This window comes from Coenobita brevimanus, chromosome 92 (genome assembly GCF_032717465.1).
Source record: "Coenobita brevimanus isolate Jiangsu-jjx chromosome 92, ASM3271746v2, whole genome shotgun sequence".
Lineage (NCBI taxonomy): Eukaryota > Metazoa > Arthropoda > Malacostraca > Decapoda > Coenobitidae > Coenobita > Coenobita brevimanus.
Window position 1 is genome coordinate 33,652,248 of NC_137045.1, and position 144,179 is coordinate 33,796,426.

Here is a 144,179-nt window from a genome sequence, read left to right on the forward strand (position 1 = left end):
CGCATCATACCACTGCAAAATCATAAATAAAGCACCAACACAGAGCTTGCGAAAACAAGAAATTATAAAGTGGTTTCTTGATAACAACCTCCCTCATAACCCCCTGCACACTAAGGCTGAGCTGCTACACCAAGTGAAAAAAAATAAGAAACAAATAAAGACAAGCAATTGTTTGAAATTGATGAAATCGCCAATAATCATGGTCACCAGGTGCTGCGGCTTCCTCCCTATCATTGCCAGCTCAACCCCATAGAGCTGATTTGGGCTCTGGTCAAGGATGATGAGGAAGAGAAACTCAAAATTCTTTTCGAAAATTACGAGTGATCGAAGAGCTGACGAGAAATGCGATAGAAAAAATAACAGCAGAAAACTGGCAGAAATGTGTGGCACATACAAAAAAAATAGAAGAAGAATTTATGAGAAATGACATTGCTGTAAACCACATGGTAGAAAATTTTGTTATCAATATATCGAACGAGTCCAGCAGCGATGAAGATGAATAAACAAGTGTTGTGTGAGGTGTCTTGTGTATACTTATTGTAAATAAGAGTTGTAAATATAATTATAAGCCATATATACACGCATTGTTTAATATTATACAAGAGAGAGAGAGAGAGAGAGAGAGAGAGAGAGAGGAGGGAGGGAAGGAGGAAAGAACAGAGAGGGAGGGGAGGGATAAACATTCCCTTTTCCTATTCATCACACACACACACACACACACACACACACACACACACACACACACACACACACACACACACACACACACGAGAAGGGAGAGAGAGAGAGAGGGTAATGAATATTTCACTATTTTTTTTATATAAAACTCTATCTTGACAGAAGTTATTTTCAGCAAATCATATGACTGATATTTTAATACTTATAACTGTTCGCCATTTCGCGATGAATTGGTGATTTTCTTAGATTTGCCAATCAGGATAGAACTCGTAATAACGCCTTCAAATTACACAAATTCATGTTTGGATTGGATGTAGGATTAATTAATAATAGGTCAGAAAATAAAATATGATTGCTATATTTGAATATTAGACAATAAACAGTTCAGATCTCTCTCTCTCTCTCTCTCTCTCTCTCTCAGGAGTGGAAGGAGAAGGGTAGGGCTGGAGAAAGAGTCAGGTGAGGTCACTTTAATCCCTTTGTACGGGCACCTGTGTTCGACTAAGACTTGAGCGTACTTCTTCCGCCACTTTATATGGAACAGAGTATAGTAGCAGATACTTCCATACTGTGCTCTTTTTACTGTAGCTTGACCCAGATTTTCGTCTTCTTGCAGCTTATTTCACATAACCTAGTGGCAGAAAAAGACAGTACTACAGTTGTACATCTTTTCCACAGCATTCCCTCTTGACTAGCATCACGTTCTAGTATCATTGTATTGTTACAACTCAGCATTGGGAGATGACAGTTTTTGGCCAAGTTAGAGTAAAACTGCAATAGTATTTATACCAAAGATAACACTCAAACAGAAACAATAGACTTTTATCTTGGTGCCACTACCAAATCCTACAAAATTCCCACCACCTTCACACCTCACACTTTCTCACACCACACATCCATCTTCTGGCATTTGCGTCTACTGGTTCGTTTTACGAAGGGTTATTCAAGACGTTAGCGGGACAACATTGCTTCTACTGTCGACTGCACCACTTCATCAAGTTAAGAGAATGGTGAGTGAACATACGTGCCACCCAGAGATTTAATCAGATGAGAATGCTTAAAGTAATAGCTCAACTTGACGATGAAGACTCTCCACGACTAATCTATCAAGTGATTGAAGATTGACGAATCAATCAGCTAGAGTGTGTTCCACTGTTATCAGCAAACAGCATCAATGAGATTGTACACCGTTCTCCCAGCTTGTTGACAGTCATTAATCTCGTACAAACACCATCCCCACCTCCTGCTGGGTAACTGCAGAGCACTCCGGTCTAAGCCTTGCCCAGAGGTCTTTTGTCAGCAGCTATTCTCTAGGTAGCCAGCAGAGTACAGACCGTTGGAGCAGTCAGGTAGCCAACATAAGGATAGAGCTCGTCAGGTCCGCCAACGCAAAACACAACTGTACGATGAAGAAAGAACATGATGTTGTGAAAGGCGGTGTAGAGAGCCACTGTCCCCCGCTGTTCTGGGTTCTGGCTGCTATGGGCATCCACCTGGTTAGCCGTGGACCTGACCACCACTACTGCCTGGCTCGATGGAGGCTAGTCCCACCGGTCTGCCTAGCTGCAACTATTATTCTGACTCTTGCACCCAGCTTTGCACATTTTTTCGCAGATTATTCACGTGCTGTCGTATGGATATCCTTCATGATACTTGGAATACAAATCTTTGCTACAACAACACTATATCTGATAAACATACACTCTCTTTGTAAACTGTTGTCAGCTCTGGCCACTGAGGTGCCACAAACAAGTTATCTGAAACAAACAGTCGTCGGTTTTATCTGTATTATCTATATTGTGGGACACGGGGCCACTATTTCATGGCATGCAGTCCCTGAAGATGACATAATTGCATACATTCTAAGTTTCTTGCTAAATCCCGTCCTACCTTCCGCCATTGATCTATATTGCTTTTTCATCCTCAATTCCTTGATGAATGCCCATTACTTGGCGCTGCAAGATATCGTGGAGAATCATAGGAGTGAACCTGACACCTTTCTACGTCTGGTACGCAGCGGTAAACAGGTCAGTAGGAAGATTTATTTGACTATTCATTTTACTTTTTACTTTCCCTTTCATGTTATTCAAACTGGTAGCTTATAGATAAAGTATTATGGAATGTAAATTTTCCTTTTCAGTCTTTCATATGAGATATCCATGTCAGTTTTTCCATGCTGCATGGTGATCCTTTTCACTTTTTTTTTTATTAGGAATATATTATAACTTATCTGTCAAGTATATGCACTGTACTCTGTTCTTTGCACCATCATAACCTCTTTATGTTATTTATACAAATTGTGTCAATGTTTACAAGGTATGACAAGGTCTCGAGAACATATTAGGGTGAGATAAAAAACACTCTTATGTCAGCAAGAATACAGTCCCATAAATTAATACCAGCAGGGTCAGTGTCAATGGACAGTCGTGAGTCAAACTGCCCACCGCTGCCACCACCTACGCCACCTCACTTACCTCTACAATCAAGTGAGCATATTGCCTGTTTATATAATTAAGCCCCTCTTACATAAGTCCACAATATTTTTTTTCATATCCTCTTTCACTGTGCCTGTCTGTATGTGTGTGTGTGTGTGCATCTCATGGAATTTCTTCAAGTTAGATAGCCTGACAGGACATGACCATTGCCGTTGCCTCCTGTTGCATGATCACTTGATGACCACCATTGTTGCTTTTTTTTATGCGAGAAAGAAGGAACCAAAGGCTTAGCCCACAAAACAGTTTCTTCCGAGGAAAAAAAAAAATACAAAAGAGAGCCAAAGTTCAAGATCCCTTCATTTCGAGATGCCTGGACACACTGCGTTTGAAAGACTGGAGATCGTAGGAAGTAGGAAATACAGACAGAGGGAGACAGTTCCAGAGTTGACCTGTTGCATATATGAAGGACTGGGAGAGACCGTTAACTCTTGCATTAAAGAGTTGGACAGAAAAGGGATGAGAGTTTGTTGCTGGACGGGTGCAACGCACCCGTCGTAAAGGTGGAGGGATGCAAGCAGACAGTTCAGAGGAGTAGTGACCACTGAAGTAGCGATAGAAAAGAGATAAAGAGGAACCAGTGCGGTGAAGAGGCAGAGGTTGAAGGAAGCCAGTAGGAGGAGGAGAGCTGATGAAACGACAAGCCTTTGACTCCACGCTGTTGAGAAGAGCTGTATGTGGGGAGCCTCCCCACACATGAGTTGTACCCTACACAGGGGCGAAAAAAAACAGTGAATAAAGTCAACAACCGTGCAGGGGTACAGAAGGTATGGAGTTGGCTTAGCACACCTAATCTCTTGGAAGCAGATTTTACAAGAGATGCAATATGATCTTTCCAATATAAGTACCGAGTGAATGAAACACCAAGCATGTTCAAGGATGATGCAGGTGGGTATTATTAAACATTAGTGGGTACTCCTGTGGAAGATTTTGACAGGCTGATAGGTGTAAAAACTGAGTCTTTGTTGGATTAAAAACAACAAAATTATTTTTACCCCAGTCAGAGATACGAGCCAAGTCAGACATTAGGTGTGCCATTGCCTCATCCTTTGTTTGTTGAAGTAACTGCTGAGATGGACGTTCAAGTGGATAAGGTTAGATGTACAGCTTAGAAGATCATTGAAGAATAAAAGGAAGAGAGTTGGTGCTAGGACAGAGCCCTGAGAAACACAACTGTTGATTGATCTAGAAGAACGATAGCCGTCTACAACAGCAACTGCAGAACGACCAGAAAGGAAGCTAGAGATGAAGGCACAGATAGAAGGATAGAAATCATAAGAGGGCAGTTTGGAAATTAAAGATTTATGCCAGACTCGATCGAAAGCCTTTGAGATGTCAAGTGCAATGGCAAAGCTTTCGCCAAAGTCCCGAAAAGGAGGATGACCAGGAGTCTGAAAGGTAGGTGAGAAGATCGCCAGTGGAGCGTTCCTGACGGAACCCATACTGACGATCAGAAAGAAGGTTGTAGTAGGAAAGATGCTTTAAAATTTTTCTGTTAAGAATAGATTCAGAAACTTTTGAGACAGGATGTTAAAGTAATTGGACGATAGTTAGAGGGTTGGGAATGGTCACCTTTCTTTGGGACTGGCTGAATGAGAGCAAACTTCCAGCAAGAAGGAAAGGTGCAAGTTGAAAGACAAAGGCGAAAGAGTTTACCTAGGCAGGGTGTAAGCACGGAAGCATAGTTCTTGAGGACAACAGGAGGGACTCCATCAGGCCCATATGCTTGCTGTTGGGGTCTGATTGTTGACAGCATTTCTCAGCTCAGTGCACAATGAGTCAGAAATGCCTAAACCATCACCAGCATCAGTTTCTGACGTACTTGCTTACTCTTATTTCCAACATACAAAAGAGTAGTGATGCTGCTTTTGTTGGGTGTCCAACTAGAGGCGTCGTTTTAAGACAGTGCTCCCAATATATCAAAGTATGTAATGTCAGTGACCAAAGCTCTTGCGTGCCAGTCATTTATTTATTGTTATGAAGCATTTTGAGCATTTGAAATGGATTATTGTACAATCCTTCAGACAATTTGGATTCCAGTAATTTAACCCACATTTAGTAGAAATGTAAAGTTTCAAAACGTGAGTGGTGTCTTGGTGGCTGCAGCCTATAATTGTACAGAGGTGTTTCTTGCAGATTTTAGTATCATAATTGGATCAGATGGTAAAAATGAACCAAAGCATAGTTTCCACACTCTCCAGCCAGGTACGTATTGCTTCACATCCTTTCTCCACTCTCTCACTGACTCATTGCATTGCTCTAGTTGTACCATTTAATTGCCTCATAACCTACACATCACGCTAGGAGCAGCATTTCTGAATCCTTATTATGCCAGGATATGGATGATACTGTCCTATCTCACATCTAATGAACAATATAATTTTTCTGTTTGCCAGCAATCGTTATATAAAAGTTAAAGGAAAATTAAGTTCTATAACAATTTCCCCTGTAACTCGCATTTTCAAGCACATTTCATTCATTCTGACGTCTTTAACAGAAAAAATATTTGATTAACATCCAGAGTTATACTGTACATTTTCATATTAGCCCTCTCCTTAAATATGGGTGAAATTGGCACACCATATCAACCATTTTATAAAAACCCTCATCCTGCTTTCTCCGTTGTAATCCCTCATAAGTACCCCTGTCACATGTTCATAGGACCATCTTCATGCTCCAAGGCATTCTGCAGCAATTTAATGAATAATAACAGTTTTAAGGTCAGAAAAGGTTAAACAGTGCATACAGAGAATGCATCACCCGTAACCGCTGACTAGTCCTATGGCCATAAATTTTATCTTCAAAATACTTCTTTCTGGTCTAACCTTTAATCCTTCAACCAAGTCTGATTTCAGTCAGATAAGAACTGTTTGAGTTGACTTTGTCCTGTGATCCCTTCTTTGACTTTTCCCTGTGATCTTGACCCTTGACTGGCTATTCTCAAAATGCAATTTTGTTATTCATGCTTTAACCTGAAATTTTCCATGAAATTTTGTCTTAATGAAATAAAAACTGTTTAAGCTGACTTTACCATGTGACCAATTCTTTGACATAAATGTAAAAAAAAAAAAAAAAAAAAAAATTAACCCCTTCGGGGACACTTACTCCATCCACCAAGCTTCATTTAAACCAGTTGGAAGCTGCTTTAGGTATTTTGCATCCAAACAGACACATTATTCAAACCCTGGCCTTGCCCGTGGACCCTGATGTCCGGTTAATTGTCCTCAAAATTAAAAAACTTCATACATCCTACACATTTTTCATTGTTTGCTCTAAATTAGGCAAAACATTAATTTGATTTTGCTAAGCAAACTTTTGCCCTTCACACAAGTCCTTGAACTTTGACCAACTGTCCTCACACAAAATGGGTTTATTCACTGGCTGATCCTCCTCACTTCCATCAAATTGCTTGAAAATTTGATAAAAGCCTGAATTATTTTGTTCACACAAAGATACAAGCACACAGACAGACAGACAAATCGAAATATACACCCACACACCCACACCCACCCACCGGCCCACACACACACACACACTCACACAGGGACGCGCACGCGAATATCAAAACATGTGACAGCCGCTCTTCTTCTGCGACATGGGAATACTAGTAATTCAGCTTCTGACCAAAGACACGGGTTAAGAATACTGGTCCTGTCGACAATAAATAATAAGTGTTTACTAAGACAATTCCCATGCACTGTGTTATCTCAGAATGGATGTGTCATACTGCCACATTTCCAAAGCAATTCTATACTCTTTTGACCTTAACTTGGCTCACATTTTCCTTTTACAGCTTACTGTACGATGATTCAGTTGCAAAATAAGACAGCGTTATAGTTCAACATCCTTTCCACATCACTTCTTCATGATTAACACCATATTCAATTTTAATCTATTGTCACAGCTTAGCATTCAGCTTGGAGAAATGGCAATTTTAAGTTAAATTAGAGTAAAAAGAGAACAGTCACATCACCTTTTCCAATAGGCTTGTCGGGTCAGTGTACAGACTCCATGCTACTGCGTGTGACTAACCTTTTTATATTAACTTGGCCCAGATTTTCTTTCTTATGCAGACTATTTCATGTAACTCAGTGGCAGAAAATGACAGTGTTACGGCCTTTCATACTTTCTTCGTGACAAACATCCTATTCTAGTGCTAATTTAATCCTACAATTCAGCAGTCACGATGGAGAGATGGCATTTTTAGGTGAAGTTGGTGTAAAGAGGGTATAATGCCGCTTCAAACATTCCCTAACTTGAGGTTGGAAGGGGGGTACTTATATGCCCTTTTATATGTTTCAGGTGTTCTCGACTCCCATGGTGCTGAGGTGTGCCATCTTCCTGGCTAACGTGGCAACTATGACATACATTCTACTTCTAGGACACACGGAAGCAGGAAATATCATGCACTTCGTGGATGAGCTGGCACGTTTTGGTCTCCTCTGCTGGCAGGCTGATAGGCTTACGCAGGCGGTAAGCTCGATAGATTGATGCATGTGATTTGCCGTGATTAAAAATATTTGTTAATATACTTAGAAAGACTTCAAGAATGGATGGTTCAGTTCTCAGAGGCCCCTGAACTATTTCAACATTCAATTCTTATGAATAAAGAGTGAAGTGTAGTATGTCTTTACTTCATTGTCATGTCTTCACGATTACATCAGACCCTGAGAGTGGTTTCCTTCAACGTTTAAGCATTATTAAACTGGATGTTCGGCAACTGAAGATTAATTCTCTTCTGTACTATAATAAGCTTTTAATTTTGCCATTCTCACCATTAGATGACTTTATTCTGAGGAGAGGGAGGGGACAATCCTTGATTAGAATTTAAAGCCGTCCTCATTCTATAATATTCTTTTAATACAGCTTACGATTCTGTGCAAATAATGACTACCCAGTGATCTCTATGTGCCTACAACACCTAGTGGGGAAAGCATGGCTGGGCACGGTGGAGGAGCAATACTTTCATACTTCAAAATGAAATGAGTGGGATGGAAACAAAGCATTTGACAGTTTGGGCTGCGTTATTGGCGATTGTTTGTGAAGCCTGGTGGAGATAAGTGTTGTAAATTACCTGTTACGATGCACGTCAAAGATGGGGGGGACACAGAAAGGAGTTGGTGGAACAGAATAAGATGATGGTGGGTGATAGGAGTCTGAGTTCAGAGATTAGGGTGCGTCTTGAGAAACTGAGACTAGTTTGTGTGGCAGCCTTAACAGTAGGGAGGTGAGACACAGATTTTCCTTAGAACACTCGGCCACAGATGAAAAGTAATCACCTATAATCCTTGTTTGGGAGAAATTGCTAATATTGCCCAGAACAGCACCGGGAAATGAAAGGATTACGAGCCTCCTGAGTTGTTTCCCTTCATTTACGTTATAGAAACTTTTGTCATGAATAATATTATGTTATATTTAGTATAGAAAGCTGCCTTATATCATTCATTTCTTGCTTTCTACCAAAGGCTTTTTTCAACTTGACGCCATTCCTTTAATTCTTCACCAGTTCTCTTCAGACTTCGGACAGTTGTTTCACATTGCTCTACCCCCGACATCTCTTTATCTTTTTTTCTTTTTTATACGGCATTTTAAATAGATTTATGGGGTCAACATGAAGCATATAAACAAGCAAATTTTGAGTTCATATATATTTGCATGTTCATTACTTATAGATCTATATTTTTAGATGTTCATTACACTGAGAATTTGCACCAAAGTGTATCATTGTACTATAAATGTGTGGGGATCATCTTACATTCCTTAGGCAGTTTTGGCAAGGTTGTTTTTTATTTTTCTTCATGGATATAGTTCTTGTAACCGACTGTATGTTAGAGGGGATATATAATTAGTAGTTTAGGCAGAATGGAGTGGTGGATAAGATGGACTTAATTTGAGGGTGTGAAACCTGGGTGGATAGCTAAAGAAAGGCGAAGAAATCGAAAAGTGTAAGAATAGATTAGTGGACAGGGAGCAAGGTGTTGAAGTATTTTGGGGGAATGAATGGGAGGGTATTGGGAACAGCTTTACGAGAAGAGAAGTGAATAAAAGAGTTGTAGTTATAGATTACTGAGACGTTGGGCAATACACCCTGCAAAGACTTATATGTCAGGGTTACTGGATGTAGCTGTGACAGTATCCAGCAATAGTGTTCGTTCAGTTGAGGTGTCATATCAGTGGTGGTGTCATTTCAGTGGTGGTGTTGTTTCAGTGGTGTCATTTCAGTGGTGGTGTTATTTCAGTGGTGTCATTTAAGTGATGGTGTCATTTCAGTGGTGGTGTCATTTCAGTGGTGGTGTCATTTTAGTAGTGGTGTCATTTCAGTGGTGGTGTCATTTCAGTGGTGGTGTCATTTCAGTGGTGTCATTTCAGTGGTGGTGTCATTTCAGTGGTGGTGTCATTTCAGTGGTGGTGTCATTTCAGTGGTGGTGTCATTTCAGTGGTGGTGTCATTTCAGTGGTGGTGTCATTTCAGTGGTGGTGTCATTTCAGTGGTGGTGTCATTTCAGTGGTGGTGTCATTTCAGTGGTTGTGTCATTTCAGTGATGGTGTCATTTCAGTGGTGGTGTCATTTCAGTGGTGGTGTCATTTCAGTGGTGGTGTCATTTCAGTGGTGGTGTCATTTCAGTGGTGGTGTCATTTCAGTGGTGGTGTCATTTCAGTGGTGTCATTTCAGTGGTGGTGTCATTTCAGTGGTGGTGTCATTTCAGTGGTGGTGTCATTTCAGTGGTGGTGTCATTTTAGTGGTGGTGTCATTTCAGTGGTGTCATTTAAGTGATGGTGTCATTTCAGTGGTGGTGTCATTTCAGTGGTGTCATTGTCAGGGCTCCATATTATAATTACAAATCATAATAGATAGATAGATAGACAGACCAGATAGAAGCAGCAAGTCTGATGATGAGAAGGTATTGTGTCTGCGAGAATCGAGCAATGCTAAACATGCTTACACTCTCTAATGCTTGATAGGCACACGACAGCGCCTCGTGACCATAGACACACATACACACATACTCGCACACAGGCTTCTAGAACATTCCAACAACTGTGTAACACACGTGACACGACCCCTGCTACACCAGAATTTAGGAAGCAGAGCTCAGAAGGAGGTTAGCTATAGAACCGACAGGTAGAAGGGAGAAGAGCCTAGAAACATTGGGGAGATTGTGGAAGAGAGAGAGAGAGCGAGACAGGGAGGTTAGCTCGCGGGACTCTATACTTCAGTCGTGTGTGAGAGACTTTGTTAATATTTCCAAGATAAATAAATATAGTCCCATACTCATCTTTATCTCTCCTGTCAAGTCATGACAAAAGGGAACGAAGATTATCTACTTACAAAACTACTCAAGTATAACAACCGCTCGTCCACGAGTCTAATATATGTATAACTGATCTACAAAACCTCGCTACAAGCACCTACAAAGTTATTGTGAGATGGCGGCAGCGAACGTACGAACTTCGTCTACGAATCTACAGTGAATTTCTACAAAAGCAGACGAGACTCTAACCAACATTAGCTTCAGTTCTACAGTGAATTCCTACAAAATACAAGCTACAAGCCTACTTGTCTGCAAGTCTACAAGCCTACGAGCCCACGAGTGTACAGTTGATTCTGCATTATCAAGATTGAAAAAAAGCAAAAAAACTCTTACAACCAACAACTACAGGCAGCTCCTGATAGTATTCTCTCCAACCCCCTCTCTGTCTGCCCGATCATCATGTTGATGTAGTTTAACAAAATATTGATACAAACAATCTTGCAATTTCTATGACTAACTAACGAACTACAACCATCTACAATCACTACAAGTAACAACTCTATGAGTCGTCTGTATAATCTTCTACACGCACCTACAAGTAGCGGCAGTCTTCATCCCACAACGAGTAAATCACAAGAGAAAAGGACCGAGAATACTTCGAGATAGAAAAACAAAACAAACAAACGAAGAGTGAGACACGTCTCACAACCACCAGACCTCACCCTCCTCTCTCTGCTACAGTCCCCCAACCTCCACTGCTGACGCAGGAGTGAAGAGGTCAAGACGACGCTGCAAATACCAAGCCCATATTCACAACTCATCTTACTCACTCATCTTCACTCAAGTTACTCATCGCTACTCAGTTACTCACCACAGCTACCAGTGTGGGAAGTCGACGTCACTATAAGTTTTTGCTAAGACGACAACACGTCAATCAACCCGTGAAGGACAACGCTTTTACCACGTGCAACACCACTTACGCCATTCCCACCACGGTAAAAATGAGTGAATTGCATAGTTAATTCATTTATACAATACACAGTGATAGACAACACATTTTGCATAAACATATAAAACCTGCTGTATAATTACAACTTAAATACATATACCTACTTCAGTTATCTTCACATTTCAATCAATAAATACTTGCACCAACAATAAATATTCTACACTGTATATATTCATTCATTTATTATAGCAGTTATCTACTACCAACGAGTGTTACCATTTATACCTACCTAAAATACGTGTTTCAGACATACAGCTATACATCATTACATCCACAAAGTAATAAAGAAAATATACTATCACAGCTTCTCAGTGAGCGATCAAAAGAACTGTATTAAACATTTATTAATTAAAGCTACCTGGTGGAAACAAATAAATTAAGTTACAAGGAAAACCAGAAAAAAAAAATGGCCAACACAAATGACGTTAGCAAGAATGAACATCTTCCACACAGTCGTGAAGACAAAGATTTCTACACAGTGCTGACACACATATTGCCCACGATAGGTACAAGTGAACAACAAGTCAGTGTATATAGTTAATACTGTATATAGTGTATATATATTTTTTTATATAAAATAACAAAATATGGGGCTATATAATATTATTTTCAGTAATATCTGTGCAATATAAACTAAACCTTAAGAAAGGATCCTAAGGGAATTAGCCAGCAATTATGCAACCTCGAACAACACCAAAAAAACGTAGACAAACGAAGAAAAACAAACTATAGAAAATCAATACATAAAAAAAAAAAAAAAAAATACAGTAAGATCACATAACAAACAAATGAAAATTAGTGTAAGTGTTACTACAAATGCCAAAACACCACATAAACTACAAACAAAAAAGCAAATTGTTGTCTCCACAAGCAAGTGGCATGGCACATCATCACATAAACTCCTTCTATAAGTGAAACAAAAAGCAAATTGTTGTCTCCACGAGCCAGTGGCATGTCACATCGTCACTATCATCGACCGCAGCATGACCGGGTTCAGTGTCAGGACTGCAATTATTACAATTATGTAACTACAAATGATATGTAACTACAAACAATATGTAACAATTATGTAACAGTTGCATTAACAAGATGTAACTTTTATGTAACTTTAACTACAATTATAAGGCCATCGCAATTATGTAACGATTGCATTAACAAAATGTAACTACAGTTATAAGGCCAACACGATTATGTATTACCACAAAATTATGTAACAATTCATAAAATGTTACAATTATGTATTACTACAATGTTAGTACAATGTAACAATTGCAATACAATTATGTAACAATTCACAATGTTACAATTATGTATTACCACAATATTACTACAATATTATGTAAAGTCATACAATTTTACCACAGTTCTGTATTACCAGAATCATTACACAAGCTAGGTGAAATATTAGACATTACTAAAGGGATAACTCAATATGTAATGTAATAACCTAGCCATATTACCATTGCACAGTTATATGTGTATGTCCGTTATACATACACATCTTACAAAATGTCATACAACAACCATTGCATTTGTTCAATTATGTATACAACTTGTTTAAAATGTAATATTACTTGATCAGTACAATATTAACATGAATATTATATGTATACAATATTATAATCAATATTATGTACTAATAGATTAGCATATGTCAATAATAATTACTGTCGGAGGACGTCCAGTGCGTGACCGAGCAATGTCAGGACTCCATATTATAATTACAAATCATAATAGATAGATAGACAGAGAGATAGAAGCAGCAAGTCAGATGATGAGAAAGTATTGTGTCTGCGGGAATCGACCAATGCTAAACATGTTTACACACTCTAATTCTTGATAGGCACACGACAGCACCTCGTCACCATTCACACACATACACACATACTCACATACAGGCTTCTAGAACATTCCAACAACTGTGTAACACACGTGACACGACCCCTGCTGCACCAGAATTTAGGAAGCAGAGCTCAGAAGGAGGTTAGCTATAGAACCGACAGGTAGTAGGGAGAAGAGCCTAGCAACATGGGCGAGAGGGTGGAAGAGAGAGAGAGAGAGAGAGAGAGAGAGAGAGAGAGAGAGAGAGAGCGAGACAGGTAGGTTAGCTCGCGGGACTCTATACTTCACTCGTGTGTGAGAGACTTTGTTAATATTTCCAGGACAAATAAAAATAGTCCCATACTCATCTTTACTTCTCCTGTCAAGTCATGACAAAAGGGAACGAAGATTATTTACTTACAAAACTACTCAATTATAACAACCGCTCTCCCACGAGTCTAATATATGTATAGCTGATCTACAAAACTTCACTACAAGAACCCTACAAAGTTATTGCGAGATCATTTCGCAATAACTTACAAAGTTATTGTGGTGTCATTTCAGTGGTGTCATATCGATGATGGTATCATTTCAGTGATGAGGTTATTTCAGTGGTATCATATCAGTAGTGGTATCATATCAGTGGTGGTGTCATATCAGTGGTTGTGTCATTTCAGTGGTGGTGTCATATCAGTGGTTGTGTCATTTCAGTGGTGGTGTCATTTCAGTGGTGGTGTCATTTCAGTGGTGGTGTCAAATCAGTGGTGTCCTTTCAGTAGTTGTGTCATTTCAGTGGTGCTATATCAGTTGTGTCATATCAGTGGTGGTCATTTCAGTGGTGGAGTCATTTTAGTGATGGTGTCATTTCAGTGGTGTCATTTCAGTGATGGCGTCATTTCAGTGGTGGTGTCATATCAGTGGTGGTGTCATTTCAGTGGTGGTGTCATATCAATGTTGGTCATACAGTGGTGGTGTCATATCAGTGGTGTCATTTCAGTGGTGGTGTCATATCAGTGGTAGTGTCATTTCAGTGGTGGTGTCATATCAGTGGTGGTCTAATTTCAATGGTGGTGTCATTTCAGTGGTGTCATATCAATGGTGGTGTCATATCAGTGATGGTGTCATATCAGTGATAATGCCATTTCAGTGGTAGTGTCATTTCAGTCGTGGTGTCATTTTAGTGGTGGTGTCATTTCAGTGGTGGTGTCATTTCAGTGATGGTGTCATTTCAGTGATGGTGTCATTTCAGTGATGGTCATTTCAGTGGTGTCCTTTCAGTGGTGTCCTTTCAGTGGTAGTGTCATTTCAGTGGTGGTGTCCTTTCAGTGGTAGTGTCATTTCAGTGGTGGTGTCATATAAGTGGTGTCATTTCAGTGGTGGTGTCATATAAGTGGTGTCATTTCAGTGGTGGTGTCATATAAGTGGTGTCATTTCAGTGGAGGTGTCATATAAGTGTTGTCATTTCAGTGATGGTGTCATTTCAGTGGTTGTGTCATATAAGTGTTGTCATTTCAGTGATGGTGTCATTTCAGTAGCGGTGTCATTTCAGTGATGGTGTCATTTCAGTGGTGTCCTTTCAGTGGTGTTCTTTCAGTGGTAGTGTCATTTCAGTGGTGGTGTCATTTCAGTAGCGACGTCATTTCAGTGGTGGTGGCATTTCAGTGGTGTCATTTTAGTGGTGTTCTTTCAGTGGTAGTGTCATTTCAGTAGCGGCGTCATTTCAGTGGTGGTGTCATTTCAGTGGTGGTGTCATTTCAGTGGTGTCATTTTAGTGGTGTCATTTCAGTGATGGTGTCATTTCAGTGGTGTCCTTTCAGTGGTGTTCTTTCAGTGGTAGTGTCATTTCAGTGGTGGTGTCATATAAGTGGTGTCATTTCAGTGGGATGCGGTGAAGGAGGACGTGTGGGACCTGAGTGAGGACCCCCACACCCCCGCCCCCCAGCGCTGCTACCTTCACGTCCTCACATCCCGCCTGGCCTCCCACCGCGCCCACGTCAGCGTCGGCAGGATGGCGTCCCTCGGGAGCGGCCTCATGGCAGGCCTGGTCAACGCTGCCTTCACCTACGCAATCATTCTGTACCAGTCACGACCTTAGAGCTCTCTCTCTCTCTCTCTCTCTCTCTCTCTCTCTCTCTCGCTGCCTTCACGTACGCCATCATTCTGTACCAGTCACGACCCTAGAGCTCTCTCTCTCTCTCTCTCTCTCTCTCGCTGCCTTCACCTACGCCATCATTCTGTACCAGTCACGACCCTAGTGCTCTCTCTCTCTCTCTCTCTCTCGCTGCCTTCACCTACGCCATCATTCTGTACCAGTCACGACCCTAGTGCTCTCTCTCTCTCTCTCTCTCTCTCTCTCGCTGCCTTCACCTACGCCATCATTCTGCACCAGTCACGACCCTAGTGCTCTCTCTCTCTCTCTCTCTCTCTCTCTCTCTCTCTGTAGGAAATATTAAGGAGTCATTTGTAATCTAAGAAAACATGTAGAGCAAATCGAAAAATTAAAAAAATTGTGTACACATCCAAATTGTTATATTTTTATTCATCTTTTTTAGTGTAAAAGTTAAAGAATTATTGAAAGATATAATTACTGACATATAACCAACGCCTGGTGGTTTAGTGGGTTAAGGAGCTTCAACCTGATAGAACATATATATAAGTTCCATCTGAGGGTTGGTTGGGGGTTTATTGTTCACGAAATACCACTCAGGGAACAGTAAGGGGCTATTCGTCATTGCTATAAATCTCGGGACTGATAAACCTAGCCCCGGACCCCTACGCTCCTGTTTATGTAGGGGAAAATGGGATTGATGATTATGATGATTTCTGTTACATCTCCAGGATTATCACACATAGATTATTTGATTGATCTATCTTGCAATACTCATACATACATACTGGAACAAATAACACTACCAAATATAGTTTCTATCTACTGTAAGGTGCCGTGCTCTCAAAAAAGGGGCCAGAAACAAATCGCCTCCATTTCGCCCTGTCCTCCGCTATTTTCCTGCCCTCCCATCAACTCGCATCCCTTTTCTCCTTTGTACTCCACTCGATCCCTCTATCACATCCTTGGCTTCCCCTTCCTCCTCTCCACTTTAACTCTCATGCACTTTCTTCTTCATTCTCACTTTCTCCATCCTCTCCACTCCATCCCTCCATCTCATCCTAGGCCTCCCTCTCCTCCTGTACCCCTCCACCTCAGTTACATACACTTCTAGTCAGTTTCTCATTCTTCACCCTCTCCACAACACCAAACAGAGATTAGAACCAACTAATGATTGACTTTGCTCATGTATTCTATTTGTGGCTCAGCAGATAATCCAGCCGATAATCCCCAGACGTAGTTTACTTATCCCTGTACACCTGTTTACGACTCTCTCTCTCTGTCTTAAAATTTCAAATAGTATCTCACTGATATCAAGCAAAGCGTAAAAGTAAGAGATGAATTTTTTACAACTATCAGAGGCCTTGTTACTTTCCTAAAACACACCAGTTGGATACAAAAAATAATAAAGGTGATTCCCCATGTTGTTACTTCATTATTTCAATTTCTTAAATCGCATTACTCTCACTATTTTGAAGTATGATCACTATTTTTGAACATCCTGTGTCTTTTCATGTACCTATGATACCGTATATTTTGATGCAATGTATGTTTCAAGGAGATTCAAGTGTTCTGGAGTTACCCTACAGGTGGGGATAGAAGAGGGACAAGAACTGGGCTATGCTGAGTGGAAGAGACACAGGTTAAGCTTGAAGTCTTTGTCTATCGTTTCAGGCGACACAGAACCCATCTCTAGAGAGCTTCTGAGCAGTTGGAGGAAATAAAGAAGTCTACCCTGTCCCTCTCTCACCCAACATTTCCACTTGTAACATCTACGAACTGGGTTATTTTTGGTCGCTAATTTACGGTGGTGGGGTGGGGAAGTGGTTGCCCCTTCCCCCAAGCTAATCCCAATGTGATACCATTCCCCGATTTTGCCCAGTATAACTCATCGGTAAAAAGGACCCTGTTCTTATGCACTTGGGGTAAGGTAGTGTTTTTTTCTTTTATTTTTTGTCCACAACCGTACCTCTGAAATTAGGGTATGATTAATGTCCCGAGAATCCACCCAACCCATAAACATAAAACGGTAATGGTAGTATGAGCTGTATTGCAAGTGGCATTATAAGCTTCGTATTTACATTTTCTAAGCGAGTTTTTATACGTATTGGACCTTAGCACACTCTTTCACGTTATCTATATCGTTTCGTTATCGACGTAGGTTGCATCAGTTATATACCAGAGGATATGGAGGCGTAATATGCAGAGTAAATCGCTAAGGAATAAGTGCCAAGAAGTTTATGAAAGACACTCTTGTATTCTATCCTATCACCGTCCTTTTCATATGAAGATAATGATGATGATGATGTTTCAGGAGCGTAAGGAAGAGGACATAAAAGAACTGCCAGCCAAACTGCAGGAGTTCTCAGACTTCCTAGGAGACACGCCCTGTTTGGCAGCAGGTATGGGCTAAATCCCCCCCCCCCCTCTCTCTCTCTCTCATCAGTGAGTTAACCTGTGTCTCTCTCTCACCATAATTTCTCAACGTTGCATCCTGAGAGGCAGCCTTCACTACGGATCAGCAGGCGCTCATGTCCCTGTTCAGTAACGATCACTCTTCCCACAGCACGCCACCCTCCCATACACACTCTCACACCTTCCCCTCCACGTCCATCGGGACGATCAACACTATCCTCTTCGTCACCTTTTTCTTCATCATCATCATCATCATCACTGTCTTCAACAACAACATCAACACCATCTTTCTCACCATCATCATTATCACTATCATCACCATCTTCACTCTTTATCAGCAACATCAGCACTTTCTTCATCACCACAATCGTCATCATCATCATTATCGTCATTATTTTAATCACCAATATTGTTATCATCACTCTTTCATACCACCCCCACCACCACCATCACCCTCCTCCTCATCATCATTTGTATTATTATCATGATTATTGTCATCACCATCATCATAAACATCATTATCATCCTCATCACCGTTTCCATCCCTTCTCCTCTTCCTCCACCTCATCATCATCCTCTCATGATCTTAATCATCATCATCATCTGTATCGTCTTCATCAGCAATATAATTCTGTGTCGGTGGCTTGTAAATGAAAGCCTTCCCAACTTTCTCCACTCAAACTATTGGCTGTTCGTTTGTTCTCTCTTGGTCGTCACTGAGCGATAACACAAAACTCGGTGAAAACTCATTAGACCTTTGAATCATTTTTCCTCCTGCTATGAAGGTGTTATTGTTGTCCCAGGCTCATCTTGACGTGAACCCAGTGAACTGCGGAAGTCGGGCACTTCAGCTGGTCGTTCCCAGAATTATTATCTGAGCTTGTGTATAGCATCAAGTGAACGAATCTTGAATTTGACTCTCTTTTATTTTTATTATTCTTGGAGGAAGCAATTTTGTGGGTTTCCTGTTTGTGGTTTGTTCTTTCTTGCACAAATAAAAAGGTATGTCTTAATGTGGAGGGGGGTTCATTGCAGTATGGACATGGTGGACTATTTGTGAGTTGCAGTTTGTTTTCGTATTTTGGTCTGCTGGTTATTAAGAACTCTATTTCATCAGTAATTCTTGCTTTATCAGTCCTCCACCATCATCAACTTCATCACGACCATTCTGAGCAGTATGTATCGTCGGAATTCATCATCAGTAATTGTTGCCTCAAGACTCATCCATTTACACATTATCAATCAACTTTATCGTCATCAAAATCACTACCCTCAAGTATTTATCTATCCGCCATCATCATCATCAAATATCCGTGTGTCCATCCATTCATCCTCCTCCTCCTCCTCCTCCTCCTCATCATCATCATCATCAAATATCCGTGTGTCCATCCATTCATCATCACCATTAAATATCTGTCTGTCCATTCATTCACTCATACATCATCATCATCATCATCATCATCATCAAATATCCGTGTGTCCATCCATTCATCATCCTCATCCTCATCCTCATCATCATCATCATCCACTACACTTCTTCGTGGCTAGAATTCAAGATGAAAAGATGACAGTTTTTGTGCAAGTCAGAGTGTAGTGTTTATCAGTGTTGCTACTAAAGATAACAGTCTATATCAGGGTTACCTTGGGCTATCGCTTATATCTCATCTCACCACTTGACTTAGACCTTAACCTTGCACAATGAGAACAAGTAGGAATCGCCGATAAGAAATTGTCTACTGATAAGAGGAACCAAACACACACACACACACACACACACACACACACACACACACACACACACACACACACACACACACACACACACATAACATACACACACACACACACACACACACACACACACACACACACACACACACACACACACACACACACACACACACACACTCCTTGGCGCTCATAATAAATAAAACTCATGTCATTGCTGTCAGAGGGACCATTTGTTTATGTCCATACTTGACTTAGCAGGAAAAGTATATGTTTGTCCTATACGCTGTGCACTTTAACTTGGCCGAGATTTTAGTCCTTTTGTAGGTAATTTCACGTAACTCAGTGGCAGAGTGAGACAATACATCAGTTCTGCATCCTTGCTATTGCACTTCTTCGTGGCTAGTATCATCTAGTGTTAATCTGTTGCCATAACCCAACATTCATGATAGAGACGGCAGTTTTAGGCCAAGTTAGAGTAAAAAAGTATACAGTACGTGTAACCTATGCAGCGAACCATCCGTGTTTTCCAACGGCCAAGATACGGGTTCGCATTCTTGTCGGGAAGCCCTCTAACATCCTGTCCAAAGCGATTTATTTTTGGAAATGGGTGGTTGATATCCCCTTGCAAGTTGTTTATGCAGAGTATGGTGGTATTGGATAAAAGGACAGCAAGGTGCAATAAACGAAATAAATCACTTGGGAAAAATTGTTAGGGAACTTTCTTAACAGATAGCAGGAGTGAAGAGTGGGAAATAAGAAGGTAAACATGTGACTGGATGCTTTTTTTTTTTTTTTTTTTTTTTTTAATGCAGGGGTACGTGTTTGATTCTCTTTCCCCCTTGTGTGTGAGTGTGTGTGTGTGTGTGTGTGTGTGTGTGTGTGTGTGTGTGTGTGTGTGTGTGTGAGACATCCATGAGGCACGCTTCTTCAGGTGGTGTGTGAATCAGTTGGCTTCCTCGTCACTCTCTCACTTCCTCCTCATTCTCTCTTTCCATTCTCATCATTTCTCTCTCTCTCTCTCTCTCTCTCTCTCTCTCTCTCTCTCTCTCTCATTTTGCCGTTCTCAGTCCACTCAGTCCAACAACATACTGTATATATTTTTTCTTCCACGTTTCAGATGCCTTGTTTATGGATAACAGATACTTCTAACACCAGGGTTTAAATATAGCCTTAGATATCCACAAACGCTCCTACAGATATTTTCTTGGCACAGTACATTCGCCAATACTCTTTCCACCTTGATTTGGGCCAAGTTTTTGCCCTTTTGTACTTTCTTTCATGCAGCTGTGGCAAAAATAATGCTATGATTCTATATCCTTCCCATAGCACTTCTTCATGACAAGCATCATATTCTAGTGTTCAGCTTTTACTATAACTGGATATTAAAGATGCAGAGATGGCTGTTTAAGCAAAGTATGAGTGAAAAGTGTAGCAGTTACTTGAGGAATATCAGAAACACGTCATCGGGCTAAAGGCGTTGAATTTATTAGATTACTAGTGAATGCTTGCAAAAATTTGAAGGAGTCTCACCTTGCTGCTGATTAAGATGTTGTAACTGGAATTTTTATCTCGCCCGAAAGGAGTCCGGCGAGGTATTGTTTTTAGTCGTTATTTTTGTTTCTTTGTTTCTTTGCTAGCAACATTACGGAAAAACGGCTGAATGAAATTACATGAAATTTCAGGGAAGTTGTTGAATGCTGTGAAGAGTATATGATGGTGCTAAGGCTGCAGTGCGTGTGGATGGTCAACTGATTGAATTTTTCTCCTTGAAGGTTGGGTTGAAACAGGGATGTGTCATGTCTCCATGGTTGTTCAATCTGTACATGGATGGGGTAATAAAAGAGGTACAAGGTAGGGTTGTGGATGTTGGAGTGGCCCTGGTGAGAGAGGATAGTGTTTGGAAACTCCCTGTACTGTTGTTTGCAGATGATACTGTGTTGTTGAGTGAAGAAGAAGGGGAGCTGCAAGGCTTGGTGGATGAGTTTGGGAGAGTGAGTAAAAAACGAAATCTAAAGGGAAGAGTAAAGTGATGGTATTTGAGAGAGCTGAAGTCAATGAATGTACAGCGACGTTGGATGGTGAGGAATTGGAAAATGTGAGTACATTTAAGTACTTGGGTAGTGTGATGAGTTAGGATGGAGGTTTGGAGGATGAAGTGCTTGAAAGGATACAGCAGGGAAGAAAGGTTGCTGGTTCCTTGAAAGCAGTGATAAGAAACAGGGAAATGAATATGGAAGTGAAAAAGTTACTACATGACAGTATTGTGATACCAACTCTAACGTATGTAAGTGAAGATTGGACGTTGTTGGAAGGGCACAAGTCAAGAGTGAGAGCAGTGGAAATGAGTTATTTATGTCACGAGTCGGCTCGTGACATCAACTTTGGTGGGAAACCGCGAACTCTAGTGGAATCCCAGTGTTTATCGTTCAGTTTAACCGATACATATTCACCCGGTCGGGAGTGTTTTCAGAACAATTTTTCACTGTGTCATAAATGATCGTCTTTGTGCGAGACATTAGCACTTCCACTGAGTGATTTATTATGGGCGTGTTTCGCTCATTCTAGCCGTTAGCAATGCAGCTGAACACTTGCCTCTTTCCCACAATTTGAAGTCAGTCAAGGTTTGAGCGCCGTGAAAGCAGGTTGGGCCCAGAGTGTAGCAATGCTGCTGTTGTCCAGTTCCTGAATTTCCACCTAGTGTGATTGGCGAGAGACTCAGCGTGTGCAGTGTCCTTCCTCAGTAACGACACCCAGTCATCCGCTTTGTCCACTTTTCTGACCAGTATTTCTTTTCGTTTTTTCCTAGGTTTAAGAGTTAGCTTTTGAGTGAGCAGGTGAGTGTGATCTTCTTATTTGAATTCATCTTAAGACTCATGTAACGTTAATTTATTTTTTTGTAATCAATAAAATAACAGTTGTTTTTCTCGAGCTTAATGTAATGTAAACTCGTGTTTTATTCCATATTAAGCTTATTTCACTTATAGCTCCTAGTTTGCATAAATGCTTTGCTATTCATAACTGGTACTTAGGCCAGTCCTGTTGTATTAAGCTTAAAATCCGTTGTGACATCTAGGAGTTAATGCACCAGCAAGAATCTGTTATCATTAATAGCATTAGTTATTGATTGTCAGGGGTGAAGTCACTTTCTCCAGAGGCTAACAGTACTAACAAACAACAATTGTGAGGAATTAGTCTTTGCTGTGTACTGTTGAGAAAGTTTATAAATTCTTGTAAACTTTCTCCAGAGGCTAACAGTACTAACAAACAGCAATTGTGAGGAATTAGTCTCTGCTGTGTACTGTTGAGAAAGTTTATACATTCTTGTTCTTAGAGAAACGGCAAAGTAAGCCGGCATAAAGTAATCATTGCTTGATTTTAACAAGACAGTTCATTGTCCCTGCTCTCAGTGTTATTGAATAATTATCCTTTAATACTGAACCTACATTAAAAACCCCGTGACAATTGGCAACCTCGAAATAAGGAGATCGCACTCACTCACTCACTCAAAAGCTAACTTTTAAACCTAGGAAAAAACGAAAAGAAATACTGGTCAGAAAAGTGGACAAAGCGGATGACTAGGTGTCGTTACTGAGGAAGGACACTGCACACGCTGAGTCTCCCGCCAATCACACTAGGTGGAAATTCAGGAACTGGACAATGGCGGCACTGCTACACTCTGGGCCCAACCTGCTTTCACGGCGCTCAAACCTTGACTGACTTCAAATTGTGGGAAAGAGGCAAGTGTTCAGCTGCATTGCTAACGGCTAGAATGAGCGAAACACGCCCATAATAAATCACTCAGAGGAAGTGCTAATGTCTCGCACAAAGATGATCATTTATGACACAGTGAAAAATTGTTCTGAAAACACTCCCGACCGGGTGAATACATAGCGGTTAAACTGAACGATAAACACTGGGATTCCACTAGAGTTCGCGGTTTCCCACCAAAGTTGATGTCACGAGCCGACTCGTGACATTATGCCCCATCTAAAGTGAAATTTTTTTCTCAGAAAAAAAATTCCGATATACATACATATAAATCCTACTCAATCACACAAGATTCACATTGTGGTGTGTGTGTGCTATCCTGCTACAGGAGAAAGTCACAGTCTCCAGTGAGCGAAAATACCCCCCATTTACATTAACAGAAACAAGCTTGAGGGAAAAACTCCATGACGACGGTGAAAAATCCTGTACTCAGGTCAAACCGAGTGAAAAGTTCGCTACATTTACATTAACAACTAATTGTTATGTAGCGTAATGTATGTAATACACGGTGTAGGTGTGACAGTTGTGGTATGACTGTACCTACGTGTAAAATCATGTAATACAAATTTATAGTAAATAATGACGACGAGTACATGGGCAAAAGGAAGAACTAGGGCCGTATCCGAGATGACTTTTTCTGGCCAGGGATGGGACAAGACATAGATAGTTTTGTGTGTTCCTGCAGTGCGTGTCCACGTACCACTAATCAGGGACATGTCCTTCCTGTGCCGTTTGAAACCACACCCGTAATCTCTGAAGCAGTTGAGAGACAGGGCAGTGGTGAAGTAGGTGCAGACCTGATGTCTCGTCTGCTAACTGCTAACTAACACTGGCAACTGTTGTATGCTGGGTTCCGTAAGATAGGCGTTCTCAGAGATTTGAGTAATCCAAAGACCAGCCTGGTTCCCAGTTAAAAGTGTAGACCTGATGTCTCACCCGTTGGCCCCACAGGATGCAGTATGTCCAGGGCCTGTACATACATGTACCGTAAGTTAAGGGAGAAGTTTGAGAACTCCACAGAGACAGTCTGAGGCTGTGTATGAATTACCTTGTGGAACGTCTCGAGCTGTGGGCCTCTCTGAGGATTCCTGGAGAATGCACAATATCCACATGAGTGTTCACACCCACAGTGGGTGTTAAAATGTGACCTGCCCGAGATTGCGTAGCGACTCTCAGCTTCCTGTTATTAGTCGTAAGTGTAGTGTTAGGTTAACCAGTAAACTGCCCGTTCTAAGAGATTTGAGCAATTCAAGAACTGGCACGTTTCCTGGTTAATAATGTTAGGTTAACTAGTAAACTGCCCATTCTAAGAGATTTGAGCAATTCAAGAAATGGCACGTTTCCTAGTTAATAAGCATTAACCAGTAAACTATAAGGGTCCTGAGCGATTTGTGAATCCTAAGACTACGTTTCCTGGTTAATAATGACATAAGTACTGATTGCTAGGCGAGAGAGAGAAATGACACTTTTGATGCTCCACCTTGATTCCTTTCGCAGGTGCAGCTGGTGGGTGCAGCATTGCCGTGCAGATCAGCTGGTCGTCCCTGTCGCATGCTGCTGCCCCTTCTCTTCTGCCTCATCGTCATTATTTACTATAAATTTGTATTACATGATTTCACACATAGGTACAGTCACACCACAACTGTCACACCTACACCGTGTATTACATACATTACGCTACATAACAATTAGTTGTTAATGTAAATGTAGCAAACTTTTCACTCAGTGTGACCTAAGTACAGGATTCTTCACCGTCGTCACGGAATTTTTCCCTCAAGCTTGCTTGTAGTAACGTAAATATGAGTTTTTTTTTCTCTCACTTGCGACTGTGACTTTCTCCTGTAGCAGGATACATATTTATATGTATGTATATTGGAATTTTTTTCCTGAGAAAAAAATTTCACTTTTGATGGGGAGTAATGTCACGAGTCGGCTCGTGACATCAACCTTGGTGGGAAACCGTGAACTCTAGTGGAATCCCAGTGTTTATCGTTCAGTTTAACCGCTATGTATTCACCCGGTCCGGAGTGTTTTCAGAACAATTTTTCACTGTGTCATAAATGATCATCTTTGTGCGAGACATTAGCACTTCCTCTGAGTGATTTATTATGGGCGTGTTTCGCTCATTCTAGCCGTTAGCAATGCAGCTGAACACTTGCCTCTTTCCCACAATTTGAAGTCAGTCAAGGTTTGAGCACCGTGAAAGCAGGTTGGGCCCAGAGTGTAGCAGTGCCGCCGTTATCTGAATTACCACCTAGTGTGATTGGTGAGAGACTCAGCATGTGCAGTGTCATTCCTCAGTAACGACACCCAGTCATCCGCTTTGTCCACTTTTCTGACCAGTATTTCTTTTCGTTTTTTCTAGGTTTAAGAGTTAGCTTTTGAGTGAGCGGGTGAGTGCGATCTTATATGAATTCATCTTAAGACTCATGTAACGTTAATTTATTTCTTTATAATCAATGAATTTAACAGTTCTTTTTCTCGAGCTTAATGTAATGTAAACTCGTGTTTTATTTTCCTTATTAAGCTTATTTCACTTATACCTCCTAGTTTGCATAAACGCTTTGCTATTCATAACTGGTACTTAGGCCAGTCCTGTTGTATTAAGCTTAAAATTCGTTGTGACATCTAGGAGTTAATGCACCAGCAAGAATCTGTTATCATTAATAGCATTAGTTATTGATTGTCAGGGGTGAGGTCACTCTCTCCAGAGGCTAACAGTACTAACAAACAGCAATTGTGAGGAATTAGTCTCTGCTGTGTACTGTTGAGAAAGTTTATAAATTCTCATTCTTAGAGAAACGGCGAAGTAAGCTGGTATAAAGTAATCATTGCTTGATTTTAACAAGACAATTCATTGTCCCTGCTCTCAGTATTATTGAATAATTATCCTTTTATATTGAACCTACATTAAAAACCCCGTGACAATTTAAGAGGAGCCTGTGGAGTCACATGGAGAGGATATAAAGGAGCGTTGTAGTGTGGATGTGGATGTTATAGGAAGCATTAGGAGGAATACTCTGAGGTGGTTTGGCCATGTGGAGAGGATGGAGGGTGAAAGACTGACGAAGAGAGTGTATGTGAGTGAGGTGGAGGGGGGGAGAGGGAGGGGGAGGCCGAGGATGAGATGGAGGGATGGGGTGGAGAGGTATATGAGAGAGGGGGGTGTGAGTTGGGAGCAGGGTAGTGAAATGGCGGGGGACAGGGCGACTTGGAGGCGATTTGTTTGTGGCCACCCCGAACGGGATTTAGGCGTCTGGCAATAGATAAATAGATAGATAGATTCAGGATATGTGGGCAATGGCCGAAAAAAGAAGTGATTATATTTTGGGGGTAATCGAGTGACCCTGAAAGATCAAAATCAAGGCCATGGATTTTCAGAGTGCTCTAACTTGAGACCGGTTGAGGATAGAGATATTTACTATTATCAGCATACAGGAACTCCCATATGGGCTTTCATCTGGCACCAAGATCTTTGACCTTGAGTGATCTTGACAGGTCAAACTCAAGATCACGGATATTCAGGGGGCTATAACTCGAAACTGGTTGAAGATAGATATTTACTTTTATCAGCTGAAAGGAAGTCCTATATGGGCTTTTAATTGGTACCATGACCTTTGACCTTAAGTGACCTTGAAAGGCCAAATGCAAGATCACGGATATTCAGGGGGCTATAACTCGAAACTGGTTGAAGACAGATATTTACTGTTATCAGCTGAAACGAAGTCCCATCTGGGCTTTCAATTGCTACCATGACCTTTCGCCTTAAGCGACCTTGAAAGGTCTAACCCAAGGTCACGATTATTCAGGGGGCTACAGCTGGAAACTGGTTGAAGATAGAAGGATATTTATTATAATCAACATGTAGGAAGTCCCATATGGGCTTTCATTTGGCACCATGACCTTTGACCTTAAGTGGCCTGGAAAGATCAAACGCAAGATCACGGATTTTCAGAGAGCTATGACTAGAAAATGGCCAAAAATAAAATAACTTCTGTCGTGTGAGGTTGTTGTGCCTGGCATAACTTGTTTATTCTGATCTTGAGTGTCCTCACTTATACGCCAACTAAACCGATACATTTTCAAATACCACTAGCTTTTCACCACAAAATGTTTACAAATATCATTATATTCTTCTCCACACCGTAACATAGCCCACAATGGCAAGTTTTGACCAAAAACTAATATATATATATATATATATATTTATATATATATATATATATATATTTATATATATATATATATACAACTTTTGTGCGTCACCATTTCCAACAACTTCCCGTGCGAAGAGACAGAGACAGACAGACAGGCAGCAAGACAGACAGACAGCTAAACCGAACCAAACACAAAACTCCATCATGCTCTTGAACGTGGGTGTAATAACCATCCATAATCTGAACTCTTCCCTAACCTGAAAACCATCGCTGGAAGGAAGCAAGGAATTAAAAGTGTCATTGGACTAAGGAGGTTATAACACAGGACAACCTAACCCAGCCCTGGCATGGCACAAAGAGATGGGCCTGCCTCAGAGTGTGTATATTGACATCGCCTTTCTTGTAAGCGACTGAATCTGATGGCATTAATTTTTTACTTATTCTTATAATTCTAGACGATATAATTTACCTCAAAAGTAAGACTCACCTGGGATAGACTAAGTCATCTGAGGTTAGCAAACAGAAAAATATGACAGGCTAACCTAACACCTCTGTTCACTTTAGGCCTAAAATTGTGATCTCTCCTTCTGGAATACTGAGGTATAACAAGAGACTCATGCTAGAATATAGTGCTAGTCACAAAGAAGTAAATGATTTGGAGCTGTAGCACTGACTTTTTCTACCACTGAGCTATGGGAAACATGTTGCAAAAGGACGAATATTTGGACCAAGATAAAGTGAAGAATGCAAGGTATATTGCTACCAGGGAACACTCCTAAGGTTGAGAAGATCCTTGAGAGGACAACAATAATAACAAGAGAGAGAGATCCTAACCGAGTACTAGAATGTTACAGAAGGCAAAAACAAGAGTCGTGTTTGAGAGGGAAAGAAGCTGCAGGTATCGCCCAGTGTGGGGGACGGAGTTGGAGGTGATTGCTATGGCAGTGCGTGGGAGCGAGGTGCCCGTAAAGCTGGCAAAGGTGGGGTTCTGGAAGTCACTGGAATTGCCTAGGGTGATCAATACATCCGTGAGCTTGTTCCAGTAGTACTGCTCATCTGGGGTGACGATGAGGACTGACCTGACTGCCATGGGTGCCCCTAGATCTGCCCGCCACCAGGGATTCAACTCTTTTCTGCTGCTAAAACAGGCTCTCGCTCTCCTCCTGCAGTAGAAACCGTTGGTTGGGTTTTCATGTTCCCAGTCACCCCGTACGGAACTGCCTGATGTGTTTGTGATGAGTGGGGTGAGGTGCTGTGCCACAGGATACCACTTGGAGTAGCATTTGGAGTAGGTGATTTTCGGGATGTGGCCTCCGCCCCACCACACAGCCACCATTGCGTCCAGTAGGTTACACAGATTGCCTGCAACGAGATTATGCTAAGCTGATGGATTATGTAACATGTAAGGGGTTGTGCGATGTCTTTCTCTATATTGCCAGACGCATTAATTCCGTAAAGGGTGGCCACAAACAAATCGCTTTCATGTCACCATGTCCTCTGCCATTTGGCTGCCCTTAACCCAACTCTCACTCCATTCTCTCATATATATTTCCACTCCATCTCCATCTCATCCTTTGTCTCCTATCTCCTTCATTCCCCCTCCATGTCACTCACATGCACATTACATAGTCAGTTTCTGTTATTTAATGAACTTAAATGCCACCTCAGTTAAAACGTGTTTTTCATGGTGACACTACTTTCACTTTATCGCACAGTTTGGTATAGAAGACTCCTATGGGGTTGGAAGTATGGATGAAAACTTTACGAACAACTACTTTTTCCTAAATTATAAGCTTGGTTACGATGCTGGGATGTGACGAGCGTCTTATGGATGCGGCGCTCCAGTTCGAAAAGTTACTCCAGTGCTGAATGAGACCATCTGGTCAAGCAAGAATATAATCCAAAGTAAAGACAAAGATACAAATATCTTTCCAGAGTCAGACGAACACATAATGGAAAAATCAAACCATCCGAGATAGGCACTAGTAGAGATAGGATTTTCAGTGTATTTTGACACTTGTATATTTTCCTCAGACGGAGCTGGGGACATAGCTATTTCAGTGCTTTGGACGCAAGGGTATAATCTGTTAAATCAAGATACTCGTGCATGTTTATGGAGAAAGATTCATTAAGGTAACCAGTTTGTACGATAAGTAAGTCTCTAGTTGTTATTTGCCACACAGGAAAGTATTCATAATAGATCTGTAATCAAATGACTTCACCTCCAATTACATCATTACCTCCGTCAACGAAGATGGAGGAGGTTATGTATTTACCTATTTTTGTCTGTCCGTTTGTTTGTCCATACGATATCTCCAAACGTTCTCAATGAATGTCAGCGAAATATTGTGGAAGGGTGGGCCATGGGCCAACAAAGAATTGATTAAATTTGGGGGCGGACCTGGATGCTATGTATCCCGCACAATATCTCCAAAAGTTCTCAATGAATTCCAATAAAATTTTGTGGAGGAGTGGACCATGGGTCAAGGAACAATTGATGAAATTTATGGGCGGATCCGGACCCTATGTATTCCACACAATAACTCCACGGATCAGGATCAGGATCCTTTTTAATGGCAATGGCACTGGCGGAGGTATGCGCTCTCCGAATGTTCTGTAGTTACATATTTAATCACTTCCTTTCAGATGAGTAAGTCTATCTATCTATCTATATACCTAGGCTGCTTCCCCCAAGGAAAGGGAGGTAGCCGAGACAGGACGACTCACTCTCCATTTACTCATCCATTCAAACACATTCATTCGTATCTTAGCTCCAAAGGGGAGAACGGACAGATCCTCACCGCATCACACCGCACAAGGGTCAACTGCGCAATGCAATCAGTGACATCCGCAGCAGGGCCCGACAGCAGAACTGGTTTACCCCTGCCACATCATAACAAACAGGAACACTAGCTGGCGTGTACCAAGATGAAAGAGAAGGCTTATAATTAAAGTTTACCAGTTTCATGAAGGGCCATAGTAGTGATTGTTGTTGTAGTTGTAGCCGTAGCTGTAGTAGTAGTAGTAGTAATGGCAGCAGTAGTTGTAGTAGTAGTAGCTGGGACCCCAGATTCATTTGATTGTGAACCCAGTGGACTGCAGACTGAAGTTACCCTTCTACAGTCCACCATCCACCATTTGAGGGATGGCGACGGAACAGAGGGACGTTTGAATTGCCAGGCAACTGAACCACGCAGTCATATTGGTGCCACCACGTGAGGGCATCCCTTCCATGCATCATGAAAAATCAGTAGATAATGTGCGTTTCCTAAGTTCCAGTCTTCGTCCAAACTACGTCACTCAACAGTCACAATTACATCCAGGTCCCTGATCGTACTGCTGGGTGACAGGGGCAAGTTGGTGACAATTTCCCCCAAGAGTTTCGCCGGCCTTCCCGAGAATCAACCCTGAGGTGTTCACTTTGCGAGCTGGCTATGTTACCACTGCACCACCGGCTTTCCTCAAGAGCTTAGCACAGCAGGATGTAAAAGGTCGTATTATATGTGGTTGGTGAAAATTCGTAGCACGTTTTCGGAAGCGATTTACTTTGCATAATAAAGTCCATTATCTTTTTGCATGTCACTGATACAAATTATGGCGAAAACGATATAAAAATCATGCCATAAAATGCTAAGGTCTAATATGCAAAAAATAAATAAATGAATAAAAAGATAATTAAAAACGTGCCATAAAATGCTGAGGTCTAATATGAAAATAAGTCGCATAGGAAGAGGAGCTACGAATCCTCCTGTGTCACTTGTTATACAGTGGTTTCGTAACACCGCATCTATAGGAGTTTATTCTGGGCATTACACCCCAATTTCTTCTGGCATGTGATATGTTACCAATATGCCGGGAATCGAACCCGGGACTTTTAGGTGAGAGCCAGGGAGCATACCACTACACCACGACCAGTTACCTGGTCGTGGTGTAGTGGTATGCTGCCTGGCTCTCACCTAAGCGTCCTGGGTTCGATTCCCGGCATATTGGTAACATATCAGATGATTTTTCCTGTGTACAGTACAGGTTTCTCTCTTCATTCTAACTTGCCGTAAGTGCTTGGGATAGATTAAAAGCATCTACTTGCCCGAGTGCCAGGGGGTTAACTCATCCTCTTCAGGCCCACAGTGGGGGCGGAGGGACATTGGTTACAAAATTGTGACAATGTATATTAACTTTTACCTGGTCGTGGTGTAGTGGTATGCTGCCTGGCTCTCACCTGAGAGTCCCGGGTTCGATTCCCGGCATATTGGTAACATATCAGATGATTTTTCCTGTGTACAGTACAGGTTTCTCTCTTCTTCTGGTATGTTATCGATGTAGACATGACAAATTACATCTGTCTATCTATCTATCTATAGCCCGACACCCTAATCCCGCAAAGGGTAGCCGCGGACAAAACGCCTCCAAGTCGCTCTGTCACCCACCATTTGACTGCCCTCCCCCCAATTCACTTCCCCCTCCCCCACATACCTCTCAACTCCACAAATTACATACACGACAATATTAAGGTGTAATATGATTAATAAATTGCTAAGGAGATTGGTAAGCTATCAGTGTGAACTATATTGACATTAAAGCAATATACAGTACAGTAGATAACATACAAGAATGTATTAAGGTATGCTGTAATGAATAAACTGACAGGGAGTACCGTACAGATAAGCCCAGATAAGTACAAACAGCAACAGACCTAACTTTATGATACTGTCGAGGCTGGCTGATATGGAGAAGACTATGTTTTTCTTCTTCTGGTGCTTAGGCCATTACCCATTAAACGGGGCATTAGGCCAAATAAATTATGATGACAAGTACTATATATATATATATATATATATATATATATATATATATATATATATATATATATATATATATATATATATATATATATATATATATATATAACAAGCAGAAGGAAAAACGGCCGATCAATGGAGACAAAGGATCTGGGAGCATAAAATAAAATGCTTAAAAGTGCGAGGTCGATTGCCTTTCCCTGGTCATCTACCCGGAGAAGATCGTACGGGGTCTTGCAGTACGACGTCTGTCTATGTATCTAACTATAGCCCGACGCCGTAATCCCGCAAAGGGTGACCGCAGACAAAACACCTCCAAATCGCTCTGTCGCCCACCATTTGACTGCCCTCCCCCCAGCTCACTCCCCCCTCCTTCATATACCTCTCAACCCCACACCTCCATTTCATCCTCGGTCTCCTTCTCCCTCTCCCCCCCTCCACTTTACCTACATACACCCTCTTAGTCAGTCTTTCATTCTCCGTTCTCTCCGCTTGTCCAAACCACTTCATTGAGACTATGGTACTTAAAGACTGTGCTATCTAATTCCATGAGGTGAAAGTAATACGAGAGCAAGAAGGGAGAGGTCCCACGCTGGTCTCTAAGCCACCAGGAACACAAATCAACGAACCTTTCAGACAGTAGAGGAGACAGCGCGGGTGTTGATCACAGAGGGCGGCGCAGGCGAGGGAAGTGGCCTTGCTGAGCTGTACCTGTGACAGCAGACAGTCCCTGGCATCACCAGGTAGGTTGGGAGTTACCTGGAACAGAGAACAGAACAAGAGTAAAACACCTTTCATCAGCAGCATCATTATCATCAGGTTTGGTAAATAATAAGAGCCAATTCTCCATTATCCTTTGCAAGACCTGGGAGTGGTAGTTCAAAACATGTCATGGCGTTGTGATTGAACGGACTGCCGGGTTTAGATTTCACACATTCAGTTTTTCAAAATGTTTTACAGGGGAGGCATTAGGTTTGGTTAGGTTAGGATTAAACATGACAGCTATACAACATTTCGAGAAACTTAATCCGGGAAATCTAATTCCGGCCATCCGTAAAATCACAATGTCGAACATGTTAGGGTAGGCAGCTCCCTCGGTTTGCGGTTATTAAAGATTTGTGGCTGAGACCTAATGGGGAATAAAGAAGTCAACTTGGATTTTAAGCCAGGCATCTTGCACCACACTACTGATGTGAAATAAATGTACATAATGTTTGTATTCAGAATATTAAATACAGTATAATGCTCTTTTACATATAGTTAATATTAAATATATATATTATTTACCATAGTACCTAACAATGAACTAGTGACAAGCAAGCCAGTACCATACTTTTTGTCACATAATTCATGCCAGTAGTCCGATGCACACAAGCAAACACACACACACACACACACACACACACACACACACACACACACACACACACACACACACACACACACACACACACACACACACACACACACACACACGCACGCACGCACGAGTGACGAGACACGAGCCAGCCAAACACATGAGCTGAGAGGCACTGAATACAGAAGTGTCCTCGGCTTCCCTTCTAGTCAGTACAACATAACATTATACACAGTCGTTACCCTATCATTTATTCTTTGATGTATACTGTTACCGAATATCAGTGTGCTGCGTATTATATTACTGTATATCCTTAATATAAGTAGTATTTAATTCCCTCGGTGTTATTATATGTTAGAATATTTCCAGTTCGCTCACTCCTTCATGTTCTGTATACATTATTTCCATCTTCTACAGAGGCACCATGTTTGTCTTGTTAGTATTATTGTTTGAGCTGTTTGGCTGGACATACTGGAGCTTCATATTTCCATTACACTATTCTATTTGTTCCTCTGTGAATAACTTCTGACAGTTGTTTCTCCCGTCTAGATTTTCGTCAGCAATGAACTCAAAAGTACTTAAAACAGCCAGTCACATGCAGCTTGTGGAATCCATTAATGACAAACTTTCATCAAACTCATGGGAAATAAAGCTCGCATGGTGCTCGTGACAACTGCTCTTTCTGGTTCACCCGAGGTAAAAGGTAAAGGTGGAAGCATACGCCGTGATTCGCTTAGCGGCGGGTGCTCATCTCCGTAACATAAGCCTTTGAGCCTGTAGCTGGTTATCCACCCAGTAACCTGGGATACAAGGCCACTGCATCATCCAGGTCACCACAGTTACCTTCCCTTAGGTGTTACCTTTGGTGCTGAATTTAAATACCAACCCACAAAGGGTGGATGAACACCTGAGTCGTGAGCCCAGCTGCCGGCACCAGGATTCCAACCCTGACGTTGACGGGCCGGGAGCTTCGCAGTCAGGGATACTAACCACTCAGTCACCGCGGGGAACCTATTAAAATAAATTATCTACCCCCCGCCGACAGGAAGCGTAGGCCAAAGCTATGTCTGGAAGTAGACTCACCTTTACTGCTAGACGCAAAACACTCACAAATACGCTCGCTGAACGCTCGAAGGTCTCGTAAACACTTTTGCAGGTATTATGGAGAAATATGTTAGCTGTATAGAAGATATACTACTTTTACGATATTGCATTTCAGTTTTTAAAAAAGAAATACGGTTTATTTATTGATATCTAGCTAATCTACACAACAAATGTTCATTGTGTGTATATGTGCTTGTGTTTGTCTTTATGCGTTACTTTATTGTGCACGTTGTAAAACTATACATATTGCCACATTCAAACATTATCTCAAGACCACAGGGATGAATGATAAAGCCTTGCCATTAACCGCATCCACACTGCTGTCAGGTTTTCTCTCCAGCCCAAACTACAACTCTGCCAAAAATTGATTTGTGGGTCTCGTCAAGGGATTCAGATGCTTCACATCTTTGTTTGATATTCGTAATCTCTAATCCATTATTCCTTTCCAAGTGTCCCATGGCTGTTCATCGTGTTTATGTGCAAAATTATACTAGTTAAATTTTATTATCTCCCTTGAGGGTAAGTATTTTTGCAGCATAATCGAAACGTGGTAACATGGCGTTTGACCACGAAGCCTCAGAAGGTTCATACTGTGTGCTGATGCGTGCGTTACTCTTAACTGTTAGGGTGAACCTCCATCCAAAAAGACTCGGGTCTCGTCTGCAGGTCGGTGGAGATGAGTTATTTTTTATGTTCTCGAGTGTGCTTCAAATTCCTCTACCGCCTGACCCTATTCTCAGCTGATAAAATGGGACTGATAACATTCAGATAAAGGATATTAGAGGAAAACACACGAAAATTTCCGACAGAGTGCCTAGTAAAATGAGTCACAGGTTCATTCATTGTCCAACCTCCTAATCACGACTTGCAACACGGTATGTCTCAATTAACATCAATTCACAACGGGGTAAAAATAAATAAACCCTTCTCACTTCATTCAGAGGGTTATCTAGACGTACATTCAGTATTATATTCATGATGTTGATGTTACATTATACTGGACTGGAGTTCCATCATTTTATCAGACCGAAGAGTGACAAACGTGCATTCTGAACTTCAAGAAAAGACTTTGGCCTGGTGTGATCAAAACATATACATTTGCCGCCTGAATTGGCCATAGCATTATACAGTAAAAAGGTATATGCCAACCTATTGATAGTATATTGTAAACTTATAATTAAATCTACAATGGCATGAACTACCCACCTGACGATAGACACTGGTGTGATTCTTAACCTTGTCCACTGCAACCAAAAATAATATCATCACCACCACCACAGACTCCTTCACCATCTTAATCATGCCTGCGAGATACAGTAAATCATTATTTTATCATCACCTGCCAAAACTATATTCACACACACACACACACACACACACACACACACACACACACACACACACACACACACACACACACACACACACACACACACACACACACACACACACACACAAGATGGAAAAGGTAAGATAAAGAAAAAGAGAGTGAAAAAAAGGTTATAAAATATGGAAGAACTTTCAGCAGTTTTTTTTTTTTTTTAATGCAAGGAAGAAGGAACCAAAGGCCATGAGCCCGCAATAACAGTTCCCTCCAAGAGAAAAACAAAATACAATAGAGAGCCAAATTCAAGATCCGATCATTTCGAGATGCCTGGACACACTGCGTTTGAAAGACTGGAGATCATAGGCAGCAGGAAATACAGACAGAGGGAGACAGTTCCAGAGTTGACCTGTCTAGTAAACTATGTCACACATATCAGTCACAGATACAAGCTTTGGAAATCCTAGTTCCACCACACACACACACACACACACACACACACACACACACACACACACACACACACACACACACACACACACACACACACACATTACTGAACTACCATTATCTATTAGACTGAGCATATTATAATCCTGTCTTCTACCACCTTATGGCCAAGGGGTAAAGAATCTTGTGATCGTGGTAGTACATTCTCACAAATCGGACAGATAAATGAAGACATCAGGCCTTGGCAAATAGTGCTGGTAAGAGGAATGAGCAAGAGAACACTACCAACATTAGGAAAAAAAAGGAAAAACAATAAATCTTCCAATATACAGTACTGGCAAAATAAATACAAGGGGCTTAGTTTTATGCCTGCTAGGTACATGAGGGTCACTGAAAAAGTCGATGATTTCTAGGTCATAATTTTGCCCTAAACCACGAACCGCTAGAGTCGGGGTTACATCCAGGTCTTTATTTTTAGTGCTGCGTAAATACTGACAAGAGGAAAACAAATCGAATCCGCCAGTTTGTCCGTCCCGAGAATCGAACCCATGATCTTCCACTTGTGAGCTGGATAAGTTGGCACCGTGTGGTAATCATGTAACTGTTGGGCTGGTGGGCTTAAGGCTCTCCAACCACATGGGGTCAGTAAGGGTTTCCATCTGAGGTATGGTTGGGGTTTATTTCTTACTGGATGCGACTCATGGGTTTCCGAGGCTGCTTGCTCTTGCCTTAAATGTCGGAAATGAGTAGGCAAGCCTGGGGTCATGATAGAGCAAGAAAAGGATTGGATGATTAACATTTAGACAGGTAACCATCATTAACCCATTCGATTCCAGTGAACCATGTTGAACTAATGAACCTCGTCTGGTTGCAGCAAGGATTAGTTACAAAAATACAACATAGTGCAGAAGTGGCTAAATACACTTGGTTTCCTTGGTTAAACTCCCCTCCACACACACACACACACACACACACACACACACACACACACACACACACACACACACACACACACACACACACGATCTCCGTCCAGAATACATGCCAAACATCAGACACTGGTTTATCTTAGGGAATATCAGCTTAGGAGGAAGAGTAGAGTCAGAGCGCATACGAACAACATCTTTATTTGCCAAAGTTTTCAACATCCCGGGATGTCATCATCAGTGGCCTAAAAACAAGGATGATGGGCAAATATCAAAATCGGCAAAGTGAACAAGAACAACAGAGTTAGGTTTACTCAATGCTGAGAGGGACTGCAGACACTGCATTGTTTAACTGAGGTGTAAGTGACAATGTATAATGATTCAAAATTCGTAGGTCCAAAGTGTTGCAGCTGCCTAATATTTTAACATGTTCTTTATTAAGTAAAACACCACTAACCTTCGTGTGATCCCTCGCGGCTGAGTGGACAGGGATGTGAAGTCCACGACCCGTCCTGATCGACAGACCAATGTGATCATCCACTCGAACCTTGAAGGCACACACACACACACACACACACACACACACACACACACACACACACACACACACACACACACACACACACACACACACACACACAAACACATGCGCATACATACACACGCACACAGTTGCCACTCTCCTTGCCTTGGAACACGAAAATAATGTGACTAGAATACATAAGTGTACTAAAAAACCACTGAAGATTATTTCCTCCCCCCCATTTTCTTATTTTTACATATATCGTTACACTACTTGTGGTATAACATTTGAAGAAGGTGATCGTAACACCTAAACTAACCTGTACAGTCCTAATAAATTTTTTCTATTTTTTTACTCTAATGTTCCCAATAGCAGTATTGTGTATATAGAATAATTACATGATCAATACTCTAAATTAAACACTCTCTGACCACCATTTGGTGGTGGTGAAAGTCAAGGTTCAAATGCAATATTGGAATAGAAGGAAGGAAGGACAAGAGGAAGTACCGGTAATACATACCAGGAGGGTAGAAAGCTTGCAAGAGGATGGAAAAAAGGCAGAATATAAGAGGAAAATGGAGGAGCGATTGGGTAAATATGATTTGGAGCAGATGGGGGAGGTGAAAGGTATATTACAGAAGAAATCTGTGCAGCATTTGAGGTGGTGTGTGGGGTGAAGAGAAGACGAAAGCGGGTGCAAGGAACAGCATGGCGAAATGAAGAGGCAAGGCAAGCTGTGGCGCAAATGAAGAAAGCATATAGTGAATGGATGGGAAGCAGAGGCATGGAGGAAGTTGAGGGATGGAAGGGAGAGTCATAATAGAGAGGAAGAGAGAGGTGAAAAACTCGTAAGAGAGAGTAAGAAGAGAGTGAATTAGAAATTTGGAAGGAATTTGAATGTAAAGTGGAGGGAATGTAAGAAAATGTTTTGGAAGAAGGTAAAGAGAGTTAAACAGGGTGATAAAGATGTTAGTAGGGAAGTGAAAGATAAAAATGGCAGATTGATAGTGGAGAAGGGAGGGCAAATGGAGAGAACAATTTAAGAAACTGTTAAATATAAAGAATGAGAGTCATGCGAGTATAAGTGGGTGGGGAATGGCTAGGAAAAGGAGGGAGGTGAGAAATGATAAAACATTGGGGAAAGATAGCATTAGAATGGATATGGAAGATGTGCAGATTGGCCTGGGAGGAAGGTAGAGTCCCGGAGGATTGGAAGTCAAGCATAATTATTCCCCTGTACAGTACAAAGGAAAGGGGGAAAAGGAAGTGTGTGGTAATCATAGGGGCATTTTTCTTCTGAGTGTAATAGGAAAAGTATATAGTAGGATACTTACTGGCAACGTTAGGGAAATAACACAGGAATTAGTTGGAGAAGACCTGGGAGGTTTTGGAAGGGAAGAGGTTTTGTGGATCAGATATTCATCCTTAGGTCTTTTGTGGAAAAGTTCCTAGAGAAGGAATAGAAGTTGTATGTGGCCTTAATGGATTTGGAGAAAGCATATGACATAGTGGATAGACGAGAAATGCGGAAAATACTAAGAATATATGAATTAAATGGGAAGTTACTGAATGCCATGCAGAGTATGTATGAGGGTGCTAAGGCTGCAGTGCGTATGGATAGTGAACGGAGTGAATTTTTCTCTCTGAAGTTGGATAGAAACAGGGAAGTGTCACGTCTCCATGGCTGTTCAGTGTGTACTTGGATCGAGTTATAAAAGAGATAAAAGGTAAAGCAATGGATGTTAGAGAGGCCATAATGAGCGAGGCCAGAGTTTAGAAACTTCCTGTATTGTTGTTTGTAGATGATACTGTATTATTAAGTGAAGACGAAGGGGAGCTGCAAAGCTTAATGAATGAGTATGACAGAGTGTGTAAGAAATGGAATTTAAAGGTGAATATAGGGAAGAGTAAAGTTATGGTCTTCGAGAGAAATGAAGTCCCTGAATGTACAGTGAGGTTGGATTAGGAGGAAACGGAAAATGTGAGTACATTTAAGTACTTGAGCAGTGTGATGAGTAAGGATGGAAGTTTAGAGGAGGAAGTGCTTGAAAGGGTACAACAGGGAAGAAAGGTTGCTGGTTCTTTGAAGGGAGTGGTAAGAAACAGAGAAGTGAGCATGGAAGTAAAAAAGTCGCTGCATGACGGTATTGTGATACCAGCTCTAATGTATATAAAAGAAGCTTGGACCTTGTTGTATGGACATAAGAATGAGAACAGTGGAAATTAGTTATCTGAGAGGAACATGTGGAGTTACATGAAGAGACAGGCTGACAAAATTAATGAGTAAGTGAAGGAGCGTTGTGGTGTGGAAGTGGATGTGATAGAAAGCGTTAGGAGAAATACACTGAGGTGGTTTGGCCAAGTGGAAAGGATGGAGAGCGAGAGACTGACGAGTAGAGTGTATGTAAGTGAGGTGGAAGGGGAGAGAGGGAGGGGAAGGCCGAGGATTAGATGGAGGGATGGAGTGGAGTGGTATATAAGAGAGAGGGGGTGGGAGTGAGCTTGGGGGAGGGCAGTGAAATGACGGTGGACATGGAGGCGATTTGTTTGTGGCCACCTCTTACGGTATTAAGGCGTCTGGCACTAGACAGAGAGACAGACCATTTCAACTGATCTGTATGTCGACTAAAAATGTTTAACGCAAGCAATACTACTACTACTACTATTACTACTAATACTACTACTACTAAAGATGTCTTCCAGTTTCTTGACTATCAGAGGTGCCCCAGAGGGTAAACATTATCTTATGACAGGTACAAGACTTGAATAAAATATGCCAATTTACTAAAGAGATAATGAACAACATTAATTTCTCCATCCGTACGAGAGCGCCCTTAGAATATGGGAAAAAATATTGTTTGGAGCCAGCAGAGATAAAACAGGACACACATTCTGATATAGGTGATCATCATGGCCAGGTAATTACAGTAATGGAATGATGATGGGGGTTTTACTTGTATAAACTTTGTGATACCTGTGATCAACGTGCCTAGGTAATGACAGTGATTAAGGTACTGATGAGATAGCTGGATATATTGGATTAATGGTAACAGTGATGAGGCATGAAACCGAAAAGTATGAGTTATGAATGGTGATTACGGGAAAGGTATCTATCTATCTACAGCCTGACGCCCTAATCCCGCAAAGGATGGCCGCAGACAAAACGCCTCCAAGTCGCTCTGTCTCCCACCATTTGACTGCCCTCTCCCCAACTGACTCCCCCCTCCCTCATATACCTCTCAGTTCCATCCCTCCACATCATCCTCGATCTTCCCCTCCCTCTCCCTCCTTCCACTTCACCCATATACACCCTCTTAGTCAGTCTTTCATTCTCTCACTATAATTTTATGTATCAGGTTCTGGGCATAGACTTGATATCCTGTTCCCTAATGCCCAGCAGTTCTTGTACCTACCAGACACCTTTACATGTCTCAACCTTGGCACCAATACGCACCAACCGTAGTGAATAATAGTGTTTTTGTTGGAAGGGCAGCAAGTTCCACTCCAAGGTAAGGCATAAGATGGTTTGATTAACTTTCACTAAAACAGGCTTAAAAGATCTTCCACAAGACCCACTGGTATATATTATGAGAATTCCAAACATATCTAAAGGAGACTGCCGTAGGATGTATTCAGTATGGACGGTGGGTATCAGTGCAGAGGTAGTGCCGTATGAAGGAGTGCTGCATGTAAAAATACTAGACGGAAAAGAATGGATTCCTAACCCTATGGATTCTGTCACCACACACACACACACACACACACACACACACACACACACACACACACACACACACACACATGGACGATGAATTACTGGGTAGGGAAGACATTCGTGAGAAATAAACTGACAGGCACCATAAATCACCAGGTCAATCAGTTCCCTTAATGGTGATGGGAGGCTGGCATGATACACAAGGACCCTGGCACCTTTTCCTAAGCGATTTATTTTGTTTGTTACACCTTGCTGTCCTCTTCTCTGTTAAATAAGTCGTTCCAATATCGCCATACTCTGCCTAAATAACATACAAAAGGGTATTAACCAACCATATATAAAAATAAATCGCTTAGGAAGACGTGTCAGGGAACTTCCTTACCCTTAGAGAATACGAGCTTAAAAAGAATCCCCTGACCCCTCCTTACACTTGCTTTCATATCTCAGCTTCTCTCTCTCTCTCTCTCTCTCTCTCTCTCTCTCTCTCTCTCTCTCTCTCTCTCTCTCTCTCTCTCTCTCTCTCAGACACCACGCCTTCTTCTCATCCTCAAATTACCCAGATCCAGGAGCAGCTGTTTCGTCTTTGTGTTAGGCAAAAGTAGGTTGGCTTCTGCTGGGTTCTCGACCATATTGGAATTAAAGGTAATGAACAGGCTGACTCGTTGGCTCGCTCTGCTGCTTCCCCCTCTACGTCCTCCCTCCGCCCCATTCCTGCTTTTGTTTCCCCCTCCTAACCCGCCTCTTCCGTGATCGTTTGCAATCCTTACAGGTTGACAACAAACTTCATACTGTTCAACCCTCTGCTCTTCCCTGGCACACATCAGCCCATCCCAGTGTCGATGGGAAACAATACCCTTCGCCCAGGTCACACCCGTTTAACTCATGGTCATTTGATGTGCCACCACCCTTAGCCCACCTGCTCACACTGTGCCTGCCCCGGGACTATCCATCACCTTCTTCTTGATTGCCCGTCTGCATGCCAACAACGTCTTGCAGCGTTCCCCTGCCTTTTCCTCAATCCGTTGGTCCCCACAACATACTGATTTCCCTGGTGACTCTCCCACTGTTTCTATTTTCATTATTATCAGTTTTCTTACTGCACTTCATATCACACATTTACTATAATTATCTACCTCTCTCCCTTCTACCTTAGTGCCATATTTTGGGTGAGTGCTAGTTTTTTTTATATTATTATTCCTTCCTTCCTTCCCTCCATATCCCACGAAAACGTTCCTCAGCTTCCTCCCAGTCAGCTGAAAACGTTCCTCAGCTTCCTCCCTGTCAGGTGAAAACGTTCCGCAGCTTCCTCCCTGTCAGGTGAAAACGTTCCTCAGCTTCCTCCCTGTCAGGTGAAAACGTTCCTCAGCTTCTTCCCTGTCAAGTAGTTAAATGAGATAATCCGCAGACCGGAGAGAGAGAGAGAGAGAGAGAGAGAGAGAGAGAGAGAGAGAGAGAGAGAGAGAGAGAGAGAGAGAGAGAGAGAACAGCACTATCTCTAAATACCTCGTTTTGGATTTAAGCTTTGCCGTCGTGTAATGACAGGCCTTGAAGATTTCTTAGTACCTCTTCCCATGCAATTTATTCTGCACGGTACAGCTTTCAGCAAGAAGTTCGACAATTCGATGAGAGGCTTTGAAGATTTCTTAGTACCTCTTCCCATGCAATTTATTCTGCACGGTACAGCTGTCAGCAAGAAGCTCGACAATTCTCAGCCAGCAATGTGTCCTTGTCTCCTCATTTCTCAATCCTCTCCACGCTGCAGCATTTTCTCTTCTCACAGGCGGGGGAGAGGGATGGGGAGGCCGAGGATGATATGGAGGGATGGAGTGGAGAGGTATATGAGAGAGGGGGGTGTGAACAGGGTGCAGAGCAGTGAAATGGCGGGGGACAGGGCGACATGGAGGCGATTTGTTTTGGCCACCCCTTACGGGATGAAGGCGTCTGGCAATAGACAGATAGACAGACGCTCTTATTGTTGCGTGCTTCACAAATTAAATTCTCTTCTTACCGGTGTGTAGAAACTTTATCGAACTTTTGCTTATTCTTGTACGCCTCAGCTCTCTCTCTTCTCGATATATTAGTGCGATATAAACGACATGAAAGAGAATGTTCTATCTATCTATCTATCTATTGCCAGACGCCTTAATCCCGTAGACGGTGGCCAGAAACAAATCGCCTCCATGTCGGTCTGTCCTCTACCATTTCTCTGTCCTCCCCACAGCTCACACCCCCCTCTCTCACATACCTCTCCACTCCTTCCCTCCATCTCATCGTCGGTCTCCTCTTCCCTCTCCCCACCCCCCTACACCTCACTCACATACACTCCCCTCGTTAGCCTCTCACACCCCATCCTCTCCACATGACCAAACCACAACGTATTTTTATAACGCTTTCAGTCACATCCACAGCTGAAACTGAAGCAATAGAGATAAACTAACAGACGTCAGAGGCACCGGAGAGACTAAATCGAAACAAAGGACGTTGGGATAGGCCTCTCAAACTCCTTCAACATAGGCCTTTCGCGAATTGAATAACCTGACAAAGAGATATAACAGAAACGTCTAATTGTGGCAAGAGGAAAGGATAAAAGACGTAATCCCGCTGAGGAGGTTAGGAGGTTCACCCCTAGTTTCTTCGTTGAACAGAAGCGTCTGAAATTAATAAAGTCGTCGGAAAATAGAAAAAAAAAAAATGATTCAGGGGACGTGCACTCACCACCGTACCAAGCAGACCCAAAACGACTGAGCGGTCTGGCTCTGTCCCTCCTTTGGCCCCCGCCTCCCTACCCCCACGTCTGCCCAGAGCCGGAGATCACAGACCTATGGTACACACACACACACACACACACACACACACACACACACACACACACACACACACACACACAGAGTAGATGCACACAGACACAGACAAGCATATATACAGACTCTCTCTCTCTCTCTCTCTCTCTCTCTCTCTCTCTCTCTCTCTCTCTCTCTCTCTCTCTCTCTCTCTCTCTCTCTCTCTCTCTCTCTCTCTCTCTTTCTTTCACACAGGCTTCTTAACCTGTTCCCAAAACCCAGTAGTCCTCCTATATACCATACACCTCCACAAGTCACCACTTCGGCGCTAACACCCACGGTCCATATTGAATACATGCTAGGGTCGTCTCATACAGGACTGGTTTATTGGCATGAATGGGGGTTGGGTCTTCTGGTAGATCAGTAAAGTCTGCTATATGATATTCAAATCCTTAAATTATTCCCTGCCTTACTGCCTTCACATTTCACCCATCCCTGTTTAAGATGACCGCCAGTACAAGCCTTTACAAGCGTGACCTGAAGAGATTTGTATTGACTCAATGTGACAAGACTGAAAAGGATCAAAGTCGACCTAAACTGACTTATATTAGCCTGAGATACGGTGCCTGGGTCAGGATATGGCTCATGAAGGAACTGCACTGACTGAAATTATATGAACTGAGTGAACGCTAATGAGACTAAAATGACCTGTATTGTCAGAGAGAGAGAGAGAGAGAGAGAGAGAGAGAGAGAGAGAGAGAGAGAGAGAGAGAGAGAGAGAGAGAGAGAGAGAGAGAGAGAGAGAGAGAGAGAGAGAGAGAGAGAGAGAGAGAGAGAGAGAGAGAGAGAGAGAGAGAGAGTTTAACTGATATATGACCACGTTTTCTCTCGTGCATAGACAACGTTTTCTTACACAGGTGAAGTTTTTTTTTTTTTTTTATGCGATGAAGAAGGAACCAAAGGCCACGAGCCAGCAATAACAGTTCCCTCCAAGAGAAAAACAAAATACAGTAGAGAGCCAAATTAAAGATCCGATCATTTCGAGATGCCTGGACACACTGCGTTTGAAAGACTGGAGATCATAGGCAGCAGGAAATACAGACAGAGGGAGACAGTTCCAGAGTTGACCTCTTGCATAAATGAAAGACTGGGAGTAACGGTTAACTCTTGCATTAGAGAGTTGGACAGAAAAGGGATGAGAGTTTGCTGCTAGACGGGTGCTACGCGCCCGTCGTAGAGGTGGAGGAATGCATGCAGACAGTTCAGAGGAGCAGTGACCATTGAAATAGCGATAGAAAGATAATGATGCAACAGTGCGGCGAAGAGACAGAGGTTGAAGGGAGTCAGTAAAAGGAGGAGAGTTAATGAGACGAAAAGCCTTTGACTCCACCCTACTGAGGAGAGCTGTATGTTGGGAGCCTCCCCACACATGAGAGTTGTACTCCACACAGGGGCGGACAAAACCCCTGTATAGAGTCAATAATTGTGCAGGGGTAAAGAAAGAACGGAGTCGGCTTAGCACACCGAATCTCTTGGAAGCAGATTTTACAAGAGATATGATATGATCTTTCCAAGATAAGTCCCGAGTAAATGAAACCCCAAGCATGTTCAAGGATGATGCATGATTAAGCTTAATATTATTAAACATTAGTGGGTATTAGTAGGTAGAGGAGTTTGGAAGGGTGTGTGAAAGGAGGAAATTGAAAGTAAATGAGAATAAGAGTAAAGTGATGAAGTGTACGAGGTTGATAGATGGTAGGGGGATGAATATAGTTTTGAATGGTGAGTTGCTTGAGGAGGTAGATTGTTTTAAATATCTAGGGTCACATGTTGCTGTGGATGGAAGAATAGATGCAGAAGTGAAGTTTAAAATAAATGAAGTAGGAAAGGTGCTGGGAGGAATGAAAAAAGTGTTTAAATGTCGTTCGCTTAGAATGGATGTAAAGAGAAGGCTGTATGAGGGTGTTGTGGTACCGACTGCGTTATATGGGGCTGAAACATGGAATATGGGTGTAGCAGAGAGGAAAAGTTTGAATGTAATGGAGATGAGGTGTCTGAGGAGTATGTGTGGAGTGACGCGTATGGATCGGGTGCGAAATGATGAAGAGCGAAGGAGAACTGGAGTTGTTCGGGAGATGGCTGGTAGAGTTGAGCAGAGGGTGTTGCGATGGTTTGGGCATATGGAGAGAATGGATAACGAGCGATTGGTGAAAAGGTAACTAGATCTGATGTGAGAGGTGTAAGGCTGAGAGGAAGACCACGAATAGGATAGATGGACAGTGTGAAGAGAGCACTGGATGCGAGAGGGATGTCTGTTGAGCAAGGAAGAGTGGCTGTGCGTGACAGAAATAAATGGAGAGAAATTGTGAATGAATAAGTGATGACGCAGCCCTGAGGGGATATTCTCCCGCTTTTGGTCTGATCAGCTAGTCAGGTCAGGTGCGGATAAGGGGATGGGTCTGTTATGATGTGGCAGGGGTAAACCAGTTTTGCTGTCGGGCCCTGCTGCGGATGTCACTGATTGCATTGCGCAGTTGACCCTTGTACGGTGTGGTGCTGTGAGGATCTGTCCGTTCTCCCCTTTGGGGCTAAGATGCGAATGAATGTGTTTGAATGGATGAATAAATGGGGAGTGTGTCGTCCTGTCTCGGCTATCTCCCTTTCCTTGGGGGAAGCAGCCTAGGTATATAGATAGATAGAGATAGGGTATACCTGTGGAAGATTATGTCGGGTTGATAGGTGTAAGAACTGAGTCTTAGATGCATTAAAAACACCAGATTATTCTTACCCCAGTCAGAAATACGAGCCAAGTCAGACACTAGGTGTGCCATAGCCTCATCCCTTGTTTGTTGAAGTAACTGCTGAGATGGGAGTTGCGGGAACCGAATGGAAAGGTGAAAGGTGGAGTCACCAGCATATGAGTGGATTGGGTTAAATGTATAGCTTAGAAGGTCATTGATGAATAAAAGGAAGAGAGTTGGTGATAGGACAGAGCCCTGAGGAACACCACCGTTGATAGATCTAGGAGAAGAACGATGGCCGTCTACAACAGCGGCTATAGAACGGCCAGAAAGGAAGCTAGCTATGAAGGCACAGATAGAAGGATAGAAACCGTAAGAGAGCTGTTTGGAATTTAAAGATTTATGCCAGACTCGATCGAAAGCCTTTGAGATGTCAAGTGCAATAGCAAAGCTTTCGCCAAAGTCCCGAAAGGAGGATGATCATGAGTCTGAAGGTAGGTGAGAAGATCGCCAGTGTAGCGCTCCTGACGGAACCCGTATTGACGATCAGAAAGAAGGTTGTGATAGGAAAGATGCCTTAAAATTTTTCTATTGAGAATTGACTCGAAAATTTTTGAAATATAGGACGTTAAAGCAATTGGACGATAGTTGGGGGGTTGGGAGTGGTCACCCTTCTTTGGGACTGGCTGAATGAGTGCAAGCTTCCAGCAAGAAGGAAAGGTACAAGTGGACAGACAAAGACGAAAGAGTTTGCCTAGGCAGAGTGTAAGCACAGAAGCACAGGTCTTGAGAACAACAGGAGGGACTCCATCAGGCCCATATGCCTTGTTAATACTGAGGCCAGTGACAGCAGAAAATACATCAACTGAAGAAATTTTAATGTCAGCCATGAGGAAGTCAGAGGGGGGAAGTGAAGTCTCCCTGTATATGTAAATAAGAATATATCATATATATGTGTATGTAGCATATGTATGTGTATGCACGTCTGTACACATATGTATATCTTTATACATGCGTACCTATCCTGTACATACATTATGTCTAAGGCTACATGGGCTTGAAAATGCAAATATATACGTATATGTATGTGTGCATATGTACGTACCTCACACTGCATATGTATATCCATATGTGTGTATCAGTGTTTCCTATTGATCATTCCTAAACTTGTAATGATAATTACTGGAACAACTTTGTACCATGTACAGTATGTGTCTTGCATGTCTTTGTTCAATATTGTGCATGTAATGATCATTACCTCTATACCTTTTATGCCCTAAGGTATCATTGTAACTTTCTGCTCTCATGCACCCTTCCCTGCTTGGCCTTCAGCGACAGTGTTCCCCAGAATGTTGGGGCTTGTACTAAATGGTAAATAAAGAACCTAAGTAAAAGTATAAGTTATCCGAATTTATGTATTATGTGTGTTTTTATACGCATATGTAACTTCCACCCCTCCTTCCTCAAGTAGTGACTTGTTCTCTTAGTGTGCTCGTAATGTACTCAGTGTAATCATTTTTGCTCCATGTATGTGTCACTATGTCCCGTTGCTCTCATTTGCCGTTCCTGCTTGGGCTTCTGTGACAACGTTCCTAAGTGTTGAGGTTTGTACTAAATGGTAAATAATCTAAATAAAAAATATATCCAGCCATTCGTCTCCCTTTGTCCTAGGCCACAGGCAGGAAAATCCTTCAGGACGAGGCCAGGAAGAACCTAAACCTACGTGATGATCCTTGACATATCCCAAAAGCGTCACAACTAGCACTAAGACAAGCAACAAAACTCTGCACCAACCTGTAGTGTTCGTGATAAATACTAGCAAGCAACACAGTACTTTCAGCCTGATCTGCATACATCAGATTTGAGATAGTCCACCCGTCATCATTCATCACCATCCTCATCCTTCTCTCCTTTACCAGTGTTTTTACCTCTCTTATAGGCCCTTCCACATATACCGTATATTGAGTAGATATGGACACAACACAACCTTGTCTCATTCCAACACTGATCTTAAACCACGTACTTGCATGCCCACCTTCCCATACACAGATCTCATTGTCATCAGGGCCAGATATAGACATGGTGAGGCTCTAAACAAAGAGAAGCTGTATGTTTTGGACCCTATTGGCAATTATTACCTGAGATTAAGGCTGTGTGACAATTGAACTTAGCATATTTGCCGCCAAGATGCATATCATATCTGTGCAGAGTGGGTTAATGAGAGAGAGAGAGAGAGAGAGAGAGAGAGAGAGAGAGAGAGAGAGAGAGAGAGAGAGAGAGAGAGAGAGACTCCCGTGAAATGTTGATATTTTATTGTATTACATGCTGTTTTCTTTCTTAGTGCTGGTATATTATCGAAAAAGAAACAAGGGCAGAGAACCAGATGGGGAAATGAAATTATAACAGGCCCACACATACTTTTACGTTTTTTTTTTTTTTTTTAATGCTGAGAGAGGAATGGAGGGAAAGAGAGAAGATTTACAGGAAACTCTCGAGGATAGCCAGTTTTTATTTTATTTTTCCGATATTTAGCTGTCAGATACTAATTCAAGCTCCATTCCTATTTTATTCCTATTTAAGTCGTCAACAGGCATTAAATAGTACGGTAAAGGGTAAAATATAGCGTGAGTTTCATCATTAATGGTGTGGGATGCTTTAGTTAGGTCTCATGTGGTCCAGAATTCGGTCTTACGTGGGAAAAGGACGTAGACAATCAGTTCCCATCCTGGACCGCCAAAACAGTATGAAGTACAGTGTAGCATATCTTCTGTTACTTAAAGATAAAATAATACTGAATGAGTGTAGAAAAAGATCAAATGTATACTAATGCAGGCATGAGCCATGTGCATTTTGTGTCTCCTTTCTTTGACGATAGCAGTGTATATATGTGCATGATAATACGAGAATATACAGTAGCAGGATCGTTTGAGTGAATAATGATTCCTTTCAAGAGGGTATGCCTGAAGAATCAAGTGAGTTACGTGCCCAACATTCACTAATAAATATGCTCGGTAACAAAAGCTGAACTAGTTTTGCATAATACATGATAAGTGAAAAGGAGAGGAGAGATAAGTCCTCACTTGTCGGTAATCGGACACTGGCAGTAGCTGGGGAAGTAAATGTCCTCCAGCTGAACAAAGATGTCTCATTCCAGCAGCCATTATTTGTTTATTTACTCGTATTTATGTAGCTATGTACAGTACATTGGAGAGCGAGAGACTGACCAGGAGAGGTTATGTGAGGGAGGTGGAGGGGGGGGGAGAGGAAGGGGGAGGCCAAGGATGAGTTGGAGGGATGGAGTGGAGAGGTATATGAGAGAGGGGTGTGTGAGCTGGGAGCAGGGCAATGAAATGGCGGGGGACAGGGCGACATGGAGGCGATTTGTTTGTGGCCACCCCTTACGGGATTAAGGCGTCTGGCAATAGATAGTGATAGTGTCAACACATAAATGCTTTATTCCTAGTTTCCGTACCAGTGGTGAGTAATTATTCATCGAGTATAGTAGTACCGTGATATAATTGAGGGAGGGGGTGATGGAAATGGATGTTGTCAGGGATGCATCAAGACTTTCTGCAATGATTCAATAGCAAGAAAGGATCCACAATACAATGAATTAGTGAACGTTCCACATGTACTCTGGAATATTCAGTCAATCACTTTTTGTCGGAAAACTGAAGAACACGTGTCCGTCTTAACTCGAACTTTTAAAATTATGAATTCCGTGTGTAAAAAATGCGTATTATTCCACTGGCATTCTTTTCATCAACTGTATTAGAAACGTTACCTTTTCTTATTAAAACAATGAAGTCTGAACAATTATTTTGTACTTCCAGTATTTTGTTACTTGTTAGTCTGTTACTTCTTACTTTTACTTTTGAGCCAAATGAAAATTTACTTTGTACTTTTATTCAAAGTGACATTATAGCAGAGTAACTACCTCTACTTGAGTAAATTCTGTAAGTACTTCGTCCAGTACTGTTCGAATCCGGCTCAAGTTGTTGGGATCTACCCAAGGGCCTTGTACTGTGAGCCACACCGTCTCACACGAAGTTGATATGTAACCCAAGGCTGATATCCCTTTAGTCTGTACTTGATATGGAAGTAGAGCTATAGACAGTATTAGGTGTGCGTTAATCTGTGTAAAATATATTAATATACAGTAGCAGATACTTCCACACTGTGCTCTTTTTACTGTAGCTTGACCCAGATTTTCGTCTTCTTGCAGCTTATTTCACATAATCTAGTGGCAGAAAATGACAGTACTACAGTTGTACATCTTTTCCACAGCATTCCCTCTTGACTAGCATCACGTTCTAGTATCATTGTATTGTTACAACTCAGCATTGGGAGATGACAGTTTTTGGCCAAGTTAGAGTAAAACTGCTGTAGTATTTATACCAAAGATAACACTCAAACAGAAACAATAGACTTCTATCTTGGTGCCACTACCAAATCCTACAAAATTCCCACCACCTTCACACCTCACACTCTCTCACACCACACAGCCATCTTCTGGCATTTGCGTCTACTGGTTCGTTTTACGAAGGGTTATTCAAGACGTTAGCCGGGCGACATTGCTTCTACTGTCGACTGCACCACTTCATCAAGTTAAGAGAATGGTGAATGAACATACGTACCATCCAAAGAGTTGATTGGATGAGAACACTTAAAGTAATAGCTCAACTTGACGATGAAGACTTTCCACGACTAATCTGTCAAGTGATTGAAGACTGACTGGCGAATCAATTAGCTAGAGTGTGTTCCAGTGTTATCAACAAACAACATCAATGATATTGTACACCGTTCTCCCAGCTTGCTGACAGTCATTAATCTCGTACAAACACCAACCCCGCCTCCTGGTGGGTAACTGCAGAACATCCGGTCTAAGCTTTGCCCAGAGGTCTTTTGTCAGCAGCCATTCTCCAGGTAGCCAGCAGAGTACAGACTGTTGGAGCAGTCAGGTAGCCAACATAAGGATAGAGCTCGTCAGGTCCGCCAACGCAAAACACAACTGTACGATGAAGAAAGAACGTGATGTTGTTAAAGGCGGTGTAGCGAGCCACTGTCCCCCCGCTGTTCTGGGTTCTGGCTGGTCTGGGCGTCCACTTGGTTAGCCGTGGACCTGACTACCACTACTGCCTGGCTCGATGGAGGCTAGTCCCACCTGCCTGCCTTGCTGCAACTCTTATTCTGACTGTTGCACCCATCTTTGCACATATTGTTTCAGAGTATTCAAGTGCTGTCGTATGGATGTCCTTCATGATACTTGGAATACAAATCTTTGGTACAACAACACTATATCTGATAATCATACACTCTGTTTGTAAACTGTTGTCAGCTCTGGCCGCTGAGGTGCCACAAACAAGTTATCTGAAACAAACAGTCGTCGGTTTTATCTGTATTATCTATATCGTGGGACGCGGGGTCATTATTCCATGGCATGCATTCCCTGAAGATGACATAATTGTACATGTTATGGGTTTCTTGCTAAATCCCGTCCTAACTTCCGCCATTGATCTATATTGCGTTTTCATCCTCAATTCCTTGGCGAATGCCCATTACTTGGCGTTGCAGGACATCATGGAGAATCATAGGAGTGGAGCTGACACCTTTCCACGTCTTGTACGCAGCAGCAAACAAGTCAGTAGAAAGATACTCATTTACCAGTTCTTATTCAGACATTGTTATGGCACAACTAAGGGTTTAAAAAGTACAGCTGAGCACACCACAGCATTTAAGTATAAGAATAGCCCTTTGAGACAACGTACACTTGCTGTTGCTGTGGGCCCAGGTTCATCTAAAATGGGAACCCAGTGGACTGCAAGATTTACAATGCCCAGTGAGAGAATTTAATAAGCTCGTAAGGACTGGATAAAGTTTAACTATCCGAGACATGCAGTAGATACTGATTCTGCTTTGATTAAGTCCCTGAAACTCGAGATGCGCCATTTTCATTTAATTCTTATCTTCTAATTTTTTATTTTCAAAATGAAAGGGTGAGACATTATTATTTATTTTTTTATTTTTTTTTAACCCCGTCACTACTAGTGGATTGTCTTGAGGTGAATAAAATGCCCTGGGAGTAGAAACAGTAAACCTAAATGTACATCACCCCCATTTTAAAGGTTAACAGTTTCTCGATATAGTTGGGAAGATATTCACTAGTCCCTGTCCACACCAGCTTAACCCCGAAAGCTCGAACATCAATCTGACCAAACCATCATATCTCAGTAACTACACCACCTAGAACATTCAATGAAGGATGAGAATACTAAACAATCATTTGTCTCCTTACTCCAAGTGTTCCCAGGTCTCTAGGTGAAGGCACTGTTAAGAAAGGAGGTGAGGAAGAGAAGTAGCTTTTAGGATTGCAGCGAGGCTGCATCCTGACAAGCGCATGAAGTGGTGGCTAGGACGGCAGGCTGCTCAGGCCGTGGCAGCGCTGCTCCATTCTCATTTCTCCATGCCCAACTATACCATCCCACTCTTTTTCACTTGTGTCTGCCACTGTCACATGGATGAATCATCACATCTGTTACTTGCAGCTTGCTCATTTTTCTTCGTCCAGTTTACTTCTGGTTGTACCAGAATGACACTGTGCCATACCATATGTGGGGAGAATTATGTTTACACAATTCTTGCTGCAAAACATCACATTCACTTTCATGCGAGCATATTTTTAATACCCAAGCCATAAAAGCCATTTTCGTTTTCGCCTGAGCTCCTTTTTTATACCAGTAATTTTCCTTATATTATATCATCATAAACTGCAATAGGGTATTTCCTCCGAAAGACCACTTTCAGCTTCACTCCAACACTTGTTTTCTATACTGGGCGTTACAAAACCACGGTACAGTTCGGGTCAAACACTTGTTTTCAGTACCGAAGTTTTGCTTATCTTCTCTAACATACAGTATATATTGCAGTTTTTTCTCCACAATCTCTCTTCAGTTAATGAATGTCAGTCTTTACTTTTGTAAAAGCATTTATTCTGTACAGTGAAATTTTCCTTATTTTTATATCCATCCCACTTATTTTTTTGTATTTTATGTAGAAATTTACACTACATACACTTCCGTACACATCCATGAAATATCAGGCTGAGGCAATGTGGATGGTGGTGAGGCAGTGATACACAAAGGCACCATGAAGGACGCTGGGAGGCCCCTTAATGTGGAGTTTATGTCGTACATGACTTCTGGCCATCCAGTTCTTGTCCTTAGAGTCCGACATCTCAGAGGACTCTCCGAAGGCATCAGAAGGGTAGGGAAGTCCTTGGCCTCTGGAGGGGCATCAGGGTTAATCTCGAGTGGTGGCAAGGAGCTATGAGAGGAGGCATGGGAGGGTGTCCTGGTCATGTCACTGTATGTGGTAATTTCTGTCCCAAGGAAGAGTGGCATTATTGCTATCCCACCTCCTATATGCCTGTGTCACGCATTGGGCACTACAGAAAATAGAAATGATTTCAAACACTGGCAGGACTCGAGGCATCCCAAACACCTATTTTTGGATGGCATTGTCTGTCACCTGAGCTTTTGGGGTTAAAAGGAAAAGTTTTAAAAAACGGCAAAGGAGATCAGAGTACCGTTTTCAGTGGAAAATCAGTCATGGGCCATAGCATTCTCAAACTCGGTGCTTACAGCTGGGGATTAATGAGGAGCAAATGTGAGTTTGACTAGTGTGAGCCGTATTCTCAATGGCTGATAATTCATGTCCCATCTCCCTCATCGATCTGTATTATCAGATCAAATTTATTGCCCTCTTGCATGTAATTGTTCAAGGAGTCGAATGAAGTGACCAAGCAAAAATATTATACTTCTTACAGTTGAGTCATTGGGGTACCCTTTACAATATACTACCGTAGGTCAGGGGCGTATTTAGGAGCTTTACAGTTAAGTCACTGGGATACCCTCTACTGTAGGTAGAAGAGCACAGCACCAAAACTGTCTAGTTTCGAGGAAATGTTAAACCTACAATGGATGTATACATCACTGGAATGCTTATGAAAAATCAGTAGGTGATATATAAATCACCCTCTTTTTTTTTTTGTCAAAATTATCTTGAAAACTCAGATAACGTCAGACTGAGCACCAGAACCAGGCTGTTTCAGAAATGAAGCTGTACTGTAGGCATCCACACTAGAAAGTGTGGAACGTGTTCGAGAGGAAAAGTTTGCTTAAATTTTTTATTCAACCTAGCTAGTGACATGCGTATGCCTACTTTAGTTTGATAACTGCTGAGATAACCTAGTTTTGATACTCGACTGTGCATATTAGTTCTTTTTAGCCGTGCGTGGCCAGTTTTGAGAAAAGCCACTTAAATAATGCCTGTTTATTTTTTTATTTTATTTTATTTTTTTTTACAATATGCATATTCCACTTTACCTTCATTGCTTATCAAGTTTTTTTTTTTTTTGCTTTTTTTCCCACCACGATGGTGATATATTTATAGAAAAATTACTTTAGTAACGTTAATAAATTAATTATAAGTTTTCCAACAATGTGCATGAGTTTACAATTACTTTCATAGTCCCCAAATAATCACTTTTGGTGCTGTGGATGGTGTAGACATCCTAAACTTACTACACATCTGATAGGATTCTTCCTTGCTAACTCAAAAGAAATGCTTAGGCTATATGTATGTAATGCTTATTATTGCAAAACTTATGGAAACTTCGTAAAATAGGTGGTACTCAAGTAAATTTCTTCGAAATTATTTAGCAAATTGTTTAAAGTAATAAAAAATACCAAAGTGTGCATCAGACTTGGTTGTCTTGGAGGCAAATTAAAACTACAGAGGACATACTCACATGTGTACCACCTGAAACACAGAATTACATAAGCAAGCCTGTTTGTTTGAACACATTACACACTTTCAAGCAGACATACCTCGCTATGTTATTTTATGCATGTTGTCGATATTGTAGAGCATTCTCTTTGATTAGGAATATCTTATGACTTATCTTTCATGTATATGCAATGTTCTCTGTTCTTTGCACTATAATATCCTCTTTCATGTTATTCAAATTGTGTCAATGTTAACAAGATATGACTAGTTCTCGAGAACATATTAGGGTGAGATAAAAAACACTTTTAAGCCAGCAAGAATACAGTCCCATAAATTAATACCAGCAGGGTCAGTGTCAATGGACAGTCGTGAGTCGAACTGCCCACCGCTGCCACCACCTACGCCACCTCACTTACCTCTACAATCAAGTGAGCATATTGCCTGTTTATATCCTTAAGCCCCTCTTTCATAAGTCCACAATATTTTTTTCATGTCCTCTTCCACTGTGCCTGTCTATCTGTGTGTGTGTGTGTGTGTGTGTGTGTGTGTGTGTGTGTGTGTGTGTGTGTGTGTGCATTTCATGGAATTTCTTCAAATTAGATAGCCTGATAGAACATGACCATTGCCGTTGCCTCCTGTTGCATGATCAATTGATGACCACCGCTGTTGCTTTTTTTTATGCAAGAAAGAGGGACCCAGAGGCTGAGCCCACAAAACAGTTCCTTCCAAGAAAAAAATAAAGCAATACAAAAGAGAGCCAAATTCAAGATCCATTAATTTCGATATGCCTGGAAACACTGTGTTAGAAAGACTGGTGATCGTAGGAAGTAGGAAATACAGACAAAGGGAGACAGTTCCAGAGTTGACCTGTTGCATAAATGAATGACTGGGAGAGACCGTTAACTCTTGCATTATAGAGCTGGACAGAAAAGGGATGAGAGTTTGTTGCTAGACAGGTGCTACATGCCAGTCATAGAGGTGGAGGGATGCAAGCGGACAGTTCAGAGGAGTAGTGACCATGAAAGTAGTGATAGAAAAGAGATAAAGAGGCAACAGTGCGGTGAAGAGACAGAGGTTGAAGGGAGCCAATAAGAGGAGGAGAATTGATGAGATGAAAAGCCTTTGACTCCACTCTACTGAGAAGAGCTGTATGTGGGGAGCCTCCCCACACATGAGAGTTGTACTGTAAACAGGGGCGAATAAAACCTGTGTATAAAGTCAACAACTGTGCAGAGGTAAAGAAGATACGGAGTCGGCTTAGCAAACCTAATCTCTTGGAAGCAGATTTTACAAGGGATGCAATATGATCTTTCCAAGATAAGTCCCGAGTGAATGAAACCCCAAGCATGATCAAGGATGATGCAGGATTGAGCGGGGTATTATTAAAGAGTAGTGGGTACTCCTGTGGAAGATTTTGACGGGTTGTTAGGTGTAAAGACTGAGTCTTTGATGCATTAAGAACAACAAGATTATTTTTACCCCAGTCAGAGATACGAACCAAGTCAGACATAAGGTGTGCCATAGCCTCATCCCTTGTTTGTTGATGTACCTGTTGAGATGGACGTTGCGGAAGCCGAATGGAAATATGAAGGGTGGAATCATCAGCGTACAAGTGGATAAGGTTAGATGTACAGCTTAGAAGATCATTGATGAATAAAAGAGAGTTGGTGATAGAACAGAGCCCTGAGGAACACCACTGTTGATATATCTAGAAGAATGATGGCCGTCTACAACAGCAGCTATAGAACGACCAGAAAGGAAGCTATAGATGAAGGCACTAATAGAAGGATAGAAATCGTAAGAGGGCATTTTGGAAATTAAAGATTTATGCCAGACTCGAGCGAAAGCCTTTGAGATGTCCAGTGCAATGGCAAAGCTTTTGCCAAAGTCCCGAAAGGAGGATGACCAGGAATCTGAAAGGTAGGTAAGAAGATCGCCAGTGGAGCGTCCCTGACGGAACCGATACTGATGATCAGAAAGGTTGTGATAGGAAAGATGCTTTAAAATTTTTCTGTTAAGAATAGACTCAAAAACTTTGAGACACAGGATGTTAAAGCAATTGGACGATAGTTAGAGGGCTGGCAATGGTCACCCTTCTTTGGGACTGGTTGAATGGGAGCAAACTTCCAGCAAGAAGGAAAGGTACCAGTTGATAGACAAAGGCGAAAGAGTTTACCTTGGCAATTTGTTAGCACAGAAGCACAGTTCTTGAGGACAACAGGAGGGACTCCATCAGGCCCATATGCTTGCTGTTGGGGTCATTGATTGTTGACAGCATTTCTCAGCTGAGTGCACAATGAGTCAGAAATGCCAAAACTATCACCAGCATCAGTTTCTGACGTACTTGCTTACTCTTATTTCCAACATACAAAAGAGTAGTGATGCTGCTTTTGTTGGGTGTCCAACTAGAGGCGTCGTTTTGAGACAGTGCTCCCAATATATGAAAGTATGTAATGTCAGTGACCAAAGCTCTTGCGTGCCAGTCATTTATTTATTGTTATGAAGCATTTTGAGCATTTGAAATGGATTATTGTACAATCCTTCAGATAATTTGGGTTCCAGTAATTTAACGCACATCTAGTCGGAATGCAAAGTTTCAAAACGTGTGTGGTGTCTTGGTGGCTGCAGCCTATAATTGTACAGAGGTGTTTCTTGCAAATTTTAGTGTCATAATTGGATCAGATGGTAAAAAATGAACAAGAACATAGTTTCCACACTCTCCAGCCAGATACGTATTGCTTCGCATTCTTCCTCCACTCTCTCACTGACTCACTGCATTGCTCTAGTGGTACCATTTAATTGCCTCATAACCTACACATCACGCTAGAAGCAGCATTTCTGAATCCTTATTATGCCAGGATATGGATGATACTGTCTTATCTCACATCTAATGAACAATATAATTTTTCTGATTTGCAAACAATCGTTATATAAAACTTATAGGAAAATTAAGTTCTATAACAGTTTCCCCTGTAACTCGCATTTTCAAGCACGTTTCATTCATTCTGACGTCTTTAACAGAAAAAATATTTGATTAACATCCAGAGTTATACTGTACATTTTCATATCAGCCCTCTCCTTAAATATGGGTGAAATTGGCAGACCATATCAACCATTTTACAAAAACCCTCATCCTGCTTTCTCCGTTGTAATCCCTCATAAGTACCCCAGTCACATGTTCACAGGACTATTTTCATGCTTCAAGGCATTCTGCAGCAATTTAATGAATAATAACAGTTTTAAGACCAGAAAAGGTTAAACACGGTGCATACAGAGAATGCATCACCCGTAACCACTGACTAATCCTATGGCCATAAATTTTATCTTCAAAATACTTCTTTCTGGTCTAACCTTTAATCCTTCAACCAAGTCTGATTTCAGTCAGATAAGAACTGTTTGAGTTGACTTTGCCCTGTGATCCCTTCTTCGACTTTTCCCTGTGATCTTGACCCTTGACTGGCTATTCTCAAAATGCAATTTTGTTATTCATGCTTTAACCTGAAATTTTACATGAAATTTAGTCTGAATGAAATAAAAACTGTTTAAGCTGACTTTACCATGTGACCAATTCTTTGACATAAATGATAAAAAAAAAAAAAAAAAAAGTTAACTCCTTCGGGGACACTTACTCTATCCACCAAGCTTCATTTAAACCAGTTGAAAGCTGCTTTAGTTATTTTGCTTCCAAACAGACACATGATTCAAACTCTGGCCTTGCCGGTGGACCCTGATGTCTGGTTAATTGTCCTCAAAATTAAAAAACTTCATACATCCTACACATTTTTCACTGTTTGCTCTAAGTTAGGCAAACTTTAATTTGATTTTGCTAAGCAAACTTTTGCCCTTCACACAAGTCCTTGAACTTTGACCAACTGTCCTCACACAAAATGGGTTTATTCACTGGCTGACCCTCCTCACTTCCATCAAATTGCTTGAAAATTTGATAAAAGCCTGAGTTATTTTGTTCACACAAAGATACAAGGACACAAACAGACAGACAAATCGAAATACACACCCACACTCCCACACCCACCCACCTGCCCACACACACACACACACACACACACTCACATAGGGGCGTGCACGCGAATATCAAAACATGTGACAGCCGCTCTTCTTCTGCGACATGGGAATACTAATAATAGAGCCTCTGACCAAAGACACGGGTTAAGAATACTGGTCCTGTCGACAGTAAATAATAAGTGTTTACTGAGACAATTCCCATGCACTGTTTTCTCAGAATGGATGTGTCATACTGCCACATTTCCAAAGCCAAAGCCATTCTATACTCGTTTTACCTTAACTTGGCTTACATTTTCCTTTTACAGCTTATTTTACGATGATTCAGTTGCAAAATAAGACAGTGTTTCAGTTCTACATCCTTCCACAGCACTTCTTCATGACTAACATCATATTCAAGTTTAATCTCTTGTCACAGCTTAGCATTCATCGTGGAGAAATGGTTGTTTTAGGTCAAATAGAGTAAAAAGAGAACAGTCACATCACCTTTTCCAAGAGGCTGGTTGGGTCAGTGTACAGACTCCATGGTACTGCATGTGACTAACCTTTTTATATTAACTTGGTCCAGATTTTCTTTCTTATGCAGACTATTTCATGTAACGCAGTGGCAGAAAATGACAATGTTACGGCACTGCATACTTTCTTCATGACAAACATCCTACTCTAGTGCTAATTTATTCCTTCAAGTCAGCATTCACGATTTAGAGATGGCAATATTAGGTGAAGTCAGTGTGAAAAGTGTATAATGCCGCTTCAAACATTCCCTATCTTGAGGTTGGAAGGGAGGTACAGCACTTATATGCCCTTTTATATGTTTCAGGTGTTCTCGACTCCCATGGTGCTGAGGTGTGCCATCTTCCTGGCTAGCGGGGCAACTATGACATACATTCTACTTCTAGGACATACGGCAGCAAATAACATCATGTACCTTGTGGATGCGCTGGCACGTTTTGGTCTCCTCTGTTGGCAAGCTGATAGGCTTACGCAGGCGGTAAGCTTGACAGATTGATGCATGTGATTTGCCGTGATTAAAAATAATTGTTAATATACTTAGAAAGGCTTAAAGAATGGATGGTTCAGTTCTCAGAGGCTCAGAACTATTCCAACATTCAATTCTTATGAATAAAGAGTGAAGTGTAGTACGTGTTTACTTCATTATCATGTCTTCACAATTATATCAGACCCTGAAAATGGTTTCCCTCAACGTTTAAGCATTATACAACTGAATGTTCGGCAACTGTAAATTAATTCTCTTTCTGTACTGTACTAAGCTTTTAATTTTGCCATTCTCAGCATTAGATGACTTTATTCTGATTGGAGGGAAGGGACAACCCTTGATTAGAATTTAAAACCACCTCAATTCTATAATCTCCTTTTAATACAGCTTACGATTCTGTGCAAATAATGACTACCCAGTGATCTCTATGTGCCTACAACACCTAGTGGGAAAGCATGGCTGGGCACGGTGGAGGAGCAATACTTTCATACTTCAAAATGAAATGAGTGGGATGGAAACAAAGCATTTGGCAGTTTGGGCTGCGTTATTGGCGAATGTTTGTGAAGCCTGGTGGAGATAAGTGTTGTAAATTACCTGTTACGATGCAAGTCAAAGATGGGGGGGACACAGAAAGGAGTTGGTGGAACAGAATAAGATGATGGTGGGTGATAGGAGTCTGAGTTCAGAGATTAGGGTGCTTCTTGAGAAACTGAGACTAGTTTGTGTGGCAGCCTTAACAATAGGGAGGTGAGACACAGATATTCCTTAGAACAATCGGCCACAGATAAAAAGTAATCACCTATAATCCTTGTTTGGGAGAAATTGCTAATATTGCCCAGAACAGCACCGGGAAATGAAAGGATTACGAGCCTCCTGAGTTGTTTCGCTTCATTTACGTTATAGAAACTTTTGTCATGAATAATATTATGTTACATTTAGTATAGAAAGCTGCCTTATATCATTCATTTCTTGCTTTCTACCAAAGTCTTTTTTCAACTTGACGCCATTCCTTTAATTCTTCACCAGGTCTCTTCAGACTTAGGACAGTTGTTTCACACTGCTCTACCCCCGACATCTCTTTATCTTTTTTTCTTTTTTATAAGGCATTTTAAATAGATTTATGGGGTCAAATTCAAGCATATAAACACGCAAATTTTGAGTTCATATATATTTGCATGTTCATTAATTATGGTGAGTGTAGCCTATACACTGTATATGGCTAGTGAGGGAGTGATCGCCCTCTACCTACACAGATCAAAAGCCCTCGGGAGCAGGGGGGTGGTTGCTTTCTCAGGCAGAGGAATTCCTTGAGAGTGAAATGGCTGGGAAGCATGCCGGCACGTGACTGGCTACAGCATAGCTGGGTCTTTCGGGTGTGGGCAATCAGGCAAGTTAGCTGCCTACTGCGACTGCAACACATTGGCGAGGTGTTCAGGAAGTTAGCCAAAGAAACCTTGATGGACTCTGAAAGAACAATAATGGCCCCCAGTCCCGTGCAGCCCTTAAATGGGCAGGGGGTGCTAAGAATCTCACAGTTGCCTCAATTACAATCTAATTCATTTGTTAATGCAAAAAATACAATTAAAATTGGTAACTGGAATGTGAGAACGCTAAATCATGACGGTAAAATTGATGAGTTAGTGAAGGTTTTTCAAAATTATGGACTTGATATTTGTGCTCTGACAGAAACTAGATTAACTGGAGTTGATAAGTTGGATTTGGAGGATGGTATACGTTTATTGATATCTGGCCGACAGGACGGAATGCATTATCAGGGAGTAGGATTGTTGCTGGGTTGTAAGGCAAATAAGGCATTATGTGAGTGGGATCCTATAGATGAGCGATTGTTATACGCACGGTTTAAATCAAATCATGGCAACATCAGTCTGTTTGTGTGTTATGCACCTACTAATGATGCACTCGATGAAAGGAAAGACACATTTTATGAAAAGTTGCAAGAAGGAGTAGGAAGGGTACCTAGACATGATGTTTTGATCTGCGTTGGAGATTTTAATGCAGTAATGGGCTGCTCAAATGAGGGATTTGAGGCATGTATGGGTAAGATGGGAGTTGGTAGTAGGATGAGTGAAAACGGAGTGAGGTTTGGAAGCTTCTGTCTAGCAAATGACTTAGTCATCGGGGGCACACTCTTTCAGCATTGCAATATACACAAGACAACTTGGGTGTCGCCGTGTGGAAAATATAAAAATCAGATTGATCAGATCGCTATCAGTAGGAGGCATAGAAGTTCTCTGCTAGATGTTCTTGTTAAACGGGGAGCGGATATTGGTAGTGACCATCAACTCAGCATTGCAAAAATAAGGTTTAAACTTAAAAATCAGAAGAAGGAAAAATCTGGTGTTGGTAGATACGATATTGTTAAGCTTAGAAGGAAAGGAGAAGAAAAGGAGGAATTCAGATTAGAATGCAGAAATAGGTTTTTGGTGTTGGAAACGTTGGAAGAGGGGGAGAGAAGTGTAGATGAGATGTGGGAGGATGTGAACAAAGTTTTGCATGAGACTGCTGAATGTACGATTGGAAGGAGACACAGATTCAGGAGAAAGAAATGGATATCAGAGGAAACGTGGGATATGATAAAAAGGAGAGGTGAGGCTAAATTGAGGAGTGAGATGCAATGCGTTGATGAACGAGAGATTGAATTAGCAAGAGCTGCGTACTGGAGTTTGAATTCAGAAGTAAGAAAGTTAGCTAGGAGAGATAAAAGAAGATGTGTGGACGAAAAGGTTGCAGAGACTGAAATCTTAATAAACAAAAATGATGGACAGAGTCAAAGAATAGCTTATGAATCGATTAGAGAACTGAGTGGTAATGCAGGTAAACGCAAGGAAATACCAGTTAGAGACAGGGAAGGAAATTTATTGACCAAAGATGGAGATATTAAAAATAGATGGAAAGAGCATTATGAGACAGTTCTTAATAGACCAATACCACCAGAAGAGGATATACCGTCTGCTCAGGAAGATTTAAATATAGAAACAGGAGAGTTGAGGCTTGCAGAAGTGGAGAAAGCAGTAAAACAGTTAAAGAATAACAAGGCACCAGGGGAGGATGGTTTATTTCCGGAAATGTTTAAAGTGGAGGGGGATAGATTAATAATGATCTTGACCAAGCTATTCAATAAGATATGGGTGACGGGGTTACTACCATCAGTTTGGAAGAATGGTGTAATTGTCAAAATTCCGAAGAAGGGAGACCTGAGTGAATGTGGTAATTGGAGGGGAATCTCTTTGTCACCGATAGCTTTGAAAGTTTTCAGTAGAGTGTTGTTAAATAGGTTGGAGCCAGTGGTTGAGGGTATTCTGAGGGATGATCAAGCTGGTTTTAGAAAGGGACGTGGTTGCAATGATCATATCTTTATAGTTAGGCATTTGATGCAGCAAGTTAATGAAATGAGAGTACCGTTAAGTCTTTGTTTTGTTGATTTTGAAAAGGCTTTTGATAGTGTTTCGAGAGAGACTATGGGGAAGATCATGAGACATTATGGAATACCAGAGGAGTTTGTGAGGGTCATTATGAACATGCATGAGGACACATTTTGTAAAGTGATGGTTGATGGTTGTCTGAGTGATTCGTTTGAAGTCAAGTCCGGAGTAATTCAAGGTGGTGTTCTATCGCCTTTATTATTTATATTGGTCATTGATTACATTATGAAACGCGTTGGAACAGAAACCGGTGCAGGTATACTTTGGGGAGAGAACAGGAAACTTTTGGATTTAGATTATGCAGATGATATAGTTTTGATTTGTGATGGGCCAGAAGAGATGCAGAGTGTTGGACTGTTTGGTGAGTGAAGGTCGCAAGGTGGGTTTGGTTATTAATTGTGGAAAAACTGAAATAATCAATATGAATATGGAAAATGCGCAGGAATGTGTAATTGGAGGTATGGTTGTAAAGCAAGTTGATAGGTTTAAATATTTAGGTACTTATTTAGCCAAGGATGGTTCTTTGAACTTTGAATTCGAGGAAAGGTTAAAGAAGGCTAATCAGGCAATGGGAATGCTTAAAAATATTTGGAATAATAACAATTTTTCTGTTCATACAAAAATCAAACTTTATAAGGTAATGGTTAGGAGTATCTTAATTTATGGACACGAGTCTTGGTACAGCACAGTGACTATGGAAAATAAATTCTTGGTGTTTGAAAATAAAGCACTTAGAAGAATATTAGGAGTTAAGTGGTGGGAAAGGATACCAAATAGTAGAATTAGAGAAATAACGGGAGTGCAGCCGATCGATGAATATGTTAGATTCTCACGATGGAAGTGGCTAGGACATGTGTATAGGAGACAGGGAATAGTACGAGGTACACCAGGGTGGGTGGCACTTGGTAGGAGAGGTAGAGGAAGGCCAAAAGAGACGTGGGTGAGGACAATGAGACGGGAAGCTGGAGATGAGTGTTGGGGAGATTTTGAGGATTTAGCACAAGATAGGATGTGGTGGTGTGAGTTCATCGAGGCCCTATGCATCCCCGAGGGTGCCACAGGAAATGATTGATTGATTGATTGATTAATTATAGATCTATATTTTTAGATGTTCATTACACTGAGAATTTGCACCAAAGTGTATCATTGTACTATAAATGTGTGGCGATCATCTTACATTCCTTAGGCAGTTTTGGCAAGCTTGTTTTTTATTTTTCTTCATGGATATATTTCTTGTAACCGACTGTATGTTAGAGGGGATATATAATGAGTAGTTTAGGCCGAATGGAGTGATGGATAAGATGGACTTAATTTGAGAAGTGTGAAACCTGGGTGGATGGCTAAAGAAAGGTGAAGAAATCGAAAACTGTAAGAATAGATTAGTGGTCAGGGAGCAAGGTGTTGAAGTACAGTATTTTGGAGGAATGAATGGGAGGGTATTGGGAACAGCTTTACTAGAAGAGAAGTGAATAAAAGAGTTGTAGTTATAGATTACTGAGACGTTGGGCAATACACCCTGCAAAGACTTATATGTCAGGGTTACTGGATGTAGCAGTGACGGTATCCAGCAATGGTGTTCGTTCAGTTGAGGTGTCATATCAGTGGTGGTGTCATATCAGTGGTGGTGTTGTTTCAGTGGTGTCATTTCAGTGGTGGTGTTATTTCAGTGGTGTCATTTAAGTGATGGTGTCATTTCAGTGGTGGTGTCATTTTAGTAGTGGTGTCATTTCAGTGGTGGTGTCATTTCAGTGGTGGTGTCATTTCAGTGGTTTCATTTCAGTGGTGGTGTCATTTCAGTGGTGGTGTCATTTCGGTGGTGGTGTCATTTCGGTGGTGGTGTCATTTCAGTGGTGGTGTCATTTCAGTGGTGGTGTCATTTCAGTGATGGTGTAATTTCAGTGGTGTAATTTCAGTGGTGGTGTAATTTCAGTGGTGGTGTCATTTCAGTGGTGGTGTCATTTCAGTGGTGGTGTCATTTCAGTGGTGGTGTCATTTCAGTGGTGAAATTTCAGTGGTGGTGTCATTTCAGTGGTGGTGTCTTTTCAGTGGTGGTGTCATTTTAGTGGTGGTGTCATTTCTGTGGTGTCATTTAAGTGATGGTGTCATTTCAGTGGTGGTGTCATTTCAGTGGTGTCATTGTCAGGGCTCCATATTATAATTACAAATCATAATAGATAGATAGATAGACAGACCAGATAGAAGCAGCAAGTCTGATGATGAGAAGGTATTGTGTCTGCGAGAATCGAGCAATGCTAAACATGCTTACACTCTCTAATGCTTGATAGGCACACGACAGCGCCTCGTGACCATACACACACATACACACATACTCACACACAGGCTTCTAGAACATTCCAACAACTGTGTAACACACGTGACACGACCCCTGCTACACCAGAATTTAGGAAGCAGAGCTCAGAAGGAGGTTAGCTATAGAACCGACAGGTAGTAGGGAGAAGAGCCTAGAAACATTGGGGAGATTGTGGAAGAGAGAGAGAGAACGAGACAGGGAGGTTAGCTCGCGGGACGCTATACTTCACTCGTGTGTGAGAGACTTTGTTAATATTCCAAGATAAATAAAAATAGTCCCATACTCATCTTTATCTCTCCTGTCAAGTCATGACAAAAGGGAACGAAGATTATCTACTTACAAAACTACTTAAGTATAACAACCGCTCGTCCACGAGTCTAATATATGTATAACTGATCTACAAAACCTCACTATTAACACCTACAAAGTTATTGTGAGATGGCGGCAGCGAACGTACGAACTTCGTCTACGAATCTGCAGTGAATTTCTACAAAAGCAGACGAGACTCTAACCAACATTAGCTTCAGTTCTACAGTGAATTCCTACAAAATACAAGCTACAAGCCTACTTGTCTGCAAGTCTACAAGCCTACGAGCCCACGAGTGTACAGTTGATTCTGCATTATCAAGATTGAAAAAAAACAAAAAAACTCTTACAACCAACAACTACAGCCAGCTCCTGACAGTATTCTCTCCAACCCCCTCTCTGTCTGCCCGATCATCACGTTGATGTAGTTTAACAAAATATTGATACAAACAATCTTGCAATTTCTATGACTAACTAACGAACTACAACCATCTACAATCAACTACAAGTAACAACTCTACGAGTCGTCTGTATAATCTTCTACACGCACCTACAAGTAGCGGCAGTCTTCATCCCACAACGAGTATATCACAAGAGAAAAGGACCGAGAATACATCGAGATAGAAAAACAAAACAAACAAACGAAGAGTGAGACACGTCTCACAACCACCAGACCTCACCCTCCTCTCTCTGCTACCGTCCCCCAACCTCCACTGCTGACGCAGGAGTGAAGAGGTCAAGACGATGCTGCAAATACCAAGCCCATATTCACAACTCATCTTACTCACTCATCTTCACTCAAGTTACTCATCGCTACTCAGTTACTCACCACAGCTACCAGTGTGGGAAGTCGACGTCACCATACGTTTTTGCTAAGACGACAACACGTCAATCAACCCGTGAAGGACAATGCTTTCACCACGTGCAACACCACTTACACCATTCCCACCACGGTAAAAATTAGTGAGTTACATAGTTACTTGATTTATACGATACACAGTGATAGACAACACATTTTGCATAAACATATAATACCTGCTGTATAATTACAACTTAAATACATATACCTACTTCAATTATCTTCACATTTCAATCATTAAATACTTGCACCAACAATAAATATTCTACACTGTATATATTCATTCATTTATTATAGCAGTTACCTACTACCAACGAGTGTAACCATTTATACCTACCTAAAATACGTGTTTCAGATATACAGCTATACATCATTACATCCACAAAGTAATAAAGAAAATATACTATCACAGCTTCTCAGTGAGCGATCAAAAGAACTGTATTAAACATTTATTAATTAAAGCCACCTAGTGGAAACAAATAAATTAAGTTACAAGGAAAACCAGAAAAAAAATGGCCAACACAAATGACGTTAGCAAGAATGAACATCTTCCACACAGTCGTGAAGACAAAGATTTCCACACAGTGCTGACACACATATTGCCCACGATAGGTACAAGTGAACAACAAGTCAGTGTATATAGTTAATACTGTATATAGTGTATATATATTTTTTTTTTATAAAATAACAAAATATGGGGCTATATAATATTATTTTCAGTAATATCTGTGCAATATAAACTAAACCTTAAGAAAGGATCCTAAGGGAATTAGCCAGCAATTATGCAACCTCGAACAACACCGAAAAAACGTAGACAAACGAAGAAAAACAAACTATAGAAAATCAATACATACAAAAAAAAAAGAAAGAAAAATACAGTAAGATCACATAACAAACAAATGAAAATTAGTGTAAGTATTACTACAAATGCCAAAACACCACATAAACTACAAACAAAAAAGCAAATTGTTGTCTCCACAAGCAAGTGGCATGGCACATCATCACATAAACTCCTTCTATAAGTGAAACAAAAAGCAAATTGTTGTCTCCACGAGCCAGTGGCATGTCACATCGTCACTATCATCGACCGCAGCATGACCGGGTTCAGTGTCAGGACTGCAATTATTACAATTATGTAACTAGAAACAATATGTAACAATTATGTAACAGTTGCATTAACAAGATGTAACTTTTATGTAACTTTAACTACAATTATAAGGCCAGCACAATTATGTAACAATTGCATTAACAAAATGTAACTACAATTATAAGGCCAACACGATTATGTATTACCACAATATTAAGCAACGTTGGGTCTGGTTAGTACTTGGATGGGTGACCGCCTGGGAACACCAGATGCTGTTGGCATCCCTACGTCAAGTGGGGTTGGTGGAGGATTAGTGCCCCTCCCTGTAAAACAATTAACTCTCAGCCCTTGGCCACCCTGTCTGGGATACATGGCGTCTGGCAATGAATGAATGAATGAATGAACAATATTATGTAACAATTCATAAAATGTTACAATTATGTATTACTACAATGTTACTACAATGTAACAATTGCAATACAATTATGTAACAATTCACAATTTTACAATTATGTATTACCACAATATTACTACAATATTATGTAAAGTCACACAATTTTACCACAATTCTGTATTACCAGAATCATTACACAAGTTAGGTGAAATATTAGACATTACTAAAGGGATAACTCAATATGTAATGTAATAACCTAGCCATATTACCATTGCACAATTATATGTGTATATCCGTTATACATACACATCTTACAAAATGTCATACAACAACCATTGCATTTGTTCCGTTATGTATACAACTTGTTTAAAATGTAATATTACTGGATCAGTACAATATTAACATGAATATTATATGTATCCAATATTATAATCAATATTATGTACTAATAGATTAGCATATGTCAATAATAATTACTGTCGGAGGACGTCCAGTGCGTGACCGAGCAATGTCAGGACTCCATATTATAATTACAAATCATAATAGATAGATAGATAAATAGATAGATAGACAGACAGATAGAAGCAGCAAGTCAGATGATGAGAAGGTATTGTGTTTGCGAGAATCGACCAATGCTAAACATGTTTACACACTCTAATGCTTGATAGACACACGACAGCGCCTCGTGACCATTCACACACATACACACATACTCACACACAGGCTTCTAGAACATTCCAACAACTGTGTAACACACGTGACACGACCCCTGCTACACCAGAATTTAGGAAGCAGAGCTCAGAAGGAGGTTAGCTATAGAACCGACAGGTAGTAGGGAGAAGAGCCTAGCAACATGGGCAAGAGGGTGGAAGAGAGAGAGAGAGAGCGAGACAGGGAGGTTAGCTCGCGGGACTCTATACTTCACTCGTGTGCGAGAGACTTTGTTAATATTTCCAGGACAAATAAAAATAGTCTCATACTCATCTTTACTTCTCCTGTCAAGTCATGACAAAAGGGAACAAAGATTATTTACTTACAAAACTACTCAAGTATAACAACCGCTCGTCCATGAGTCTAATATATGTATAACTGATCTACAAAACTTCACTACAAGAACCGTACAAAGTCATTGCGAGATCATTTCGCAATAACTTACAAAGTTATTGTGGTGTCATTTCAGTGGTGTCATTTCAGTGGTGTCATATCGATGATGGTATCATTTCAGTGATGAGGTTATTTCAGTGGTATCATATCAGTGGTGGTGTCATATCAGTGGTGGTGTCATATCAGTGGTGGTGTCATATCAGTTGTTGTGTCATTTCAGTGGTGGTGTCATATTGTGTCATTTCAGTGGTTGTGTCATTTCAGTGGTGGTGTCATATTGTGTCATTTCAATGGTTGTGTCATTTCAGTGGTGGTGTCATTTCAGTGGTGGTGTCAAATCAGTGGTGTCCTTTCAGTAGTTGTGTCATTTCAGTGGTGCTATATCAGTTGTGTCATATCAGTGGTGGTCATTTCAGTGGTGGAGTCATTTCAGTGATGGTGTCATTTCAGTGGTGTCATTTCAGTGGTGGTGTCATTTCAGTGGTGGTGTCATTTCAGTGGTGGTGTCATATCAATGATGGTGTCATTTCAGTGGTGGTGTCATATCAGTGTTGGTCATACAGTGGTGGTGTCATATCAGTGGTGTCATTTCAGTGGTGGTGTCATATCAGTGGTGGTGTCATATCAGTGGTAGTGTCATTTCAGTGGTGGTGTCATATCAGTGGTGGTGTAATTTCAATGGTGGTGTCATTTCAGTGGTGTCATATCAATGGTGGTTTCATATCAGTGATGGTTTCATATCAGTGATAATGCCATTTCAGTGGTAGTGTCATTTCAGTCGTGGTGTCATTTTAGTGGTGGTGTCATTTCAGTGGTGGTGTCATTTCAGTGATGGTGTTATTTCAGTGATGGTCATTTCAGTGGTGTCCTTTCAGTGGTGTCCTTTCAGTGGTAGTGTCATTTCAGTGGTGGTGTCATATAAGTGGTGTCATTTCAGTGGTGGTGTCATATAAGTGGTGTCATTTCAGTGGTGGTGTCATATAAGTGGTGTCATTTCAGTGATGGTGTCATTTCAGTGGTTGTGTCATATAAGTGTTGTCATTTCAGTGATGGTGTCATTTAAGTGGTGTCATTTCAGTAGCGGAGTCATTTCAGTGGTGGTGTCATTTCAGTGGTGTCATTTCAGTGATGGTGTCATTTCAGTGGTGGTGTCATTTCAGTGGTGGTGTCATTTCAGTGGTGTCCTTTCAGTGGTGTTCTTTCAGTGGTAGTGTCAATTAAGTGGTGGTGTCATTTCAGTAGCGGTGTCATTTCAGTGGTGGTCTCATTTCAGTAGCGGTGTCATTTCAGTGGTGGTGTCATTTCAGTGGTGGTGTCATTTCAGTGGTGTCATTTCAGTGGGATGCGGTGAAGGAGGCCGTGTGGGACCTGAGTGAGGACCCCCACACCCCCGCCCCCCAGCGCTGCTACCTTCACGTCCTCACATCCCGCCTGGCCTCCCACCGCGCCCACGTCAGCGTCGGCAGGATGGCGTCCCTCGGGAGCGGCCTCATGGCAGGCCTGGTCAACGCTGCCTTCACCTACGCCATCATTCTGTACCAGTCACGACCCTAGAGCTCTCTCTCTCTCTCTCTCTCTCTCTCTCTCTCTCGCTGCCTTCACCTACGCCATCATTCTGTACCAGTCACGGCCCTAATGCTCTCTCTCTCTCTCTCTCTCTCTCTCTCTCGCTGCCTTCCTACGCCATCATTCTGTACCAGTCACGACCCTAGAACTCTCTCTCTCTCTCTCTCTCTCTCTCTCTCTCTCGCTGCCTTCACCTACGCCATCATTCTGTACCAGTCACGGCCCTAATGCTCTCTCTCTCTCTCTCTCTCTCTCTCTCTCTTTGACCAGGAAATAATAAGGGCCTGGTCAACGCTGCCATCACCTAAGCCATCATTCTGTACCAGTCACGACCCTAGTGCTCTCTCTCTCTCTCTCTCTCTCTCTCTCTCTCTCGCTGCCTTCACCTACGCCATCATTCTGTACCAGTCACGACCTTAGAGCTCTCTCTCTCTCTCTCTCTCGCTGCCTTCACCTACACCATCATTCTGTACCAGTCACGACCCTAATGCTCTCTCTCTCTCTCTCTCTCTCTCTCTCTCTCTCTCTCTCGCTGCCTTCACCTACACCATCATTCTGTACCAGTCACGACTCTAGTGCTCTCTCTCTCTCTCTCTCTCTCTCTCTGTAGGAAATATTAAGGAGTCATTTGTAATCTAAGAAAACATGTAGAGCAAATCGAAAAATTAAAAAAATTGTGTACACATCCAAATTGTTATATTTTTATTAATCTTTTTTAGCGTAAAAGTTAAAGAATTATTGAAAGATATAATTACTGACATATAACCAACGCCTGGTGGTTTAGTGGGTTAGGGAGCTTCAACCAGATAGAACATATATATTAGTTCCATCTGAGGGTTGGTTTGGGGTTTATTGTTCACGAAATGCCACTCAGGGAACAGTGAGGGGCTATTCGTCATTGCTATAAATCTCGGGACTGATAAACCTAGCCCCGGACCCCTACGCTCCTGTTTATGTAGGGGAAAATGGGATTGATGATTATGATGATTTCTGTTATATCTCCAGGGTTATCAAAAATAGATTATTTGATTGATCTGTCTTGCAATACTCATACATACTTACTGGAACAAATAACACTGCCAAATATGGTTTCTCTCTATCTACTGTAAGGTGCCGTGCTCTCAAAAAAAAGGGCCACAAACAAATCGCCTCCATTTTGCCCTGTCCTCTGCTATTTGCCTGCCCTCCCATCAGCTCGCATCCCTTTTCTCCTTTGTACTCCGCTCCATCCCTCCATCACATCCTTGGCTTACCCCTCCTCCTCTCCACTTTAACTCTTATGCACTTTTTTCTTCATTCTTACTTTCTCCATCCTCTCCACTCCATCCCTCCATCTCATCCTTGGCCTCCCTCTCCTCCTGTACCCCTCCACCTCAGTTACATACACTTCTAGTCAGTTTCTCATTCTTCACCCTCTCCACAAGACCAAACAGAGATTAGAACCAACTAATGATTGACTTTTCTCATGTATTCTATTTGTGGCTCAGCAGATAATCCAGCCGATAATCCCCTGACGTAATTCATTTATCCCTGTACACCTGTTTACGACTCTCTCTCTCTCTCTCTCTCTCTTAAAATTTCAAATAGTATCTCACTGGTATCAAGCAAAGCGTAAAAGTAAGACATGAATTCTTTACAACTATCAGAGGCCTCGTTACTTTCCTTAAACACACAATACAAAAATTAATAAGGGTGATTCCCCATGTTATTACTGCGTTATTCCAATTTCTCAAATCGCATTACTCTTACTATTTTGAAGTATGATAAGTATTATTGTACAACCTGTGTCTTTTCACGTGCCTATGATACCGTATATTTTGATGCAATGTGTGTTTCAAGGAGATTCAAGTGTTCTGGAGTTACCCTACAGGTGGGGATAGAAGAGAGACAAGAACTGGGCTATGCTGGGTGGGAGAGACACAGGTTAAGCTTGAAGTCTTTGTCTATCGTTTCAGGTGACACAGAACCCATCTCTAGAGAGCTTCTGAGCAGTTGGAGGAAATAAAGAAGTCTACCCTGTCCCTCTCTCACCCAACATTTCCACTTGTAACATCTACGAACTGGGTTATTTTTGGTCGCTAATTTACGGTGGTGAGGTGGGGAAGTGGTTGCCCCTTCCCCCAAGCTAATCCCAATCTGATACCATTCCCCGATTCTCCCCAGTGTAACTCATCGGTAAGAAAGGACCCTGTTCTTATGCACTTGGGGTAAGGTAGTGTCTATTTTTTTTTTTTTTTTTGTCCACAACCGTACCTCTGAAATTAGGGTATGATTAATGTCCCGAGAATCCACCCAACCCATAAACATAAAACGGTAATGGTAGTATGAGCTATATTGCAAGTGGCATTATAAGCTTCGTAATTCCATTTTCTAAGCGACTTTTTATACGTATTGGACCTTAGCACATTCTTTCACGTTATCTATATCGTTTCGTTATCGACGTAGGTTGCATCAGTTATATACCAAACGATATGGAGTTGTAATATGCAGAGTAAATCGCTAAGGAATAAGTGCCAAGAAGTTTATGAAAGACACTCTTGTATTCTCTCCTATCACCGTCCTTTTCATATGAAGATAATGATGATGATGATGATGTTTCAGGAGCGTAAGGAAGAGGACATAAAAGAACTGCCAGCCAAACTGCAGGAGTTCTCAGACTTCCTAAGAGACACGCCCTGTTTGGCAGCAGGGATGAGCTGAGTACATCTCTCTCTCTCTCTCTCTCTCTCTCTCTCTCTCTCTCTTTAATCAGTGAGTTAACCTGTTTCTCTCTCTCACCATAATTTCTCAACGTTGCATCCTGAGAGGCAGCCTTCACTACGGATCAGCAGGCGCTCATGTCCCTGTTCAGTAACGATCGCTCTTCCCACAGCACGCCATCCTCCCATACACACTCTCACACCTTCCCCTCCACGTCCATCGGGAGCATCAACACTATCCTCTTCGTCACCTTTTACTTCATCATCATCATCATCATCATCACCATCATCACTGTCTTTATCAGCAACATCAACACCATCTTTCTAATCATCATCATTATCATTATCACCATCGTCACTCTTTATCAGCAACATCAGTACTTTCTTCATCACCACTACCGTCATCATCATCATTATCGTCGTTATTATAATCACCAATATTATTATCATCACTCTTTCATCACCACCCCCACCACCACCATCACCCTCATCCTCATCATCATCATTATTTGTATTATTATCATGATTATTGCCATCATCACCATCATCATAAACATCACCATTATCATCCTCATCATCACCGTTTCCATCCCTCCTCTTCCTGCTCCTCCACCTCATCATCGTCATCCTCATCCTCATCATTATCTTAATCATCATCATCATCATCATCATCTGTATCGTCTTCACCAGCACTATCATTCTGTGTCGGTGGCTTGTAAATGAAAGCCTTCAAAACTTTCTCCACTCAAACTATTGGTTGTTCGTTTGTTCTCTCTTGGTCGTCACTGAGCGATAACACAAAACTCGGCGAAAACTCATCAGAACTTTGAGTTATTTCTTCTCCGGTTATTAAAATGTTGTTTTGTCCCAGCCTCATCTTGACGTGAACCCAGTGAACTCCGGAAGCCGGGCACTTCAGCTGGTCGCTCCCGGAGGTCTTTTGTTGAGGTTATGTTGAACTATTATCTGAGTTAGTGTGGAGCATCAAGTGAACGAATCTTGCATTTGACTCTCTTTTATTTTTATTATTCTTGGAGGGAGCAATTTTTTTTTTTTTTTTTTTTTTTTGGTTCCTTCTTTCTTGCACAAATAAAAAGATATGTCTTAATGTGGAGGGGGGTTCATTGCAGTATGGACATGGTGGACTATTTGTGAGTTGCAGTTTGTTTTCGTATTTTGGTCTGCTGGTTATTAAGAACTCTATTTCATCAGTAATTCTTGCTTTATCAGTCCTCCACCATCATCATCAGCTTCATCACGACCATTCTGAGCAGTATGTATCGTCAGAATTCATCATCAGTAATTATTGCCTCAAGACTCATCCATTTACACATTATCAATCAACTTTATCGTTATCAAAATCACTACCCTCAAGTATTTATCTACTTACAATTATCATCATCATCATTATCATCATCAACATAATCATCATCATCATCAAATATCTGTCTGTCCATTCATTCATTCATACATCATCATCATCATCATCAAATATCCGTGTGTCCATCCATTCATCATCCTCATCATCATCATCATCATCATCATCCACTACACTTCTTCGTGGCTAGAATTCAAGATGAAAAGATGACAGTTTTTGTGCAAGTCAGAGTGTAGAGTTTATCAGTGTTGCTACTAAAGATAACAGTCTATATCAGGGTTATCTGGGACTATCGCTTATATGTTATCTCACCACTTGACTTAGACCTTAACCTTGCACAATGAGAACAAGTAGGAATCGCCGATAAGAAATTGTCTACTGATAAGAGGAACCACACACACACACACACACACACACACACACACACACACACACACACACACACACTCCTTGGCGCTCATAATAAATAAAACTCATGTCACTGCTGTCAGAGGGGCCATTTGTTTATGTCCATACTTGACTTAGCAGGAAAAGTGTATGTTTGTCCTATACTCTGTGCACTTTAACTTGGCCCAGATTTTAGTCCTTTTGCAGGTAATTTCACGTAACTCAGTGGCAGAGTGAGACAATACATCAGTTCTGCATCCTTCCTATTGCACTTCTTCGTGGCTAGTATCATCTAGTGTTAATCTGATACCATAACCCAACATTCATGACAGAGACGGCAGTTTTAGGCCAAGTTAGAGTAAAAAAGTATACAGTACGTGTAACCTATGCAGCGAACCATCCGTGTTTTCCAACGGCCAAGATGCGGGTTCGCATTCTTGTCGGGAAGCCCTCTAACATCCTTTCCTTAGCGATTTATTTTTGGAAATGGGTGGTTAATGCCCTCTTGCAAGTTGTTTATGCAGAGTATGGTGATATTGGAAGGGTTTATGTAGCACACAAAAGGACAGCAAGTTGCAACAAACGAAATAAATCACATAGGAAAAGGTGTTAGGGAACTTTCTTAAGAGATAGCAGGAGTGGAGAGTGGGAAGGAAGAAGGTAAACATGTGACTGGATGCTTGTGTGTTTTTTTTTTTTTTTAATGCAGGGGTACGTGTTTGATTCTCTTTCTCTCCCCCTTGTGTGTGTGTGTGTGTGTGTGTGTGTGTGTGTGTGTGTGTGTGTGTGACATCCATGAGGCAGGCTTCTTCAGGTTGTGTGTGAATCAGTTGGCTTCCTGGTCTCTCTCCTCCCCCCTCTCTCTCACTCCCTCCTCATTCTCTCTATCCATTTTCATCATTTCTCTCTCTCTCTCTCTCTCTCTCTCTCTCTCTCTCTCTCTCTCTCTCTCTCTCCTCATTTTGTCGTTTGTAGCCCATTCAGTCCAACAACATACTGTATATATTTTTTCTTCCTCGTTTCAGATGCCTTGGTTATGGATAAGGAAGAGATATTTCTAACATCAGGGCTTAGATATAGCCTTAATTATCCAACATTATTCCTGCAGATATTTTCTGGGTACAATACACTCGTCTATACTCTTTCCACCTTCATCTGGCCCAAGTTTTCGTCCTTTTGTACTTTCTTTCATGTAACTGTGGCAAAAATAAATCTATGGCTCTATATCCTTCCCATAGCACTTCTTCATGACAAGCATCATATTCTAGTGTTCATCTTTTACTATAACTGGATATTAAAGATGCAGAGATGGCAGTTTAAGCAAAGTATGAGTGAAAAGTGTAGCAGTTGCTTGAGGAATATCAGAAACACGTCATCGGGCTAAAGGTGTTGAATTTATTAGATTACTAGTGAATGCTTGCAAAAATTTGAGGGAGTCTTACCTTGCTGCTGATTAAGATGTTGTAACTGGAATTTTTACCTCGCCCGGACGGAGTCCGGCAAGGTATTGTTTTTATTCGTTATTTTTATTTCTTTGTTTCTTTGCTAGCAACATTACAGAAAAACGGCTGAATGAAATTACATAAAATTTCAGGGAAGTTGTTGAATGCTGTGAAGAGTATGTATGATGGTGCTAAGGCTGCAGTGCGTGTGGATGGTGAACTGAGTGAATTTTTCTCTTTGAAGGTTGGGTTGAAACAGGGATGTGTCATGTCTCCATGGTTGTTCAATCTGTACATGGATGGGGTAATAAAAGAGGTACAAGGTAGGGTAGTGGATGTTGGAGTGGCCCTGGTGAGAGAGAGTAGTGTTTGGAAACTCCCTGTACTGTTGTTTGCAGATGATACTGTGTTGTTGAGTGAAGACGAAGGAGAGCTGCAAGGCTTGGTGGATGAGTTTGGGAGAGTTTGTAAGAAACGGAATCTAAAGGTGAATGTAGGGAAGAGTAAAGTGATTGTCTTTGAGAGAGGTGAAGTCAGTGAATGTACAGCGAGGTTGGATGGTGAGGAATTGGAAAATGTGAGTACGTTTAAGTACTTGGGTAGTGTGATGAGTAGGGGTGGAGGTTTGGAGGGTAAAGTGCTTGAAAGGGTACAGCAGGGAAGAAAGGTTGCTGGTTCTTTGAAAGCAGTGATAAGAAATAGGGAAGTGAGCATGGAAGTGAAAAAGTTACTACATGAGAGTATTGTGATACCAACTCTAACGTATGGAAGTGAAGCTTGGACGTTGTTGGAAGGGCACAAGTCAAGAGCGAGAGCAATGGAAATGAGTTATTTAAGAGGAGCCTGTGGAGTCACATGGAGAGACAGGCTGATAAATGAGGATATAAAGGAGCTTTGTGGTGTGGATGTGGATGTGATAGGAAGCGTTAGGAGGAACACACTGAGGTGGTTTGGCCATGTGGAGAGGATGGAGGGTGAAAGACTGACGAAAAGAGTGTATATGAGTGAGGTGGAGGGGGGGGAGGGAGGGGGAGGCCGAGGATGAGATGGAGGGATGGGGTGGAGAGGTATATGAGAGAGGGGTGTGTGAGTTGGGAGAAGGGCAGTGAAATGGCGGAGGACAGGGCGACGTGGAGATTTGTTTGTGGCCACCCCGTACGGGATTGAGGGGTCTTGCAATAGATAGATAGATAGATAGATTCAAGATATGTGGGCACTGGCTAAAAAAGGAAGTGATTATATTTTGGAGGTAATCGAGTGACCCTGAAAGATCAAAATCAAGGCCATGGATTTTCAGAGTGCTCTAACTTGAGACCGGTTGAGGATAAAGATATTTACTATTATCAGCATACAGGAACTCCCATATGGGCTTTCATCTGGCACCAAGATCTTTGACCTTGAGTGATCTTGACAGGTCAAACTCAAGATCACGGATATTCAGGGGGCTATAACTCGAAACTGGTTGAAGATAGATATTTACTGTTATCAGCTGAAAGGAAGTCCCATATGGGCTTTTAATTGGTACCATGACCTTTGACCTTAAGTGACCTTGAAAGGTCAAACCCAAGGTCACGGTTATTCAGGGGGCTACAACTCGAAACTGGTTGAAGATAGAAGGATATTTATTATAATCAACACGTAGGAAGTCCCATATGGGCTTTCATTTGGCACCATGACCTTTGACCTTAAGTGGCCTGGAAAGATCAAACGCAAGATCACGGATTTTCAGAGAGCTATGACTAGAAAATGGCCGAAAATAAAATAACTTCTGTGGTGTGAGGTTGTTGTGCCTGGCATAACTTGTTTATTCTGATCTTGAGTGTCCTCACTTATACGCCAACTAAACCGATACATTTTCAAATACCACTAGCTTTTCACCACAAAATGTTTGCAAATATCATTATATTCTTCTCCACACCGTAACATAGCCCACAATGGCAAGTTTTGACCAAAAATATATATATATATATATATATATATATATATATATATATATATATATATATATATATATATATATATATATATATATATATATATATACCGGTATATATAACTTTTGTGCGTCACCATTTCCAACAACTTCCCGTGCGCGATCGTCAATATTTTTGTTGCATATTTTTCTGAGGCTCCCAGGCGTCTCCCTCACCCAGTGCAAAAAGAATTAGGTCGATATATATTACCGTTCTCGTGAAAGAGACGAACAAACGCAGAGAGAGACGCACAGGACCGTATTCATGACCCATTTACCACTATTACTATTATTATTATTATTATTATTATTATTATTATTATTATTATTATTATTATTATAATAATAATAATAATAATAATTATTATTATTATTATTACCGTATTATTATTATTATTATCATTCTTCTTATTATTATTATTTCTGTATTGTTATTATTATTATTATTATTATTATTATTATTATTATTATTATTAGTAGTAGTAGTAGTAGTAGTAGTAGTAGTAGTAGTAGTAGTAGTAGTAGTTATTCATTTATTTTTTCAGCTAATGCCATTTTTATTTAGCGTTAGTGGGCAAGTTAAGGAGGGTTATGGTGTTGATGTGAATGTTAATGAAAATGTGAAGAGAAATGCTGAGATGGTTTGGTCCTTTGGGGAGGATGGAGAATGAGAGACTGACTAGAAGAGTGTATGTGAGTGAGGAGGAGGGGGAGACCAAGGATGAGGTGGAGTGATGGAGCGGAGATACATAAGAGATGGATGTGAAATGGAGAGAGGGCAGGCAAATGACATAGGACAGGGCGACGTGGAGGCGATTTGTTTGTGACCACCCCTTACTTGACTAAGGCGTCTGATAATAGATAGATAGATGATCTGAAGGCGACAAGAATATAACTGACGCTCTCTGGAGGATTCAGGGTTCCGAGGGCTTGAATGATGAGTGAATGACTCAGTGGGGCATGAAGAATGGTGTTGAAAGTGTGCTGGAAAACATTCGTGTAGATGTAATGAACTTTTCTGATTTGCTGTTTCTAGCGTGGCTCATAGCAATGGTTCGAAGCTGATGAGCTTAGTACTTTGAAACGACAGGTGCCTACTGATTGTATGGCTGAACCTTTGGCCCTACTGATTACTCTCAATATCATATTACTTAATTCTTAAATGACCATTAACTCATTCAACGAGCCTGGTTCAAATTAGATGAAAAAGGTTTAACTTCACCTTACCTTATGACCTTCCCCTTAGACATATTGTTCAGAAATTAGAATTATTTCGTCCTCGCGTAACCTTAAATCAATCCATCAGTTTTAATCCAAACTGAATGAAAATGGTTTTAGTTGAAGGATTGAAACTTTGAGATTATGACCTTTACGTCAGACCTGTTTTTTGAATCACATTACCCTTTCCTCATCCCCAACCCTTCCATCAGGTTGGTCAAAATCAAATAAAAACTGAGTTGACCTTGCTCTTGCTCCATGACCTATGACCCATTTCCCTTAGAAATTAATTTGTTCCTCTAATGATCCTCAGTCATTATCTAAAATTTGGTGCGATTCCATGATTTTTTTTTTTTCATAATTATGCGAATAGACAGAGACAGACAGACAGGCAGCAAGACAGACAGACAGCCAAACCGAACCAAACACAAAACTCCATCATGCTCTTGAACGTGGGTGTATAACCATCCACAATCTGAACTCTTCCCTAACCTGAAAACCATCGCTGGAAGGAAGCAAGGAATTAAAAGTGTCATTGGACTAAGGAGGTTATAACACAGGACAACCTAACCCAGCCCTGGCATGTCACAAAGAGATGGGCCTGCCTCAGAGTGTGTATATTGACATCGCCTTTCTTGTAAGCGACTGAATCTGATGGCATTAATTTTTTACTTATTCTTATAATTCTAGACGATATAATTTACCTCAAAAGTAAGACTCACCTGGGATAGACTAAGTCATCTGAGGTTAGCAAACAGAAAAATATGACAGGCTAACCTAACACCTCTGTTCACTTTAGGCCTAAAATTGTGATCTCTCCTTCTGGAATGCTGAGCTGTAACAAGAGACTCATGCTAGAATATAGTGCTAGTCAGAGAGAAGTAAATGATTTGGAGCTGTAGCACTGACTGTTTCTACCACTGAGCTATGGGAAACATGCTGCAAAAGGACGGATATTTGGACCAAGATAAAGTGAAGAATGCAAGGTATATTGCTACCAGGGAACACTCCTAAGGTTGAGAAGATCCTTAAGAGGACAACAACAATAATAAGAGAGAGAGATCCTAACCGAGTACTAGAATGTTACAGAAGGCAAAAACAAGAGTCGTGTTTGAGAGGGAAAGAAGCTGCAGGTATCGCCCAGTGTGGGGGACGGAGTTGGAGGTGATTGCTATGGCAGTGCGTGGGAGCGAGGTGCCCGTAAAGCTGGCAAAGGTGGGGTTCTGGAAGTCACTGGAATTGCCTAGGGTGATCAATACATCCGGGAGCTTGTTCCAGTAGTACTGCTCATCTGGGGTGACGATGAGGACTGACCTGACTGCCATGGGTGCCCCTAGATCTGCCCGCCACCAGGGATTCAATTCTTTTCTGCTGCTAAAACAGGCTCTCGCTCTCCTCCTGCAGTAGAAACCGTTGGTTGGGTTTTCATGTTCCCAGTCACCCCGTACGGAACTGCCTGATGTGTTTGTGATGAGTGGGGTGAGGTGCTGTGCCACAGGATACCACTTGGAGTAGCATTTGGAGTAGGTGATTTTCGGGATGTGGCCTCCGCCCCACCACACAGCCACCATTGCGTCCAGTAGGTTACACACATTGCCTGCAACGAGATTATGCGAAGCTGATGGATTATGTAACATGTAAGGGGTTGTGCGATGTCTTTCTCTATATTGCCAGACGCATTAATTCCGTAAAGGGTGGCCACAAACAAATCGCTTTCACGTCACCATGTCCTCTGCCATTTGGCTGCCCTTACTCCAACTCTCACTCTATTCTCTCATATGTATTTCCACTCCATCTCCATCTCATCCTTGGTCTCCTGCCTCCTTCTTTCCCCCTCCATGTCACTCACATGCACACTACTTAGTCAGTTTTTGTTATTTAATGAACTTAAATGCCACCTCAGTTAAAACGTGTTTTTCATGGTGGCACTACTTTCACTTTATCGCACAGTTTGGTATAGAAGACTTCTATGGGGTTGGAAGTATGGATGAAAACTTTACGAACAACTACTTTTTCCTAAATCACAAGCTTGGTTACGATGCTGGGATGTGGAAAGCGTCTTATGGATGCGGCGCTCCAGTTCGAAAAGTTACTCCATTGCTGAATGAGACCATCTGGTCAAGCAAGAATATAATCCAAAGTAAAGACAAAGATACAAATATCTTTCCAGAGTCAGACGAACACATAATGGAAAAATCAAACCATCCGAGACAGGCACTAGTAGAGATAGGATTTTCAGTGTATTTTGACACTTGTATATTTTCCTCAGACGGAGCTGGGGACATAGCTATTTCAGTGCTTTGGACGCAAGGGTATAATCTGTTAAATCAAGATACTCGTGCATGTTTATGGAGAAAGATTCATTAAGGTAACCAGTTTGTACGATAAGTAAGTCTCTAGTTGTTATTTGCCACACAGGAAAGTGTTCATAATAGATCTGTAATCAAATGACCTCACCTCCAATTACACCATTACCTCCGTCAACGAAGATGGAGGAGGTTATGTATTTACCTATGTTTGTCTGTCCGTTTGTTTGTCCATACGATATCTCCAAAAGTTCTCAATGAATGTCAGCGAAATATTGTGGAAGGGTGGGCCATGGGCCAACAAAGAATTGATTATATTTGGGGGCGGACCTGGATGCTATGTATCCCGCACAATATCTCCAAAAGTTCTCAATGAATTTCAATAAAATCTTGTGGATGAGTGGACCATGGGTCAAGGAACAATTGATGAAATTTATGGGCGGATCCGGACCCTATGTATTCCACACAATAACTCCACGGATCAGGATCAGGATCCTTTTTAATGGCAATGGCACTGGCGGAGGTATGCGCTCTCCGAGTGTTCTGTAGTTACATATTTAATCACTTCCTTTCAGATGAGTAAGTACTGAGGATAAACAGGAACACTAGCTGGCGTGTACCAAGATGAAAGAGAAGGCTTATAATTAAAGTTTATCAGTTTCATGAAGGGCCATAGTAGTGATTGTTGTTGTAGTTGTAGCCGTAGCTGTAGTAGTAGTAGTAGTAATGGCAGCAGTAGTTGTAGTAGTAGTAGCTGGGACCCCAGATTCATTTGATTGTGAACCCAGTGGACTGCTGACTGAAGTTACCCTTCTACAGTCCACCATCCACCATTTGAGGGATGGCGACGGAACAGAGGAACGTTTGAATGGCCAGGCAACTGAACCCCAAAGTCATATTGGTGCCACCACGTGAGGGCGTCCCTTCCAAGCATCATGAAGAATCAGTAGATAATCCGCGTTTCCTAAGTTCCAGTCTTCGTCCAAACTACGTCACTCAACAGTCACAATTACATCCAGGTCCCTGATCGTACTGCTGGGTGACAGGGGCAAGTTGGTGACAATTTCCCCCAAGAGTTTCGCCGGCCTTCCCGAGAATCAACCCTGAGGTGTTCACTTTTCGAGCTGGCTATGTTACCACTGCACCACCGGCTTTCCTCAAGAGCTTAGCACAGCAGGATGTAAAAGGTCGTATTATATGTGGTTGGTGAAAATTCGTAGCACGTTTTCGGAAGCGATTTACTTTGCATAATAAAGTCCATTATCTTTTTGCATGTCACTGATACAAATTATGGCGAAAACGATATAAAAATCATGCCATAAAATGCTAAGGTCTAATATGCAAAAAATAAATAAATGAATAAAAAGATAATTAAAAACGTGCCATAAAATGCTGAGGTCTAATATGATAATAAGTCGCATAGGAAGAGGAGCTACGAATCCTCCTGTGTCACTTGTTATACAGTGGTTTCGTAACACCTCATCTATAGGAGTTTATTCTGGGCATTACACCCCAATTTCTTCTGGCATGTGGTATGTTACCAAAATGCCGGGAATCGAACCAGGGACTCTTAGGTGAGAGCCAGGCAGCATACCACTACAGCACGTCCAGTTACCTGGTCGTGGTGTAGTGGTAGGCTGCCTGGCTCTCACCTAAGCGTCCTGGGTTCGATTCCCGGCATATTGGTAACATATCAGATGATTTTTCCTGTGTACAGTACAGGTTTCTCTCTTCATTCTAACTTGCCGTAAGTGCTTGGGATAGATTAAAAGCATCTACTTGCCCGAGTGCCGGGGGGTTAACTCATCCTCTTCAGGCCCATAGTGGGGGCGCAGGGACATTGGTTACAAAATTGTGACAATGTGAATAAACTTTTACCTGGTCGTGGTGTAGTGGTAGGCTGCCTGGCTCTCACCTAAGAGTCCCGAGTTCGATTCCCGGCATATTGGTAACATATCAGATGATTTTTCCTGTGTACAGTACAGGTTTCTCTCTTCTTCTGGTATGTTATCGATGTAGACATGACAAATTACATCTATCTATCTATAGCCCGACACACTAATCCCGCAAAGGGTAGCGGCGGACAAAACGCCTCCAAGTCGCTCTGTCACCCACCATTTGACTGCCCTCCCCCCAATTCACTTCCCCCTCCCCCACATACCTCTCAACTCCACAAATTACATACACGACAATATTAAGGTGTAATATGATTAATAAATTGCTAAGGAGATTGGTAAGCTATCAGTGTGAACTATATTGACATTAAAGCAATATACAGTACAGTAGTTAACATACAAGAATGTATTAAGGTATGCTGTAATGAATAAACTGACAGGGAGTACCGTACAGATAAGCTCAGATAAGTACAAACAGCAACAGACCTAACTTTATGATACTGTCGAGGCTGGCTGATATGGAGAAGACTATGTTTTTCTTCTTCTGGTGCTTTATGGCCATTACCCATTAAACGGGGCATTAGGCCAAATAAATTATGATGACAAGTACTATATATATATATATATATATATATATATATATATATATATATATATATATATATATATATATATATATATATATAACAAGCAGAAGGAAAAACGGCCGATCAATGGAGACAAAGGATCTGGGAGCATAAAATAAAATGCTTAAAAGTGCGAGGTCGATTGCCTTTCCCTGGTCATCTGCCTAGAGAAGATCGTACAGGGTCTTGCAGTACGACGTCTATCTATGTATCTAACTATAGCCCGACGCCGTAATCCCGCAAAGGGTGACCGCAGACAAAACGCCTCCAAGTCGCTCTGTCGCCCACCATTTGACTGCCCTCCCACCAGCTCACTCCCCCCTCCCTCATATACCTCTCAACTCCATCCCTCCACCTCATCCTCGGTCTCCTCCTCCCTCTCCCCCCCTCCACTTTACCTACATACACCCTCTTAGTCAGTCTTTCATTCTCCGTTCTCTCCGCTTGTCCAAACCACTTCATTGAGACTATGGTACTTAAAGACTGTGCTATCTAATTCCATGAGGTGAAAGTAATACGAGAGCAAGAAGGGAGAGGTCCCACGCTGGTCTCTAAGCCACCAGGAACACAAATCAACGAACCTTTCAGACAGTAGAGGAGACAGCGCGGGTGTTGATCACAGAGGGCGGCGCAGGCGAGGGAAGTGGCCTTGCTGAGCTGTACCTGTGACAGCAGACAGTCCCTGGCATCACCAGGTAGGTTGGGAGTTACCTGGACCTGAGAACAGAACAAGAGGAAAACACCTTTCATCAGCAGCATCATTATCATCAGGTTTGGTAAATAATAAGAGCCAATTCTCCATTATCCTTTGCAAGACCTGGGAGTGGTAGTTCAAAACATGTCATGGCGTTGTGATTGAACGGACTGCCGGATTTAGATTTCACACATTCAGTTTTTCAAAATGTTTTACAGGGGAGGCATTAGGTTTGGTTAGGTTAGGATTAAACATGACAGCTATACAACATTTCGAGAAACTTAATCCAGGAAATCTAATTCCGGCCATCCGTAAAATCACAATGCCGAACATGTTAGGGTAGGCAGCTCCCTCGTTCTGCGGTTATTAAAGATTTGTGGTTGAGACCTAATGGGGAATAAAGAAATTAACTTGGATTTTAAGCCAGGCATCTTGCACCACACTACTGATGTGAAATAAATGTACATAATGTTTGTATTCAGAATATTAAATACAGTATAATGTTCTATTACATATAGTTAATATTAAATATATATATTATTTACCATAGTATCTAACAATGAACTAATGACAAGCAAGCCAGTACCATACTTTTTCTCACACAATTCATGCCATTAGTCCGATGCACACAAGCACAGACAGACAGACAGATAGACAGACAGACAGACAGACAGACAGACAGACACACACACACACACACACACACACACACACACACACACACACACACACACACACACGCACGCACGAGTGACGAGACACGAGCCAGCCAAACACATGAGCTGAGAGGCACTGAATACAGAAGTGTCCTCGGCTTCCCTTCTAGTCAGTACAACATAACATTATACACAGTCGTTACCCTATCATTTATTCTTTGATGTATACTGTTACCGAATATCAGTGTGCTGCGTATTATATTACTGTATATCCTTAATATAAGTAGTATTTAATTCACTCGGTGTTATTATATGTTAGAATATTTCCAGTTCGCTCACTCCTTCATGTTCTGTATACATTATTTCCGTCTTCTACAGAGGCACCATGTTTGTCTTGTTAGTATTATTGTTTGAGCTGTTTGGCTGGACATACTGGAGCTTCATATTTCCATTACACTATTCTATTTGTTCCTCTGTGAATAACTTCTGACAGTTGTTTCTCCCGTCTAGATTTTCGTCAGCAATGAACTCAAAAGTACTTAAAACAGCCAGTCACATGCAGCTTGTGGAATCCATTAATGACAAACTTTCATCAAACTCATGGGAAATAAAGCTCGCATGGTGCTCGTGACAACTGCTCTTTCTGGTTCACCCGAGGTAAAAGGTAAAGGTGGAAGCATACGCCGTGATTCGCTTAGCGGCGGGTGCTCGTCTCCGTAACATAAGCCTTTGAGCCTGTAGCTGGTTATCCACCCAGTAACCTGGGATACAAGGCCACTGCATCATCCAGGTCACCACAGTTACCTTCCCTTAGGTGTTACCTTTGGTGCTGAATTTAAATACCAACCCACAAAGGGTGGATGAACACCTGAGTCGTGACCCCAGCTGCCGGCACCAGGATTCCAACCCTGACGTTGACGGGCCGGCAGCTTCGCAGTCAGGGATGCTAACCACTCAGCCACCGCGGGGAACCTATTAAATTAAATTATCTACCCCCCGCTGACAGGAAGTGTAGGCGGTGGCTCAATCGGTAGAGAGGTGGCCTGCAGTCCTGACGGACCCAGGTTCGAATCCCGGCTGGGGCAGGGAACAGTTTAAGGATTTGAATTTCATTAAATCAGGCTTTACTGATCTACCAGTAGACCCGCCGACATGTCGTAAAAATACCCCCGCTAATACCAATACACCAGTCCTGCATAAGACAGCCCTAGCATGTATTCAATATGGACGGTGGGTGATAGCGCCGAAGTGGTGACATGTAGAGGTGTATGGTATGTAGGAGGACTGCTGAGCCTTGATAGCAGGCTCTGAAGCATATGCCCAGAGTCGGACACATAAAAAAAAAAAAAAATGTCTGGAAGTAGACTCACCTTTACTACTAGACGCAAAACACTCACAAATACGCTCGCTGAACGCTCGAAGGTCTCGTAAACACTTTTGAAGGTATTTTGGAGAAATATGTTAGCTGTATAGAAGATATACTACTATTACGATATTGCATTTCAGTTTTTAAAAAAGAAATACGGTTTATTTATTGATATCTAGCTAATCTACACAACAAATGTTCATTGTGTGTAGGCTATATGTGCTTGTGTTTGTCTTTATGCGTTATTTTATTGTGCACGTTGTAAAACTATACATATTGCCACATTCAAACATTATCTCAAGACCACAGGGATGAATGATAAAGCCTTGCCATTAACCGCATCCACACTGCTGTCAGGTTTTCCCTCCAGCCCAAACTACAACTCTGCCAAAAATTGATTTGTGGGTCTCGTCAAGGGATTCAGATGCTTCACATCTTTGTTTGATATTCGTAATGTCTAATCCATTATTCCTTTCCAAGTGTCCCATGGCTGTTCATCGTGTTTATGTGCAGAATTACACTTGTTAAATTTTATTATCTCCCTTGAGGATAAGTACTTTTGCAGCATAATCGAAACGTGGTAACATGAGCGTTTGACCACGAAGCCTCAGAAGGTTCATACTGTGTGCTGATGCGTGCGTTACTCTTAACTGTTAGGGTGGACCTCCATCCAGAAAGACTCGGGTCTCGTCTGCAGGTCGGTGGAGATGAGTTATTTTTTATATTCTCGAGTGTGCTTCAAATTCCTCTACCGCCTGACCCTATTCTCAGCTGATAAAATGGGACTGATAACATTCAGATAAAGGATATTAGAGGAAAACTCACGAAAAATTCCGACAGAGTGCCTAGTAAAATGAGTCACAGGTTCATTCATTGTCCAACCTCCTAAGCACGTCTTGCAACACGGTAAGTCTCAAATAAACATTAATTCACAACAGGATTTAAAAATATAAAATGCTCACCTCATTCAGAGGGTTATCTAGAGGAAAATTCATTAATATATTCTTGATATTGATGTTACATTATATTGGACTGGAGTTCCATCATTTTATCAGACCGGAGAGTGACAAACGTGCTTACTGAACTACAGTAAAAGACTTTGGCCTGGTGTGATCAAAACATATACATTTGCCGTCTGAATTAGCCATAGCATTATACAGTAAAAAGATATATGTCGACCTATTGATAGTACATTGTAAACTTATTATTAAATCTACAATGGCATGAACAACCCACCTGATGATAGACACTGGTGTGATTCTTAACCTTGTCCACTGCAACCATGAATATGATCACCAACACCACCACTGACTCCTTCACCATTTTAATCATGCCTGCGAAATACAGTGGATCATTATTTTTCCATCATCTGCCCAAATTATATTCACACACACACACACACACACACACAAGATAGAGGAGATAAGATAAAAAAACAGAGACTGAAATAAAAGGTTTTACTAAGGAAGAACTTTTAGCAGTATGCCTAGTAAAATAATAAGCCACACATATCAGACACCTATACAAGCTTTGCAAATCCTAGTTCCACCACACACACACACACACACACACACACACACACACACACACACACACACACACACACACACATTACTGAACAGCCATTATCCATTAGATTGCCCATATTATAATCCTGTCTTCTACCACCTTATGGCCAAGGGGTAAAGAGTCTTGTGATCGTGATAGTACATTCTCACAAATCGGACAGAAAAGCGAAGACATGAGGCCTTGGCAAATAGTGCTGGTAAGAAGAATGAGCAGGAGAACACTACCAACATTAGGAAAAAAAGGAAAACCAATAAATCTTCCCTTCAGCCAATAAAATGGCAAAATAAACACAAGGAGCTTATTTTTATGCCTACTAGGTACACTAGGGTCACTGAAAAAGTCGACGATTTTTATGTCATAATTTTCCCCTAGGCCACGAACCGCTAGAGTCGGGGTTACATCCAGGTCTTCATTTTTAGTGCTGCGTAAATACTGACAAGAGGAAAACAAATCGAATCCGCCAGTTTGTCCGTCCCGAGAATCGAACCCATGATCTTCCACTTGTGAGCTGGATAAGTTGGCACCGTGTGGTAATCATGTAACTGTTGGACTGGTGGGCTTAAGGCTCTCCAACCACATGGGGTCAGTAAGGGTTTCCATCTGAGGTATGGTTGGGGTTTATTCCTTACTGGATGCGACTCATGGGTTTCCGAGGCTGCTTGCTCTTGCCTTAAATGTTGGAAATGAGTAGCCAAGCCTGGGGTCATGATAGAGCAAGAAAAGGATGAGATGATTAACATTTAGACAGGTAACCATCATTAACCCATTCGATTTCAGTGAGCCGTGTTGAGCTAATTAATCTCGTCTGGTAGCAGCAATGATTAATTACAAAAATAGAACACAGTGCAGAAGTGGCTAAATACACTTGGTTTTCTTGATTAAACTCCCCTCCACACACACACACACACACACACACACACACACACACACACACACACACACACACACACACACACACACACACACACACACACACACACACACACACACACACACACACACACACACACACACACACACACACACACACACACACACAGGATCTCCGTCCAGAATACATGCCAAACATCAGACACTGATTTGTTCCTAGAAAACCTCAGCTTAGGAGTAAGAACACAGCCAGAGTGCATATGAACAATATCTTTATTTGCCAAAATTTTCGACATCCCGGGATGTCATCATCAGCGGCCTAAAAATAAGGATGATAGGCAAATAATAAAATCGGCAAAGTGAGCTACAAGAACAATAGAGTTAGGTTTACATAGTGCTGAGAGGGACTGCAGACACTGCATTGTTTATATGAGGTGTAAATGACAATGTATAATGATTCAAAATTCGTAGGTCCAAAATGTTGCAGCTGCCTAATATTTTAACATGTTCTTTATTAAGTAAAACACCACTAACCTTCGTGTGATCCCTCGCGGCTGAGTGGACAGGGATGTGAAGTCCACGACCCGTCCTGATCGACAGACCAATGTGATCATCCACTCGAACCTTGAAGGCGCACACACACACACACACACACACACACACACACACACACACACACACACACACACACACACACACACACACATGCACACGGTTGCGGCTCTTCTTGCTTTGGAAAACGAAAACGGTGTGACTAGAATACATAAGTGTACTAAAAGATCACTGAAGATTATTCCACTTTTTTTTTTTTTTTTTAATTCTTACATATATCTTTACATTACTTATGGCATAACATTTTAAGAAGTGATCGTCCCACCTACACTAACATGTAAAGTCCTAATAAGTTTTTTCTATTTTTTTTTTTTTTTACTCTGTTCCCAGTATTAGTATTGTGTATATAGAAAAATTACATGATCCATACTGTTACTTAAACATTCGTATGGTTCATTTCGCAGTATTGTTTATCGCCACGCAAGTACAGGCTAATTATATTAAGCTTTTCTTTCAATAACTTTTTCATTAATTTTTTTTAACTCGTAAATATATCAATGCAAATCACAGTGTAGATCCATTTGTTATCCTGCATCTTTATAAAACTATAGTGCCCTATTCTGTTCCCGAGTATTCTCCATGCAACAAAACCCTCTAATGGTTAATATGACAAATATTTCCCTCAGTGGGTCTGGATCTGGCGACGGTTACAGGACTTTTGCCCTCGACTGTACATGATCATTACTTTGGGGTTAGTGGGGGCGCCGATCATCCACTCACTCAGTGTAGTGGTACGCTATTTAGGGTAACGCTACACTGAGAGACAAGCCAAATGATTTCTCGTGAACCAGAGAATCGTTAATACGCTGGGGGTAACCTTATAACCATCCAACACGTGTTCCCTACGTATCAGCAAGTGTGTTGGCGAAGGATTAGTGTCCCTTCCCTGAAACAACTAACTAAAAATGCAAACAAGAAGCTTCGGATCAGGACGAACCAACAGTTGACGACCAAGGACAGGACAAAGGACATGGTATAGATTGCAACATGGAATGTAAGAGGTGCAAATGATGAGGTGAAGGAGAGAGAGATTGTCCATGTGCTTGAGGGTGCACAAGTGGACATGTGAGGATTAACTGAAGCTAAATGATGAGGCGAGAGTGTGAGAGAGTGGGAGTATAGACGGGGTAAATGCGCGGGAGAAGGTGAGAATGTGAGGGCAAAAGAGGGTGTATGTATTGTTGTGTGCAAGGGACAGAAGGGGAATATAAGAGAGTATGGATCAGTCTGTTGCTTCAAGAGTTGTGTGGGTGAGACTGAAAGTGGGAATATAAACGTGGGTGATGATGTGTTTGTATGTGCCAAAGCACGATCGTGCAAGCAAGGAGAAAGAAGAATTTTGGGCAAATGTGGAAGCTTGCGTGGAAAAGTTTGAGAGAAATAAGAGTGTTTTTGACTGGAGATATGAATGGAAAAGTATGTAATGTGAAGGTGGATGGGGTAGGTGGTGAGTGGGGTGTGCCTGCAGAAGTGGATGAGAATGGCAGTGCTCCAATGGATATTTGTGCTAGAAGAGGGTTGGTGAAAGCCAATACCCTCTTTAGGCACAATATGACCAGCAGGTATACGTGGCGAGTGATGGGAAAGGTGGGTGGTGAACTGAATGAATAGAGGGTAATGATTCATTATGTGTGCGTGGATGACAGAATGAGAAGGTATGTAATCGATGCACGAACATACAGAGGTTCGGGGAGTGCAGTTTCTTACCACCATTTTTCGGTGGTGAAAGACAAGGTTCAAATGTAATAGAGGAATAGAAGGAGGGAAGGACAGGAGGAAGTAGTCTATACAATGAGGGCAGAAAGGTTGCAAAAGGATGGAAAAAAGGCAGAATATAAGACAGAAGTGGAGGAGCGATTGGGTATAAATGATTTGGAGCAGATGAGGGAGGTGGAAAGTATATCACAGAAGAAATCTGTGCAGCATGTAAGGTTGTGTGTGGGGTGAAGAAAAGGCGAAAGGGGCGCAAGGAACAGCATGGTGAAATGAAGAAATGAGACAGGCTGTGGCACAGAAGAAGAAAGCATATAGTGAGTGGATCGGAAGCAGTGGCATGGAGGAAGTTGAGAGACGAAAGAGTCATATACTGAGAGGAAGAGGGAAGTGAAAAGTTTAGTAAGAGAAAGAAGAAAAGAGTGGAGGAGGAATTTGGAAGGAATTTGAGTGTAATGTAGAGGGAACGTAAGAATATGTTCTGGAAGGAGGTAAAGAGAGTTAGACAGGGTGATAAAGAAGTTAGTAGGGAAGTGAGAGATAAAAATCATAGATTGATGTTGGAGACGGGAGAAAAGTGAGCAGAGGGAGAGAACAATTTAAGGAACTGTTAAATATAGAGAATGAGAGTAATGCGAGTAAAAGTGGGTGGGTAATGGCTTGGAGAAGGAGGGAGGTGAGAAATGATAAAACATGGGGGAGAGATAGTAGTAGAATGGATATGGAAGATGTGCAGATTGGCCTGGGAGGAAGGCAGAGTCCCAGAGGATTGGAAGTCAGGTATAATTATTCCCCTGTACAAAAGAAAAGGGGAAAAAGAAGTGTGTGGTAATCACAGGGGCATTTGTCTTCTTAGTGTAATAGGAAAAGTATATTGTAGGATATTTATTGGCAAAGTTAGGAAAATAACAGAGAGATTTGTTGGAGAAGACCAGGGAAGTTTTGGAAGGGAAGAGGTTGTGTGGATCAGATATTCATCCTTAGGTCTTTGGTGGAAAAGTTTCTAGAAAAGGGAAAGAAGTTGTTTGCGGCCTTCATGGATCTGGAGATAGCATATGACAGAGTGGATAGACGAGAAATGCGGAAAATACTAAGAATATATGAAGTAAATGGGAAGTTACTGAATGCCATGCAGAGTATGTATGAGGGTGCTATGGCTGCAGTGCGTATGGATAGTGAACGGAGTGAATTTTTCTCTCTGACTGTTGGATAGAAACAGAGATGTGTCACGTCTCCATGGCTGTTCAGTGTGTATCTGGATCGAGTTATAAAAGAGATAAAAGGTAAAGCAGTGGATGTCAGAGAGGCCATAATGAGCGAGGCCAGAGTTTGGAAACTTCCTGTATTGTTGTTTGCAGAAGATACTGTATTATTCAGTGAAGACGAAGGGGAGCTGCAAAGCTTAATGAATGAGTATGACAGAGTGTGTAAGAAACGGAATTTAAAGGTGAATATAGGGAAGATTAAAGTTATAGTCGTCGAGAGAAATGAAGTCATTGAATGTACGGTGAGGTTGGATGAGAAGGAAACGGAAAATGTGAGTATATTTAAGTACTTGGGTAGTGTGATGGGTAAGGATGGAAGTTTAGAGGCTGAAGTGCTTGAAAGGGTGCAACAGGGAAGAAAGGTTGCTGGTTCTTAAGGCAGTGATAAGGAACAGGGAAGTGAGCATGGAGGTAAAAAAAAGTCGCTGCATGACGGTATTGTGATACCAGCTCTATCGTATGAATGTGAAGCTTCGACCTTGTTGTATGGACACAAAAATGAGAGCTGTGGAAATTAGATAACTGAGAGGAACATGTGGAGTTACATGGAGAGACTGGCTGACAAAATTATTGAGGAAATGAAGAAGCGTTGTGGTGTGGATGTGGATGTGATAGAAAGCGTTAGGAGAAATACACTGAGGTGGTTTGGCCATGTAGAAACTATGGAGAGCGAGAGACTGAAGAGAAGAGTGTGTGTGAGTGAGGTGGAGGGGGGGAGAGGGAGGGGGAGGCCGAGGATTAGATGGAGGGATGGAGTGGAGAGGTATATGAGAGAGAGAGAGAGAGAGAGAGAGAGAGAGAGAGAGAGAGAGAGAGAGAGAGAGAGAGAGAGGCGGGGATGAGCTTGGGGGAGGGCAGTGAAATGACGGTGGACATGGAGGCGATTTGTTTGTGGCCACCCCTTACGATATTAAGGCGTCTGGCACTAGATAGAGAGACAGACCATTGCAACTGATCTGTATGACGACTAAAAGTGTTTAATGCAACCAGTGCTACTACTACTACTACTATACTATTACTACTAATACTAAAGATGTCTTCCAGCGTCTTGACTATTAGAGGTGCCCCAGAAGGTAAACATTATCTTATGACAGGTACAAGACTAGAATAAAATATGCCAATTTACTAAAGAGATAATGAACAGTATTTATTTCTCCATCCGTACGAGAGCGTCCTTAGAGTATGGGAAAAAATATTGTTTGGAGCCAGCAGAGATAAAACAGGACACACATTCTGATATAGGTGATCATCATGGCCAGGTAATTACAGTAATGGGATGATGATGGGGGTTTCACTTGTATAAACTTTGTGACACCTGTGTAATGACAGTGATTAAGGTAATGACGAGATAGCTGGATATATTGGATTAATGGTAACAGTGATGAGGCATGAAACTGAAAGCATGTGTTATGAATGGTGATTACGGGAAAGGTATCTATTTATCTATCTATGACCTGACGCCCAAATCCCGCAAAGGGTGGCCGCAGACAAAACGACGCCAAGTCGCTCTGTCTCCCACCATTTGACTGCCCTCTTCCCAACTGACTCCCCCCTCCCTCATATACCTCTCAGTTCCATCCCTCCACATCATCCTCGATCTTCCCCTCCCTCTCCCTCCCTCCACTTCACCCATATACACCCTCTTAGTCAGTCTTTCATTCTCTCACAATAATTTTATGTATCAGGTTCTGGGCATAGACTTGATATCCTGTTCCCTAATGCCCAGCAATTCTTGTACGTGCCAGACACCTTTACATGTCGCAACCTTGGCACCAATACGCACCAACCGTAGTGAATAATAGTGTTTTTGTTGGAAGGGGAGCAAGTTCCACTCCAAGGTAAGGCATAAGATGGTTTGATTAACTTTCACTAAAACAGGCTTAAAAGATCTTCTACAAGACCCACTGGTATATATTATGAGAATACCAAACATATCTAAAGGAGACTGCCCTAGGATGTATTCAGTATGGACGGTGGGTATCAGTGCAGAGGTAGTGCCGTATGGAGGAGTGCTGCATGTAAAAATACTAGACGGAAAAGAATGGATTCCTAACCCTATGGATTTTGTCACCAAACACACACACACACACACACACACACACACACACACACACACACACACACACACACACACACACACACACACACACACACGGACGTTGAATTACTGGGTGGGGAAGACATTCGTGAGAAATAAACTGACAGGCACCATAAATCACCACGTCAATCAGTTCCCTTAATGGTGATGGGAGGCTGGCATGATACACAAGGACCCTGGCACCTTTTCCTAAGCGATTTATTTTGTTTGTTACCCCTTGCTGTCCTCTTCTCTGTTAAATAAGTCTTTCCAATATCTCCATACTCTGCCTAAATAACATACAAAAGGGTATTAACCAGCCATATCTAAAAATAAATCGCTTAGGAAGACGTGTCAGGGAGCTTCCTTACCCTAGGGGAATACGAGCTTAAAAAGAATCCCCTGACCCATCCTTACACTTGCTTTCATATCTCAGCTTCTCTCTCTCTCTCTCTCTCTCTCTCTCTCTCTCTCTCTCTCTCTCTCTCTCTCTCTCTCTCTCTCTCTCTCTCTCAGACACCACGCCTTCTTCTCATCCTCAAATTACCCAGATTCAGGAGCAGCTGTTTCGTCTTTGTGTTAGGCAAAAGTAGGTTGGCTTCTGCTGGGTTCTCGACCATATTGGAATTAAAGGTAATGAACAGGCTGACTCGTTGGCTCGCTCTGCTGCTTCCCCCTCTACGTCCTCCTTCTGCCCCATTCCTGCTTTTGTTTCCCCCTCCTAACCCGCCTCTTCCGTGATCGTTTGCAATCCTTACAGGTTGACAACAAACTTCATACTGTTCAACCCTCTGCTCTTCCCTGGCACACATCAGCCCATCCCAGTGTCGATGGGAAACAATCCCCTTCGCCCAGGTCACACCCGTTTAACTCATGGTCATTTGATGTGCCACCACCCTTAGCCCACCTGCTCACACTGTGCCTGCCCCGGGACTATCCATCACCTTCTTCTTGATTGTCCGTCTGCATGCCAACAACGTCTTGCAGCGTTCCCCTGCCTTTTGCTCAATCCGTTGGTCCCCACAACATACTGATTTCCCTGGTGACTCTCCCACTGTTTCTATTTTCATTATTGTCAGTTTTCTTACTGCACTTCATATCACACATTTACTATAATTATTTACCTCTCTCCCTTCTACCTTAGTGCCATATTTTGGGTGAGTGCTAGATTTTTTTATATTATTATTCCTTAATTCCTTCCCTCCATATCCCACGAAAACGTTCCTCAGCTTCCTCCCTGTCAGCTGAAAACGTTCCTCAGCTTCTTCCCTGTCAGGTGAAAACGTTCCTCAGCTTCTTCCCTGTCAGGTGAAAACGTTCCACAGCTTCCTCCCTGTCAGGTGAAAACGTTCCTCAGCTTCTTCCGTGTCAAGTACTTAAATGAGATAATCCGCAGACCGGAGAGAGAGAGAGAGAGAGAGAGAGAGAGAGAGAGAGAGAGAGAGAGAGAGAGAGAACAGCACTATCTCTAAATACCTCGTTTTGGATTTAAGTTTTGCTGTCGTGAAATGACAGGCCTTGAAGATTTCTTAGTACCTCTTCCCATGCAATTTATTCTTCACGGTACAGCTATCAGCAAGAAGTTCGACAATTCTCAGCCAGCAATGTGTCCTTGTCTCCTCATTTCTCAATCCTCTCCACGCTGCAGCATTTTCTCTTCTCACAGGCGGGGAAGAGGGAGGGGGAGGCCGATAATGATATGGAGGGATGGAGTGGAGAGGTATATGAGAGAGGGGGTGTGTGAGCAGGGAGCATGGTAGTGAAATGGCGGGGGACATGGCGACATGGAGGCGATTTTTTTTGGCCACCCCTTACGGGATGAAGGCGTCTGGCAATAGACAGATAGACAGACACTCTTATTGTTGCGTGCTTCACAAATTAAATTCTCTTCTTACCGGTGTGTAGAAACTTTATCGAACTTTTGCTTATTCTTGTACGCCTCAGCTCTCTCTCTTCTCGATATATTAGTGCGATATAAACGACATGAAAGAGAATGTTCTATCTATCTATCTATTGCCAGACGCCTTAATCCCGTAAACGGTGGCCAGAAACAAATCGCCTCCATGTCGGTCTGTCCTCTACCATTTCGCTGTTCTCCCCTCAGCTCACACACCCCTCTCGCATATACCTCTCCACTCCTTCCCTCCATCTCATCGTCGGTCTCCTCTTCCCTCTCCCCACCCCCCTCCACCTCACTCACATACACTCACCTCGTTAGCCTCTCACACCCCATCCTCTCCACATGGCCAAACCACAACGTATTTCTCCTAACGCTTTCAGTCACATCCACAGCTGAAACTGAAGCAATAGAGATAAACTAACAGACGTCAGAGGCACCGGAGAGACTAACTCGAAACAAAGGACGTTGGGATGGGCCTCTCAAACTCCTTCAACATAGGCCTTTCGCGAATTGAATAACCTGACAAAGAGATATAACAGAAACGTCTAATTGTGGCAAGAGGAAAGGATAAAAAACGTAATCCCGCTGAGGAGGTTAGGAGGTTCACCCCTAGTTTCTTCGTTGAATAGAAGCGTCTGAAATTAATAAAGTCATCGGAAAATAGAAAAAAAAAAAAATGATTCCGTAGACGTGCACTCACCACCGTACCAAGCAGACCCAAAACGACTGAGCGGTCTGGCTCTGTCCCTCCTTTGGCCCCCGCCTCCCTACCCCCACGTCTGCCCAGAGCCGGAGATCACAGACCTAAGGTACACACACACACACACACACACACACACACACAGTAGATGCACACAGACACAGACAAGGATATATACAGACTTTCTCTCTCTCTCTCTTTCACACAGGCTTCTTAACCTGTTCCCAAAGCCCAGTAGTCCTCCTATATACCATACACCTCCACAAGTCACCATTTCGGCGCTAACACCCACGGTCCATATTGAATACATGCTAGGGTCGTCTCATACAGGACTGGTTTATTGGCATGAATGGGGGTTGGGTCTTCTGGTAGATCAGCAAAGTCTGCTATATGATATTCAAATCCTTAAATTATTCCCTGCCTCACTGCCTTCACATTTCACCCATCCCTGTTTAAGATGACCTCCAGTACAAGCCTTTACAAGCGTGACCTGAAGAGATTTGTATTGACTCTATGTGACAAGACTGAAAAGTATCAAAGTCGACCTAAACTGACTTATATTAGCCTGAGATACGGTGCCTGGGTCAAGATATGGCTCATGAAGGAACTGCACTGACTGAAATTATATGAACTGAGTGAACGCTAATGAGACTAAAATGACCTGTATTGTCAGAGAGAGAGAGAGAGAGAGAGAGAGAGAGAGAGAGAGAGAGAGAGAGAGAGAGAGAGAGAGAGAGAGAGAGAGAGTTTAACTGCTACATGACCACGTTTTCTCTCGTGCATAGACAACGTTTTCTGACACAGGCGAAGTTTTTTTTTTTTATGCGAGGAAGAAGGAACCAAAGGCCACGAGCCAGCAATAACAGTTCCCTCTAAGAGAAAAACAAAATACAAGAGAGAGCCAAATTCAAGATCCGATCATTACGAGATGCCTGGACACACTGCTATTGAAAGACTGGAGATCATAGGCAGCAGGAAATACAGAGGGAGACAGTTCCGGAGTTAATCTGTTGCATAAATGAAGGACTGGGAGTAACGGTTAACTCCTGCATTAGAGAGTTGGACAGAAAAGGGATGAGAGTTTGCTGCTGCGCCCGTCGTAGAGGTGGAGGAATGCATGCAGACTGTTCAGAGGAGCTGTGACCATTAAAGTAGCGATAGAAAAGAGATAAAGATGCAACAGTGCTGCGAAGAGACAGAGGTTGAAGGGAGTCAGTAAGAGGAGGAGAGTTAATGAGACGAAAAGCCTTTGACTCCACCCAATTGAGAAGAGCTGTATGTGGGGAGCCTCCCCACACATGAGAGTTGTACTCTACACAGGGGCAGATAAAACCCCTGTATAGAGTGAATAATTGTGCTGGGATAAAGAAAGAACAGAGTCGGCTTAGCACACCTAATCTCTTATAAGCAGATTTTACAAGAGATGTAATATGATCTTTCCAAGATAAGTCCCGAGTAAATGAAACCCCAAGCATGTTCAAGGACGATACAGGATTAAGCTGAATATCATTAAACATTTGTGGGTATACCTGTGGAAGATTATGTCGGGTTGAAAGGTGTAAGAACTGAGTCTTAGTTGCATTAAAATCAACCACATTATTTTTATCCCAGTCAGAGATACGAGCCAAGTCAGACATTAGGTGTGCCATAACCTCACCCCTTGTTTGTTGAAGTAACTGCTGAGACGGACGTTGCGGGAATCGAATGGAAAGGTGAAGGGTGGAGTCATCAGCGTATGAGTGGATAGGGTTAGATGTACAGCTTAGAAGGTCATTGATGAATAAAAGGAAGAGAGTTGGTGATAGGACAGAGCCCTGAGGAACACCACTGTTGATAAATCTAGGAGAAGAACGATGGCCGTCTACAACAGCGGCTATAGAACGACCAGAAAGGAAGCTAGCGATGAAGGCACAGATAGAAGGATAGAAACCGTAAGAGGGCAGTTTGGAAATTAAAGATTTATGCCAGACTCAATCGAAAGCCTTTGAGATGTCAAGTGCAATAGCAAAGCTTTCGCCAAAGTCCCGAAAGGAGGATGACCAAGAGTCTGAAAGGTAGGTGAGAAGATCGCCAGTGGAGCGTCCCTGACGGAACCCGTATTGACGATGAGAAAGAAGGCTGTGACAGGAAAGCCGCCTTAAAATTTTTCTATTGAGAATTGACTCGAAAACTTTTAAATACAGGACGTTAAAGCAATTGGACGATAGTTGGAGGGTTGGGAGTGGTCACCCTTCTTTGGGACTGGCTGAATGAGAGCAAACTTCCAGCAAGAAGGAAAGGTACAAGTGGACAGACAAAGGCAAAAGAGTTTGCCTAGGCAGGGTGTAAGGACAGAAGCACAGGTCTTGAGAACAACAGGAGGGACTCCATCAGGCCCATATGGCTTGTTAGTATTGAGGCCAGTGATAGCAGAAAATACATCAGCTGAAGAAATTTTAATGTCTGCCATGAGGAAGTCAGAGGGGGGAAGTGATGTCTCCCTGTATATGTAAAGAAGAATATATCATATATATGTGTATGTAGAATATGTATATGTATGCACATCTGTACACATACTTATATCTTTATACATGCGTACCTATCCTGTACATAAATTATGTCTAAGGCTACATGGGCTTGAAAATGAAAATATATACGTATATGTATGTGTGCATATGTACTATTGCGGCCAGGAGTTCTTAGCCACCCTCGGCCAGCCAACCCGTGTATGTGGCAGCGTCGCATTCACGAGCAAAGAAGTTGCCTTCGATGCATTTCTGTCGAAAAATACTCCTTCAGCTTTGGGCTTGTAGTAATGGATAAAGCAATAGTAATATTTACTTTGAAGGTTTATCTCTGATAACACGAATATATCATACTGATTATTTAATAACTTGTTTCTCTTATAAAGCCAAGCAAGTGACAAATATGTATATTTGGTTTCACTTCACGACTTCCTGTAGGTTTGAACCTGCGAACACAGAGTGAACAAGTTCGAAGCATTCATTTGTTACCAGGAGAGAGAGAGAGAGAGAGAGAGAGAGAGAGAGAGAGAGAGAGAGAGAGAGAGAGAGAGAGAGAGAGAGAGAGAGAGAGAGAGAGAGAGAGAGAGCGTGTAAGATGGGCGCCTGTGAATTTTGGAATAATGAAGTGGAGGCGGACTGGCGCACAGAAATGCAAGGGATGAGAAACCCTTGATTCCTGTGATCCATTGAAAACAAGCCACAGTGTGGATATTTCTTCCATCACTCACTAGAACTTGCCTTGCTTTGTGATACTTTTTTTTTTTTTTATTGCTTTTGTTGGAATAATGAAATAGGAGATAAATGCTGTTGATTTAACAAAAAGCTGTGCTTAAGAAAGTAATTTGCCTCTCAGTCCAGGGAGAGTTATCCAGTTAATGAGAAAAATACTCATGGGTTTGCCAAAAATCTCCAGGTGCCAACCACCACAGAGAGAAAAAAATGCGAACATAAGGCATTTAACAGAAGTTACGTGACCTGCCAAATTATTTGACAAAGTCAACTGGCGTTACCCAGAATAAAACCCATCTTTCATTTTGTCCGGTGAGACGTTATCAAGGGATAAACTCCTTCGTCATCAAAGGAAAAATTCCCTGTTTAGCTCGAGCACGTTATTTACTCATATCGCATAAAATCATGTGTATGTAGCCGGAATGAAGCCCCTTATCTACAGCCTGGCAACCTCCCCGTAAAGAGTATTATTTTCTACCGACTGAGTTAAGCGGTAAGACTCATCTTTCGTGTAAAGAAATCCACCCCGCCTCTGTGTGTGTGTGTGTGTGTGTGTTGAATTGCGAGTCATCTGATTTGTGGAGCATGGTATGCGGGTTGGTAGGTTGGTGACTGGGTGGGTGGATTGGTTAGTGTAGGCTGGTTGTTTCACAGGCGGATTAGGAGGAGTGGGTGGGCGAGAGGGAGGGAAAGGGTTGCTGGGCTGGTTAAGTGTAGTGGAGTGGGGTTCGTGCATTAAGTGAGGTGGGTGGTGGGGCTACCTGTAGGACAAGGCAAAAGACGGGTTTGTGTCGTCCTACTTTTGAGACATACTGTATTGAGTAAGGTTGTGGGTATATGCGTTGATGGGTGGGTGTGTACGTGGATGGAAGGATTGTGGGAAAACAGGCCACTGGGGTTAGGTGATTTGAGTTAATGTCCGAGTTGGGAAAATCGGTGCACAGGGGATATTATTCTGGAATCATGCTTAAGTTGGTATATATATCCAGTGGGTCACAACAGGTCCATCGTGCAATACGTCTGTTGGTTAAGAGGTCTGTGTTTCAACTGCACGCATCAGTGGGTGATTTAACCACGTCGGATAACAGGTTTATGGGGAAAGTAGGTTCATTGTGAAAAATACATCCATGGGTATACGTCCATGTAGGAAACCTGGATCCATGGAGAGTTTCAAGGTCGACGGAAAAATTGATCCACTGGGAGAAAATACATCAATGGGGAAAATTAGTTCATGGGAAAATAGGTTACGTAGAAAAGTAGGCGTCTTATAAAAAAAAAAAGTCATTAAGGAAAATAGGTCCATGGGGAATTGTGCTCCGAGTGGTGAAAATGTCCACTGATAAAAATATTCATGGAGTGAAAATAGGTCCATAGGGGCATACACGTACTGTAAACATACATGGAGATATTTACAATAAATGGGACCTAAAATATCCAACTTTTAACAGCGATCATTGCCTGGAATTAGGCTTACCAATGCACACCTTGGACCAAACAACCATTAGCCAGACCCTAGTACCACTTCGTCATCCAGTCATTATATTTCATAATTTAACTTCATTTAGGCATAGAAAGCCAACCGAAAAGAAAGGAAAAATCCCTGTTTAATTGTGTTGAGCACCTCATTTCTCCACCTCATTCCTCTAAAATTCACGGGCACCCGCTACTCTCTCTCTCTCTCTCTCTCTCTCTCTCTCTCTCTCTCTCTCTCTCCTGGTAACAAATGAATGCTTCGAACTTGTTCACTCTGTGTTCGCAGGTTCAAACCTACAGGAAGTCGTGGAGTGGAACCAAATATATATATTTGTCACTTGCTTGGCTCTATACGAGAAACAAGTTATTAAATAATCAGTATGATATATTCGTGTTATCAGAGATAAACCTTCAAAGTAAATACTACTATTGCTTTATCCATTACTACAAGCCCAAAACTGAAGGAGTATTTTTCGACAGAAATGCATCGAAGGCAACTTCTTTGCTCGTGAATGCGACACTGCCACATACACGGCTTGGCTGGACGAAGGTGGCTAAGAACTCCTGGCCGCAATAGTACACGTACCTCACACTGCATATGTATATCCATATGTGTGTATCAGTGTTTCCTATTGATCATTCCTAAGCTTGTAATGATAATTACTGCGACAACTTTGTACCATGTACAGTATGTGTCTTGTATGTCTTTGTTCAATATTGTGCATGTAATGATCATTACCTCTATACCTTTTATGCCCTAAGGCATCATTGTAACTTTCTGCTCTCATGCACCCTTCCCTGCTTGGCCTTCAGCGACAGTGTTTCCCAGAGTGTTGGGGCTTGTACTAAATGGTAAATAAAGAACCTAAGTAAAAATATAAGTTATCCGAATATATGTATTATGTGTGTTTTTATACTGCATATGTAACTTTCACCCCTCCTTCCTCAAGTAGTGACTTGTTCTCTTACTGTGCTCGTAATGTACTCAGTGTAATCATTTTTGCTCCATGTATGTGTCACTATGTCCACTTGCTCTCATATGCCGTTCCTGCTTGGGCTTCAGTGACAACGTTTCTAAGTGTTGAGGCTTGTACTAAATGGTAAATAATCTAAATAAAAAATATATCCAGCCATTAGTCTCCCTTTGTCCTAGGCCACAGGCAGGAAAATCCTTCAGGACGAGCCAGGAAGAACCTAAACCTACGTGATGATCCTTGCCATATCCCAAAAGCGTCACAACTAGCACTAAGGCAAGCAAGAAAACTCTGCACCAACCTGTAGAGCTCATGATAAAAACTAGCAAGCAACACAGTACTTTCAGCATACATCAGATCTGAGATAGTCCGCCCGTCATCATTCATCGCCATCCTCATCCTTCTTTCCTACCAGTGTTTTTACCTCTCTTATAGGCCATTCCACATATACCGTATATTGAGTAGATATGGACACAACACAACCTTGTCTCATTCCAACACTGATCTTAAACCACGTACTTGCTTGCCCACCTTCTCATACACAGATCTCATTGTCATCAGGGCCAGATATAGACATGATGAGGCTCTAAGCAATGAGAAGCTGTATATGGTGGACCCTATTGGCAATTATTACCTGAGATTAAGGCTGTGCAAGAATTGAACTTAGCATATTTGCCGCCAAGATGCATATCATATCTGTGCAGAGTGGGTTAATGAGAGAGAGAGAGAGAGAGAGAGAGAGAGAGAGAGAGAGAGAGAGAGAGAGAGAGAGAGAGAGAGAGAGAGAGAGAGAGAGAGAGAGAGAGACTCCTGTGAAATGTTATTTTATTGTATTACATGCTGTTTTCTTCCCTGATACTGTTATATTATCGAGAAAGAAACAAGGGCAGAGAACCAGATGGGGAAATGAAATTATAACAGGCCCACACATACGTTTACTTTTTTTTTTTTTTAAATGCTGAGAGAGGAATGGAGGGAAAGAGAGAAGGTTTACAGGAAACTCTCGAGGATAGCCAGTTTTTATTTTATTTTTCCGATATTTAGCCGTCATATACTAATTCAAACTCCATATCACGAATTTGCGCGAGCGTATTTATAAATTCGACACATTCTTCATCAGTGGGAAAAACCACGAATTCTAGTGGAATTCCCACTGTTTATCACTCAGTTTAACCGTCCTCGTATTCGCCCGATCGGGAGTGTTTTCAGAACAATTTTCACTGTTTCATAAGTGATCTTCATTGTGCGCGACATTAGCGCCTTTGCTGAGTGATTTATTGTGGGCGTGTACCGCTCACTCTCTTTCCGATGACCGTTGAACCAAGCCCGCCCATCTTTCGCCCAATTTCATAATTTGAACTTAGTCAGGATTAGAGCATCGTGAGAGCAGTTTCTTTGGCCCCTAGTGTGAATCAGCGAGAGGTTTAGCGTGTGCAGCGACCGTCCTACGCACCGACGCCCAGTCATTCTGCTTAGCCCCCTCTACTGACCAGTATTTCTTTTCGTTTTTCCTAGGTTTAAGTCTTAGCGTTTGAATGAGCGAGTGAGTGTATTCTTGTTATTTTGAATTCATTTTGAGACTCATGTAACGTAAATTTATTTCATTGTAATTAATAAATTTACTGTTCCATTCTTTCAGCTTGATGTAATGTAAACTCGCATTTTATTTCTCCACATTAAGCTTAATTTAGTTGCCGATCGTAGTTGCACAAACGCTTTGCATTATTCATAACTTGTACTTAGGCCAGTCCTCTTGCATTAAGCTTATTGGTTGTGCCAGCCAGGAGTTAATGCACCGGCAAGAACCTGTTTATTACTATTAGTATTAGTTATTGATTGTCAGGGGTGGAGTCACTTTCTCTAGAGGCTAACAGTACTAACAAACAGCACGTGTGGGTAATTGGTCTCTGCTGTGTACTGTTGAGAAAGTTTATAAAATCCCGTCCTTAGAGAATCGGCGAAGTAAGCCGCAATAAAGTAAACTTACTGCTTGATTTTCACAAGTCAATTCATTGTCTCTATTTTCAAGCAAAACACAAATCCTTTATTTAATTTGTAAATTCTCAAAAACCCCGTGACACTCCATTCCTATTTTAATCGCATTTAAGTAGTCAACACGCATTAAATAGTACGGTAAAGGGAAAAATATAGCGTGAGTTTCATCATTAATGGTGTGGGATGCTTTAGTTAGGTCTCATGTGGTCCAGAATTCGGTCTTACATGGGAAAAGGACGTAGACAATCAGTTCCCATCCTCGACCGCCAGAACAACATAATATGAAGTGCAGTGTAGCATATCTTCTGTTACTTAAGGATAAAATAATACTGAATGACTGTAGAATAAGGAGATCAAATGTATACTAATGCAGGCATGAGCCATGTGCATTTTGTGTCTCCTTTCTTTGACGATAGCAGTGTATATATGTGCAGGATAATACGAGAATATACAGTAACAGGATCGTTTGAGTGAATAATGATTCCTTTCAAAAGGGTATGCCTGAAGAATCAAGTGAGTTACGTGCCCAGCATTCACTAATAAATATGCTCGGTAACAAAAGCTGAACTAGATTTGCATAATACATAATAAGTGAACAGGAGAGGAGAGATAAGTCCTCACTTGTCGGTAATCGGACACTGGCAGTAGCTGGGGAAGTAAATGTCCTCCAGCTGAACAAAGATGTCTCATTCCAGCAGCCATTATTTGTTTATTTACTCGTATTTATGTAGCTATTTACAGTACATTGGAGAGCGAGAGACTGACGAGGAGAGTGTATGTGAGGGAGGTGGAGGGGGGGAGAGGAAGGGGGAGGCCAAGGATGAGTTGGAGGGACGGAGTGGAGAGGTATATGAGAGACGGGGGTGTGAGCTGGGAGCAGGGCAATGAAATGGCGGGGGACAGGGCGACATGGAGGCGATTTGTTTGTGGCCACCCCTTACGGGATTAAGGCGTCTGGCAATAGATAGAGATAGTGTCACAGCATAAATGCGTTATTCCTTGTTTCCGTACCAGTGGTGAGTAATTATTCATCCAGTATAGTAGTACCGTGATATAATTGAGGGAGGGGGTGATGAAAATGGATGTTGTCAGGGATGCATCAAGACTTTCTGCAATGATTCAATAGCAAGAAAGGGTCCACAATACAATGAATCAGTGAACGTTGCACATGTACTCTGGAATATTCAGTCAATCATTTATTGTCGGAAAATTTAAGAACACGTGTCTGTCTTAACTCGAACTTTTAAAATTATGAATTCCGTGTGTAAAAAATGCGTATTATTCCACTGGCATTCTTTTCATCAACTGTATTAGAAACGTTACCTTTTCTTATTAAAACAATGAAGTCTGAACAATTATTTTGTACTTCCAGTATTTTGTTACTTGTTAGTCTGTTACTTCTTACTTTTACTTTTGAGCCAAATGAAAATTTACTTTTATACTTTTATGCAAAGTGACCTTTTAGCAGAGTAACTACTTCTACTTGAGTAAATACTGTAAGTACTTCGTCCAGTACTGTTCGAATCCGGCTCAAGTTGTTGGGATCTACCCAAGGGCCTTGTACTGTGAGCCACACTGTCTCACACGAAGTTGATATGTAACCCAAGGCTGATATTCCCTTAGTCTATACTTGATTGGGAAGTAGAGCTATAGACAGTATTAGGTGGTCGTTAATCTGTGTAAAATATATTAATATACAGTAGCAGATACTTCCACACTGTGCTCTTTTTACTGTAACTTGACCCAGATTTTCGTCTTCTTGCAGCTTATTTCACATAACCTAGTGGCAGAAAAAAATAGTACTACAGTTGTACATCTTTTCCAAAGCATTCCCTCTTGACTAGCATCACGTTCTAGTATCATTGTATTGTTACAACTCAGCGTTGGGAGATGACAGTTTTTGGCCAAGTAAGAGTAAAACTGCCATAGTATTTATACCAAAGATAACACTCAAACAGAAACAATAGACTTCTATCTTGGTGCCACTACCAAATCCTACAAAATTCCCACCACCTTCACACCTCACACTCTCTCACACCACACAGCCATCTTCTGGCATTTGCGTCTATACGAAGGGTTATTCAAGACGTTAGAGGGACGACATTGCTTCTACTGTCGACTGCACCACGTCATCAAGTTAAGAGAATGGTGAGTGAACATACGTACCACCCAAAGATTTGATTGGATGAGAACTCTTCAAGTAATAGCTCAACTTGACGATGAAGACTCTCCACGACTAATCTATCAAGTGAATGAAGATTGACCGACGAATCAATCAGCTAGAGTGTGTTCCACTGTTATCAACAAACAACATCAATGCTATTGTACACCGTTCTCCCAGCTTGTTGACAGTCATTGATCTCGTACAAACACCAATCCCACCTCCTGCTGGGTAACTGTCGAGCACTCCGGTCTAAGCCTTGCCCAGAGGCCTTTTGTCAGCAGCCATTCTCCAGGTAGCCAGCAGAGTACAGACCGTTGGAGCAGTCAGGCAGCCAACATAAGGATAGAGCTCGTCAGGTCCGCCAACGCAAAACACAACTGTACGATGAAGAAAGAACGTGATGTTGTGAAAGGCGGTGTAGAGAGCTACTGTCCCCTGCTGTTCTGGGTTCTTGCTGGTCTGGGCGTCCACCTGGTTAACCGTGGACCTGACCACCAATACTGCCTGGCTCGATGGAGGCTAGTCCCACCGGTCTGCCTAGCTGCAACTCTTATTCTGACTGTTGCACCCAGCTTTGCACATATTGTTTCAGAGTATTCAAGTGCTGTTGTATGGATATCCCTCATGATACTTGGAATACAAATCTTTGGTACAATAACACTATATCTGATAAACATACACTCTCTTTGTAAACTGTTGTCAGCTTTGGGCACTGAGGTGCCACAAACAAGTTATCTGAAACAAACAGTCGTCGGTTTTATCTGTATTATCTATATCGTGGGACACGGGGCCACTATTCAATGGCATGCAGTCCCTGAAGATGTCATAATTGTATACGTTATGGGTTTCTTGCTAAATCCCGTCCTAACTTCCGCCATTGATCTATATTGCGTTTTCATCCTCAATTCCTTGGTGAATGCCCATTACTTGGCGTTGCAGGACATCATGGAGAATCATAGGAGTGAACCTGACACCTTTCCACGTCTGGTACGCAGCAGCAAACAGGTCAGTAGAAAGATACTCATTTACCATTTCTTATCCAGACATTGTTATGGCACAACTAAGGGTTTCAAAAGTACAGCTGAGCACACCACGGCATTTAAGGTATAAGAATAGCCCTTTGAGACAATGTACACTTGCTGTTGCTGTGGGCCCAGGTTCATCTAAAATGGGAACCCAGTGGACTACAAGATTTACAATGCCCAGTGAGAGAATTTAATAAGCTTGTAAGGACTGGATTAAGTTTAACTATCAGAAACATGCAGGAGATACTGATTACGCTTTGATTAAGTCCCTGAAACCCGAGATGTGCCATTTTCATTTAATTCTCCTTATCTTCTAACTTTTTATTTTCAAACTGGAAGGGTGTGACATTGCCTTTTTTTTTTTTTTTTTTTTAACCCCGTCACTACTAATAGACTGTTTCGAGGTGAATAAAATGCCCTGGGAGTAGCAACAGTAAAGCTAAATGTACAGTCACGCGTACTAATTTCTGCTCAGGGGATACCCCTTCCTTCCCCCCTCTACCCTGGACAGAGGGAAGGGGGGGATCGCAAACAAGTCTACCCGGCCTTCTGTCCCCAACTCCCCCACCCTCCACCTCCAGCTGCCAGTTACTGATTAGACGCAAATTTTCTCATGTTCTGTAAACATGACTAAACTGTCGTCGCACACGCTTTCAACGGCCAAGATTTGGACTATATTTTTAGAATAAATTATTACCGTATTGAACTGCATTCTCAAATTGAAAATATTCACCATCATTGTAATCCATTCCAGTGCTTACCTTTTCTCTTCCCCCAGCTGTCTCTCTCTCTCTCTATCTATCTATCTATCTCTCTGAATTTACTTTTCCCACTCACTCTTTCTTTTTAAATTTATATAACTTTCTCTTTGCTTCTCTCCCCCACTCCCCCTTCTCTCTCGTTCTTTGTCTTAAGTCTTCCCCGCCTCTCACCCCTCCCCTCCCCCCACCTTAGGCCTGATCAGCAGTCAGTTATACCGTCACCTCTCCTTCGTATATCGTGTGCAGGCAACATTTATCACACACACTTAGGTCAGATGTATGAAAAGCTAATTTATATATATATATATATATATATATATATATATATATATATATATATATATATATATATATATATATATATATATATATATATATATATATATATATATATATATATATATATATATATATATATATATATAATTGTATTTCTCATTATGTGCCAAGTTCAAATAGAGAACACCAGACCAATATTCGTAATTTTTATTTGAGTGACCGTTCCACTTCACATAGCTGTGTAGCTGGGCTTATAAACTGCACACACACACACACACACACACACACACACACACACACACACACACACACACACACACACACACACACGACTTAAATTTTGCACTGACAGCGTGGCGACTACAAATATAGTCATTCTAACAACTGGATCTGCTGGCTCCAAACCTTCCCTGTCCCAGTCATACTCCTCATTCAATAACCGGTTATTGAATGAGGAGTATGACTGGGACAGGGAAGGTTTGGAGCCAGCAGATCCAGTTGTTAGAATGACTATATTTGTAGTCGCCACGCTGTCAGTGCAAAATTTAAGTCGTGTGTGTGTGTGTGTGTGTGTGTGTGTGTGTGTGTGTGTGTGTGTGTGTGTGTGCAGTTTATAAGCCCAGCTACACAGCTATGTGAAGTGGAACGGTCACCCAAATAAAAATTACGAATATTGGTCTGGTGTTCTCTATTTGAACTTGGCACATAATGAGAAATACCGTTATATATATATATATAAAATGTTTATATATATATCTATATATATATATCTATATATATATATATATATATATATATATATATATATATATATATATATATATATATATATATATATATATATATATATATATATATATATATATATATATAAATTAGCTTTCCATACATCTGACCTAAGTGTGTGTGATAAATGTTGCCTGCACACGATATACGAAGGAGAGGTGACGGTATAACTGACTGCTGATCAGGCCTAAGGTGGGGGGAGAGGAGGGGTGAGAGGCTGGGAAGACTTAAGACAAAGAACGAGAGAGAAGGGGGAGAGGGGAAGAGAAGCAAAGAGAAAGTTATATAAATTTAAAAAGAAAGAGTGAGTGGGAAAAGTAAATTCAGAGAGAGAGAGAGAGAGAGAGAGAGAGAGAGAGAGACAGCTGGGGGAAGTGAAAAGGTAAGCACTGGAACCCAGAATTGTGCAGCGGACGACACTGGATTACAATGATGGTGAATATTTTCAATTTGAGAATGCAGTTCAATACGGTAATAATTTATTCAAAAAATATAGTCCAAATCTTGGCCGTTGAAAGCGTGTGCGACGACAGTTTAGTCCTGTTTACAGGACATGAGAAAATTTGCGTCTAATCAGTAACTGGCAGCTGGAGGTGGAGGGTGGAGGAGTTGGGGGCAGAAGGCGGGGTAGACTTGTTCGCGATTCCCCCCTTCCCTCTGTCCAGGGTAGGGGGTCGCAGTAGCACAGTGGTAGCGCGCCGGACTCGTAATCGGGGGATTGCGAGTTCGAGCCTCGCCCGGGCTGCCGTGCCGGGAATGGTAGCTCGCTCCTGTAACCCTAGCGGGGCTATATAGTCCAATACAGGGCTTAGCTCGGGGGAACTCCATTTCTCCCATTTTTCTATCCAGGGTAGAGGGGGGAAGGAAGAGGTAACCCCTGAGCAGAAATTAGTACGCGTGACTGTACATCACCCCCATTTTAAAGGTTAACAGTTTCTAGATACAGTTGGGAAGATATTCACTAGTCCCTGCCCACACCAGCTTAACCCCGAAAGCTCGAACATCAATCTGACCAAACCATCATATCTCAGTAACTACACCACCTACAACATTCAATGAAGGATGAGAATACTAAACAATCATTTGTCTCTTTACTCCAAGTGTTCCCAGGTCTCTAGGTGAAGGCACTGTGAAGAAAGGAGGTGAGGAAGAGAAGTAGCTTTTAGGGTTGCAGCGAGGCTGCATCCTGACAAGCCCATGAAGTGGTGGCTAGGACGGCAGGCTGCGCAGGCCGTGGCAGCGCTGCTCCATTCTCATTCCTTCTTGCCCAACTATACCATCCCATTCTTTTTCACTTGTGTCTGCCACTGTCACATGAATGAATCATCACATCTGTTACTTGCAGCTTGCTCATTTTTCTTCGTCCAATTTACTTCTGGTTGTACCAGAATGACACTGTGCCATACCATATGTGGGGAGAATTAAGTTTACACAGTTCTTGCTGCAAACCATGACATTCACTTTCATGCGAGCATATTTTTAAAACCCAAGCCATAAAAGCCATTTTCGTTTTCGCCTGAGCTCCTTTTTTATACCCATAGTTTTCCTTATATTAAAGTATCATAAACTGCAATACGGTATTTCCTGTGAAAGATCACTTTCAGCTTCACTCCAACACTTGTTTTCAATACTGGGCGTTACAAAACCACGGTACAGTTCGGGTCAAACACTTGTTTTCAGTACCGAAGTTTTGCTTATCTTCTATAACATACAGTATATATTGCAGTTGTTTCTCCAAAATCTCTCTTTAGTTAATGAATGTCAGTCCTTACTTTTGTAAAAACATTTATTCTGTACAGTGAAATTTTCCTTATTTTTATATCCATCCCACTTATTTTTTTGTATTTTATGTAGAAATTTACACTACATACACTTCCGTACACATCTATGAAATATCAGGCTGAGGCAATGTGGATGGTGGTGAGGCCGTGATACACAAAGGCACCATGAAGGACGCTGGGGGGCCCCTTAATGTGGAGTTTATGTCGTACATGACTTCTGGCCATCCAGTTCTTGTCCTTAGAGTCCGACATCTCAGAGGACTCTCCGAAGGCATCAGAAGGGTAGGGAAGTCCTTGGCCTCTGGAGGGGCATCAGGGTTAATCTCTAGTGGTGGCAAGGAGCTATGAGAGGAGGCATGGGAAGGTGTCCTGGTCATGTCACTGTATGTGGTAATTTCTGTCCCAAGGAAGAGTGGCATTATTGCTCTCCCACCTCCTATATGCCTGTGTCACGCATTGGGCACTACAGAAAATAGAAATGATTTCAAACACTGGCAGGACTCGAGGCATCCCAAACACCTATTTTTGGATGGCAATGTCTGTCACGTGAGCTTTTGGGGTTAAAAGGAAAAGTTTTAAAAAATGGCAAAGGAGATCAGAGTACCGTTTTCAGTGGAAAATCAGTCAGGGGCCATGGCATTCTCAAACTCGGTGCTTACAGCTGGGGATTAATGAGGAGCGAATGTGAGTTTGATTAGTGTGAGCCGTATTCTCATTGGCTGATATTTCATGTCCCATCTCCCTCATCGATCTGTATTATCAGATCAAATTTACTGCCCTCTTGCATGTAATTGTTCAAGGAGTCGAATGAAGTGACCAAGCAAAAATATTATACTTCTTACAGTTGAGTCATTGGGGTACCCTTTACAATATACTACCGTAGGTCAGGGGCGTATTTAGGAGCTTTACAGTTAAGTCACTGGGATACCCTCTACTGTAGGTAGAAGAGCACAGCACCAAAACTGTCTAGTTTCGAGGAAATGTTAAACCTACAATGGATGTATACATCACTGGAATGCTTATGAAAAATCAGTAGGCGATATGTAAATCACCCTCTTTTTTTTTTTAATTGTCAAAATTATCTTGAAAACTCAGATAACGTCAGATTGAGCACCAGAACCAGGCTGTTTCAGAAATGAAGCTGTACTGTAGGCATCCACACTAGAAAGTGTGGAACGTGTTCAAGAGGAAAAGTTTGCTTCAATTTTTATTCAACCTAGCTAGTGACATGCGTATGCCTACTTTAGTTTGATAACTGCTGAGATAACCTAGTTTTGATACTCGACTGTGCATATTAGGAGTTCTTTTTAGCCGTGCGTGGCCAGTTTTGAGAAAAGCCACTTAAATAATGCCTGTTTTTTTTTTTTTTTTTTTTTTTTTTTACAATATGCATAGTCCACTTTACCTTCATTGGTTATCAATTTTTTTTTTTTTTGCTTTTTTTTCACATCACGATGGTGATATATTTATAGAAAAATTACTTCAGTAACGCTAATAAATTAATTATAAGTTTTCCAACAATGTGCATGAGTTCACACTTGGTTTCATAGTCCCCAAATAATCACTTTTGGTGCTGTGGGTGGTGTAGAGATCCTAAACTTACTACACATCTGATAGGATTCTTCCTTGCTAACTCAAAATAAATGCTTAGGCTATATGTATGTAATGCTTATTATTGCAAAACTTATGGAAACTTCGTAAAATAGGTGGTACTCAAGTAAATTTCTTCGAAATTATTTAGCAAATTGTTTAAAGTCATAAAAAATACCAAAGTGTGCATCAAACTAAACTAAATATATCTGTGCTGTTTACTTATCCCCTAATTCTACTGACTCAAAAATTCTTCGACTATCTTACTTCTACAATGGAACACATTCTATCCATTTCTTCTTTCTCTGAAATCTCCATTCTTGGAGATTTCAATGTTCACCACCACCTTTGGCTCTCCTCTCCTTTCACGGATCCACCTGGTGAACAAGCCTACATCTTTTCTATCATTAATGACCTAGAGCAGCTTGTACAGCACCCTACCCGTATCCCTGACCACCTTGGAGAGAGCTCCAACATACTTGACCTCTTCCTCACAACTAATCCTTCTGCTTACTCTGTTAATCTTTTCTCTCCGTTGGGCTCCTCCGATCACAACCTTATTACCTTAACCTGTCCTATCACTCCGGCACGGCCTGTGGACCCTCCAGGGAAACGTCGTCTGTGGCATTTTGGAGCCACGGACTGGGAGGCCCTCAGGCAGTACTTCTTTGATTTTCCCTGGAATGATTATTGCTTCCATGGCCGTGAGCCATCTGAGTGTGCCTTGCGCATTACGGAGGTTATTCTCTCAGGCATGGAAGCATACATTCCTTTCTCATATCCTTTGACTAACGCAAGAAAGCTTTGGTTTAATCACGCTTGTTCTAATGCTGTCCGCAACAAGGAGAGGGCCTACAAAAGGTACCGGAGCCAACCCACCCCTGAATCACATCATCTTTACGTTTCTGCCCGGAATCGTGCTAAGTCTGTTCTTCGCTCTACTAAAAATAATTTCATCCATGCTAAATGCTCTCAACTCTCCAACTCGAATTCTTCCCGCTCCTTTTGGCACCTTGCCAAAAATCTTTCTAACAACTTTACCTAATCATCCTTCCCTCCACTTTTCTACTCTGATGGTTCTGTAGCTATTTCTTCTACTGATAAAGCAGATCTCTTCGCACAGACTTTCTCCTCCAATTCCACCTTAGACGATTCCGGTGCTGTTCCTCCATTACTTCCCCCCTCTGACTTCCTCATGGCTGACATTAAAATTTCTTCAGTTGATGTATTTTCTGCCATCACTGGCCTCAGTACTAACAAGGCATATGGGCCTGATGGGGTCCCTCCTGTTGTTCTCAAGAACTGTGCTTCTGTGCTTACACCCTGCCTAGGCAAACTCTTTCGCCTTTGTCTGTCAACTTGTACCTTTCCTTCTTGCTGGAAGTTTGCTCTCATTCAGCCAGTCCCAAAGAAGGGTGACCACTCCCAACCCTCCAACTATCGTCCAATTGCTTTAACGTCCTGTATTTCAAAAGTTTTCGAGTCAATTCTTAATATAAAAATTTTAAGGCATCTTTCCTATCACAACCTTCTTTCCAATCGTCAGTATGGGTTCCGTCAGGGACGCTCCACTGGCGATCTTCTCACCTACCTTTCAGACTCCTGGTCATCCTCCTTTCGGGACCTTGGCGAAAGCTTTGCCATTGCACTTGACATCTCAAAGGCTTTCGATCGAGTCTGGCATAAATCTTTAATTTCCAAACTGCCCTCTTACGGTTTCTATCCTTCTATCTGTGCCTTCATCGCTAGCTTCCTTTCTGGTCGTTCTATAGCTGCTGTTGTAGACGGCCATCGTTCTTCTCCTAGATCTATCAACAGTGGTGCTCCTCAGGGCTCTGTCCTATCACCAACTCTCTTCCTTTTGTTCATCAATGATCTTCTAAGCTGTACATCTAACCCTATCCACTCATACGCTGATGACTCCACCCTTCACCTTTCCATTCGGTTCCCACAACGACAATTTCAACAGTTACTTCAAATAAGGGATGAGGCTATGGCACACCTAATGTCTGACTTGGCTCGTATCTCTGACTGGGATAAAAATAATGTGGTTGATTTTAATGCATCTAAGACTCAGTTCTTACACCTATCAACCCGACAAAATCTTCCACAGGTATACCCACTAATGTTTAATAATATTCAGCTTAATCCTGCATCATCCTTGAACATGCTTGGGGTTTCATTTACTCAGGACTTACCTTGGAAAGATCATATTACATCTCTTGTAAAATCTGCTTCCAACAGATTGGGTGTGCTAAGCCGACTCCGCTCTTTCTTTACCTCTGCACAATTGTTGACTCTATACAGGGGTTTTATCCACCCCTGTGTGGAGTACAACTCTCATGTGTGGGGAGGCTCCCCACATACAGCTCTTCTTAATAGGGTGGAGTCAAAGGCTTTTCGTCTCATTAACTCTTCTCCTCTTACTGACTCCCTTCAACCTCTGTCTCTTCGCCGGACTGTTGCATCTTTATCTCTTTTCTATCGCTACTTTAATGGTCACTGCTCCTCTGAACTGTCTGCTTGCATTCCTCCACCTCTACGACGGGCGCATAGCACCCGTCTGGCAACAAACTCTCATCTTTTTTCTGTCCAACTCTCTAGTGCAAGAGTTAACCGTTACTCCCAGTCTTTCATTTATGCAACAGGTCAGCTCTGGAACTGTCTCCCTCTGTCTGTATTTCCTGCTGCCTATGATCTCCAGTCTTTCAAAAGCAGTGTGTCCAGGCATCTCAAAATGATCGGATCTTGAATTTGGCTCTATATTGTATTTTGTTTTTCTCTTGGAGGGAACTGTTACTGCGGGCTCATGGCCTTTGGTTCCTTCTTCCTCGCATAAAAAAAAAAAATACTCACATGTGTACCACCTGAAACACAGAATTACATAAGCAAGCCTGTTTGTTTGAACACATTACACACTTTCAAGCAGACATACCTCGCTATGTTATTTTATGCATGTTGTCGATATTGTAGAGCATTCTCTTTGATTAGGAATATCTTATGACTTATCTTTCAGGTATATGCACTGTTCTCTGTTCTTTGCACTATAATATCCTCTTTCATGTTATTCAAATTGTGTCAATTTTAACAAGATATGACTAGTTCTCGAGAACATATTAGGGTGAGATAAAAAACTCTCTTAAGCCAGCAAGAATACAGTCCCATAAATTAATACCAGCAGGGTCAGTGTCAATGGACAGTCGTGAGTGAAACTGCCCACCGCTGCCACCACCTACGCCACCTCACTTACCTCTACAATCAAGTGAGCATATTGCCTGTTTATATCCTTAAGCCCCTCTTTCATAAGTCCACAATATTTTTTTTATGTCCTCTTCCACTGTGCCTGTCTATCTGTGTGTGTGTGTGTGTGTGTGTGTGTGTGTGTGTGTGTGTGTGTGTGTGTGTGTGTGTGTGTGTGTGTGTGTGCATTTCATGGAATTTCTTCGAGTTAGATAGCCTGATAGGACATGACCATTGCCGTTGCCTCCTGTTGCATGATCACTTGATGACCACCATTGTTGCTTTTTTTTTATGCAAGAAAGAAGGACGCAGAGGCTGAGCCCACAAAACAGTTCCTTCGAAGAAAAAAAAAAGCAGTACAAAAGAGAGCTAAATTCAAGATCCATTCATTTCGAGATGCCTGGAAACACTGTGTTAGAAAGACTGTAGATCGTAGGAAGTAGGAAATACAGACAGAGGGAGACAGTTCCAGATTTAACCTGTTGCATAAATGAAGGACTGGGAGAGGCCATTAACTCTTGCATTATAGAGTTGGACAGAATAGGGATTAGAGTTTGTTGCTAGACGGTTGCAACGCACCAGTCGTAGAGGTGAAGGGATGCAAGCGGACAGTTCAGAGGAGTAGTGACCATGAAAGTAGCGATAGAAAAGAGATAAAGAGGCAACAGTGCGGTGAAGAGACAGAGGTTGAAGGGAGCCAGTAAGAGAAGGAGAGTTGATGAGATGAAAAGCCTTTGACTCCACTCTATTGAGACGAGCTGTATGTGGGGAGCCTCCCCACACATGAAAGTTGTACTCTAAACAGGGGCGAATAAAACCCGGGTATAAAGTTAACAACCGTGCAGGGGTAAAGAAGGTACGGAGTCGGCTTAGCACACCTAATCTCTTGGAAGCAGATTTTACAAGAGATGCAATATGATCTTTCCAAGATAAGTCCCGAGTGAACGAAACCCCAAGCATGTTCAAGGATGATGCTGGATTGAGTTGGGTATTATTAAAGAGTAGTGGGTACTCCTGTGGAAGATTTTGACGGGTTGTTAGGTGTAAAGACTGAGTCTTTGATGCATTAAAAACAAGATTATTTTTACCCCAGTCAGAGATACGAACCAAGTCAGACGTAAGGTGTGCCATAGCCTCATCCCTTGTTTGTTGATGTAACTGTTGAGATGGACGTTGCGGAAGCCGAATGGAAAGGTGAAGAGTGGAATCATCAGTGTACAAGTGGATAAGGTTAGATGTACAGGTTAGAAGATCATTGATGAATAAAAGAAAGAGAGTTGGTGATACAACAGAGCCCTGAGAAACACCACTGTTGATAGATCTAGAAGAACGATGGCCGTCTACAACAGCAGCTATAGAAAGACCAGAAAGGAAGCTACAGATGAAGGCACAAATAGAAGGATATAAATCGTAAGAGGGCATTTTGGGAATTAAAGATTTATGCTACACTCGAGCGAAAGCCTTTGAGATGTCAAGTGCAATGGCAAAGCTTTCGCCAAAGTCCCGAAAGAAGGATGACTAGGAATCTGAAAGGTAGGTGAGAAGATCGCCAGTGGAGCGTCCCTGACGGAACCCATACTGATGATCAGAAAGGTTGCGATAGGAAAGATGCTTTAAAATTTTTCTGTTAAGAATAGACTCAAAAAACTTTTGAGACACAGGATGTTAAAGCAATTGGACGATAGTTAGAGGGCTGGGAATGGTCACCCTTCTTTGGGACTAGTTGAATGGGAGCCACCTTCCAGCAAGAAGGAAAGGTACCAGTTGATTGACAAAGGCAAAAGAGTTTACCTAGGCAAGGCGTTAGCACAGAAGCACAGTTCTTGAGAACAACAGAAGGGACTCCATCAGGCCCATATGGTTGCTGTTGGGGTCATTGATTGTTGACAGCATTTCTCAGCTGATACCACAGTGAGTCAGAAATGCCAAAACTATCACCAGCATCAGTTTCTGACGTACTTGCTTACTCTTATTTCCAACATACAAAAGAGTAGTGATGCTGCTTTTGTTGGGTGTCCAACTAGAGGCGTCGTTTTGAGACAGTGCTCCCAATATATGAAAGTATGTAATGTCAGTGACCAAAGCTCTTGCGTGCCCGTCATTTATATACTGTTATGAAGCATTTTGAGCATTTGAAATGGATTATTGTACAATCCTTCAGATAATTTGGGTTCCAGTAATTTAACGCACATCTAGTCGGAATGCAAAGTTTCAAAACGTGTGTGGTGTCTTGGTGGCTGCAGCCTATAGTTGTACAGAGGTGTTTCTTGCAAATTTTAGTATCATAATTGGATCAGATGGTAAAAAATGAAAAAGAATATAGTTTCCACACTCTCCAGCCAGATACGTATTGCTTCAGATCCTTTCTCCACTCCCTCACTGACTCACTGCATTGCTCTAGTGGTACCATTTAATTGCCTCATAACCTACACATCACGCTAGGAGCAGCATTTCTGAATCCTTATTATGCCAGGATATGGATGATACTGTCTTATCTCACATCTAATGAACAATATAATTTTTCTGATTTGCCAGCAATCGTTATATAAAACTTATAAGAAAATTAAGCTCTATAACAGTTTCCCCTCTAACTCGCATTTTCAAGCACGTTTCATTCATTCTGACGTCTTTAACAGAAAAAATATTTGAGTAACATCCAGAGTTATACTGTACATTTTCATATCAGCCCTCTCCTTAAATATGGGTGAAATTGGCAGACCATATCAACCATTTTACAAAAACCCTCATCCAGCTTTCTCCGTTGTAATCCCTCATAAGTACCCCAGTCACATGTTCACAGGACTATTTTCATGCTTCAAGGCATTCTGCAGCAATTTAATGAATAATAACAGTTTTAAGACCAGAAAAGGTTAAACAGTGCATACAGAGAATGCATCACCCGTAACCGCTGACGAATCCTATGGCCATAAATTTTATCTTCAAAATACTTCTTTCTGGTCTAACCTTTAATCCTTTAACCAAGTCTGATTTCAGTCAGATAAGAACAGTTTGAGTTGACTTTGTCCTGTGATCCCTTCTTCGACTCTTCCCTGTGATCTTGACCCTTGACTGGCTGTTCTCAAAATGCAATTTTGTTATTCATGCTTTAACCTGAAATTTTCCAAGAAATTTAGTCTGAATGAAAAAAAAAACTGTTTAAGCTGACTTTACCATGTGACCAATTCTTTGACATAAATGTAAAAAAAAAAAAAAAAAAGTTAACTCCTTCGGGGACACTTACTCTATCCACCAAGCTTCATTTAAACCAGTTGAAAGCTGCTTTAGTTATTTTGCATCCAAACAGACACATGATTCAAACTCTGGCCTTGCCCGTGGACACTGATGTCTGGTTAATTGACCTCAAAATTAAAAAACTTCATACATCCTACATCCTACACATTGTTTGCTCTAAATTAGGGAAAACTTTAATTTGATTTTGCTAAGCACACTTTTGCCCTTCACACAAGTCCTTGAACTTTGACCAACTGTCCTCACACAAAATGGGTTTATTCACTGACTGACCCTCCTCACTTCTATCAAATTGCTTGAAAATTTGATAAAAGCCTGAGTTATTTTGTTCACACAAAGATACAAGCACACAGACAGACAGACAAATCGAAATATACACCCACACACCCACACCCACCCACCCGCCCACACACACACACATTCACATAGGAGCGTGCACACGAATATCAAAACATGTGACAGCCGCTCTTCTTTTGCGACATGGGAATACTGGTAATTCAGCCTCTGACGAAAGACACGGGTTAAGAATACTGGTCCTGTCGACAATAAATAATATGTGTTTACTAAGACAATTCCCATGCACTGTGTTATCTCAGAATGGATGTCATACTGCCACATTTCCAAAGCCATTCTATACTCTTTTTACCTTAACTTGGCTCACATTTTCCTTTTACAGCTTACTGTACGATGATTCAGTTGCAAAATACGACAGTGTTATAGTTCTACATCCTTTCCACACCACTTCTTCATGATTAACACCATATTTAAGTTTAATCTATTGTCACAGCTTAGCATTCAACTTGGAGAAATGGCAATTTTAAGTTAAATTAGAGTAAAAAGGGAACAGTCACATCACCTTTTCCAAAAGGCTTGTCGGGTCAGTGTACAGACTCCATGCTACTGCGTGTGACTAATCTTTTTATATTAACTTGGCCCAGATTTTCTTTCTTTTGCAGACTATTTCGTGTAACTAAGTGGCAGAAAATGACAGTGTTACGGCCTTGCATACTTTCTTCGTGACAAACATCCTATTCTAGTGCTAATTTAATCCTACAATTCAGCAGTCACGATGGAGAGATGGCAAATTTAGGTGAAGTTGGTGTAAAGAGGGTATAATGCCGCTTCAAACATTCCCTAACTTGAGGTTGGAAGGGAGGTAATTATATGCCCTTTTAAATGTTTCAGGTGTTCTCGACTCCCATGGTGCTGAGGTGTGCCATCTTCCTGGCTAACGGGGCAACTATGACATACATTCTACTTCTAGGACACACGGAAGCACGAAATATCATGCACTTCTTGAATGAGCTGGCACGTTTTGGTCTCCTCTGCTGGCAGGCTGATAGGCTTTCGCAGGCGGTAAGCTTGATAGATTGATGCATGTGATTTACCGTGATTAAAAATATTTGCTAATATACTTAGAAAGATTTAAAGAAAGGATGGTTCAGTTCTCAGAGGCCCAGAACTATTTCAGCATTCAATTCTTATGAATAAAGAGTGAAGTGTAGTATGTCTTTACTTCATTATCATGTCTTCACGATTACATCAGACCCTGAGAGTGGTTTCCTTCAACGTTTAAGCATTATTAAACTGGGTGTTCGGCAACTGAAGATTAATTGTCTTCTGTACTATAATAAGCTTTTAATTTTGCCATTCTCACCATTAGATGACTTTATTCTGAGCGGAGAGAGGGGACAATCCTTGATTAGAATTTAAAGCCGTCCCCATTCTATAATATTCTTTTAATACAGCTTACGATTCTGTGCAAATAATGACTACCCAGTGATCTCTATGTGCCTACAACAGCTAGTGGGGAAAGCATGGCTGGGCACGGTGGAGGAGCAATACTTTCATACTTCAAAATAAAGTGAGTGGGATGGAAACAGAGCATTTGGCAGTTTGGGCTGCGTTATTGGCGATTGTTTGTGAAGCCTGGTGGAGATAAGTGTTGTAAATTACCTGTTACGATGCAAGTCAAAGATGGGGGGGACACAGAAAGGAATTGGTGGAACAGAATAAGATGATGGTGGGTGATAGGAGTCTGAGTTCAGAGGTTAGGGTGCTTCTTGAGAAACTGAGACTAGTTTGTGTGGCAGCCTTAACAATAGGGAGGTGAGACACAGATATTCCTTAGAACATTCGGCCACAGATAAAAAGTAATCACCTATAATCCTTGTTTGGGAGAAATTGCTAATATTGCCCAGAACAGCACCGGGAAATGAAAGGATTACGAGCCTCCTGAGTTGTTTCCCTTCATTTACTTTATAGAAACTTTTGTCATGAATAATATTATGTTACATTTAGTATAGAAAGCTGCCTTATATTATTCATTTCTTGCTTTCTTCCAAAGGCTTTTTTCAACTTGACGCCATTCCTTTAATTCTTCACCAAGTCTCTTCAGACTTAATTAGGACAGTTGTTTCACACTGCACTACCCCCGACATCTCTTTTTTTTTCTTTTTTATAAGGCATTTTAAATAGATTTTATGGGGTCAACATCAAGCATATAAACACGCAAATTTTGAGTTCATATATATTTGCATGTTCATTAATTATAGATCTATGTTTTTGGATGTTCATCGCACAGAGAATTTGCACCAAAGTGTATCATTGTACTATAACTGTGTAGGGATCACCTTGCATTCCTTAGGCAGTTCTGGCAATCTTATTTCTGTTTATTTTTCTTCTTGGATATATTTCTTATAACCGACCATATGCTGGAGAGGATAAATAATGAATGGTTTAGACAAAAGTGAGTGGTGGATAGGACGGACTTAATTTGAGGAGTGTGAAACCTGGGTGGATGGCTAAAGAAAGGCGAAGAAATCGAAAACTGTAAGAATAGATTAGTGGACAGGGAGCAAGGTGTTAAAGTATTTTGGAGGAATGAATGGAAGGGTATTGGGAACAGCTTTACTAGAAGAGAAGTGAATAAAAGAGTTTTAGTTATAGATTACTGAGACGTTGGGCAATACACCCTGCAAAGACTTATATGTCAGGGTTACTGGATGTAGCAGTGACGGTATCCAGCAAAGGTGTTCATTTAGTTGAGGTGTCATGTCAGTGGTGCATGGTGTATTTTCAGTGGTGGTGTCATATCAGTGGTGTCATTTCAGTGGTGTCATTTCAGTGGTGGTGTCATTTCAGTGGTGTCATTTAAGTGATGGTGTCATTTCAGTGGTGTCATTTCAGTGATGGTGTCATTTCAGTGATGGTGATATTTCAGTGGTGGTGTCATTTCAGTGGTGGTGTCATTTCAGTGGTAGTGTCATTTCAATGGTGGTGTCATTTCAGTGGTGGTGTCATTTCGGTGGTGGTGTCATTTCAGTGGTGTCATTTCAGTGGTGGTGTCATTTCAGTGGTGGTGTCATTTCAGTGATGGTGTCATTTCAGTGGTGTCATTTTAGTGGTGGTGTCATTTCAGTGGAGTCATTTCAGTGGTGGTGATATTTCAGTTGTGTCATTTCAGTGGTGGTGTCATTTCAGTGGTGGTGTCTTTTCAGTGGTGGTGTCATTTCAGTGGTAGTGTCATTTTAGTGGTGGTGTCATTTCAGTGGTGTCATTTAAGTGATGGTGTCATTTCAGTGGTGGTGTCATTTCAGTGGTGGTGTCATTTCAGTGGTGGTGTCATTTCAGTGGTGTCATTGTCAGGACCCCATAGTATAATTACAAATTATAATAGATAGATAGATAAATAGATAGATAGACAGACAGATAGAAGCAGCAAGTCAGATGATGAGAAGGTATTGTGTCTGCGAGAATCGACCATTGCTAAACATGCTTACACACTCTAATGCTTGATAGGCACACGACAGCGCCTCGTGACCATACACACACATACACACATACTCACACACAGGCTTCTAGAACATTCCAACAACAGTGTAACACACGTGACACGACCCCTGCTACACCAGAATTTAGGAAGCAGAGCTCAGAAGGAGGTTAGCTATAGAACCAACAGGTAGTAGGGAGAAGAGCCTAGCAACATGGGCGAGAGGGTGGAAGAGAGAGAGAGAGAGAGAGAGAGAGAGAGAGAGAGAGAGAGAGAGAGAGCGAGACAGGGAGGTTAGCTCGCGGGACTCTATACTTCACTCGTGTGTGAGACTTTGTTAATATTTCCAAGACAAATAACAATAGTCCCATACTCATCTTTACCTCTCCTGTCAAGTCATGACAAAATTGAACGAAGATTATCTACTTACAAAACTACTCAAGTATAACAACCGCTCGTCCACGAGTCTAATATATGCATAACTGATCTACAAAACTTCACTACAAGCACTCTAGAATGTTATTGTGATATACGGTGGCAGCGAACGTACAAACCTCGTGTACGAATGTACAGTGAATTTCTACAAAAGCAGGCGAGACTCTAACCAAGATTAGCTTCAGTTCCACAGTGAATTCCTACAAAATACAAGCTACAAGCTTTCGAGTCTGCGTGTCTACAAGCCTACGAGCCCACGAGTGTATAGTTGATTCTGCATTATCAAGATTAAAAAAAAAAAAAATACCTCTTATAACCAAAAACTCACAGCCAGCTCCTGACAGTATTCTCTCGAACCCCCTCTCCGTCTGCCCGATCATCACGTTGATGTAGTTTAACAAAATATTGATACAAATAATCTTGCAATTTATTCAACGAACCAACGAACTACAACCATCTACAATCAACTACAAGTAACAACTCTACGAGTCGTCTGTATAATCTTCTACACGCACCTACAAGTAGCGGCAGTCTTCATCCCACAAGGAGTAAATCACAAGAGAAAAGGACCGAGAACATCGAGAAAGAAAAAACAAAACACACAAACGAAGAGTGAGACACGACTCACAACTCATAACCATCAGACCTCACCTTCCTCTCTCTGCTACCGTCCCCCAACCTCCACCGCTGACGCAGGAGTGAAGAGGTCAAGACGACGCGGCAAATACCAAGCCCATATTCACAACTCATCTTACTCATCTTCACTCAAGTTACTCATCACTACTCAGTTACTCACCACAGTTACCAGTGTGGGAAGTCGACGTCACCATACGTTTTTGCTAAGACGACAACACGTCAATCAACCCGTGAAGGACAACGCTATCACCACGTGCAACATCACTCACACCATTCCCACCACGGTAAAAATTAATGAGTTACATAGTTACTTGATTTCTACGATACACAGTGATAGACAACACATTTTGCACAAACATATAAAACCTGCTGTATAATTACAACTTAAATACATATACCTACTTCAATTATCTTCACAATTCAATCATTAAATACTTGCACCAACAATAAATATTGTACACTGTATATATTCATTCATTTATTATATCAGTTATCTACTAGCAACGAGTGTTACCATTTATACCTACATAAAATACGTGTTTTAGACATACAGCTATTCATCATTACATCCACAAAATAATAAAGAAAATATACTATCACAGCTTCTCAGTGAGCGATTAAAAGAACTGTATTAAACATTTATTAATTAAAGCTACCTAGTGGAAACAAATAAATTAAGTTACAAGGAAAACCAGAAAAAAAAAAAAATGGCCAACACAAATGACGTTAGCAAGAATGAACATCTTCCACACAGTCGTGAAGAGAAAGATTTCCACATAGTGCTGATACACATATTGCCCACGACAGGTACAAGTGAACAACAAGTCAGTGTATATAGTTAATACTGTATATATATATATATATATATATATATATATATATAGAGATATATATATATATATATATATATATATATATATATAAAATAAAAAAAATATGGGGCTATATAATATCATTTTCAGTAATATCTGTGCAATATAAACTAAACCTTAGAAAAGGGTCCCAAGGAAATTAGCCAGCAATTATGCAACCTCGAACAACACCGAAAAAAAGTAGACAAACGAAGAAAAACAAACTATAGAAAATCAATACATACAAAAAAAGAAAAAAAAATACAGTAAGATCACATAACAAACAAATGAAAATTAGTGTAAGTGTTACTACAAATGCCAAAATACCACTTAAACTACAAACAAAAAAGCAAATTGTTGTCTCCACAAGCTAGTGGCATGGCACATCATCACATAAACTCCTTCTATAAGTGAAATAAAAAGCAAATTGTTGTCTCCACAAGGAAGTGGCATGGCACATCATCACATAAACTCCTTCTATAAGTGAAACAAAAAGCAAATTGTTGTCTCCACGAGCCAGTGGCATGTCACATCATCACTATCATCGACCGCAGCATGACCGGGTTCAGTGTTAGGACTGCAATTATTACAATTATGTAACTACAAACGATATGTAACTACAAACAATATAAAATGTTACAATTATGTATTACTACAATGTTACTACAATGTAACAATTACAATTCAATTATGTAACTATTCACAACGTAACAATTATGTATTACCACAATATTACTACAATATTATGTAAAGACATACAATTTTACCACAATTCTGTATTACCAGAATCATCACACAAGTTAGGTGATATATTAGACATTACTAAAGGGGTAACTCAATATGTAATGTAATAACCTAGCCGTATTAGCATTGCACAATTATATGCGTATGTCCGTTATACATACACATCTTACAAAATGTCATACAACAATCATTGCATTTGTTCAATTATGTATACAACTAGTTTGAAATGTAATATTACTGGATCAGTACAATATTAACATGAATATTATATTTATACAATATTAAATCAATATTATGTACTAATAGATTAGCATATGTCAATAATAATTACTGTCGGAGGACAACCAGTGCGTGACCGAGCAATATAAGGACTTCATATTATAATTACAAATCATAATAGATAGATAGATAAATAGATAGATAGACAGACAGATAGAAGGAGCAAGTCAGATGATGAGAAGGTATTTTGTCTGTGAGAATCAACCAGTGCTAAGCATGCTTACACACTCTAATGCTTGATAGGCACACGACAGCGCCTCGTGACCTACACACACATACACACATACTCACACACAGGCTTCTAGAACATTCCAACAACAGTGTAACACACGTGACACGACCCCTGCTACACCAGAATTTAGGAAGCAGAGCTCAGAAGGAGGTTAGCTATAGAACCGACAGGTAGTAGGGAGAAGAGCCTAGCAACATGGGCGAGAGGGTGGAAGAGAGAGAGAGAGAGAGAGAGAGAGAGAGAGAGAGAGAGAGAGAGAGAGAGGGAGAGAGAGAGAGAGACAGGGACGTTAGCTCGTGGGACTATACTTCACTCGTGTGTGAGAGACTTTGTTAATATTTCCAAGACAAATAACAATAGTCCCATACTCATCTTTACCTCTCCTGTCAAGTCATCACAAAAGGGAACGATGATTACCTACTTACAAAACTACTCAAGTATAACAACCGCTCGTCCACGAGTCTAATATATGTATAACTGATCTAAAACACCTCACTACAAGCACTCTATAAAGTTATTGTGAGATACGGCGGCAGCAAACGTACGAACCTCGTCTACGAATCTACAGTGAATTTCTACAAAACCAGGCGAGACTCTAACCAAGATTAGCTTCAGTTCTACAGTGAATTCCTACAAAATACAAGCTACAAGCTTTCGAGTCTGTGAGTCTACAAGCCTACGAGCCCACGAGTGTACAGTTGATTCTGCATTATCAAGATTGAAAAATAAAAAAATACCTCTTACAACCCAGAACTCACAGCCATCTCCAGAGAGTATTCTCTCGTACCCCCTCTCTGTCTGCCCGATCATCACGTTGATGTAGTTTAACAAAATATTGATACGAACAATCTTGCAATTTCTACGACGAACCAACGAACTACAACCATCTACAATCAACTACAAGTAACAACTCTATGAGTCGTCTGTATAATCTTCTACATGCACCTACAAGTAGCGGCAGTCTTCATCCCACAAGGAGTAAATCACAAGAGAAAAGGACCGAGAATACATCGAGAAAGAAAAACAAAACAAACAAACAAAGAGTAAGACACGACTCACAACTCACAACAACCAGACCTCACCCTCCTCTCTCTGCTGCCGTCCCCCAACCTCCACCACTGACGCAGGAGTGAAGAGGTCAAGACGATGCGGCAAATACCAAGCCCATATTCACAACTCATTTTACTCATCTTCACTCAAGTTACTCATCGCTACTCAGTTACTCACCACAGCTACCAGTGTGGGAAGTCGACGTCACCATACGTTTTTGCTAAGACGACAACACGTCAATCAACCCGTGAAGGACAACGCTATCACCACGTGCAACATCACTCACACCATTCCCACCACGGTAAAAATTAATGAGTTACATAGTTACTTGATTTCTACGATACACAGTGATAGACAACACATTTTGCACAAACATATAAAACCTGCTGTATAATTACAACTTAAATACATATATCTACTTCAGTTATCTTCACAATTCAATCATTAAATACTTGCACCAACAATAAATATTGTACACTGTATATATTCATTCATTTATTATAGCAGTTATCTACTACCAACGAGTGTTACCATTTATACCTACATAAAATACGTGTTTCAGACATACAGCTATACATCACTACATCCACAAAGTAATAAAGAATATATACTATCACAGCTTCTCAGTGAGCGATTAAAAGAACTGTATTAAACATTTATTAATTAAAGCTACCTAGTGGAAACAAATAAATTAAGTTACAAGGAAAACCAGAAAAAAAAAATGGCCAACACAAATGACGTTAGCAAGAATGAACATCTTCCACACAGTCGTGAAGACAAAGATTTCCACACAGTGCTGACACACATATTGCCCACGATCGGTACAAGTGAACAACAAGTCAGTGTATATAGTTAATACTGTATATAGTGTATATATATATATATATATATATATATATATATATATATATATATATATATATATATATATATATATATATTTTATATAAAATAACAAAATATGGGGCTATATAATATCATTTTCAGTAATATCTGTGCAATATAAACTAAACCTTAAAAAAAGGTCCCAAGGAAATTAGCCAGCAATTATGCAACCTCGAACAACACCGAAAAAAAGTAGACAAACGAAGAAAAACAAACTATAGAAAATCAATACATACAAAAAAAGAAAAAAAAAAAACAGTAAGATCACATAACAAACAAATGAAAATTAGTGTAAGTGTTACTACAAATGCCAAAATACCACATAAACTACAAACAAAAAAGCAAATTGTTGTCTCCACAAGCTAGTGGCATGGCACATCATCACATAAACTCCTTCTATAAGTGAAATAAAAAGCAAATTGTTGTCTCCATAAGGAAGTGGCATGGCACATCATCACATAAACTCCTTCTATAAGTGAAACAAAAAGCAAATTGTTGTCTCCACGAGCCAGTGGCATGTCACATCATCACTATCATCGACCGCAGCATGACCGGGTTCAGTGTCAGGACTGCAATTATTACAATTATGTAACTACAAACGATATGTAACTACAAACAATATGTAACAATTATGTAACAGTTGCATTAACAAGATGTAACTTTTATGTAACTTTAACTACAATTATAAGGCCAACACAATTATGTAACAATTGCATTAACAAAATGTAACTACAATTATAAGGCCAACACAATTATGTATTACCACAATATTATGTAACAACTCATAAAATGTTACAATTATGTATTACTATAATGTTACTACAGTGTAACAATTATAATTCAATTATGTAACAATTCACAATGTTACAATTATGTATTACCACAATATTACTACAATATTATGTACAGTCATACAATTTTACAACAATTCTATATTACCAGAATCATCACACAAGTTAGGTGAAATATTAGACATTACTAAAGGGATAACTCAGTATGTAATGTAATAACCTAGCCGTATTACCAATGCACAATTATATGCGTATGTCCGTTATACAAACACATCTTACAAAATGTCATACAACGACCATTGCATTTGTTCAATTATGTATACAACTTGTTTAAAATGTAATATTACTGGATCAGTACAATATTAACATGAATATTATATGTATATAATATTATAATCAATATTATGTACTAATAGATTAGCATATATCAATAATAATTACTGTTGGAGGACCTCCAGTGCGTGACCGAGCAATGTCAGGACTCCATATTATACTTACAAATCATAATAGATAGATAGATAAATAGATAGATAGACAGAGAGATAGAAGCAGCAAGTCAGATGATGAGAAGGTATTGTGTCTGCGAGAATCGACCAATGCTAAGCATGCTTACACACTCTAATGCTTGATAGGCACACGACAGCGCCTCGTGACCATACACACACATGCACACATACTCACACACAGGCTTCTAGAACATTCCAATAACGGTTTTACAGACGTGACACGACCCCTGCTACACCAGAATTTAGGAAGCAGAGCTCAGAAGGAGGTTAGCTATAGAACCGACAGGTAGTAGGGAGAAGAGCCTAGCAACATGGGCGAGAGAGAGAGAGAGAGAGAGAGAGAGAGAGAGAGAGAGAGAGAGAGAGAGAGGTTAGCTCGCGGGACTCTATACTCGTACTTCACTCGTGTGTGAGTGACTTTGTAACTATTTCCAAGACAAATAACAATAGTCCCATACTCCTCTTTACTTCTCCTGTCAAGTCATGACAAAAGGGAACGACGATTATCTAAATACAAAACTACTCAAGTATAACAACCGCTCGTCCACGAGTCTAATATATGTATAACTGATCTACAAAACTTCACTACAAGAACCCTATAAAGTAATTGTGAGATCATTTCGGTGGTGGTATCATTTCAGTGGTTCATTTCAGTGGTGGTGCCATATCAGTGGTGTCATTTCGGTGGTGGTGTCATTTCAGTGGTGGTGCCATATCAGTGGTGGTGTCATATCAGTGGTGGTGTCATATCAGTGGTGGTGTCATATCAGTGGTGTGTCGTTTCAGTGGTGGTGTTATTTCAGTGGTGGTGTCATATCAGTGGTGGTGTCATATCAGTGGTGATGTCATATTAGTGGTGGTTTCATATCAGTGGTGGTGTCATTTCAGTTTTCAGTGGTTGTGTCATTTCAGGAAAGGCTATATGAGAGAACTGTGGTACGAATGACCTATAGTACCCAGCCAGACCTAAAAATTGTCTAACTTCGTCAGTCGTAGTGGGTTCAGGAAAATCTCTCACTGCCTGTATTTTGTCATCAGTGGTGTGAATACCATCAGAACTTAATTTGTTGCCTAAGAAATTTATTTCCTTAAAGCAAAATTTGCATTTAGAAAGTTTAATTTTTAATCCAGCATCACTAAGCTTTTGTAAGAGTAAGTCTAATTTCCTGAGATGATCCTTAATATTCTTCGTTGCTATTATAATATCGTCAAGATAAACAAATATTCCTTGTCCTAAAATTCCGGACAATACGTAATTCATAAGACGCTGGAATGTGCCTGGGGCTGTCCTCAGTCCCATTGGCATTCTTGTATATTGATACTCGTAATGGCCTCTGTTTGTTGAAAAGGCAGTGAATTTACGTGACTCCTTAGATACCGGAATCTGATAGTAGCCGTTTAGGAGATCGATGGTCGAGAATATATTATTCTCAGGACCAATATTCTGTAGAACATCGCTTAGCAATGGCATGGGAAATCTGTCTGGGATTGTGTGATTATTTAGTTTACGGTAATCTACTACCGCACGCATTTCTCCATTTCGTTTGGGCACGAAGAATAAGGGGGCATTCCACGGGGAGACTGAAGGCTCAATAATTCCAAGTTTTAACATTTCATCGACATACTGATTTGCAAGTGTACGTTGGGAGTGTGGTATGCGGTAAGTTGGTACGAAAATTGGTGGTGTTTCTGGGTGCACATTAATCATGTGATTAATCAAATTAGTACACCCTAATTGTTCTCCGGGCAATGCTACGGTGTCCCTGTGTGTTTCCAGCAGGGTTAACAAATCACTTTCTTCATCAAATTCACCTGAGTGAATTAAATTCTCTTTTATTCTTTCTCTATCCGTAGATTTTATCTCACTTGTTACTCCAGCTATAACTATTTCCTTCACAGGGGCGGGACATTTTTCAATATTAACTATGCAAGTTCCCTTTTTCAACTGAACTTCCCCATTCATGTGATTAATTATGAATATCTGAGTTTGCCCTTCGTCGTTCATATGACATAATGTGTTTTCTACTGACAATCCCTTCACTTTACATAATTCTTCTAAGACAAGAACAGTACTATTCCGTAATTTGCTCTTTATGGTAACCTTCATGTATGAATTAGGTGGTATAACTAAATCATTAGTGAGATGGGCTGGAAAAATTGATAAATCACTTCTGTTATCTGGGTCACTAATTCTGGAGGATGGGGTTGGTGGTGGGAGTGGATCTATACACTGATCTGTTTGTGTATGTTTGTTTAAGCCTTTTATATTACCAATTCTTTTTGGCTCTCTTCTACCAATCGGTGAGGGCTCTGAAGTTATTTCCTCCATGAATTCATTTTCAAAGTCTATTCCATTCATTTGTGGGAGTATAGTTATGTTCTCAGCTCTCATGGATCTTAAGCCCAGTAACATATGAACTTTAATTGCTAAGTTTTCAACGATATAGAAAAATGCAGAAAATGGTCTTGTAGTTTCTGTGAAACTGATATTTAATCTTATCATACCTTTCACTGTTATCTCTTGTCCATCTACCGTGTATAAATCTAAATCAGCTTCATCCAGAAAAGTTACTTTCTTTTTATTTTTAAGAATTCTATTTAGTTCTTCATGTGTTATTAAGTTCACTGGAGAGCCTGTATCTAAAAATAAGGAAACGTTTTGATCCTCACATACAGCTGGTATCAAGATACACTCATTTCCCAACATGCCTTCTATGTGAAGTTTAGCCTTGTTTTTCTTTACGTTTGTTCGTTTTATGTCATGACTTGGTCTTCCCCCGATTTGAACATAGACACAATTTTTTCTACTGTTTTGCAATCACTTGTCCAGTGCCCTTGGTATCTATGATGCCTACAGTAAGGACCAAATCCTTGTGTCTTTTGTTTGTCCTCTTTTGCCTTGATAAAGCATTCATACCTTGTGTGTCCTGGTTTTGCACAATAATGACATAGAATGGACCTATCCCCTGACTGTGACCTACGAGGTGATTTCCCATAAGAAGTGTTGTTTATGGCGCGAGACCTGCTCGGGCTGCGCAAAAACTTATGAAACTGCCTGTAGGAAGGCGTCTGTGAACGAGGCCTTGTCACGTTTGCTTATTTGGTCTGCCTGATTTCTGGTCGCGATCGATTTTGTTCTCTGTTTGGGGTCGGTGTAGATGTTTTCACAGCTGATACTGTCTCAGGTACCCTCATTCTACCAGAATGTGCATGTGTGTCGACCATACCTGCTTTACTGCACTGCATCTCTACCTCGTTCATTAAGTCTAGCAAGCACATTCCTGGGGTATACGCGATCGTCTTGGCAATCTTAAGGGTCCTATCAGGTAATTTACACAAGGCAGCTACATAACCAATGATGTCTACGACGAGGTCTGGGGACATCTTTCCATCATCTGTTATCCAATTAGAATTTTCCAAAGTAGCTAATAATGTTCTCTTGATTGTGGAGACATCAGCAGTTATTTCACTGAGCACATGGTTTGTAGTGTGCTCCCTTACAAGATCTACAATTTTATGTAATTCTGGAATTATACCTGGCAAGAAGTTCATACCTCCAGAAAATTTCTTCAGAAATTCAGTTTTAAATTCATCATATGTCCTAGCACGATGGAGCTTCTCGGAGCGAAGCAAGTTGCTCGCTGGACATCTTTCCTGGCTTATGCAAGATGAAAAAATAGCAATTTTCTCTTGTTCATCTAGTATGTGGCGCTTGATGAACATTTGTTCGCACTGACTGACTAATGAAATGACATCAATGCGATCTTTGTCTGTGCCAGAGAATTCTGGGGCAGTTTTATCCTCGTGATACACAAACACGTGAGGTGTGGTTGTTAGATCAGCGGTATTTGTTTCTTGATTCATTTTGACTGTTTGCTCTGTTAATTCAACTTGGACGTGTTTATCGTTGTGTGAGGGAATGGTGGAATATGTACGACCGGACCGGTGAACCCTGTTAAGTATATTGGCATATGTGTGCAAGGCAGCGGCAAAGTCCGCACTTTCTACGTCAGAGGGGATTTCCCACTCATCATCTGAAACTGCCGTATTTGTTTCTTGATCTTTAGTGTGTGGTGAGGTTTGTACAAGGGGTGGGTTGCCTTGAGGCTCTCTTAATTGTGAGTCTGTTGTTGTGGCAATTTGTGTGTCATCTGGTGTGTTGCCTTGGGGCTCTCTTAATTGTGAGTCTGTTGTTGTGGCAAATTGTGTGTCATCTGGTATTAACGTGCATGGTGGCGAAAATATTCCTGTCATTAAGATATGGTGTTATGAAATACGCCTCTTGTTTATTTATGTCCTAACAAAATAGTTGAGTAAATAAGTTGAATATAGCTAATTTTAGCACTGAAAAGAAATGAGTAAGTATAATTTTACCCACTTGATACAGATCGTAGAGGTGTGTCGATACAAATGTCGATCTCGGAAGAAAAATACAGGTTTGATTGAAGATCTCTTGATAATTCTAGTGGTGTGTTGATGGACGATATTACTCAGGAAATTCCATGGCCTGGTGCTTGTGGTGGTTAACAGCTGTCCCAGGCAAACCTCAGCATAGAACGTCGAATTTCCAACTTAACTGTGAAAATAAATGAGTATGAGTAGGAGCTATGTGAATAATGAGTAATGAGTAGTGGGTGAGAGGTGCCTGGTGTCAGTCACACGTTGCTTGGCATGGCAGACTCGCGTTGTGATGTCATCTCAGCACATGGTGACGTCGGCTTCCCACACTGGTAGCTGTGGTGAGTGAAAGAGTAGCGATGAGTAACTTGAGTGAAGATGAGCGAGTAAGATGAGTTGTGAATATGGACTTGGTATTTGCTTCGTCGTCTCGACCTCTTGACTCCTGCGTCAGCAGTGGAAGTTGGGTGGATGTAGCAGAGAGAGGAGGGTGAGGTCTGGTGGTTATGAGTCGTGTCTCACTCTTCGTTTGTTTGTCCCGTTTTTCTTTGTCAATGTTTTCTCGGTCCTTTTCTCTTGTGATTTACTCGTTGTAGGATGAAGACTGCCGCTACTTGTAGGTGCGTGTAGAAGATTATACAGACGACTCGCAGAGCTGTTATTTGTAGTTGATTGTAGATGGTTGTAGTTCGTTGGTTCGTCGTAGAAATTTCAAGATTGTTTGTATCAGTACTTGTTAAACTACTTGCAAGGCGTCGTGTGATCACTTCTAAATCAGCGTGATGATCGTGGAGACGGAGGGGGCTGGTTGGAGAGAATACTGTCAGGAGCTTGTTGTAAGTTGTTGGTTGTGAGAGTTTTTTTTTTTTTTTTTCAATCTTGATATTTTGTAGGAATTCAATGTTGATTCGTAGACGAGGTTCGTATACGTTCGCTGCTACCAAATGTCATAAAAGACTTGGTAGTTACTTGTAGTGGAGTTTTATATATATTAGACTTGTGGGCGAGCGGTTGTTATACTTGAGTAGCTTGTAAGTAGATAATCTTCTTTCCCATTTGTCATGTAGTGACAGGAGAGGTAAAGAATAGTATGGGACTATTTTTATTTGTCTTGGAAATATTAACAAAATCTCTCACACAGAGCGGAGTATAGAGTCCCGCTAGCTATCTCTCTGTCTCACTCTCTCTGTCTCTCTCTCAAGTTGCCAAGCCCTTCTCCCTGCGACCTGTCTATTCTAAGGCTAGCTTCTTTCTGCCCTCTCTTTCCTAAATTCTGGTGAAACAGGAGATGTATCACCTGTGTTCCTTGTGAGTGGAAAGTTCTAGAAGCCTGTGTGTGAGTATGTGTGTATGTGTGTGTATGGTCACTAAGGCTTTGTTCACCGGTGGATTGCTGACAACTAACTGCATCATCTCCTTACTGGCCACTTCGTAATCTGTCGTCAGCTTTCCTCAGTGTAATTTGCAAGCTCATTTCCCATTCCCAGGCTCGCATAGAGCTGTCTATCTATCTATTTATCTATCTATCTATTATGATTTGTAATTATAATATGGAGTCCTAACAGTGGTGTCATTTCAGTGGTGTTCTTTCAGTAGTGGTGTCATTTCAGTGGTGTCATATCAGTTGTGTCATATCACTGGTGGTCATTTCAGTGGTGGAGTCATTTCAGTGATGGTGTTATTTCTGTGGTGTCATTTCATTGGTGGTGTCATATCAGTGGTGGTGTCATATCATTGGTGGTGTCATTTCAGTGGTGGTCATACAGTGGTTGTGTCATATTAGTGGTGGTGTCATTTCATTGGTGTCATTTCAGTGGTGGTGTCATATCAGTGGTAGTGTCATTTCAGTGGTGGTGTCATATCAGTGGTGGCGTCATTTCAATGATGATGTCATTTCAGTGGTGTCATATCAGTGGTGGTGTCATATCAGTGGTGGTGTCATTTCAGTGGTGGTGTCATTTCAGTGGTGGTGTCATTTCAGTGGTGGTGTCATTTCAGTGGTGTCATATCAGTGGTGGTGTCATTTCAGTGGTGGTGTCATTTCAGTCGTGGTGTCATTTCAGTGATGGTGTCATTTCAGTGATGGTGTCATTTCAGTGATGGTGTCATTTCAGTGGTGTCCTTTCAGTGGTGTTCTTTCAGTGGTAGTGTCATTTCAGTGGTGGTGTCATTTCAGTAGCGGTGTCATTTCAGTGGTGGTGTCATTTCAGTGGTGGTGTCATATAAGTGGTGTCATTTCAGTGGGATGCGGTGAAGGAGGCCGTGTGGGACCTGAGTGAGGACCCCCACACCCCCGCCCCCCAGCGCTGCTACCTTCACGTCCTCACATCCCGCCTGGCCTCCCACCGCGCCCACGTCAGCGTCGGCAGGATGGCGTCCCTCGGGAGCGGCCTCATGGCAGGCCTGGTCAACGCTGCCTTCACCTACGCCATCATTCTGTACCAGTCACGACCCTAGAGCTCCCTCTCTCTCTCTCTCTCTCTCTCACTCTCTCTTCACCTACGCCATCATTCTGTACCAGTCACGACACGAGCTCTCTCTCTCTCTCTCTCTCTCTCTCTCTCTAGGAAATATTAAGGAGTCATTTGTAATCTAAGAAAACATGTAGAGCAAATCGAAAAATTAAAAAATTGTGTACACATCCAAATTGTTTTGTTTTTATTATTATTTTTTTTTAGCGTAAAAGTTAAAGAATTATTGAAAGATATAATTACTGACATATAACCAACGCCTGGTGGTTTAGTGGGTTAGGGAGCTTCAACCAGATAGAACATATATATTAGTTCCATCTGAGGGTTGGTTGGGGGTTTATTGTTCACGAAATGCCACTCAGGGAACAGTAAGGGGCTATTCGTCATTGCTATAAATCTCGGGACTGAGAAACCTAGCCCGGACCCCTACGCTCCTGTTTATTTAGGGGAAAATGGGACTGATGATTATGATGATGATTTCTGTTACATCTCCAGGATTATCACACATAGATTATTTGACTAATCTGTCTTGCAATACTCATACATACATAATGGAACAAATAACACTGCCAAATATAGTTTCTCTCTATCTACTGTAAGGTGCCGTGCTCTCAAAAAAGGGGCCACAAACAAATCGCCTCCATTTCGCCCTGTCCTCTGTTATTTGCCTGCCCTCCCATCAGCTCGCATCCCTTTTCTCCTTTGTACTCCGCTCCATCCCTCTATCACATCCTTGGCTTCCCCCTCCTCCTCTCCACTTTAACTCTCATGCACTTTTTTCTTCATTCGCACATTGTCCATCCTCTCCACTCCATCCCTCCATCTCATCCTTGGCCTCCCTCTCCTCCTGTACCCCTCCACCTTAGTTACATACACTTCTAGTCAGTTTCTCATTCTTCACCCTCTCCACAAGACCAAACAGAGATTAGAACCAACTAATGATTGACTTTTCGCATGTATTCTATTTGTGGCTCAGCAGATAATCCAGCCGATAATCCCCAGACGTAGTTCACTTATCCCTGTACACCTGTTTACGACTCTCTCTCTCTTAAAATTTCAAATAGTATCTCACTGGTATCAAGTAAAGCGTAAAAGTAAGACATGAATTTTTTACAACTATCAGAGGCCTTGTTGCACAAGTTGGATACAAAAATTAATAAGGGTGATTCCCCATGTTGTTACTTCATTATTCCAATTTCTTAAATCGCATTACTCTCACTATTTTAAAGTATGACCAGTATTTTTGAACATCCTGTGTCTTTTCATGTACCTCTTATATCGTATATTTTGATGTAATGTGTGTTTAAAGGAGATTCAAGTGTTCTGGAGTTACCCTACAAGTGGGGATAGAAGAGAGACAAGAACTGGGCTGTGCTGGGTGGGAGAGACACAGGTTAAGATTGAAGTCTTTGTCTATCGTTTCAGGTGACACAGAACCCATCTACAGAGAGCTTCTGAGCAGTTGAAGGAAATAAAGAAGTCTCCCCTGTCCCTCTCTCACCCAACATTTCCACTTGCAACATCTTCGAACTGGGTTATTTTTGGTCGCTAATTTACGGTGGTGAGGTGGGGAGTGGTTGCCCCTTCACCCAGGCTAATCCCTAATCTCATACCATTCCCCGATTCTACCCAGTGTAACTCATCGGTAAAAAGGACCCTGTTCTTATGCACTTGGGGTAAGGTAGTGTTTATTTTTTTTTTTTCCACAACCGTACCTCTGAAATTAGGGTATGATTAATGTCCCGAAAATCCACCCAACCCATAAACATAAAACGGTAATGGTAGTATGAGCTATATTGCAAATGGCATTATAAGCTTCGTAATTCCATTTTCTAAGCGACTTTTTATACGTATTGGACCTTAGCACACTCTTTCACGTTATCTATATCGTTTCGTTATCGACGTAGATTGCATCAGTTATATACCAGAGGATATGGAGGTGTAATATGCAGAGTAAATCGCAAAGGAATAAGTGTCAAGAAGTTTATGAAAGACACTCTCGTATTCTATCCTATCACCGTCCTCTTCATATGAAGATAATGATGATGATGATGTTTCAGGAGCGTAAGGAAGAGGACATAAAAGAACTGCCAGCCAAACTGCAGGAGTTCTCAGACTTCCTAGGAGACACGCCCTGTTTGGCAGCAGGGATGGGCTGAGTACATCTCTCTCTCTCTCTCTCTCTCTCTCTCTCTCTCTCTCTCTCTCTCTCTCTAAAATCAGTGAGTTAACCTGTTTCTCTCTCTCACCATAATTTCTCAACGTTGCATCCTGAGAGGCAGCCTTCACTACGGATCAGCAGGCGCTCATGTCCCTGTTCAGTAACGATCGCTCTTCCCACAGCACGCCATCCTCCCATACACACTCTCACACCTTCCCCTCCACGTCCATCGGGAGCATCAACACTATCCTCTTCGTCACCTTTTTCTTCATCATCATCATCATCATCATCATCACCATCATCACTGTCTTTATCAGCAACATCAACACCATCTTTCTCATCATCATCATTATCATTATCACCATCGTCACTCTTTATCAGCAACATCAGTACTTTCTTCATCACCACTACCGTCATCATCATTATCGTCGTTATTATAATCACCAATATTATTATCATCACTCTTTCATCACCACCCCCACCACCACCATAACCCTCATCCTCATCATCATCATTATTTGTATTATTATCATGATTATTGCCATCATCACCATCATCATAAACATCACCATTATCATCCTCATCATCACCGTTTCCATCCCTCCTCTTCCCGCTCCTCCACCTCATCATCGTCATCCTCATCCTCATCATTATCTTAATCACCATCATCATCATCTGTATCGTCTTCACCAGCACTATCATTCTGTGTCGGTGACTTGTAAATGAAAGCCTTCAAAACTTTCTCCACTCAAACTATTGGTTGTTCGTTTGTTCTCTCTTGGTTGTCACTGAGCGATAACACAAAACTCGGTGAAAACTCATCAGAACATTGAGTTATTTTTTCTCCGGTTATTAAGGTGTTGTTTTGTCCCAAGCTCATCTTGACGTGAACCCAGTGAACTCCGGAAGCCGGGCACTTCAGCTGGTCGCTCCCGGAGGTCTTTTGTTGAGGTTATGTTGAACTATTATCTGATTTAGTGTGGAGCATCAAGTGAACGAATCTTGCATTTGACTCTTTTATTTTTATTATACTTGGAGGGATCAATTTTGTGTTTTTGTTTTTTGTTTTTGGTTCCTTCTTTCTTGCACAAATAAAAAGGTAAGTCTTAATATGGAGGGGGGTTCATTGCAGTATGGACATGGTGGACTATTTGTGAGTTGCAGTTTGTTTTCGTATTTTGGTCTGCTGGTTATTAAGAACTCTATTTCATCAGTAATTCTTGCTTTATCAGTCCTCCACCATCATCATCAGCTTCATCACGACCATTCTGAGCAGTATGTATCATCAGAATCATCATCAGTAATTATTGTCTCAAGACTCATCCATCTATACATTATCAATCAACTTTATCGTCATCAAAATCACTACCCTCAAGTATTTATGGATCCGCCATCCTCCTCCTCCTCCTCATCATCATCATCAAATATCCGTGTGTCCATCCATTCATCATCCTCATCCTCATCATCATCATCATCATCATCATCCACTACACTTCTTCGTGGCTAGAATTCAAGATGAAAAGATGACAGTTTTTGTGCAAGTCAGAGTGTAGATTTTATCAGTGTTGCTACTAAAGATAACAGTCTATATCAGGGTTACCTTGGGCTATCGCTTATATCTCATCTCACCACTTGACTTAGACCTTAACCTTGCACAATGAGAACAAGTAGGAATCGCCGATAAGAAATTGTCTACTGATAAGAGGAACCAAACACACACACACACACACACACACACACACACACACACACACACACACACACACACACACACACACACACACACACACATAACATACACACACACACATACACACACACACACACACACACACACACACACACACACACACACACACACACACACACACACACACACACACACACACATAACATACACACACACACATAACATACACACACACACACACTCACACACACACACAAACACACACACACACACTCCTTGGCGCTCATAATAAATAAAACTCATGTCATTGCTGTCAGAGGGACCATTTGTTTATGTCCATACTTGACTTAGCAGGAAAAGTATATGTTTGTCCTATACTCTGTGCACTTTAACTTGGCCCAGATTTTAGTCCTTTTGTAGGTAATTTCACGTAACTCAGTGGCAGAGTGAGACAATACATCAGTTCTGCATCCTTCTTATTGCACTTCTTTGTGGCTAGTATCATCTAGTGTTAATCTGTTGCCATAACCCAACATTCATGATAGAGACGGCAGTTTTAGGCCAAGTTAGAGTAAAAAAGTATACAGTACGTGTAACCTATGCAGCGAACCATCCGTGTTTTCCAACGGCCAAGATACGGGTTCGCATTCCTGTCGGGAAGCCCTCTAACATCCTTTCCTTAGCGATTTATTTTTGGAAATGGGTGGTTAATGCCCTCTTGCAAGTTGTTTATGCAGAGTATGGTGATATTGGAAGGGTTTATGTAGCACACAAAAGGACAGCAAGTTGCAAAAAACGAAATAAATCACATAGGAAAAGGTGTTAAGGAACTTTCTTAACAGATTGCAGGAGTGGAGAGTGGGAAGGAAGAAGGTAAACATGTGACTGGATGCTTGTTTTTTTTTTTTTTTTTTTTTATGCAGGGGTACGTGTTTGATTCTCTTTCTCTCCCCCTTGTGTGTGTGTGTGTGTGTGTGTGTGTGACATCCATGAGGCAGGCTTCTTCAGGTTGTGTTTGAATCAGTTGGCTTCCTGGTCTCTCTCCCCCCCCCCTCTCACTCCCTCCTCATTCTCTCTATACATTCTCATCATTTGTCTCTCTCTCTCTCTCTCTCTCTCTCTCTCTCTCTCTCTCTCTCTCTCTCCTCATTTTGTCGTTCGTAGCCCATTCAGTCCAACAACATACTGTATATATTTTTTCTTCCTCGTTTCAGATGCCTTGGTTATGGATAAGGAAGAGAGATTTCTAACATCAGGGCTTAGATATAGCCTTAAATATCCAACATTATTCCTGCAGTTATTTTTTGGGTACAATACACTCGTCTATACTCTTTCCACGTTCATCTGGCCCAAGTTTTCG